The 140,314-nt window shown below is 43.3% G+C and overlaps 10 protein-coding genes and 1 long non-coding RNA gene across 20 annotated transcripts in view; 4 read left to right on the forward strand and 7 right to left on the reverse strand.

The window, feature by feature from the left end:
• Positions 1–5,898: 5,898 nt before the first annotated feature.
• Positions 5,899–15,803, forward strand: slc26a1 (solute carrier family 26 member 1). Of its 2 annotated transcripts, none has more exons than XM_030085450.1 (8): positions 5,899–6,050; positions 11,999–12,472; positions 12,740–12,943; positions 13,514–13,760; positions 13,836–14,067; positions 14,366–14,549; positions 14,729–15,016; positions 15,135–15,803. In XM_030085450.1, the coding sequence occupies exons 2-8, from the start codon at positions 12,065–12,067 to the stop codon at positions 15,714–15,716; spliced, it is 2,145 nt and encodes a 714-aa protein (XP_029941310.1). In that variant the 5' UTR covers positions 5,899–6,050; positions 11,999–12,064; the 3' UTR covers positions 15,717–15,803. The 2 variants fall into 2 exon arrangements, with proteins under 2 accessions (XP_029941310.1, XP_029941311.1); XM_030085451.1 differs by lacking the exon at positions 5,899–6,050 and adding an exon at positions 8,901–8,999.
• A 4,035-nt stretch (positions 15,804–19,838) lies between these two features.
• Positions 19,839–25,456, reverse strand: LOC115383360 (progestin and adipoQ receptor family member 3-like). The gene is made up of 7 exons (XM_030085545.1): positions 25,319–25,456; positions 24,568–24,789; positions 24,275–24,437; positions 23,260–23,415; positions 22,981–23,178; positions 22,779–22,869; positions 19,839–22,632 (listed from the first exon to the last, which is right to left on the reverse strand). The coding sequence occupies exons 2-7, from the start codon at positions 24,774–24,776 to the stop codon at positions 22,490–22,492; spliced, it is 960 nt and encodes a 319-aa protein (XP_029941405.1). The 5' UTR covers positions 24,777–24,789; positions 25,319–25,456; the 3' UTR covers positions 19,839–22,489.
• Positions 25,457–29,410: 3,954 nt separating this feature from the next.
• LOC115382671 (anthrax toxin receptor 2-like) lies at positions 29,411–40,300 on the forward strand. Its single transcript, XM_030084498.1, has 17 exons — positions 29,411–29,688; positions 30,879–30,950; positions 32,008–32,079; positions 32,154–32,235; positions 32,311–32,415; positions 32,851–32,919; positions 33,703–33,783; positions 33,877–33,937; positions 34,669–34,764; positions 35,447–35,516; positions 37,177–37,255; positions 37,515–37,610; positions 37,701–37,751; positions 38,161–38,256; positions 38,345–38,518; positions 39,410–39,490; positions 40,154–40,300. Exons 1-17 carry the CDS (start codon positions 29,564–29,566, stop codon positions 40,190–40,192), a joined length of 1,449 nt encoding a protein of 482 aa, XP_029940358.1. The 5' UTR covers positions 29,411–29,563; the 3' UTR covers positions 40,193–40,300.
• Positions 40,301–40,324: 24 nt separating this feature from the next.
• On the reverse strand, positions 40,325–54,551 carry LOC115382670 (ras-GEF domain-containing family member 1B-B-like). The gene is made up of 14 exons (XM_030084497.1): positions 54,300–54,551; positions 46,792–47,343; positions 46,550–46,672; positions 45,797–45,934; positions 45,499–45,714; positions 45,021–45,095; positions 43,421–43,513; positions 43,128–43,230; positions 42,691–42,770; positions 42,514–42,609; positions 42,341–42,436; positions 41,923–42,046; positions 41,771–41,843; positions 40,325–41,681 (listed from the first exon to the last, which is right to left on the reverse strand). Exons 2-14 carry the CDS (start codon positions 47,335–47,337, stop codon positions 41,648–41,650), a joined length of 1,797 nt encoding a protein of 598 aa, XP_029940357.1. The 5' UTR covers positions 47,338–47,343; positions 54,300–54,551; the 3' UTR covers positions 40,325–41,647.
• A 19,245-nt stretch (positions 54,552–73,796) lies between these two features.
• On the forward strand, positions 73,797–93,130 carry LOC115383257 (chondroitin sulfate proteoglycan 4-like). Its single transcript, XM_030085384.1, has 22 exons — positions 73,797–73,881; positions 75,696–75,859; positions 76,460–77,551; positions 77,643–78,065; positions 78,144–78,265; positions 79,340–79,448; positions 79,581–80,894; positions 82,777–82,869; positions 83,059–83,556; positions 83,704–83,835; positions 84,066–84,251; positions 84,349–84,531; positions 84,604–84,780; positions 84,886–85,084; positions 85,168–85,299; positions 86,853–87,028; positions 87,117–87,312; positions 87,395–87,566; positions 87,737–88,121; positions 88,223–88,375; positions 90,506–91,087; positions 91,693–93,130. Exons 1-22 carry the CDS (start codon positions 73,818–73,820, stop codon positions 92,809–92,811), a joined length of 7,671 nt encoding a protein of 2,556 aa, XP_029941244.1. The 5' UTR covers positions 73,797–73,817; the 3' UTR covers positions 92,812–93,130.
• Positions 93,131–95,476: 2,346 nt separating this feature from the next.
• On the reverse strand, positions 95,477–104,357 carry LOC115383268 (sorting nexin-18-like). Its single transcript, XM_030085399.1, has 4 exons — positions 103,109–104,357; positions 102,514–102,807; positions 101,420–101,802; positions 95,477–97,493 (listed from the first exon to the last, which is right to left on the reverse strand). The coding sequence occupies exons 1-4, from the start codon at positions 103,885–103,887 to the stop codon at positions 97,267–97,269; spliced, it is 1,683 nt and encodes a 560-aa protein (XP_029941259.1). The 5' UTR covers positions 103,888–104,357; the 3' UTR covers positions 95,477–97,266.
• A 2,961-nt stretch (positions 104,358–107,318) lies between these two features.
• Positions 107,319–110,518, reverse strand: inip (ints3 and nabp interacting protein). Its single transcript, XM_030085125.1, has 4 exons — positions 110,181–110,518; positions 108,229–108,325; positions 107,955–108,042; positions 107,319–107,704 (listed from the first exon to the last, which is right to left on the reverse strand). Exons 1-4 carry the CDS (start codon positions 110,203–110,205, stop codon positions 107,606–107,608), a joined length of 309 nt encoding a protein of 102 aa, XP_029940985.1. The 5' UTR covers positions 110,206–110,518; the 3' UTR covers positions 107,319–107,605.
• A 527-nt stretch (positions 110,519–111,045) lies between these two features.
• Positions 111,046–120,537, forward strand: snx30 (sorting nexin family member 30). 2 transcript variants are annotated; one of them, XM_030085437.1, is made up of 9 exons: positions 111,046–111,320; positions 113,905–114,126; positions 114,237–114,347; positions 114,424–114,582; positions 114,727–114,916; positions 115,334–115,533; positions 116,110–116,199; positions 116,357–116,509; positions 116,643–120,537. In XM_030085437.1, exons 1-9 carry the CDS (start codon positions 111,186–111,188, stop codon positions 116,718–116,720), a joined length of 1,338 nt encoding a protein of 445 aa, XP_029941297.1. In that variant the 5' UTR covers positions 111,046–111,185; the 3' UTR covers positions 116,721–120,537. The 2 variants fall into 2 exon arrangements, with proteins under 2 accessions (XP_029941297.1, XP_029941298.1); XM_030085438.1 differs by having other exon boundaries at positions 113,908–114,126.
• Positions 120,538–121,400: 863 nt separating this feature from the next.
• Positions 121,401–140,314, reverse strand: part of LOC115383163 (zinc finger protein 883) — a 24,798-nt gene continuing 5,884 nt past the window's right edge. For 2 of the 8 annotated variants that reach the window (XM_030085252.1, XM_030085251.1), the window contains exons 4-6: positions 138,191–138,337; positions 137,775–138,008; positions 137,019–137,695 (exon numbers count right to left, since the gene is read on the reverse strand). In XM_030085252.1, the coding sequence (XP_029941112.1) occupies positions 137,436–137,695; positions 137,775–138,008; positions 138,191–138,337 (641 nt within the window). In that variant the 3' untranslated portion in view covers positions 137,019–137,435. Of the gene's footprint in view, positions 121,698–125,397; positions 127,391–127,577; positions 127,820–128,301; positions 137,696–137,774; positions 138,009–138,190; positions 138,338–138,891 lie in introns of those variants that run through there. The other 6 variants (XM_030085245.1, XM_030085246.1, XM_030085244.1 and 3 more) reach the window with 6 other exon arrangements.
• On the reverse strand, positions 121,709–123,383 carry LOC115383164 (uncharacterized). Its single transcript, XM_030085253.1, has 3 exons — positions 123,133–123,383; positions 122,640–122,881; positions 121,709–122,429 (listed from the first exon to the last, which is right to left on the reverse strand). Exons 1-3 carry the CDS (start codon positions 123,368–123,370, stop codon positions 122,097–122,099), a joined length of 813 nt encoding a protein of 270 aa, XP_029941113.1. The 5' UTR covers positions 123,371–123,383; the 3' UTR covers positions 121,709–122,096.
• LOC115383165 (uncharacterized) lies at positions 131,224–132,667 on the reverse strand. The gene is made up of 3 exons (XR_003930644.1): positions 132,588–132,667; positions 131,797–132,198; positions 131,224–131,576 (listed from the first exon to the last, which is right to left on the reverse strand). It is a non-coding gene; the product is annotated as an uncharacterized LOC115383165 (long non-coding RNA).

Consider the following 140,314-nt stretch of genomic DNA (forward strand, 5'->3'; position numbering starts at 1 on the left):
TAATCGCCAAACCCTAGGGTTACCGCCACATCCCGATATATCCTCCTCACAGGAAATATCTGAGGTTCCCTGAGCCATCGCCCCTCTACGGCGGCAGGGCATCAGGATGGCGCCGTGCCTTCGTGCTGATGGTGGTTGGCTCATGCTCTCCCATTGTTCTTCCAGCATTTTCTAGAGTGATGAGATAAAGGCCTCTATGGCACACGCGTGGGGCGTATCCCATAGTGAGACATCTCACTCATGCTGCTCTGAGAACCGGGGTTACTTTAAATAAACCTATATTTTAATCCCCTGTGTTTTGGTCCTCTTTCTTTTGAAAATAGGATTCATATCTTCATTTAAAAAAAAAGGATTTGTTCAGTGAAGCCTTTTTCTAAATACAAGCTTTGTTTCAGTAAATATGGAGGTTTCACATGTCAGCCTGTTTATCAATGTTGAACATGTTCTGCCACCAGAGCCAAAAACAATTGAACCAGTTGGTGAAAGGAAGAAGGCGATTTTGAGCACACGTCTTAACAATGGCTTTGTGTGGAGTGGTGGTCACTGCGACTGCATAGGAGGAATGTGTGGATGTAGAATTTCACCCTTTAAGTCACATGACCAGCCAAACATTAAACAACAATGACACTTATATTTCACAAGCTAAGGCATGTTGGGAGAAATTAGCAAACAACAGGAAAAGCCACTGAGAAAGGGGATGAAACATCTGTCTGCAAGAAGAAAACACTCTGCTCTCCCCAGAAGCACCGACAGTACACACATGAACCATCTCAGCACAGTCAGCCTGCATTACTTGTTTCCGAGAAGCTAAAAGCTTCAAGAGATTTTAAAATCTAGTGAGTAATGTTTGTGAAGTGTGCATATTTGCTTCCAGTCATGGTGCAGATGGACTCGAATGACCTTGGGTCACGCCGTCTGCATGATTCACAACATTCTCAGTGGCCTTTGGGACAAACTGTTGGACGAACCATTTGTTTCTGTAACACACAAGTTGTGAGATTTAAGAAGATCCTTTATTTATTTATTAAAAATCTGGTGCTGAACTCATTTTCATCTCTTTTTGTTAAGGTTTTGAAAATGATTGTAATTTGGTCCGTACAATGCACCAGACACAAAATAAAATACAGTTTTGTAGGTGAAATAGTTTGGTTCATGAATGCATCCATTGACCCACTAATAGGGAACGTGAGCTGTGATTACACCGTCGTGAGACAGGTTAGTTTTACCCTACTGGTGATGTGCTGTTGCAATAGTAATTCTGCTCTGCATAGAAGAGAAGTTGCTGTAAGGAACTGTGACTTTGTAAGAGATTTATTTCCCAAAAGCTATATTCTCGTCAGCTAATATACATAGTTTATGTAACCTTGAGCTCAAACTGCTTTTTTCATGTTGAAGGTTTAAACTGAACTTTCTTTCATCACCAACACATCATTTTCTTAAATTTTTTTATTTTGCTGACTTAATATTAGAGGAACCAAAACAAAAAGTGAGCTAATTTTGCACTGACGCCGCTGATTTATACCAGCTATTCCTATGTTTTCCCCCCCAGAGTGAGTCTGACTGAGGCTGCGGACCCCTTCCAGCATGTCCGACTGTCAAAACATTACAGTGAAGCCAAAATTCAGGCCGACACAAAAAATGTCTCTTTCTGGTTTCCTTTTAACCGACATCAGGCTGGAAACCATTAATTCAGAGGACAAACTGTCCTGGCTGATGAAGTGATCTCGACCACCGGAGAGAAAAAAACAAAACAAAAACTAAAACAGTGGATTTGTGGACGTGTGATGAGAGATCAAAAATTAGATTCCCTGACGCGATGTCCCGGTGAGTAACGCCCTGGGAGAGATTACAGTTCAGGAAACAGCGTTTAATCCTGTTTTCCTGCTTCATGCAGCGTTTCTAGAAGGATGCGTGTCTCCCTGGCTCGCTCCATCCATCACAACACCTTCAGGTGATTGACTGGCAGAGCTGTGAAACCCGCTCCGATGCCGTCTGTCTGTTTTCGCTCCGATCTGCATCTCCGTTCGCCTTCTGCCACGGAGACCAACCTGACTCATCGCTGCCTCCTTTTCTCTTAGATGTTACTGATACCTGCATTTATGTTGACTGTGACTGATAGAGATGGAGGAATAAGTCATTTTTATGGAGTTTAAGTCAGATGTCACACGCAGATTGACACAGATTTGCCAGATCTGGCAACAACTCCGACAACATCTTCCTCAAAAATTATCATCATATAGATTATTTATTTAAACTATCTCTGTTAACATGCATATATCTGTTGTAGTCCTGATTCCATTGAGAATAATTCGCTCCTAACATGTCTCTGCTCAAAGTTATGGAGTAATATTGTGTTAATCTTAACGCTGCTGGTGAATGCCAGAGTACTCGCACTTTATTTTTATTCCACGAGGGTCAGAAGAGCCTGTGTGTTCAAACTTATGACAATCTGACTGAGCCAAGTTTCTTCTTGCTTTGTTTTTTTTTAGGCGAACACATCTCCCCATTTTAGGAAGGAAGACAACTATTTTAGTCTTCCGACGCTTTCGAGTGAAGATTAAAACCTGAGCTCTGCAATAAAGACGGCAGGAGAATCGAGCACCAACATGATTCTGTGTGGGATTTTCTTTAAAGCAGAGACTTTTTGTTATTCTTGGCGGTGTTATGCAGCAATTACACACAAACAAAACCTGTATGAGACAACTGAACTCTTCACTGTGGCGTTTAAGTGACCTGGCACGTTGGCTATTAACCGATCAGAGAAACATACGGAGGAATTCATCGTTCTGCGAGTCGTCCTGAAGCTCTTTGACTCCGCCGCAATCTTTCCAGGATTAAGTCCTGTCCAAAGCATGAACATCTCTCAACTTCGTCTCATAACACTTTGGTATCAGAGCTGCACCCTAATTTTCTGAAATCATCGCAGCTCAAGGATTAATCTGATTCTCACACAAAATGTTTTTAACCCCATATGACACAGATTGGATACTTTCTCCTTGTATGGGCCCGGAGGAGCCAGTCGGGGGAGTTCCATCAGGACGTGTTTTTATTCTCGAGTGAATCCCGTCTAATACGCGTTTCCAACAAAAAGCTCCAATGCAAAAACAATTTGATCGCAGATTTAGGAAGGGATTTATTTTTTGGGGGGGAGGAAGCCTTACAAGGGATTTATTACTTCTTATCTCTTTCACATGAAGGTAAGGGGTCGGCCTCGGCTTCAAAGCAGACTCCTGAGCGGAGCCGCATGCTGGAGGCCCTCGCTCTGCCTGGTCCACATGGTTCCCATTCAAAAGCTCAGCGGAGCAGCCGAGGGCCGCTCTCCATCGGGGGGAGGTCGCCTCTTTGCTAAATTAGCCCACCACTCTTCCTCCTTCCAGTCTTTAATCTAAAACCAAACGATGAAGAAACTATTTAAAGTGAGTGAAAGATCCAGGCAGCACTTCAAGTTCAACTGGCTGATTCTTTAATATGCAAAGAGAAGGAAAGATTCTGTGATCATACTTCGATTCGCGTCAATTCAAGATCTGGGTTTGTTGAGGTGACCTGTGTGCGTGAGCCCTTTGACCCTTCGCTGCAGATCCTTGGCGCTATTCACTGTTGGGTGAGTACTTTGCCTGGTACGGGTTAATGTGACTGACAGAGTAAATCACCTCAGGATTATTGGAGTGGGAATAAAAATGATGAAGAAAGCCCAATACAGTGATCACAGGAAGGAAGAAACTCCATCAAGTGTCTTCCCTTGTTTTGACCACTAGATGGCACTGGAACATTGAAAACTGAGGAAACCAGTTACTAAACACAGTATAAATATAGAATTGTTTTGGTGATTTTATGTGTGTGTTATCTTTGCTACCTCTGCTTGTTTCATAACAAAGATAAACCTTCCAAACTGAATAGGTTCATCTGCTCCGTCTCAGAAGAGCTCAAATGTTTTGCCAAGCTGCTCCACTGAAGCGTGCCCATGCAGGAAAAACAATCAATAGTAAATATTCTGTCTTGTGATGATCAGTCTCCTGCAGCATGCAGCCCTGAAGTCATAATGTCCGTGTTTAGGCTTCTTATTACAAAACTAAAACCTGCTTCTGAAGCTTTTCAGCAACTTGAACATTCAGAGGTCAGATGTCTTTGTGCACGTTCACTGATTGGATTAAATGACCCATTAATGGTGTCCCACACCTTTGACTGTAATCAGCTGGGAATAGTGGAAAAAAATTAAATAAAGATACTAACCAATATTAACCTATTTTGTCAATAAACTAACTTTGTCACAAACTAACTTACTGAATGGAAAAAAAAAAAAAAACGATTAAAACATTCTACTGAAGATGAGAATGACATCTGATCGTTGAGTGTCTCGCTATTCCAGGCCCTCCATGCTGCAGGCTGTTTGAACCTTCTCTATCCTAATCAATACAGCCATTAAAGAGGCTTTCCTGACCTCGCACATTGCTGGGCAAAGGTAAATGTGCTATCAGATGATCTATTAGTGCTCGGCCAGCAATCGGCAGGCGGTGGTGACTTTTTAACTCACGGGAGGGACTGAATTGCTGCTGGTGCAAAATCCTGCTCCAGTTGATGCACGACGTGAAATAGATGATCAGTTATTAATTAACCAGGGGTGTCAAACATGCAAAATGCTGCAGAATGCAACAATTATAGAGGGTTTTTTTTTTTTTTTTTTTGACATTTCACTTTATTTTGCATCATTAAAATTGGATTCAACTTGAAATTGCAATGACTATATTGCTGTTTTGTATGTTTAATTTTTGTCCTCAAGTGATTGAGGTGAACAACAACAGTTTTTTATTGTGACAGCTAATCTTCCTCAAACATTGACACTCCTGATGGGTAAGAGGTTAATTCTCAACTCAGGGAGTTAATAAGTAGAAGACGAGGCCCTTGAATCACCTCGGAGAGATTTCCGACGGAAGGCTTAAGAACGGTGGAGGTCAGTGGAAGGGCGACTGGAGGGAAACCATGCGGGGAACTCTTCGCTTCCCGTGTCCAGAAGTCAGATTTGACCTTCAAAAACAACTGTTTTGTGTTTCTGTGTGACTGATTTAAATCCTTTTTTGGAAAAAACACTGATACTAGTACGTAAAAGTAATGAAGACAATGAAACTTGAAAACTGAAATAAAAAGTGTAAATACAGGAAAACAGAAAAAGCCTTTCAGAGAAACAGGATCTGATCTGTTTCGTGGTGTTTCTGGAATCATCGTTGCTCAAAATCCGACTTTAGAGTTAAGCCTCTATTAATGTTTAACTAATCTGTCATTTTAATCTTTTTCACTTTATTTCTTAAAGTCTGATTTTCAGCTCAATAAAGTTTTCAGCATCTCAGAAGACTAATGAAAAAGTAGAACTAACAAAATATCTGAAGAAGAAAAAATGCAGACATCACCGTCTGTACAATTACAAAAAAAGAAAATCTGTTCTATTTTTGCTTATTATTTCACAATATTTTTTTCCCCCAAAAAGAAATGTTTCGCACAGGAATGAGAATATTTAGCAGGGGAAAAAACATCCTAACCAGCCTTTCCTAAAGGAAATGTGCTCAGTTAAAAGATAAAATTCAGTTTATTCAGGCAAACTAGTTTGACAAGTGCTGTCAAATAAAAACAAAGGTGTTTTCTTCCTATCAAAAATATTTGACACTTGTGCTGAAGAGACTTAATAATGTTGATACGGTGATTATAGAAGAAAATCTGTGAGTTTTAGGGATGATAAAAAGAGCGGATGTGATGTGCTGGAGCACCGTCGCTATGGAAATCCTCCTCCTCCTCCTCCCCCCTCATTATCTACCAATCCGCTGACAGGAACTAGACAGCTCAGAGGTGGAGGGGGGGGTGGGTGCTTGCTTCATCATTTCTCCCATAATGCTTTGCAGCAGAAAGCAGGAAGAAACCAGTGGCAGAGCAGCAGTCTGGACGGTGGCGCAGAAAGGGGAGAAAAAACACACCGATGGGGGATGAATGAGGAGGTTCCGGACGGGGGGGCATGGCCGGGGCGGCCCCCCGCACGCCACCGAGCTGCTGCTGCTTCTCCCTGGGTGAGTCCTCTGTCTCTCAGCGTCCTGCAGCAGGCTGCAGACGGATGGATGCTGCCGGTGGATTTAAAGGGCCAGTGCAGTAATCCCCTCAGATGGAGGCAGGATAAGAGGAGGGTTTTCTTTCTTTTTCTTTTTTGCTTTGGAGACGACAAAACGCACAGAAGCCTCGAGAAACCCCTCACTTCACGATTCTCTTTTTTTGTGTGCAGGAAGTGACGCTGCGGCCTCCATCTGTGAGGTTTCTGTGCTGCGATCGTAGCCATGACCGTTAGACGGGCATAAAATAGTGAAGTGCCACATCTTCAATGCAGCTCTGACAATGATGCTATTCAGCACACAGAAGCACACACACACACACACACACGTCTGTAGACTTATCCACACACAGACACAGTCTGTCCTCCACAGTAGATTAAAGCCTCATTCATCGTCTCAGCTACATTTGACTTCTTGTAGGAGGATTGTCGCAGATTAGACAGAAAAATCCACGAGTTATAAACCTGAAGGACAGAATCTGAATTCTGAAGTCAACCACTGAAAAGGTGGAATGAGAAGTACAAGCGCCTACATCAGGGGTGTCAAACATAAGGCCAGAGGCCCAAAACCAGCTCACAAGAGGCTCCAATCCGGCCCACCAAACCACCATGCAAATGGTGCAAAACTTCAAAGAAAACTGAAGTTTTATGGACATTTCACTGTATTTTGTACCAGAAGGTTTCATTAAAATCGGCTTTACATTGAGATTACAGTCATTTGTGGTTGTAATTGTTTGGCTTTGTAAAAATATTTACGTTCTTGTGACGTATGCTCTGCACTACAACAAAGAAAATCTTTAAAGTTTATATTCAACAGTATTATGGGACTTTTTTTAATCGATCAAGCTGACTCTAAATGAAAGTGAGCTGAACGTGGACCCTGAACTAAATTTCCTGAGCTACACAAACATTTACTCTTATAACTAATCAACTTGATGTGTGTGTGTGTGTGTTTGGATTGTTGGATGAGGCCCCAGGTCTTCGGGTGAACGTGCAAACTGTACTTAGAACCAGGAACTTTCTTTCTAAGACGGAACAATTCTGACAAGATAAACTACTGAGGATCAGTTCATTTAATAAAGTATATTTTTAAAAACTAACATAGCAGTACTTTGTTTAAAACACTGAGATAATATAATAAACTGCATCACAGGTCCTTCTTTGGACTTTTTTCGAATATGTAAAGAATAAACCATGCAGCTTTAATATATGCAGGATTATAAGATAAACATTCATTAATTATCGCAAAGATAAAAGAGAAGTGGCAGTGGCAGCTGTGGGTTGACACAGTAATCTGATTACACCTGAAGTGCCTCTTTGAGCTGCCGCAAAGCGGAGCCGCACAGCGAAGACGCACTCATTCAATCAGCGACGCAGAAAAACAGAGAAGACAAAACGTCACCAGGCTCACACAGTCGGTCTGCTCTCGCTGCTTTATGCTTCCAGAGCTGTTATTTTACTGCTTATAAACAAAAAGAAGTGGTTATTTGACGGAGTGAATTCAGTGATTCAGAGACTGGAGTGTTCGAGTGAGCACTGGGTGGGTCAGTTTAATGAGATTAAGTTCAGATGAAGTTGCATCACTTAGAAACCAAACTGTGGTTATTTTGGTAAACAGCAAACACACAGTATTTTGGTCTATTTAGCCATGGTTAAAATCGTAAACTCCTGTGATGGTGACGCATGTGTGGAATGGGTTGGATGTTTAAACACTGATGTCTGTGGAACACTTGAAACATCACTGACATCTTTAAGATGCATTTATCACCACAAAAATGTCCCTGTACTCGCCATTGTTAATGTTTATTGCGCACTGTGCTTGCGTTTGTGTGTGATTTCATTACAGAAGCAACAGCACCCACTAGTGGCCCAACATGCCAACTGCACCATTTTCAAAGTTTCTCCAGTTTCTGTGGAAACATCATTGATTTCAAATTGCATTGTTGACATTATTTTCAAGATTTCAGTGTTGATATTTTGTTTGTTAGACTAATAACATTATGAAACTAATCCATTAACATACAGTCAGTTATCTTGTTCAAGCTGAATCTTTAAAGCGGAAGAGTTCATATATCTTCCAAAAGTAAGAGTGACAATTTTTTTTTTCAACTTGTTTTTGGATTGTTTGTTGTGGAAAAGAAATCAGTTTAGGCACATTAAAGCATGTTGCTTCGGTGTTTTTTTTTCTTTATGTGCCTCCATACAGTGGAGGCATACTTTAATATTCATGGTTTGGATTTGTTACTTTAATATATTAATATTTTTAGGCCTCTAATCTTCAGATTGAGCGGATTTGAAAGGAGTTAACTTCAGACTTTCTTCATAAGTGACTCAGTTTGGACACAGATCACTGAATCAGCTGCGTAGCATTCAGTCAACGGTGCTTCACTGACCCTCAAACTCATTTTAACGAGAGAGGAGTGTAAAGTTACATTCCGCTGAACATTTTGTTTATTTAGCAGAATTTCCAACAACTTCTGCAAATGAACACCGGCTTATCTTCTGTTTACCAGGTAATCTCCTCTGTCCACATGACGTATTTAAACAGTCGGAGGTGCTAACACACTGGCTGGCGACAGCTTTTCCATTTGCACACACGTTCAGGTGTGTGCCTCAGGTCACATTAACATCTCGAGGAGTTGACTCAGTTCCACCGCTGCGTTCACACACCTCCACATGAATGCGAGGCCCGCCCACGCCGGGCGCTCCGACCAATGGGGAGCAGCGTGAGGGGGGAGCAAAGGGCTGCTCTTATCTCACTATTTATGCCCCAGAGATCTCATTCACATCAGAGAAGCTCAGATGAGTGAGGAGATCACGGATCGAGAGCCGGAGGAGAAAAACAGATCATGAGGAGAAGTTAGGGCGCAGCAGGTTAAAGACTCTGGTTTCTTCTGCTGCAGTGACTCTGCAGGTGAGTACAACACCTCAGCATAGTGACAGAAACGTTTCCTCACAGGTTTAACAGATGCAAAACAATGATCAATAATGCTGAATAGTCAAGGTGTGCTGATATGCAATGATCAAGGTTTTGAGGATGCAGCAGTTCAAAAATTATTGGACTATTCTGTCTAAATATGAAATCATGATGCTCAATTTCTCAAGTCAGAATTAATTTCAAAATTAGAATAAAATCTTAATCAGATAAATATGATAGTCTGATAACACTCAATCATGTTTTTATCGCCTTAAAGCACCTTTTCTCTCCTGACTGAAATGTTCTGCCATCAATCAGTAACCAGCATCTCCGTGCCGCTTCAGTTCAGGAGGAGAATGATTTGCATCTTTTCTAACTCACCGGTTCTCGGTGTCAGCTGCAGAGCAAACCGTCAGCCGGGTGTTTTTAAAGCTTCCTCTTGGACCAAACTCCAATCCTAACCGGTTAGTTTCACATTTCTCTCATCATGTGAAGTTCCTGTCATGAGATCAACTGATTACTTTGTAGATTTCTGGCTGAAAACTTCAAGCTACGCTGAATTACCCAGTGCTTCGTTGCAAGTAGAATAACTCCCAGCAAAGTTTTTGGAATAGAGCGGTCGGGTTATTTGCTCTGGAGTTATTCTCCTTTTGACTGCAAACACAAGAGTCACACAGCCACGAGGCAGCAAACAATGCTGCCGCTCTGAAGCCTCGGAGGATTCTCGGCTTGATGTCATTATCTCAGCTCTGACAGTCATCGCCTTTTCTTTTAATAATGACTCAGCATCCATTCAGAGGTGGTTTGCGGGCAGCAGCGGAGAGCCTTTCTATCTCATGATTAAAGGTGAGGAACACTGATTAGAGATGGCTGCCGCCAACTCTTTAAATCAGTTGCTTTCTGCTCTGTTGGAGTGAATTTTCTTTGCTCCCAAAAGGCCCTCGCTGTGGGTCCTGCTGTGTTTGGGAGTAAATCAAGTTTAGGTTTTTTGTTTTTTTCCTCTGGTTTATGGGGCTTTAGACAAACTGAAGGGGGTTCTTGTGTTACTGATTTACTTCAACTCAAAGTGTCTGTTTTTGTCTATCAGTTGAAATTGTCAGGTAAGATTTATGCCACCTGCCTGAACTCGGACTGGACTGGACTTTACAACGCTTAATGGAGCCATTTCTGTGCAAAGTCAGCAGTCTTTTGACTGGACTGTAAATCTTCTGAGCAAAAGCTGAAAAAGATGATAAGAATGGATGAAATATCCCAAGAAAAGAAATCAAAGTTGCAAGTAAACAAAGAAATTTGTGTTCAGCTCATATCCGATAGTCGTGACCCAGTGATACCTCAGGAAGTGGAAATCACAGCACATACCAGGGACGGGATGACGGCCGGCGATAACGCGTCATTAAGCGCTTTATGGCTTCTGAGACGCAGCTGCTCCAGACAACAACAAACCATGTAAGAGAGGCTTTATGCAACCATAATCAAGTCATGATACGTGTCGGCGAAGAGAGGCTTAGGCCGAGCGATCAATGTGCAAGCCGGAGAGGAAGATGCAGTTACGGGCCGTAAACGCCAATTTCCAAGCTTTGCAGCGGGATCTCCAGGACAAACTGCAGCTCTCCCATTACATTCACAGGAATAAAGACATTTTATAGGGTCAAAACCTGTCGAATTCAGCACTGGAGATAAAACGATTGAAAATCTGGTCATGAATTTACGTCTGCAAGATGCACAGTGCAGCCAAACAACAAAATAAAATTTGACTTATCTGATACGCTGCTGCTGTGCATGCACACCATGGCCACAGTAAATACTTCTCCTGCACATGCATGAGTAAATGAACAATAACAATGGCAGCTTTCAGATGTCCACATGTTCTCCTGCGACTCGGCAGTTTCAGAGTTGATCCACAGCTAATAGCAATTCAACTTGGTCGTCTGTCCATATGAATGTCTGCGTATTCGCCATTGTTCACGTTTATATCTTGTTCTCTGCCTTTGTGTGTGGTTTCATCACAGAAACACTCAGCGGCTCCCACTAGTGGCCCGACACAGTAAACTTGAAAACAAGAATGACCGATCAAATGTAGAATTAACAATTTCGAAGGAGTTGATATTTTAACACCGACAGTCTCCCACAGTGTAATATATTAACACCACAGCGGATGTCCAGAACACCAGGACAGTGTTTAAAGCTCACTATTTAGTGACACTTCGGCAAGAAATGGTCAACACTGCGCCCAGTGATCACATAACACTTGGAAGTGTCATATTTATTTCTTAAACAAACACCATTAGCGTCAAGTGTTCTGCTAACATAAAATGGAACACCTAACTCTGATATTGTTAGAATGTGTGTTCTGTACATAGGCGTAGGGTGTGAACTCCGTGGTTGTCATTGTATCACAGGTTCAGAGTCTATTCTGTCACAATCGGCACCAGAACATCAACACTTCCATCTGAACTGGTCCAACACCAGAAAGAACACTTTCAAATTGAATGTGTCCAGGAAAACTGTTGTTTTCAGCTTTTCTGGAATTTCTGTGTAAACATGAAGCCTATTTGATTTTACTTGAAATCACATGGATACCTTGAATGGTTGCTCTAAATCTTCCTCTTCTTCAAAAGTCATTGCCAATCCACCCTGCAGTTCAGACATGGGATCATTGTAAACTGACGCAGAGCCCAAAAATCCTCCTCCAGCATTTTCTCTGCATCTTTGTCTTACTGCCCATATATAAACATTCTCCTGATTTTCCCATTGCTTTAGGACACATTAATAAATCTGCCCCCACTCAACCTCTAAGAACAACCTGACGGACAGAAAAACAAACTGTGGCCCGCTGGTGTCCAACACAGGACGGTTGGTCTGGGAGAAAAACAAATATGTGGCTCTTTTCTGCATGCCTGGAATACATATTTTTAGCCATCTGACATTGGTATTCAAGTTAAACGTGCTTGTTGGATAGAAACACTAACCTGTTTTGCATTTCTGTGTTTTCTCAGGGGCACAGCTGACCACTTCCCCACCTCCTCTTCTCACAACACCGCCTCCTCATCCCCTCACAGACCATGGATGAGACCAAGCTGACAGAGACCCCTCTCCTGGCTCCGTCGCCTCTCCTGGAACGGCGGGTTCGGCAGCGGCAGTCCACCTGTTCGGTCCTCAAGTCGAAGCTGAGGGACAGCGCCACCTGCTCGGTTTCCAGAGTCCGTTCCACCCTGACGGGATTCTTCCCGGTGGTGCGCTGGCTGCCCAAGTACAGGCTCAGGGAGTACATCTGGGGCGATGTGATGTCCGGCTTGATTGTGGGCATCATCTTAGTGCCGCAGGCCATCGCCTACTGTCTGCTGGCCGGAGTGGAGCCCATCTACGGATTGTACACCTCATTTTATGCCAACATCATCTACTTCCTCATGGGAACGTCGAGGCATGTGTCTGTGGGCATCTTCAGCCTCATGAGCCTCATGGTCGGCCAGGTAAGCAAGCGGCACAGATTATACTTGATATTTTTCGTGACATGGCCAGGGAATAATTTGGAATTTTCCATTCAATTTCAGGAGAAAATGTGGGCAAATCAAAAAATCTACTTATTTCAGATTAATTACCAATTGATTACGTGCAAATCCATTTGAAATATGAATATAGGCGTTTTCCTGTAATGTATGGCCTAATAACAAGGGTTTTCTATGTCTCCGTCACTTTTTATTGTCCTCACTTGTTTGATGCCGATTGTTCACTTGCAGGTGGTGGACAGGGAGGTGTTCCTGGCAGGTTTTGACCCCAACGAGGACTCAACGTCTAGTCCCGACTTGTTTAATAGCACATTGGGCGCTAACTTCACAGACGGTAAAGTGTACAGTGTCGAGCTCATGGGCATGCAGTGCGGGAAGGAGTGTTACGCGATCAGCATCGCCGCTGCCGTCACGTTTCTGGCTGGCATTTATCAGGTAAAGAGGCCATTCTACTTGACTCAGCTGGCCAAAAGCTCAAAAGTCATATAGAAATATGTAACTACTTTGCATTGTAATTAAAGTGACAGTTTCTTTTTAACTTAGCAATGCCACTATTCATTTTCTAAGGATTTTTCTTTTGTATTATTGTTTTGTTGTATGTTGATGACACAATTATGTTTGTTGCCAATGGTTTCATGATATACTCGGTGTTACCAGCTTTTTGATGAAATTGATACTGGTGAATTGATATGGTCGTTTTCGCAGCTGGTAGTGGTTTTACAAGTCAAAATTACAATTGCACAAATACAACTCATGATAAAGACAAGCCTATGATGATAACTATAGGATAAAACAGGTGCAACGTCACACCAAGTACCAATATTGTCTAGCATGTCTGATCTTGTTTCTTTTCCTGGAGTCTTAATGCTCTATACTTTAGTTCTTCACTTTCCATTTCCTCGTTTGTTTGACTTGGCTCCTCACAAAAGTCAGCAAACCAAGGGTAATAAATAAACCACAATGTTTTTCTCCACAATTCCTTCTCTATCCCAATCCCCTCCCCAGGTCCTGATGGCAGTGTTTCGTCTGGGATTCGTCTCCGTCTACCTTTCGGCTCCAATGCTTGATGGGTTTGCCACAGGAGCTTCCTTCACAATCCTGACTGTGCAAGCCAAGTACCTGCTGGGCGTTAAATTTCCCCGTCACCAAGGCTACGGCACAGTGGTTGTTACGTGGATTAACATCTTCTCTAACATCCACATGACCAACCTGTGTGACCTCGTCACCAGCGCCATCTGCATTTCAATATTAGGTCTGTCATCAGGTCTATTTCATCAAAAATAGAATCTTTTCAATATTATGGAATGACACGTTTTTTTAAACACAGTGGCAGGGAAAGAGCTCCAGGACCGCTACAAGGACCGTCTGAAGGTCCCTCTGCCCACAGAGCTACTGGTGGTTGCAGGAGCCACACTGGCCAGCCATTTTGGGGAGTTGAACAGCAAATACGGCTCCAGCGTTTCTGGTCACATCCCCACTGGGTTTATTCCTCCACAAGTGCCCAGCTTCAGCCTGATGCCACGCGTTGCACTCGATGCCATTCCTTTAGCGGTCATCAGGTAATAATCACGCTTGGTTTCGCATTACTGTGTCAGTTATCATTGGTATTAGAGTTATCAGAACAACTATTGACGTGGCGGGAAGCCAACATGCCCTAATTACAGCCTCTTGACAAAATAAATAAAAGTAGTGTTACCTTTACTCCCATTGTTTACACTCTGCAAACACAGAGCTTAGTTCAGCTTGCGAGGTTCTATATAAGTGCTTGAACTCTTGACCTTTGTTTGACAGTTGGTTTATTCTCACGTGTAAAAAGCTTTCCAGATAAGGATGGAATACTCTGACGCTGTGTTTCAGTTTTGCCTTCACGGTGTCGCTGTCCGAGATGTTTGCAAAGAAAAATGGCTACACCGTTCGTCCCAATCAGGAGATGCTGGCCATTGGCCTCTGCAACATCATCCCTTCCTTCTTCCACTGTTTCACCACCAGCGCAGCGCTGGCAAAGACCATGGTGAAGGACTCAACCGGCTGTCAGACTCAGGTGAATTTCAGACCTACTTTGAAATAAATGTACATCTAGCGCTGGACCTGACAGGACGGTCTTGCTTGCTGAGGCTGAGTACTCCTCTCACAAACAAGTTCTGGATTTTATGTGGTTGATGTTGAGGACATTAATTTTTTTCATGACATTTATTTTTCTGAACCTTTTTCTTCCCCCAGGTGTCGAGCCTGATCAGCGCTCTGGTCGTCCTTCTCGTCCTCCTCTTCTTCGCTCCGTTCTTTTACTCACTACAGAAATGCGTCCTTGCTTGCATCATCATCGTCAGCCTTCGCGGGGCGCTGAGGAAATTCAGGGATGTCCCGGCCAAGTGGCGAGCCAGCCGAAATGACGCCATCGTTTGGCTGGTTGCGATGTCAGCCACGGCTCTGATCAGTGTGGAGATGGGCCTCCTGGTCGGAGTTGTCTTTTCCATGAGCTGCATTATCTTTAAGACCCAGAACCCCAAGGTGAGTAGGTTCCCCAATAAATCTGGTAACAGATCCACGATTTGAAGAAAACATCCAATTACAATGAATTTCCTGACCGGCATTGATCTCTTATTACATCAACCGTTTGATGTCTCAGGTGTCTCTCCTGGGCCGGGCCAGTGACACAGATCTTTACGAGGATTTGGAGGAGTACAAGAACCTCACGCCGCCTTCCCGGGTCCATGTCTTCCGCTTCCAGGCTCCTCTGTTCTACGCCAACAAAGACTCTTTCCTCAAGTCCCTCTACAGATCTGTCGGAGTTGAACCCTTCTTAGAGCTCACCAAGAGGAGAAAGGCAGAGAAGAAGGCCAAAGAGATGTCCGCCAAACAGGCGGCCGCTAACGGAGACAAAAGCAACGGCGAGGTCGTCGTAGGGTTCGCCCAAAGAGACCTGGAGTTCCACACGATCGTCCTAGACTGCTCTGCCGTGCCTTTCATTGACTCGACGGGCATGGCCACTTTTAAAGGACTGCTCAAGGAATATAAAGAGGTCGGCGTGGACGTGCTCCTGGCCGGCTGCAACACCTCCGTCATCGACACCCTGCGGAAAGGCCAGTTCTTTGGGAAGAACGACTCGGACATGAGCAGCCTTCTGTTTCACACAGTTCATGCTGCAGTTCTTCATGCAAACAGTGGACAGTCAGCAGTGGAGAGTGGGACACACGACTCTGTGGTGTAGGTCTGACAAACGTTGAAAAAAGAAAAAAAAAATGATAGTGTTCTCAACTTCTTACCAGTTTGTGCCTAAAAGTGATTTTAGACAGTAGCGGTAAAGCATTAGGAAGCTTTGTTAGGATGAGTTCAAGAACAGATTGTCGAAGATCCCACTGACTTAAGAAATGAATCCAAACAGGAACATTCATATATTGCCTTGTAAAGGTTGATGCTGTGGACAAACTAAGACATGTTTGCATACTTCTTTGAGAAATGAGTGCAGTATGCACAAATCTACTGACATCTATTTAAGCAATCACATCCAAGTCCAAAAGAAAAAGCACATGAATGAAGTTGAACTTTAAAACCAATTCTTGAAGCGATAAATGTGAATGCCAAATCTTGACTGTCTAATTACACTTGAAACAGAACTTGCCAAACAAGCCTTCTGTGAAGCTTTTTTTTTTTTTTTTTTTATAAGATTTTCAGCAAAAGTTGCGGTAAGCAAAGAAAATATAGACAAAAGTACTTGAAAGTGAATGCCTGACATTAAAATTTTGTATAAACAATTGAAGATTTCTTGATCCAGTCAGTTTCTACGTTTGCTGTGCTAGTCTGTTTCATGGAAAATAAAAAAGGTTTTGAAGTTAGACATAGAAAGTTACAGATTATTAGTTCAAAGTTACGACAGCCGAGTCAGTTGAGGTCACTACGGTTCCCTTTTTCCATTAACTTTACTTTTTTTTGAAAGAAGGGAATAAAACTGAGCAAAGACAAATCAAACATCCCTATGACTTTGTGCCCAGTCCGTGTCTCCCGTTATAATCACTGAATTTAGAGACCAGAAATCGATGATTTGGTGTAGATTAGTGTTACAAGGAGTTGATGCTGATATAGCATTAATGATAATGAGAATTACTGTAAACCTGTGTACATGGTTGCTAGTTTAGTGCTTCAGTGCACAGTTAAGGTTGGGTATGAGTCTGTCTTGAGTGTGTGTGTGTTTTTATTTTTTAATCATTTCCATGTTCGTTTCCACTGTATAGCAGGTTGATGTAGATTTTGATACAACACACGTCATCATATCAAAACAATGCTTTTTGTGTGAGGTAAGCCCTGTCAACGGTTATATTGCATCAAGTCTGTGGCCAAAGTCCATCATGATTTTATTCCAGGAGGCCAAAGTCTGGGCTATTTCTAGCATTTCCTGAAGTGCCAACTGCTGATCCTCCAATCATTTCCGAGGAGCTGGTTAAAAATGTTTGGCTTGGAGAAGAGGCAGAGACGACTTGCTCTAAAGAAAAGGATTTACACACAACTGAGACGTAAGCTCACGTTCTGAAGGGAAGCAAGAGATCGACTGGTGCTGCGAGATATTTTCATGATGTTCGGTGAAATTCTTCACTGCCACCATTTGTGACAAAATGTATATTTGATTAATCAAACTTTATTTGTAAACTTTATTTGAACAACTTGTTTTCTTTTTGTATTTCAACTTGTAAGCTTTCAAAACGATCAAACCTTGAATAAACTGCGATAATATATGCCCATGCTAATTTTATATTGATATGTTGAATTTTGCACCTAGAAAATGTCTGTGTCATCTTAACTAAAATTGTTTGTAAATTTAGAGATTTTTTTTAACTTTCTATGAAAATATATTAAAACATTTCTCATGTGAAAATACTATTGCTTGAATATGTTTGTGATTGGACATTTAGTGGAAGTCTGGTGCTTTCATTTCACACACAGTTTAAATGCTGAACATCCAGCAATACTGCTTTCATTTTTGAAACTTAAATTAAACTCATAATTCTTTAGTAAAGTACATCTCCACGTGTCATTTCATTATCATGACAACAGCTGATTGGAGGTGTTTATGTACAGATAATATCAAATTAATGCAAAACAGTGAAACACATGAAATAGTTATTTTTGGTATGTTGCAAAAGATGTACTTAGCATTTTCAGCATTATAACTCACATTTTTGTATTTTTGAGAAAGTAAACAACACAGCAAACTGCAAATTCACTGCGATTCTAAGGTTGATAAACATGACAGACGGCCAAATCGCGTTGCCAGTCGGGGTGATAACGGCACACTGAGGGACATTAGCAGCACAAATATCAAGATAAAGCCCTTCAGATGAAAAGACACAAAACTTGACTTAAAATCTCTGCCATGGATATAATTGACTTAGACTTTTCTGAATTATTCCAATAATCTCAAACCGGGCAGGATCATGTGTATACTTCTTCTCGTAATTTATATTTAATGTAACAGACAGAAAAATCAGTTGACGGTCAAAGCTGAAGTTCAAACTGAAGTTGACCGTTCCCCAAAATGCTGATAGCTGCAGAATTCCCTCACATAAACACCCATCAGCCCCTGAGGTAACACTCCAGCAGGCTGTTATTTGCACACATAATGATTATTCTCCAACGTGCTGACACTGTGTCTTTGTTGCATGGCATCAATGTGAAAAATCCCAGCAGTGCTGCGGGACTTCACACTCCTGCAGCTCCGAGGAGCAGAGATCTCTCACACACACACACACGCTGACGTCCGCATGAGCTTCATGTAATTATCCATGGCAAAGTTACACATCCACACACATCAGCTATCTTTTACTTATTGCTAGAACACGGTTGTGGCATGTGAAAGAGAAGCAGGAGCAGTGAGGAGGGGATGCTGTAAGCGGAACATGAATCATATGGAGTTTGACACAAACCCTGTAGTTTTTGTTTTAAATCCTTTGTTTAGATTTGGATCTGAAATTGCCTGCAACTTTGATTTATTCACCATTGTTCTATATTTAGCTAGACCAGCAGTGTCAAACATAAGGTCCGTCGGCCAAAACCGGGCCACCAGAAGCTTAAAGCAGGCCAACAAACACCAAACCATAAAGAAAATTTTTAAAATTTTAAAGAACATAATTTGTCTGAGTAGCAGACAACACAACACACGCAGCAGAAACGGTGATCTTTCACTGCCTTTCGACTTTTTGTTTACACATAAATAAATCTACAAATCACGAGAGTGATTAACTCTGAAAACTTCAGCCAAAGTGGAGATTTGGGAAAACTCCATGTTTTTGTTGGCGTGATTTGATCGACATGATTTCCAGTCAACGTTTTCTTCAGTTTACTTTTGTATCTTTAGCACCGCATTTAGGAGGAGCTGCATTATTAGTTGTTGTTGTGTTTTGTTTTTTTCCAGGATTCTGATTGGCTACTATGGCTTCATACTTGCCTTATAGGAGAAGCTCTTTGGACACTTCACTGGATTTTTTTCACAAAGTTTCAGGGCTGTTATGTTGATATTGACGTCATTGTTTGGTTTTTCTTAAATATAGATATTTTTTATCACATTTACTCTGAACTAAAATGTGTTTGACACACCTGAACTAGATGTTGTGGCTTTGTTATTTTTGTTGAGCTTTCTATTTTTAATAACTCAAATTTTTCTTTTCTGTTTACTGCTGTCAAAACTTTTGAACATAAAATCTTCCTAAACAGGTTAAAAAAAAAAAAAAAGTATTCTAAAACTAATTCTGCACAAATATTCACCCTTTCTTCTGCAGAAACAGAAACCGATTGAAACCAGTCCTCAAACATGCACAGGGAGGAGTGGTCAGAAACACTGCTGCCCTCCATTGTTCGACACCAACAACAGCAGCCAAGAGTCACAAAGCACATCACGCTTCCTCAGTGAGACAGTCAGTCATGAATTCATTTTCATCCTACCTGCCTTCAGTGGGATGAAACATGAGTGATGGATGGATGAGCTTCCCTCCTCCCTCTGACAGAGTCCTCCAGTCCTGGCTCTGCTCCCACGCTGCGACGCGGCCAAGCGCAGCGGGCCTGAGCCGTTCCTCTGCAGCTGGAGAACAGACGATAATTGGATGCATGTGTGCTGGAGCAGGGAGGCTTCCCGCCGCCTGCAGGGGCAGCGCTGGTCACCTCTGACCTTTCCTCTAAACTCTGAGGACACAGAACGATTTCTGCTGATATGAGTTGTCAAGGTTTTTTTTTTTTTTTTTTTTTTTGTTTCAGTCCAGTTCAAGGCTGAGGCTTGTACGCTGGTTTTGTTGTAAAATGTATTTGATTAAATAAATAAATTTAAATAAATAAATAAAAACCACTGTTTCCCAGCATCCTTTATTCATTCAAAAATGTTCAAAAAATAGATTTTCCACAGAGGCACTGAAATAAATATACATCTCCTTAGTCAGTGCCCACGTTTAATCATACAAAAACCATACCGAAGGATAAACACAAGCACACAAAGATGATTTAATTAAAAAAACACAAGGAGAGGAAGCGTACTGGCCCTGCGGCGGAGCGGTTTCACCTCTTCTGGATTGTCACAGTAAGTGTGATACAGTACAAATGCTCAAACAAAATAAGGCAAATAAAATACAAATCAAAGTGCATTCTCAAAGTTCATGTTTTCCACTTTCTGCAACTCAATTATAGAGCAAATTATAAAGAAAAAGCAGGTTTACAGAGTCTGCTCGTAATAACTCAAAACATGCGTCTACATGTTTCTGAACTTTTGGATTTTTAGTTATAGAATTTGGCAAATTCTAGAGCTAAAAATCCAGAAGTTCAGTTCAAGGACAAGCGTAACAAGAAGTATCCAGTATGTGACAGTTTTCCTGAACGCATGGAAGTCTTACAGTGTGCTGATGACTCTTCAGAAGCAGCCGAAATGCTTCACAATGGCAACTCAATCAAGTAGAGACTAATAAATAATACATTTATTACACAATCTTCACGTCAGGCTCCATGATGAAGCGGCTCACTGGAGTGCAGAAATCCTGCCTGGAGCTGGGGGGGGAAGCATGCAGTCGTTTCGCAGATAAAAAGTCAAGTGGATATATCTTCATTTTAAAAAGAGAATGGACTGACGCCCGCTGCAGAAGCTGCGATCGGGCCTGGAGCCTTGAAGCCAGTTGGATCCGGTGGTCCAGTTTAACTTTATAGACAAAACATGCTTATGATAGTTTTTTTTTTTTTTTTAAAACAGCTGTTCAACCATGTGCTGCATGTTGGGCTCAGATTATCTTTAAAGGTGCAGTATGTACATTTCATGTAATGTCAGTTTTGTGCATCAGTAGTGGGTCAGTGCAGCTTAATGCAAATTAAAAGATGGACCTTTTTTTTGGCAGTTTATTGTCTCGTGTCTCACTGTGAAGCACTGCGGTCACCGTCTGGGTTGTTTAAAGGGCAAAAGAAATCAACTTTGATTGATTTTGTTTTTTTGTAGCTATTAAATATCAAGATCGGATTGAGTAAAGACTACATCAGGGGCCACATCCATCTGAATTTCATCCTGAATGGATAATAACCTTTAAATTTAAACTTTTAAGTTTTTTGTTCATGATGAAAATGCCACAAAATCAAACAGTTATAATACGATCTCAACATAAAGCCAGTGTTAGTGAAACCTTCCGGAGCAAAACAGTGAGATGTCCAAAAGCACTTCTCCTTCAGGTGTTGCATTATGGGTCTTTACACAAACAGCACGGCTTTAAGCAATGAGGTAGCTAACGTTAATGCCGTTATCTCAGCTTGGTCTCAGTGTGGCGCTGTGTTTGCTACTCTGAAGAAATGAAAGAAAAGAAATCAGTTTTTTGGGGGGGATTTTAACAATTTGCTGGTTTTGTGGGCCGGATTGGAACCTCTAGTGGGCCAATTAATCTGTGACACCCTTGAACTACAGGAGTTACATGACTGGACATAATATGGAATACTAAATAGTCACTTGATATCTTGTGTTTCACACTTTTCAGAACAGGGCTTAAATTGCACAGTGACTTGTTTATAGCTGCAATGTGAGACACTTTCACCTCTGTTCATCTTGATCTAACAATGTCACAACCTCGATAATGCCTGAAGGAGATAAAATCCCCCACTGTAGTGTTTGAAACGACTCATTTACACTCATTTCTTTAAACATGATAGGTGTGCTCTCGGTAGAGACTGGAGACCGTTCAGTGTTCGGCCTGGAAAAATAATGCTGTTCATGTTGTATTTAAAGAACACAAAACTTTCTGATAAAAAGGAAAACAGATTATCGTGCCTGGCACCTGCAAAAGGAAGTGATTGGTCAGTTTTATACGACAGAAGTGATCTCGTACAATCAGTTTGAACATGCCTGGCTTTGATCATACTGTTAACATATCCCATAAGTGCTTCTAAAAAACAAAACAAAAAAAAATCCACACCGATTGCTTTGAAAACAAACCAACAAAAACAAAATCCCATATATTTTTAAAACCTAATATTGATCTAAAATCACTCCTCCTCCTTCCCATCACACATATAACAGAAGGATCTCTCACTGAGTGAGAAGTATTTGTTCAAAAGCTTCAAATACTCAAATCCTGAATTTTTTTTTTTATTTTTTTTTTGCCGGTGGCAAATATCCAGTTGCCATAAAAGACACTTCTCGCCATTTGGCAGGATTTGAGTGTTTTAGCGAACAGTAAACATGAGAAAAGTGAATGTTCACATGAGCGGCTGCTTATTTTTGTTCACACTGGCTTAAAGTAGCAGGAGAGAACATTTCATCACCTCAAAACACCACAAACTAGATTGTTTCTACAAAGAAAAAAACCCTGTTTCATGCATAAATAATCCCCTCACAGTCTCTTCGACTCAAAGTACAATGATGTTTGTTTTCTGACTACTTTCTCCAGTTAGTAGTCCAAACTGTCTTGCAGGTAACAGTTACCAGCTGTTAGTCGTATGTTGTGGCGGTTGGAGTTGGCTTCGTGATGACGGATTCACTTAGCTGCGGCTGGTCTGAGACGGACACGGCTGGCTGTGCCGGAAGTGCATGATGTGCACGGCGGTCTGGTGCCACCAGTAAAACATGGCCACCACCAGGATGTGCCACAGCTGGTGGCTGGCGCCAAGGTAGTTCAGCTGGCCTGGAGGGGGGAGAGGGACACCAGCGGGTGCAGTCAGCAGGGAACAACAGCACGGCCCACGATTCCTCCACGTAAGATACTTAAAACATCACGATGATTGACAGTTTGTTTTCTTTACTATGAGAGGAAAGGCAGGAGAATCCTACCTGGGAAATAGCGCTCTGGGATTTTGGTGACGTAGAACAGGAAGGCAGACCCAGCGATGAGGTACATAACCAGCACACGAGGCAGAAACAGCTGCACATGCAGGGGAAGAGCAGACGTACGTTTGTCGGAAAATTAGGTTTTCACTTCAGCTGCGTTAGAGCGGCCTGAATCATTCCCCCAGTCGACGTTCCGTTTCCTGACCTGCACCACGGCGGCGGTGAAACCCCCGGTGAGCCAGACCCAGTGGCAGGCTGGAACCACGCTGATCCCGGCCACGCAGCAGAAGATGGCCATCCGGATCCGCCGCCAGTCGTTGCTGAGGTAGCGGGGGTGAACCTGGGCGCAGAAGACCGCCAGGATCAGGGAGAGCACCGTCAGCAGGTACACCTGCCGCCAAAACTGCGAGAGAGGAGGGGTCACAGGTTGAACCTGGAAGTGATCTCATCCTTCTAAAACCCTGACTGTGGAGTTTCCGCTTACGGCGTTGCAGTAGAAAGCGTAGAAGATGCCCGGTACGTAGCAGCCCAGGATGCCCACTGATATGCCTGCGTAGTCCAGAGCCAGCCAGCGGCGGCTGGTCTTCTCCGAGCGGTGGCAGGAGAACAGGTGATATCCCACCGAGCACAGCATGCACACCTGGGAGGAAAACAACCAGCGCCATCACACAGAGAGCCCTCTCTCTACATAATATACATCTACGTCCACTTCAGGGGCTTCATTGCTGTTACTTTTCAGCGCCTCTAACATGAACTTACCTGTTTCACTCACACAGAGAGGCTTTTAATGAAACGTAGGAGGGCAGAAAGCGTCTCATCTACACAGAACTAATACTATTTATGGACTAAATGGACATGTTTGCTGCTAACACTGCCGACAACACACACAGCTAACAACCGTCTTCCAATAACTTTTCCAGCAGGTACACACCTATGCAGGCCGTTGAGGTGGGAGACCTAAAACCCCACCAACCAGTTTGGTATAAATGTGTAGTAAGACAGGAAAGATAAAGAACGTTATTCATGTTGCACCTATACGCCACACTAATGACATTATATAATAAACATTATAATCAATATGGACAAAATGAACATATTTCTTTGGATAAATTTCAAAATGTTCTGAAACTGATAAAACATGACTGATTTTTTAGTATTTTTGTCAATTTTTATGCTCAAAACATGGAATAAGCCACATTTACTGATCTAAAATCAACACATTTCTATTGAATAACAGACGATATTCTTGTTTTTCTCTGTAAACACTGGTGCGCTGATACAAGAATTTTTAATCAAAGCCTTTTATATTGACATACTGATTCACTTCTACTGAATTAAATCTTTGGTGTATTAGCAGAAACATGCTTCATACAAGGGAAAAAGAATAAAACACTGTCCAAACTTGATCCACAAGTGTTGGCTCTCAATCCCCTCCACATGTCTCACAAAAACACACACACACACACACACACACCCCGTAACAGTAACACCACTCTCACCTGGAAGCAGAAGAGTCCGATGGCATAGATAACATAGTCCTCTCTGTTTGCTCCTGAGGCGGGAAGGACTGACGAGAGGTCATTGACCCCCAAAAAGAAGAAAAGAAGGAAACCCAGAAGGTGGCTCCAGATATTCACCGTCTCATTGGACAGAATGAAAATACTGAAACATACAGGGAAACTATGTCAGGTGCTCATGGACTGTCATTGCAGATTATTTACAGAAAGCAAAGCACATACAATGTTAGTTTATTATCATTTAGTGACAGTTATGGAGATGGCAGCTTCCCCACCTCTTCAGGCAGAGCTTGGAGGGCAGGTGAGCCCGGTAGCCGTCGGTGATGTAGGGGTTTTCTCTGAGGAAGAGGGGGATCTGCTCATAGGTGTACAGCCGGATCCTCTGGGGGATGAGCACCGGCCAGTGCTGGTAGCTGCCCAGCTCGATGTAGTGTGCAGTCTTCAGCAGCTTCTGGGGCATCTTCAGCAGCATCTTGATATGCATACAGAGGTTCAGGCTGGGGAGAGGAAATCAGAACAACCCTTCAGGTTCAGACATGAAAGCAAGTTAATGCCACTCTCTACATTACTCCTGTTTATTCCCTCTCTTCAGTCCAGATGTTTCTCGCATCCCTCTATTATCTTTAATACGTAAACTATTAAAACAAGCATATATATTTCTCAATCTGTTCTGATCGGTGTTTCGTAGTAAGTGGTTTCCCTATTAATTGGTGGCCGACTTCCTTTAATATCTGTCGATGCTGCTAATAGCAGCAGATTGTTAAAATAAATTTTAAACAGGTACACTTCGAGACTTCATTTTGAGTGTGGTTAAACAGCCTCGCCAGGACAGCTACGGATTTCTGTCGGGGTTTTAACATCTGCTGTTATCGCCGGCAAAAGGACACGCCAAAGGAAGTAGGTCACCAGATAACATGGAAACCTATTAATCCAAAACATCGGCCCGTGTTAGCTTCCGTCCAGCTAACATCTCTTTAACCACCTTTAACCAGCTGGACTGATGGAAAACAGGTTAAAGAAGCTCACCTTTCACTCCATCCTGTCTGTCCTCTTCTCTGTCCGGTCAGTTTGACCTTGTCCTCATGGCTGCCGAGCTGCTGCGATATAAAAAGTCACACTTTGTGTTAAAATGAGCTGTGACAGAGAACAGCGTAGCCGCGTGAGCTCTTCCTCTGTTTGATCTGCTGGTAAACAATGAAAAGGTCGCAGGCTGCCCCCTGCTGGCCGCTGGCAGAACTACGCCGGTGACATACTGTACTTTACAGTCATAAAATAAAACACTCAGCAGTTTTTTATTACAATTATAATTAAAAATATGAATTACTGACTTTTATTTTCCCATTAAAATCCTTCAGAATATCAACTGGGAGAACATGCAAACTCTATGCAGAAGCGCCTAGCCAGTGTTTGAATCCGTGACCTTCTCACATTGAGGCAACCATTGCATTGACCCCTTCACCCGAAAAACAAATGTGACATTATGTTATGTTGTTGAGAGGGGCTAAATAATTTGCATCAAAACCATTAATTCAAGTGTTGAGAAAAAATATCTAATTATAAAAGATATTATAAATATATTTTCTAAACAAAATGTGTTCATGAGGAAAAACAGCAAAACATTTTTACAAAAAGAATCTGTCTCATTTATCAAAACATAACTAGTTCAGTTTAACTTCACACAAGTTATCTCATTGTTTTGGTTTCCAGTTTAACAGCACAGTCGTGCATTTTATAATTGGTGGGTGCACCATGTTCTTGTGGCTATCTCCTGCAAAGCCGTCATAAAAATCACACTCACTTTCAGCTTGATTAGAAATCAGCTTGTATGTTTTTATGGCATCCCATAAGGTTTTCATTTGGACCACACCCTGCACATTCCCATCAGTTTAGCTTCGGTGGAGGCGGTGGTCTCGCAGCTGTTCACACGTCACTGCATTCTCCAAGGAAATATAATCTCTGCTTTGTCTTTGATTCAAGCCGGTAAATCCTTATTTCGGCTTATCATCTGTCACTTTAAATCAGCGAAGAGCAAGTGATTATTATTATTATTATTATGTTCTGGCCTATATCATCTTTCCACCTATAGGTATATCTGATGGGCTGCTTCTGACTTCAGGACAAACCTTCATCTTGATCAGTGAAATAAAAACATAGAAATGCAGGAAATATTGCCCTGACTGAAGCTGATCTGTTGTGAATTATATGTGAATGAAGAGTTTTCATTCACACATAATTCACATGGCTTTCACGGAATTGCAGCCCAATTAAAGCAAGGAAGTAGAAAATGGCAATATGTGCTTTGTAACTCACACGTCATACGGCGGTCTCCCTGAAAGAAAGGGGGAAATCAATCATTCCCACCAGCAAAATCCACAACACATAATCCCGAACAGCCATGCTGGAGGCAGAAGAGGCTGCTCTCACTGACACAACGGCTCTGCTATTTCATTATCTAACATGTTGACTGTCATGACTTCATCATTACTGAAAGTTAAAAACTGAAGCAAAGTGAGCAGCCAAACGCTTCCCTGCAGCATGATTACAGCAGAGAACACAGAAGGAGAACACAACTGACGTCAGCATGGCACAGTGGAGGTGTTTAATGGTGAGCGGCTGTGGGACGACGACATTTCTACTGCTGAGTGTTGCAGACATGGCAAAGAGGAGGAAAGGAGGAATGACTGTTGGCAGAGTTGGCAGGTTATGTTTCCAAGCACTGTGTGGAGTTCGCTATTGAACAACACTTTTTCCATCAAGAGACATGATGCAAAAATGTGATGATTCCCTCCGACCTGTTTCATGATAAACCATCTTTAAATCTGCTATTTTAAAATTTCAATATACTCAACCAATTAATCTTTTGAAAGACAAGAGGGAAGCTCACTCTTTAAAAAAAAAAAAAGAGAACAATTTTCATATCTCAAATATTTTCCGTGGTTATTTTCAGCCATCCAGCTGTCATTTTTCTATTTTTATAACCTTGGTTCTTGTGATGGTTCAGTCAGCTGCTGGATCTTTCAAATGCCATAAACAACCATTGAAATAAGTCTTCTAACAGGCTTAAAGCTGTTTTTTTTCCTCGTGTTGGGTTTGTTGAGTAAATTGTCCTCAGTCATCTGGGATTGACTCCAGATCGTACCAGTTTTGGATCATACCGTGCACAAACATTTTCTTTCCCTTTATTAATTAACTAATATAATATAATATCACCATGATGCAATGTCCAGCGTGCAAGCCTTGGAGAAGAAAAACTCAACCTCTGGGCTTGTGCCAGAGGCGGAGCGTGGGTCTCAGTACAGAGGGGGCGGCCCTTATGAGAGTAATCTTATTATTCAAACAATACCTCATCCTACCATCAAACAACACACTAATGCTCACTTTTATTGAGCCAAGCAAACTTATATGCCTCAGAAAGCAGAATAAAGTCACAAACCAGTTCACAAACTTGTTCTGAAGAACAAATACACATACGCACGCACACACACACACATACAAATGCAGCCTGAGACAGGTGTCAATCCTGTCAATCTCAGAGCGTCCGCTGTCCATGGTGCTGAAAATTCAGATTAAAAACTCACTGGCTAAATATGTACCATCTTTGATACAGCTTAAATATAAAATTAATACAGCTGGTCTAAAATTACACAATCTATTCAGATAGATACAGACACAGCTATCTATATCTTTTGGAATTCACGTATATTAGAGAAAAAAATAGACTCGGCAGTCTCTTATAGTTGAGAGCAACACAAGGCACATTCAAATAGGCAGGTGTTTAAGACCACAGTATTCTGATAAAGATAATATTTTTGAAGGTTTCACTGACTCACCAATGGCTCCGATGTTAGGTTTTGGGTAGTACCGCTAGTGGCTAGCATAGTGTTTAGCATACTGTTTAACTTCCCTCCAAAGAGTTCAGATCAAGTGAAAAAGAAAAACCTCGTTCATGCTGCTCAGCCAATCAGCGCTGGCTTACAGCCCTGATGCATTCATGGACAGTCTTAATGTAAGAATTGGCAAATTGGAGCCCACAATCATATGCCTATACCTTCTGGCACACACTGCACATTTTATTATGATAATTTATTTACGAGTAAATATGAACACATCACATGAAACGGGGCCCTATGACCTTGTGGGTCCTGGAGCGACCGCCCCCTTGCCCCCACTCTGGCTCCGCTACAGGCTTGTGCCTTTCTGTGTGGAGTTTGCATGTTCTCTCCATGCCTCTGCACATTTCAGTCTGGAATTCTTAGTTGTTGTTTTTCTGTGTTTTGTTTTTTTGTTTTTGTCTCACAACCAAGACATTAGTGGAGTCAGCTGATTAAATATGAATAACCAATTAATTCTCTGTGGGTTTGCAAGTCAAAATAATGGTATCATTTTTTTTTTTTAACATGTAGCCTATCTTAAAAAATGAACACAAAGTTTATACCATAGTTATACCAGCCCTACTAGACACATTTGATGGGTTATTGAGAGACTTTATCCAAACTTCTTTTTCAGTTTTGACTTTGATCTCTCCACGGGACACCAAAACACTGAAGTCTAGCGATGAAGTGACTTGACCTTGACATGTAGAATTGGGGAATTCATCTAACAACATTCCAGTAGTGACATGACCACTCTACCAGTTGAGCCCAGTTGTCACCGAACTGCTATGCAGCTATTGATTCTGATGTATCATTGGACGTGTAGGTATGGAAGACTAATGACAGTTTTGACAGCAATAAAGACCAAAGCTTTATGTGGAGGCTCTAGAAGGGGCTACATACATGGTTTTGTTTGTTTTTTCTTTTTAGATTTACATTGAGTAGTTTCAGGGCTTCAAAACTACCAAGCTTTATGTTTCTATATTGTTTTTTTTTTCTCTAAATATCTCAAAGCATAATAAGCACGTTTGTAACATACACTAAGTTTATTATTACATCATATGATCATTTTCAGTTTAAACAAAATTACATTGGTTTCTTCTTCAAACGAGAATGTGTGTGTGTGTGTGTGTGTGTGTGTGTGTGTGTGTGTGTGTGTGTGTGTGTGTGTGTGTGTGTGCTGGCCCTGCCCAGTCCTCCTCTCTCAGCCTCCATGTGAGCAGCTCAGCTCTCAGTGCGGATCCGGACGCTCCTGGTCCAACATGTGAGCCCCGGGCTGAGGAGAGGAGAGGAAGGCGGACTCTCCACCACTGACAGCTCTCTCTCTCTCTCTCTCTCTCTCTCTCTCTCTCTCTCTCTCTCTCTCTCTCTCTCTCTGCTGCTATGTAACGCACGGATTATGGATCGGATATGGATTTGCGTGAACGTCCTCCTGGTCGGGAGCGTGTGCGTAATTTCCTCGTTGCATGAAGGCGACGACGCGTCCTGCGATGGTGCGTTTGATATTTATTTTGTTCTGGACAGGTGAGTTTCAGTAAAAAATTAATCAGTAAATATATATAAAAAAAAAACAGCAGCGTGTTGCTGCAGCAGGAGATTGGACTCGCTCCTGTCCTTGTATGGCTGTGTTCTCATCCCTGCGCGCCTCTTCTGCAAGGCTGCAGCTCGATTCCCATCTTTAATCTGCTCATCATTATAAAGTTTACATTGTATTCTTCATTAAAAATAGTTTTTCTTTCCTCTTTTCTGTATTTTAATAGTTGTTTGACAAACTGTAATCATTAACAGACTTTCCAAGAACAGCTGGATTATCTCCTGATCTTAGTTTCCATCCAGTAGAATAAACTGTGTTTACTCTGTACGTGCACACGTGCACTACTTTCCCTTTTCTGGGCAAGCACTTTTAAAAATGTAAACATTTGAGTTAAATCTGCATGGCTGGTGATTGTACCTGCAGGTGTGTGTGTGTAATGCATAACAAATGCATAGCTGTAATTAAGTAGTAATTATAAACTTTGAAGAAAACTGTCATTTTAATCAGAATCCAGATCATTTTACTCCATCCATCATTATCTAGAGCATGGGGTCAAACATAAGGCCCGTGGGGCAAAACCAGCCTATAGGAGGGTCCATCTAGCCCGTCATACAACAAACAAAAAAACAAATAAACCTCATTAATAGCTGACACAACACATCACTGAGCCCTAAGCTGCAGCTCTGACAGAGAGCTGCCTCGTCCTGTTGTCAGGGGCAATTTGCAAAAACATGGATATTGCAACAGCTGTAGGAGAAAGATCTTTTATATTTCACTGTATTTTTCACTACAAGTCATCATTAAAATTAACTTTATCCTCAATTATGTTATTGTGTTTATACTAAAGCACATTTCATACCAAGAAATGCTTCCAACTAGATGCGCTTAAAACCAAAAGATAAAATATGCCCACTTCTGATCAATATTTGGATTCTTCTATCAATGGAAACGATTATTTATATCAATAAGTATTAAGAAATAAAACACATTACTGCATTGCAATGTTAATATACTTTATTATAGAGTCACCATTCATGCATGCAGTTGGATGGATTCCCCACAGTCCTCTATCTCTTCCTCTGCTTGCTTGTGGATGTTTGTCTTTAAAAACCTCGTCATGGGTTTACTGATGCTTCAGTGTTTCGATGTGTTTGATTCCATTCACGCGTGCCTCTTGCAGGTCGGGCAGTGTGTGGGGACACTGGCATGAGATCTATGGGTTTGTGGAGCAGCTCACCAGCAGGTTCATCAGGTAGATAAAGAGACTGTTTCTGGCACTTTTCTTCCTGTGTTAATGATGGAGAACCCCCCCCACCCCCCCCCCCCCCCCCCCCACCCCCACCTCCCCTACCGTCCATTTCCCCTCTCCTCCACCCTTTCCGGCCTACATCTCCCCCCACAACTCATTCATCCCCACCCAAAAACTCGCACAGAAAATGAGTTTTGAACTTCACACATGAGCATAAAGTTTTCTGAAAGCTGCTGTTTTCCTGCACGGCGTGGAAAGTCGGTGGAGGAGGAGAATGTAGGGCACGGTTATTTCAGGCATCACACAAGGCCACCAACTGCACCCAAACCCCCTCCGGGTGCTGGCGTGGAGGGCTCGTGATATCTTTAGGTTTAATAGCAGGCTGCTAAATATGACATTCAAACGACGCCGCCAGATGTTGAAGGTGGCGCTGACCACAACACACGTTCCCTCCCGCCTTCCATTCATCCAGGCAGCAGCACCAAGTCCTTCCCTTTCAGACACCTAATAACAGAAAACTCCGCCTGATGCATTGTCATTTTAATTCCACTGTTTTGGTAGTTATGAGAGTTTATTATGTCTCTTTGTTAGACTCAAGAATTCACATCAGTGTCCAGTTATGCCGTCATGCAGCTGTGGTTCACGGTTGTTTATAGCGGCGTTAAGTAGCGTGCTGAGTCACGCCCCTGATTGTTCTGGCCCGCTCGGCTTTGTTTGGTGAAATGATGCAAGAAAATGTAACTTTAACTCGTTCTGTCTGACAAATAATTGGGGTTTTAAAAACATTTGTCACTCGAGGTATCAGCGGCTTACTTTTGTGGCCTGATGTTCTGTTATTTCAGTGGGAGACCACATGTAAGACATTCGGTTTTTGCATTTTGAAGAAAAACAGAGCTGCCAACTCCCATGTGCTAATAAAACTCACATAAATGACTCATAATCTCGCAGGCAAAAGTTCTAATTTCTGGCCGAATAACTGACTTCCTGCATGTTTTCACCCTGAAACACATAAAAACCCATTTATCTTTATGTGTGTTGCGCTTGTGTGTGTGTGTTTCAGCCCCAGGATGAGGGTCTCCTACATCGTCTTTTCAGCCCAAGCCGAAGTCATCCTTCCTCTAACAGGAGACAGGTACATCTCCTCCTCTTTCTGGCTCTTTATCACCTCTTCTTTCTAAAAACCTTTTGCTCATTTTATCTTCGCAGGTCGAAGATCGACGACGGTTTGAACAAGCTGAGCCAAATCAAGCCTGCTGGTGAAACCTACATGCACGAAGGCTTGATAGCGGTAGGCGTCCTCACCGAGGTTTATCTGAATTTTTCCCCATTTTGTCTGAACTTTTCCTGAATTACTACTCATCAGGTTTACGAGCAGATGAAGCGGCAAACGTCACCATCGTCCAGCCTGATTATCGTTTTGACCGACGGCAAGCTGGACATCTACCCGTTTGAACTGAGCGTGAAAGAAGTGAGAAAGTGTTCAAACTCCAACTGTAGCTCATTATCAGCTTTTAGTTTGCCATTAGCCATTAGTTCGCCTCACTGTTTCACTCACATCCAGATTATAGAGCATCTTCCTCCCACTAAGTTTGTATTTTGCAATAACTCCATATGAATTGTGAAGATATGCACATAAATCTTCACATGCTTCAAAATCGCGCCCTTGTTTTTCCTACATTACAACACTCAGTACAAACAGTTTCAAGCCTCTGCGTATTGATTTTTCTCATCAAGTTGCATGAACTTCCTGGGAAGGAAGCAAAACATTGACCACTATAAAACCTGATCACAGGCTGCAGGGGGGAGAGCTGGCTGAAATATATAATACACTGTATTCAATGGGAATGAACTGTAACAATAGAAGAAACCATTTATCTTCGCTCTCTGTTGTTGTTGTTTCCAGGCCAACAGAGCTAGAGGCTTCGGAGCCAGAGTGTACTGTGTCGGGGTCAAGGACTTCGACCACCGCCAGGTAGGAGGGTTTTATCTCTTATCGTATTGTGTGAGAGAGAGAGAGAAAACCGTCTGTTTCTGATCTCATTGCTTGTTTAAACTGTGTGTGCGCAACATGTCAGCGTGTGTCCGAAGCTCCAGTAGGAAGTTGCTTCTGGCCCGCATGTCCGTACAGTATCGCCACACCTCGACCCCGTTCGCTGTGTTTGTTGGATCTGATGTGACGGCAGCTGGCAGGAGGGGGGAGGATTTGCATTTCTCTGATTTGCGATGCATTTGGTTCGGATCAACATGTTGTAATGTGGCTGATTTCATTCTGTGTAAATAGTTGAAAGAGAGCTTTGTGTTTTGGAATGAACTTTACAGGAAAACCCAAACATCTTCTGCCGACCGGGTCAAGAAGATTCACAGTGATCTCTTTGCACTTCTTGGGATTTATTGAGCAGAACCGATTGTTGCCCAACGCCTGTCCTGATGTGTAGCCTTGATTGCAGAATAAACTGTGTAACAAGTATGACTGAGTTCATCTGAACTGTTTCCAGAGTGTGCAGAAAGAGTTGATCCCTGGCCGGCTTCATGCAGGCGGTCTCCCTGACCTGCAGAGCAGGAAGTCATTACACTACGGTCTAATTAGATATCACCAGACAAACTTCCTGTGCTGCTGTCATTAAAGCGGGAGATGAAAGCTTTCACCGCCGGAACAGAAACAGCACTTTCCTCCCTAAATGTTCTCCAAGCTCTCAGCACCACTGCTAACCAGAAGCCTTGCTCCTGATTCTGAATATCCTCGTTTGGTTTGCAGCTTGCAGACATAGCGGACGGCACCGAGCAGGTGTTCCCGGTCCTGTCCGGGTTTCACGCTCTCAAAGACATCGTCAACAAGGCGAGTTTGAGAGATTCATACTGAAACATTAGCAGTGGGGATGAACACCAACCGCTGAAACCACTTCTTTGTTCTCTTATCTTGCTACCGCAGATCCTAAAGCAAACATGTGCTGAGGTCTTCACCATCGAGCCATCCAGTGTGTGTGTGAATGGTGAGCTTGTTGGGAATAGTTTGGATTTGCAAAAGAAATGTTATTCTGACACAGCCCCATGTTTTTAGAAATTAGGATTTATGCCATAAGTATTGGGAGGGACGTCATTTCAGAGGTGGAAGATGAGACAAAAGTCAAGATCAAACATCATGTGGACTAAAAAGTAACCGTAGAGCTTCTTTAAAGTAACACTTGTAACTTTAAATCAGTATTTTGGTTTAAAAGAAAAAAAGGAACAAGGAATTTCCCGCATTAAAATAAACAAACATGAACTATAAACTAAATTCTTGCACAATTCATCCAGATGACATAACCCAGAATGTCAGTTCGTTCTAAAAAGGAGACAAAATATGATATATTAGTCCCAAATTATACAATTACATTTCAATGCTGCTATGAAGCCATGAGAAAACTACACAGTCTCAGCTCATCATCAAGACTTTTCCAGATTTTTATTCCAAAACTGAAACATCTCTTATTTTACATGACACACACCAACCTTTTCCTTCTCTTTATGTAATAAAATATTGAACAGTCGGGTTAATTTCTATCAACAGTATTTTAATATGTTTGAAATATACAATATCTTCAATTTCATGGAATTAGAATTCCGTAATAATGTCAGAAATGCAATGTTTTTTGAGATATAACATCATGTCTGTTTGATCGTCTGTTCCCGTGCGGATCGTAGCGTATCGTCAGCTCTGTGTAATGCGTCTGATGTTTTCCAGAGTCTTTCAACGTGGTGCTGAAGGGCGGCGGCTTCAGCGGATCCAAGAGGATGGAAAACGTCCTCTGCTCGCTCACCGTCGACGAAGTGACTCTCAGTCAGTCCAGAAAACACTCGGCACACACTCGCAGCATCCCCGCTGTTGCACATACACTTATAGATGTTATTGCAGGTTCGATCCATAAAGCTCATTATCCTAACGACGCTCTAATGAAATTATCTGTGGTGAATCATGGGGCAGTGTGTAGATCTGTGTGCTGCGGTGGAAAGTAAGAGCCAGGAAGTCAAACAGTGGCTGCTTTTTATTGACTCGATCCAGAGAACAGAGGAGATATTATGAGCGCGAGCGGAGAGAGGGAGGGAGACCAGCCTTGCTCCGGCTCATCAGTCTATTAACAGATCAATGGCAGGGGCAGGGTGTGAGTCACCCAGAGGACAAGAGGAGATAACACATGACCGCTCCGCTCTTGTTTTTTATCTGTTCTGCTGTTTGCGTATACTGCATCACTTTCATGCTTCACTGTTGGCCGTTTATATAGCGCCAAATGTCAATGAAAACTAAACACAATCGTCTTCCTTCCTCAAAATCATTCACGTAAACGTTGGAACGTAAACGTGTGTCAGACTTTACATGAAAGACTTTTTCTAAAGACTTTGATACTTTGTCTAAAACTGTGGGTTAATTTCAGAAAAAAATGCAAATCTCAGCATGAGGTTTTAGAAAAATGTCATTTCAAGGTGACGGTTTTTGTGATTTGTGGTTTTCTTCCTGTTCTCAGCTCAGAAGCCCACGGTGGTGAGAGACGGCCACCTCCTGTGTCCAGCTCCCGTCCTGCACCGAGTCGGACAGTGAGTCAACAATGAAATGCAATTAAACTCAAATCAACATGAAAACATCCCGGGGAATAATATTAATTACAGTATTTCCCTTCACCTTCTTCCCATTGTGACGTAAATTTAGTTTCCTCATAACAGGAAGAATTTCTTCATTTTCACGTGATTCCAAAACCCTCTCCGGACAGATCCAGGTCGACCAGGAGGATCCACATCCTGCTCCATTTAGCTCAACGGGAAACTTTTAAACCCGACCTTAAAAATAGAAACCTGTTAACAAACTGGGAGCTGAGTGGACTTCAAAGCGAACAGAGCAGCTCTCGTTCTACTTTTAGCGACTCCCCGGACCTCCAGGAAGCCGCCACTCGAAGCTGCTATCAGCCTCGGAGATATGAAGGATTCTGCTCATTAAGATGCTCTACTCTGGATTTCACAGGAAGCCAAATGTTAGAGAGCATTATGGGAAACTTTGACCTTCAGTGGTACTTCCTGACCGTTTTTAAAACCAAACTGGAAATAACTCTCGAATATTTATATGCTGCAGCCTCAGACTTCAGTCATTTGAATCAATCATTTTCTATAATAACATTTTCAAAATGTCATCTGATACTTTACATAATAACCCAGGGACACGGAAATATTCCCAACTGTTATCGCCTGTGTGTGTGTGTGTGTGTGTGTGTGTGTGTGTGTGTGTGTGTGTGTGTGTGTTTATCTGTCACACAGTGCAAAGTTTACAGTTAGACTGTCAGACCAAAATAACTCTGGTATTTCTCTCTCTCTCTCTCTCTCTCTCTCTCTCTCTCTCTCTCTCTCTCTCTCTCTCTCTCTCTCTCTCTCTCTCTCTCTCTCTCTCTCTCTCTCTCCTGCTGACACAATCTCAGCTCAGTCCACACACATGAAACCAAATATCTAATTTTGTAGCAAATATTTGTTCTGCCTTCTCATTGACTCGGAGTTCAGAAATCCCCTTTTGAAAAAATGTTGCCATTTGATTGGCCAAAAAAAGAGGTTTTTTTAGTTTCAGTGGAGGCTTCCTGTAGTGCCGCTCTCGCCCTTCTGAGTATAAATGTAAATATTGCGCCATATTTCAAGCTAACAGGATTGGAGTCACTGCAGCAGAGCTGTGTGCACGAGCCATGAAACAAAAAAAAAAAAACACTTCTATGTGTTAACAATATTAAAACAACGTTTATGGGAACACGTCACACTGCAGGCAGCCATATTGTAAACTGACCTTTAGGTGTGTCTTTTATAACTTCCAAAACACTGAAAACACCGTGTTGTAAGTTGGATTCATCCAGAAAGCTGCAGAAATCTGACTATAGTTTGAATAAAACTGGATCGGCAGTAAAAGATCAACATGGGTGCTGAATTAATTCAAGTTTATCTTAAATAAAATGCAAACCAGTCAAGTAGGATTGTTCGTTTTTTAGATGATGAGATAAAATATCTAACTTCAAATTCCGTTAGATTGAGTTTAATAGATCCTTTGGGCAGATTCCTTCATTAAATCAAGATTTACAGCAGGAATAAAGAGAAACAGCACCCGCCTCCCTCAACAAGTGGAGAAAACTGAGTCCAGATTCCAATCTAAATCAGATGGACATGGAACGTATAGTTTATTTTACACTTTGTAGAATGTTTATGGATGTTTGATGTCTTTCCCTGGCAGATCAGTGGAAGTGCTGGTTAGCCTGAACAATGGAAAGTCCTACATCTCTGCTCCCGTGTCCATACACGCCACCACATGCGTGAGTATCTGTGCGGGATGAAAAGCGAGTTGCAGTGTTTTCCCCTCTTGCACATATTTACAATAGCGCCTCACTTGCAGGCAAGTCTGTTGTTTGTCTCTTGAAATTGGATTATGGCTTGATGCGGCCATTACGCTGTAACCCGAGAGGAGCCGTTCGAGCGGCGGTTCAGCTGCTGGGATCGCCTCGCAGAGAGGCTTTCATCTCCGATGTAACCAGAAAGGTGACATGACGGAAAGCTGCTGTGTTTTGTGCGCAGTCAGACGGGACCTGGGTGCTCTGGCTGCTGCTGGCCCTGCTGCTCCTGCTGGCCCTGGCGCTGCTCTGGTGGTTCTGGCCTCTCTGCTGCACAGTGGTGAGTTTACAGGATTTCTGGTATGTGTCATTGTATTGTATGTTATGTAATGTTTTTTAATGTTTTTTTTTTTTTTTTTTTTCCTACCAGGTCATCAGAGACCCGCCCCCCTCTCGCCCACCTCCGCCGCCTCCTGTCATTGTGAGTAAACCTCAGGCTGTTAGGAACAAACATACTGTCTTTAGGGTGCGTTGAAACAATGCCTTGAAGGCCGAAGTTTGAATCTCACCGCCCGCTGCCTTCCTGGCAGCAGTGGAGGTGAGAACGCTCGACTCCGGGCGGACGCAGAGGGATTGTGGGTGGAAGCTGGGGAGGGAGAGAACTCTCTGGCAGACTTTACATGTTGAGCTTGAGTCAGAACACAGAGTTGTTGTCATGAGCTTTTTAGCCTTTACTCTCACTGTTTGATAATAACTATGCAAAATGTGAGGAGATGTGCATTAATATGAACATTTATTTGTGTTTTTGCTTTCACTTTTGGCCAAGATGATAATCGACTTGATGTATTAGTTCAATATTAAGTCCATACATCGAAATACCTTTGTTATAGGAACCAGAAGAAGATCTTTCACCCAAGCACAGATGGCCGACGGTGGACGCTTCTTACTACGGAGGCAGGGGACCTGGAGGGATCAAACGCATGGAGGTAAATTCAAGATATTTAACACTTCGTTGTCCAGCTCATCCAGACTTGTGAGTGTGCATCATTAAAAGCCGTTCCTGCTGCCGCACAGGTGCGCTGGGGACAGAAGGGATCCACAGAGGAGGGCTCACGGCTCGAGAAAGCCAAAAACGCCGTGGTGACGGTTCCAGACGACGTGGAGGAGCCGATCATCCCCCGGCCCCCGCCGAGACCTCCCCCCGTCTACAGCCCGCCGACACAGTCCAAGTGGTACGCACCCATCAAGGTGAGGCAGCGGTGTAATGATTAACGGCGGGACGAATGTGGAGCACGGGGTGAAGTGAGGGCAGAGAGATAGTGACGGGTTCAGCTGGGCGAGAAGAGGACAGAAAGACGAACATGCAGGCAGCTGAAAGACAACATGTCCTCTTAGTCAGGGTTAATAGCTGCATCTTAAGTGGAATGTCTCTGATTAAGATCAATTTCAGTGTCTTCTCCTTGCAAGAGTTTAGCTTGACCATATTTGGTAACTTTCTCATTTAATTCGGTTTCTGCTAAAACACTGAGCCTGGAGCTCAGATTTCAGTGAAGATACCATGAAAATCATGCAAAATGCAACAGCTACAGAAAATCTGTGAACATCTTCCTGAACTTTGCACCAGAACTAATCATTAAAACTGACTCGTCGAATTTTTGAAGATGTCTCTCAATGAAAAAGTATGCAACTTTGTTTCTTGTCGAAAACCACTGGTGAACCCAAACGCAGACTCAACACTCGACTTTATTTGCAAAAAGCAGGGGAACACAAACCAAGTGGTGGCATCCAGAGTCTTAAAAAACATGAAGTGGATAGGAAGCAGAAAGAGAGACACAGAATGTGTTGACATCAGTAAATCAGTACATTTCAGACAAAATTCTGAGCTTACAAAAACTTACAAAACTTACAAAATAAGCAGCTTTGCTCATTTTTTATTTCATTTGAGAATAATATAAATTGTACATAATGGTGTTGCATTTAAAATGAGCCCTGAAATACCTTTCGTGCGTGTGCACACGCACAGCAGCACAGGCGCCAGCAAAATGACCGCTATGAAGAAACCCTGTTTTTCTCTCCCTCAGCCAGTTGTTTTCTCTGTTTGATCGGTTCCGCCCTCTCTCGCTGTGACTGTCTGTGCAGGGCCGCCTCGACGCGCTGCTGGCGTTGCTGAGAAGACAGTACGACAGGGTGGCGATCATGAGGCCCACAGCTCAGGACAAGGCAAGACTCTCACAGCCGCCTCAGTTCAAACACTCAGACGAGGAGTGCAGGCTTCCTCACATTCAGCTGGACTGCTACCAGAGAGTGACCTGTTTGCTCTAAAATGTCATGAGATAATTTGATTACAAACAGCGGTCCGCCCTCCGAACTCTCCCGTGATTTAGAGGAGCGAGTATCAATCATACATGCCATATTATCTGCCTCACTGATACACAACTGGTAGAAATAACAATCTTGGAGCTGGAAAAGCTTCACACATGCAACAGGGTGTGTATTTTTGTGTGTCGTTTTTACTTTTTGTAAAATGTTCCTTTTTGGCCACATTTTTTCTGAATGTTACAATCAAACAGTGGAATTGAGAGCTTGAAGCCTGAGTTTGGGACAGCTCATTTTTTTGGGGAGAAGCTGCAGTTTTCTGTATTGGTGATCCCGTCCTGGGCAGTTTGCATGATCAACCTATGTGTAATTGACTTTTCTCAGAATTTCTCCAAAGGTCAAAGGACATCAGGGTGAGGGTTTCTTTTACTTGATGGGATTTCTTCTCAGGAACAATTATTTTTGCTGTAGTTTGAGGAAGCAGAGGGTTTCACCTTAGTTGAGATGTTCGTGTTGCTTGAAAAAAGCCTTTAAATGTTGAAACTATCGTCTCGTTGTCGTCTCCAGGGTCGCTGCATTAACTTCACCAGAGTTCAGAGTCGCTGATGTCCAAGCATGAAGATCCACTTTTTTTCCAGTTTTTTCCCCAAAGAACACTTTTATTTTATTGTAAATAAACGTTTTTCCTTACAAAACCGTGTCGATTATTTGTGAAAGAAACGCAATCGCACACATCACTCTGTTTTTCTGTTTATTTGAAAGGAAAAAAAATATATTTCTCTTTTCACAAAGACCTTCAGTACAAGTACCCTGACTGGTGACACGAGTGATACACAAAAAATAGTTTTTTTAAAAAAAGCATATATGACATAGAAAAAGGAATGAAACATAAATGAGTGTCTTTGAAACATAAAAAGGAAAAAAGTGGCATCACGTTCACGCCTAGCTAGAATCGGAGAGGATCGATCACGTCACGCTCACGTCACCAGGGCGGGTGAGAGAGGGGAAGACGAGGGTTAAGCTGCACCTGGTACACACACACACACACACACACACACACACAACCAATTGTGCTTCAATCACACCAAAATCTCATCACACATGAACTGGTGTTATATAGCTTAGCAAACACAGAGCCAGCCAACCAGCAACAAGCTCTTGGCAAAAAAAAAAAAAAAAGTACATTACAAAAACAAACCACAAGCTTTCTGATACAAAATACAAGTTAATACTATAGTATAGAAAGACGCCTGCAGATCGGAGTCGCTGGAGTCCTATGATACACAACGCCGGAACACACTGAAGTGCATTTTCCATTCAGTTTGCATGACCAGCGCGACGTCGCAGTCACTCACACACCGACAGAGTCAAAGTGCACAACGTCACAATACGTCCAGAACCCACCGATAAAAAAGAAACGTAGTGTGTCTCGAGTGACTGTGCAAAGCGGGAGCAAGCGTGCAGAGCGCCGTGCTCCACGTGGCGTGCAGCCGGACGACGTTAGAAGCAGCCTGTGATTTATGGTACAGATGGAGGCCAGTCGGCTCTGATGTCCGAGCTCTCCGGAGATCCTCAGCAGTGCTGCGGGGCCGCCAGCACGCATTAATCAGGTCCGTGGCCGTCTCTCCCTCCACGTTTCTGCAAAGAGAGGCGGGCGTGGCCAGTGACGGGGTGATACCACCACCCCCGAAGTCCTGTGAGTGCCTGGGACAGAGCTGATGTCGGAGAAAATGCACAACTCGTGGCTGTGTTAAGGAAACCGGGGTGTGTAGAGTGGAGACTCCTCGGGACCGAGGGCGATCGAGGCAGCAGCACGGAGGTTTTTGGCACTGGGAGAACTTCATCAGAGACGTTTCCTGTGCCGGATTCATCAATCATTCATGATTCTTGTGAGGATGTGGTCCCAGAAGTATTTCTTGGCATGTAAAAACTGCATTTTAAGTCCAAGACCACAACTTTGGCCCCGAGAAAATGCATCCACAAGGTCAATAAAGATGAGTCCGTAGCTTCTTAACACTTGATACATTTACAGTCTGAAGCGCAGAAGGCCGTCTCGCTCTCTTACGAGCGATTCTCTCGATGGAGAAGAGACGATCTGGAAGGAAGATGATTTAAAAACCATTATCATTCTGATGTGTTTGATTTATGGGCTTGAATGTTCTGATTCGCTGCGTCAACACCCACCTCAGAGACCTGCGGCTGTCTTTCTCCATGTTGTTCTCCGGTCCTTCGCTCTCATATGAGGCCAGATGCAGCTCTGCAACCACAGATCAATTTGAGTTTCCTTCGTCAAACTCTCAGAGAGCGAACCGGACGGCTGAGGACCGAATACTGACCGTCTTCGGTAAAAACCGGCGTTGTGACAAGATACTGGAGAATCCGGCGGTCTCTGTCGAAGGGGCACACGACCTGACGCCAAACCAGGAACTCACTCACTTGCTTTGCGAGTTCCCAGAGTTTCTATTAGAACACAAAGAAAGCAGATCCTTTAAATGCATGTTTGGATTGAATGTTAAGTTTAAACAGGATCAAACACCAGGAGTGAAAGACGTGGATCATGCCACCTCTTGTAGTTTTAACCAGAAATATGTGAATATTCAGAAATCATGGAGCACTCCTAAAGTGGTTTTCATGTCAACTGAACAAGTGTAACACTGCATTGATCCACAAGGGGGAGCCATTACATTGCATTACATGTGAATGTTTTCTCTAAACTCAAATCATTCAAACACTGAGCAAAAACTATCATCTGACCTCGAAGTTGATGTGTCCGTTGGCCAGCCTGTTGGCGCAGCCTTCGTTCAGGAAGTAGATGTCTTTGATGAGCAGACTGAAGAAAGGAATCACGATCTGCAGCAGAGAGAAAACTCATTACTGAAATGTACAATTGAGTAAAAGTTGAGGTGGAAGCCGGTGTGACGGCTCACCTTCTCCTGGCTGCTGTGCGCCGTCTCGGACCTCTGGGTGGCGCCGCGCAGCGCCGTGCGGTAGTTGCTGAAGTTGCTGGAGGGGTCCATCTGGTGCTGAGCGGGGAAACAGGAGGAGACGGTCATCAGACACCGAGCCATGTGAGCCCTGTTACGTAACGCGCAGACGAGCCTCACCTCCAGGATCTCGAACTTGTCAGTGTTGACTTTGTTCCAGGTTTTCTTCAGTCGGGCCACAGGACTCATGTTCATCCCGGCTGAAATGAAATGAAAGGGAGCGTGAGCACAGAGGGCCGGCTGGGCCTCCGCTAACTCACTTTGTGCCTCCTTAAACTGATTACAGCTTGCCTTCAGGTCCAGCTGGCTCTGTGCGTTCGTTTTTAAATCTGATTCAATTTACAGGCTGTTTCACCGACAATTGGTGGGAACTACTACTCAACTTCGGCAAATCCTGTTTTCACAGCCAAACTGTGACAGAGGGATCAAACTGAATTTCAAACAACTGAGTGAAAACATTCATTTCTGATTTCCGCTGGTTCGTCTAGAGGCTCTGTTCTCTCTACATTTCCCAGATATTCGCTTTCCTGCAGAGAGGATTGGTGTGAAACACTCACTGATGATGGCCATGAGGGAGTTGAAGTTGCCGATGTTGAAGCACTCCTGAGCCACGTCGATGAAAAACTCTATGATCCTCGCTCGGTGTTTCTTCTTCACTGGCTGGAAAGAGAGGTGAAACAGGCGAATTACATAACGACAACAGAGACGTGCCTTTATGTTGTCGTTGGAGAAGCTTAAAACATATAATCCAACTTGTATCTTCTGCACGGTTAAAAATAACAGATGTTTTTTTGTGTACTGCAGGTTTATAACAGAACAAAACGCTGAGGAAGAAATGTGAAGAACGCACCATGCAGATCTCAGTGGCCACCAGGTAGCTCAGCCTGTTGAACCAGTTGACGTAGGCCTCCAGGTTGCTGGTTTTACGCTTCCGGAAGAAACCCTGCAAGGCAGACGCACAAAGAAAAAAAGAACGGTATGACTGGTTTATCAACAGAGGAAACCACACAGATTTTAGCAATGCGTCTTGAGACCTTTTCTGACGAGCACTCTGAAATTCACCATTTACTGCCATATTCCTGTCACTGTGAGTCAATATTACTGTTTTTATGTGTATTTATAAAAGGGAGACGCGGTGAGAGACAGCTGCTTCTCTGTAATTTTGCTCACTAATGGGTCTTGACAGCTTTCACACCCACGTAACCTCTGGCCCTGCGCAGCGCAGCGCAGCCCGTGACGCGTCTGCTGTTATTTTCTCCTCTCCTGCATCTGCTTTTGGGCTTTCCTGTGAGACGAGGCACGGTGGGTCCTTTGTTTTTATTTTTTATTTTTTTGCATAAATAAACATGATCAAGCTTGGTATAAAATAAACTTGACTTGGCGTAGGGGTGATGTAATCCCAGAGATTCGCGGCTCGATTAAAATGCTTACACAACAGCGGCGGCCCACTCCGCTCCCAACTTCCCCTTTACACTTCAGGACCCCTTTCGCTGACTCAACTGCCCTATTATACAAAGTGGGTCTTATATAACCGGAGGCGCAGCGGAGAGCGGGAGAAAGAGCGCGCTCGCACGCGGCGTCGGTGAAAGCATGTCCGCGGCGGCGTTGATTGAAAACGACCCTTCAGCTGACTCGTTGGACCACTCAGAGCGGAAAGAGCCCCTCGGACGCACTCAAGACGGAAGAAAGAAAGGTGCTTTCATGCCCGAGCTGGGAGCTTTCTTTTTTTTTTTTTTTTTTCAAACGCTACGATGAAAATACAGTCGAACGGATTCCCGTCTTATCTGCCAGCGAATTCAATTGATGTGGTCTCTTAAAGCAAGTCGACCTGAACCCAAGCAGACCGCAAATTACACTCGCGGCAGAACGAGGAGACGCTTTCAAAATCTAAATAATAAAGAATGACTTAAAAATAACTACAATCTGCGGTTCCCCCTTTGATGCTGATAATTATAAACAGGTCGTGTTGCTGCAGCCTGAAGCTGTCATTACGCCGGAGCGCCATACGCTGTCAGAGCCGCCGTTTCTGACTGATGTGAGATTTATGCAGATGACGCCGTCTCCTCAAGGCCAGAGACAGCTCGCATTTAAAAACACGGAAGAAGGAAACAGACAACGGAGAGGAATATAAGATCCAAGTGATCAAACGTAATGTGTGAAAGTTTTGATCCTTCAAGAGTCACACAGAGGTCAATAAATACTGATTTGTTTAAACATCAAGATGGAGACGTGGCTAACAGCAGGGTAAAATCCTTTTTCTGGGTGTATTTTTAGATGCAGTTTGTGAAATGGCATGAACTTGTGTTTCAGGACAATCTTATGCGTTTCAAAGACTCGGGCGAAAACATGAAATGACAAGAGGGGCCGGATTCTGCCAGCGGGCTTTGAAACGAAGACGACGAGAGTCCGGCTGAAAACAGGAGGTCAGAGTTCAGACGTGGAGTCGGTACCTTGTGGTTCTCCAGAGGATCCTTCATGGCAAACGTCTGGATGAATTCCTCAGGGCCGATAAAACTCAGTCTGTCCTGAAGGCGGAAAATGAAAAAGAACTCATATTTATCTGTATTTTTATTGCATGAGGTAATTCCTCTTAATAACCATATTCTACTGTTCTAGATAATTCAATGTGTTTATTTTCTTAAAAGTGCTCATAATCCAGTTTTATTTGGCAAAACACTTGAAATTAAATCAAGTATTATGGTACAAATAAAAGTCAAACAGAGAAGTTAACATGCAAATTTGCATCACATGACTTTTTTTTATTTGACAACACAACAACCACAGAAATGAAGGCTAAATTTAGAAAAGAAAAAAAAAAAAAAGATGGCCTATAAAGCAGAAACCGCACTCAAAGCCGCGGTATAACGCCCCATCAACAGCCGTAAATCTGCAGATCAGCCTCTGAAATCCACAAATCTGAAAGCTCACCAGCTCGATGTGCGTGAGCTGCTGGGCGAGGACGAAGGGGTCGTCGCACACGCTCAGCACGTCGCTCCGCTGGGCCGAGGCCTGCTTGCTCTTCAGGGAGGCGGGCCGCTCCATGGCCACGGCGTTGAGCGCCGCCACGGCCTCCTCGTACTGCCCCAGGGCGGACAGGCGCTTGATGAGGCGCTGGGTCATCTGCTGCATGGCTCGCCACGAGTACTGAAAGTAAAAAGACACGCGGCGTGAGAAGGAGTTGATCATTTCTTCGATTTGCTTGGCAACAGGAGGCGGCGTCGCTAACCTCGTCGCCGCGCGCCACGTGGTGCGTCATGTCCTTGAGGCAGCGCATCATCCTCTCGTCCCTGAAGTCGTACGGGAACGTCTCCGTCCACTCGGTCAACAGCTGCACCAGCTTGGGCGCCACTTCGCGGAAACGGATCTGAGAAACATCACACGGCATGTTAGGTAACGCGGCGACGGGCGCGATTACATTTCAAATCTCCGACGCGTGTAATTTGTCTCGGGACGAAACAGCGTGGCCTTAATCTGATCTTTATTTATGTTACATAAAGACACAGCAGTGGGCGGGGCCTATCGAATCTGGACATCCTTCACTCAAAAACAACTGAACACTGGAAAACATGTTTGAATCCGTCTGAATAGGGGAATTTCAACTGCAATGAAAATACTGACAAACACCTGAATCAAAACAAAAGTGTGAACAGTTTGTGGAGTTCCTGGAAGGTGTGAGTTTATGTGGGCGGAAGAAAGAAAGAGAAAGAGAAAGGGAAAGAAAAATCTTCTGTGTGTCCTTGCTTGTCCTACACTGGCGGGGATTTCAACATGATTGTGCAACAATCCCCGGGAACTGATAATGCAGTGAAAGGAGAAATCCCCAGAGAATTATCTCCTTTCTTTAAGTGTCCGAATGTTTTGCGGTTAGATTTTATGACTGAGTTTCGAGTGGGTGTCCAGAGAAGACGTTTAAACAGTGTGTGTGTGTGTGTGTGTGTGTGTGTGTGTGAGTGTGTGTGGGTGTTTGTATTCCGCCCACCTTATCCAGCAGGGCATCTCCAGACCGCTGCTGCTCCACGCACAGATGACAGACCCTCGTCATGAGCTCGTACGGGTGCAGGAAGAGGCGAGAACTCAGCAGGAACGTGAACACGTACGACCTCTGATGACGAAGACACAAAGCGGGCTTTCAGAAAAAAATCTGTTCTCCTCGGGCATCACAACGGATCGACGCCCACGAGGAATTCGGAGTGTGAAACGGAAGTGACCGGCGGTGCTTACGTCAGGGTAGTAGTCCACCGTGGGGACCAGGTGCTGGATCAGCGCCTCCAGGGAGGCGGAGACCAGGCTGTTGTCGTGGTAGCACATCTCGCCGTAGCTGGCGGTGATGCCGTGTCCGTGCAGCCTGGCCTTGGTCAGAGCCGAGCCGTTGCGGCAGGACTGCTCGCTGCCGCTGCTGCCGCCGCCGTTGCTGCTGCTGCTGCCGCTGGTGTGGCGGTAGGCGCGGCCCGGACAGGAAGTGCTGTGCTGGCGGGGGCTGTGGGGCGGCGGCGGCGAGTACGGGTTCTCCGAGACGCCGTAGCCGCCGCTGTAGTGATGCTCCTTGGCGTTGACGGAGGAGACGGAGGCGCTGCGGTACGCGCTGTGCGGCTGCGGGATGTCGTAAGGGTTCTCCGCGGCCGAGTAGTTCCCGTTGTAGATGTTCTCCCTGGCGGGTTTGGGGCCGCTGCCGTTGCGGTACGGACTCTGAGGTTGCGGATGATTGTTGTTGTTGCTGTAAGGAGCGCAGGAGCTGAACTTTCCAGCGTATGGGGTCGTGGGAGGCATGATGACCTGTATAATAAAAAATGTGTAATGTGTAAATATCCAAGAAATCAAGAGTAAAACTGTGCATGTGTCGTAAGAGTGAATTACTGTATTCAACCTAAAGCGTGAAGAACTTCTTTATCTCTGTATGAAATGGTGTGATAAAAACCAATCCAGTAAATTTAATACTTAATTTAGTCTATCACTTCATCTCATCATGATTTGAAATGTGGAACAAGCTTCCCAAAAGAAGTTTCAGTGTATAAATCTGAATATCTTGATGAACAGAGCTGCACTGCATTAAATTACAATTTCTAATAGAACAGTTTTGTTATGTTTGTGTCGCCAAAAGTGTGTCTCGATTAATCACATGTAACATTTACATTTGTCTTGCAGCACTTATTGAGGTTGTACACGTGAAAAGAAGCTAAGGAATCAACTTTGAGGCGTCAAAAAGGACAATTAACTTTAATTTTTAGGCCAACTGTACACCAAAACCTGAATCACTTCCATTTGTCCTGATTAATATGCAGGAAGTCCGCATATGGAAGTAACAGGAGCCACCAGATGGAGAGAGCTGCTACAGGCGTTACAAAATCACCAAATGATGAAAGCGACGTCTGCAGTGCTTCTGCCTCGTCAGCCAAACTCAATCGCTGGCTGATTGATGTTTAAGCTGCAATCAAATATTGTGAAAATATGTGTTTGCGAAACTGTGTCTGCGGAGATAATAACACTTGATCGCATAATTTCACCCCTCTCGTGTTTGCTCTTTCTGACTTTGAACACCGGGAAGATATCGGCTTTATTTGGAAAAGTGATTTGCTAGTTAAATTTTTCTACAAATCAGCACCGACGCTTTCAGGTGCCCTGCGCGTCGCTGACGCTCACTCACTGGCAGCAGCACAACATATGGAAAGCAAAACAGCGTGACAGATGGATGATCTCAGTGCAGCAGTATTTTTTTTTTGGTCTTAATGGTTCAGATAATTGGATCTGAGGTTGGTAAGCTGATCCCAGATCACCACCAGGGCGTGCTTTAACTCCGGAGCCTCCTTTATCCCGCTACTGTTGTCTGTCTGGGCAACACATGCCAGCAATAAGTGAGACAAACGTGCGCAAGCGCACGCACACACACACACACCTCACACAGTAGCATGTACACATGCACGTATCCTCTCTGCCAGAAAAAAAAAAAAAAAAAACCCTGCAGGAATCCAGCAGACTTTTGTTTGTCCATCACAGCGCCAACAGAGGAGTGTCTGCCTCAGCCAACATCTTACACACACACACACACACACACACACACACACACACCCTCGTCCACCATGGCGCCAAGCCCCACGCCGGTGTAATCCAAATACACACACAGGCACACACACATTACACATAAACAAATGATAGCTTGAGCAACACACACACACTTTTGTCCACCATAGCGCCTGGCGTCCTGCCAGAGTAAGCCAGCCCGGTGCCAACCCATCCTCTGAACTCTGTGATCTGCGGCCTGCTGCTCTCCTTCTAACTCACTTAAAAGATTACAGTCTCTTTAACCTTCGTTCGGTTACGAAACGCAAGTCTGGAAGTGCGCGGCGGTGAAGCTGGGACAACTGGAATCCGCTGGGAAATATTTGCTCCAGTTTGTCTGCACATTCCCCCCCTCCGCCCCCCCCTATTCGAGGCTCATGTTGTGTTTATAACTTGAAGATGACCTGATCCGAGAGGAAAACCCATCGAAAAAATTCTAAACCGATTTGGGTTTTCCTTCCAGACCGGCTTCCTGAAAGGTTGACCCATTTGGATAGTTGCGGCTTTCGAGGCTGCGGCTCCCAAAATGCACTCTGGCAAAATCACAGGCTGCGCTCTCTCCGTGAACGACTTAATGATGGCATTGGGAAGCACAGTTCCATATTAAAAGCATTGTCTATATTCTCTTGTTTGTAAACTTTGAAGATTGCAGACTGAGGAAGCGGACTGATGTGGCTGCGAAAGTACAGGAAAAGGCAAAGACGTGCAGCCGTGGAAAAATGTTGAGCTAACGCAAACACAATTTGCTTTTGTACTAAACTTTTGAAAGTTGGAGGTCCTGTTTATACGACGACGCTTTCATGTGAAAATGCTGAACTTCAGTTGCATCTCTGGGGGTCCGTTTACAGGACGAAGCCACTGAAAACGCAACTTTTTCAAAATGGACTGCGTCTCTACGTAAACGAGGTTTTTGAAAATGCTCAGTCTCCGTGTAGACGCCAGAAGCGCCGCTACTGCGCATGTGTACTGCAGCCGTAATCAATGGGCAATAACATTAATGGCAGCCTCCAGAGCGTCACGAGTCCCAGTCCATATTCTCCTGGGACTTGATTTAACAGCTGAACGTCACAATACAGCAAGCAAACTTTGTCCTCCGTCAAAACGAATGTCCATAATTGCCATTGTTAATGTTTATAGCATACTATTTTCTCTGTTTACGTGTAGGTGTGTGTGTGTGTGGTTTGACTACAAAAAACAACCAACAGAAAAACTGCACCATTTTCTGCGTTTCCACCGTTGCCATGTAAACGAACATCACTTTCAAGATGTTGCCGTGTAAACACAGAACATTTCTGAAGCTAAAACACAAAAAAACGATGTATAATCACTGTCGTGACGGGGCTTCCTAAATCCCCACTGCATGCTTCTATGCACTGTCTTTTTAATGCAGTTCCATTTTCCATATGAAGCAGCTCAGTCAATACACGATGTATTATCATCTTAGAAAAAAAAGGAATTCCCCCCTCGAGCGACGTCAAATGTGACATGACAGAATATGTCTCCCGTGTTAGCAGGTGGCTGCAGCGTCTGAAGTGCCATAAATAGGTTCATCGAAGGGTGAAAGTAAGCTGAACTCTTAATAGTGCCGCAGGCAAAAATTATCCACTTCAAACCAGTGAAATGTGCCCCGAACGTCTAAAAAAAAACACAATTTAGTGGTTTTAAATGTCCCACCGCGTGTGAAAGACACCTTTGTCTGCCTTTTTAATGAAAACTTTCCCAGTGCCGACGTCTTCAGAGGATGCTTTTGATTGTGACACGGCACTTTAAAGGAAGGCTGCTTTTTTTGTTGATTTTTTTTTTTTTCCTTTTTCAAAATCATTTAACGTGGTTTCAAAAAGATACACCTCGCTATGCTGAGCTCAACAGGCTCACAGGGGGAGGAGGGAGACAGGAGGGAGGTCTTCAACAATAGAGGTATTATCTATCCTGTCATGGCATTAACAGCCACACAAAGACCCCCAGGAAGAGATCACAGCAGATCATCAGACACGCACACACACACACACACACACACACACACACACACACACACACACACACCAGCAGCTTTCACACACGCTGCTGCCGGGCAGTGTGACGCCCCACCTCTGCGTGAGGCGAGGCTGGGATCCCTTTTTTTTTTCCTTTCACATCAGTCAAGCCAGCAAAAGCAGACTTTAACCTCCTATTGTAGCTCATATATTGAGTGGCCATGTGCTCTAATCTCAACTTTTTATGTTTATGTGTCCATAATATGTGTTTGTGACTCGTGGGCTGGAGTTCAACACAAGTCATAAAAGTGAGATAAGGAGCTCAAAGTATCAAGGAGAGAGAAGCAGCGTCAGATATAGAGCAAAAAGTGACTTAAAGACACCGAGTTATGAATAAACAAAACACACAATGGTCAAGGACGGAACAGCTCTCAGGCAAAATGACATGAAAACAATCTGTGGCTAACTTAGTCACTCTAAATTGCCTTTTTTTTTTTTCCAAAATCAGTTGACCTCAGAAAGCACGTACGTATTCGCTGATCTGCGCACTCCCTGACCAAATAACGGTAAGAAATCCCCTGATGGTTAGCTACAGTAAGAACCACAAAAGGTTTGTTTGAGTCCCACTTTTCGAGACGTGTAATCAAATTTAAGGCCTCCAAACAAGGTCACTAGCTAGAAAATAACCACCGTGCTGTAGCGAAAAGATGGCTAAATTACTAGCTACCGCCTCATGATCGGGACATTCTGTCATGTTACCTTAGTTTATCTGAGAGCAGAGGGGCGATTTAATCAGTTCCACTGGTGCTGCACAATCAGCGTCAAGCTCCTTCAGGCGTTTTGTTATGCTCAGCGGACACCAACGACAGGCCGGAGGAACAGCCTGCACCTGATAAGAGTGCATGTGGAAAGATTTCCCAAAGTGGTCCAGCGTAACGCAGCGCTATCTTTGTTCCACTTTGCACCTGATGTACTTTGACACTAATGAACTGCAGCAGGTAGAATGGTGTGAGTCAAACCTTCAGCAGTAAGTGAGGCACAAGTTCAGTGTGTGCTTACGTCGAATGTTTGTGGATTAGCCGCATAACCCCCTTTTGAAGAGAACAGAATTTCAACATTCAAGGGTGGAATAATCTCTGATGAGACTCACACACTTACTCAGTGCTTTTAAAGGATTTCACTCAAACTTTGATTTGTGTCATTGTGTGGGAGGATCAATGCCGACACCTCACATCAGAAGATTACCCTGGATCCCTCCTCTGCGTCCTTCTATGGAGCACGCCATTAGCCCAAAATGCCTCCGATTGTTCTAAGCCGGAAAGCCCCCGAATATGTTTTTCTAGCAAGTCGGAGGCCGAACAATGAGCTGACTTTGCAGAGGTTAAAATTCGCAGTCATTGTGGGTAGATGGTCAGGTGTTGTTTTCGCTCTCTTTGGTAATAACATGGTGGTGCAATCAGTTGCAGCAGACTCTGCATACCGACAATGCCGGTGTTAGCTTAAACCTGTGATTCGTTACGCCATCTCTAAATGCACGTCGGAGGACGGTCCGTCGACTTCTACACTGGCGTCCCAGTAAAGGTTACAGTCACAGCACCAAATTGATGAGTGTACAAATACACTACTCTGTTTTTTGAGGAGCTGTTCTTTCTTTTTATCTTTTTTTTTTTTTTGCATTGGTGTTTTATTGCTTCCTGCTTTTTAGTCTTTGTGTTCTGTTTCCTTTTGGATTGAATTCAATGTAATAAGTCAATACTCCACTTCCCCCGGTCCACTGGGGTGTAATACAGAAGCAACAATCCACTGAACAAACATTTCTGGGATGCTGCGTACATTCCCAAAAGATACAGAATCAAAGTGTACAAACAGTCTCAAATCTGAAGCAACTTGTTTTCCACTCAAAATGAGTTTTATTGTGTCAGAGAAGCAAAATCTTAGTTAACAGTAATGAATCTTCCTGGTTTTACGTTGTGGCCGTACTTGTTCAAATCAAATGAATTAACAGATGTTGTTTATCTTGTCTGTCCCAAACATTAGAAACTATTTGTACTCATCCGGCTTTGTTTTCCTGAACTTTTTTTAACCTGCCTTCCTCAGTCTGACTGGCTGCCTAACTTTTCTATTCATCACCAACGCAACTCAGACGTCATCAGTGTACCAAAGCAAAGCATCAAAGTTAAAAGTATGGGGAGCCGGAGCCGGAACCAAACGACAAATGAGCTCTGATGACTCCGTGGGGAAGCGTGCGGGTCAGACGAGGCCTGCAGCCACTGTCAAAACACCAGTGGCCAGTTTGAGAAGCTGGACCTAGATCTGATAGGCAGTCAAAACAGAGCGAACACAGACACCAGGCTCAGATCGAGCACAGAGATACACAGAGGACTGTGCGCCTGGTGATGAGCCTGGTTTTATCTTTTACTCCAGCACACACTGCTATCCGAGCATGTACTTCCTTGTATGTATGCAACCTCCACACACACACACACACACACACACACACACACACACACACACACACACACACACACACAATAAAGGGACACACCTGCCTTCTGTATGATCTGGTAGGCTAGTACAGCATTAACCCAGAGCGAGAAAGGATAAAGGCACATTATCTTCTCTGCTGCTTGGATGTAATAAACCTAAGCTTGTATGTGTGTGTGTGTGTGTGTGTGTGTGTGTGTGTGTGTGTGTGTGTGTGTGTGGGGGGGGGGGGGGGGGGGTTCTCTTTCTCTCTCACACACATTTTCTATTCAATATAAACGTACAGATCTCACACAAGTCTGCCTCTCTCCACAATACAAGCTGAGATTTAGGCGAAGTCCCACATCTAAACCCTATTCAGGCAGCATATTAATCAATAATGGAGCTTAACACTTGACTTTGGTGTGTTTTTTTAAGCCGGTATGTGACAGAAAAACTTGCCAAATGCTGGGAATAGTGGTTCTCATTCAGCTGAAGTTAAAGGACAGTGGGTTTTGTGTGGAGCTGTGTGGAGGGAATGGATCTTTTTAAAGCCTGTTTGGCCAGAAGTACACACACTTTGTCTCATTCTGGGTTTTTTTCCCTCTTTTCCCTACAGACACACACAATCTGTTATTCCCTCTCTCTCTCAAACACACACACACACACACACACACACACACAGCCACCCTGCCTTGGCCACATTATGGGCTTCTGACTGAGTCATAACACAGTAAAAGTAAGAAGCTGGCTGTGAATAAAAGCCATGCTGTGCTGAACCACAGTCCCATCACAGGTGCTGGTGAGTAATGTTTGCTTGCGAAGGACGGAGGTTCTAATTATACCCTCACATGGCTGGTAAACAACAACAACAACAACAAATGTAGCAACTGGACGGGAAAGTAAATAAAAAGACATCGAGGTGGGCCGCTGTTTACACTTGTTCTCTCAATAATGCACGCGAAGCTTTGGAGTTGGCACAGTTTTCCAGATTATAAAGTTGCATTTCAATGCAATAGTTCACAAAAAAAAACTAAATTTAATGTATTTAAAATCAATTTTTATTACCTTATTCTCGGATTTTCTGCAAGAAACTGTCGCTTCATGACCTCTTTTACCATGCCCAGGAGTTACATAACAACTCTATTATAAAAATATATATTTGTTTGGAGGATTAAGTTGATTTCAAACACGAACAAAGTAAATCAATTATATGAATGACTTAATTGTGGTACTCACCTCGGATGTGGTGCAGCTATGCGTCCGTTTCAAAGGCAAAGAAAAAAAATAAATGTAAAAAAATAAAAGCGAAAGAGAGACAGAGAGAGAGAGAGGGAGAGAACGGCGACTATCCAAAGTAGTTGGATGTGTTCGAGAGGAGAGTAAACACGCAGAGAAGTCTTTCAGCAGAGTCTCCGTGTCGCGTTCTTCTCCATTGTCTGCTCGGCTCTCCGTACTTCACTCAATCATTTGAACCAGCGGATCAGTAATGAGCCACAAAGCAGCGAGGCGTATTCAAATGACCTCCGGAGAGCCGGGAAAACCCGCCAATCAGCGTCCGGGGGCGGGTGTCTCGAGGGGACGCGCGGGCCAATCACAGAGGAGGACGTAAGAAATCGAATTCTACAGAGATTCTGATTGGCTGGTTCGCCCTCCGGTCGACTCCTTTCTTTTTGAGTGTTTTTGTTGGAGAGCCAGAGTACAGAAGGTGTAAGGTTTCCTCCAGGAATGCGTCTGTTTGGTGCTCTGGTGGTCTCAGTGACTTTAAAGTCTTCATAAGAACTGCTGCCGACCTATTTTAATTAATCATTCATGTCATTTGACAGGTTTAGTCATTTCCTGAGCACTGTCGGCACATGCAGTGCAAACATTCAGACATCATCTACCACCTCAAAAGTGGTGAGACAATGATAAAGAATTATGATTTATAGTCCAACATATTCTTGTGTGTTTCTTTGTTTCAGAACTGCATTTGAGGTTTACTCGTGAAGGAACATTAGTGCAGAGACCATCTTTTTATTTCCACCCATTTCAAAACATCCACCCATCCCATCCATCATCCATACGGCCCTGGAGCCAGTTTATATGGGCGAAGCCAGGATACGCCCTGGACCGGTTACAAGCCCATCACAGGGGAGAACGAAACCCATCCACACACAGGGAGAAAATGCAAACTCCACCCAGGAAGGTCAGTATTTGAACCTAGATCTTCTCACTGTGAGGTGAGAGCACTAACCCCTACATCACCATGCAGGAAACAGACATCTTCTCATAAAATAATTAGTTAAAAGGTTTGCAAAGTGCTCTTTATTTACAAATCCTAGATACATATATTCCCTCTCTGATTTTCTCCTTGTCTGTTCCCCCCTCCCAGCTTCTCTCAACTATTACTTAACTCTGTAAGCTCTCTTCAAACAAGACTTTACTGACTCCTAATGAGAAATACCTATTTTGCTGCAAGACATTGTCAACAAGACAAGTTGAGAATTTGCAAGTCGTCCAAAACAGTAAGCCGGTGTTGTCAGTAATTGTCTCCGTTGGAGGTTGTGTTTTGGTGATTAGCCTCAACAAACAAAAATTCAGTTACAATGTAATCTCGCTGTAGCTCTTGGCGCCGGTCTTTGTCAAAAATATTTGACTAAAGTATTTGCTCATGAGCATTCACAAAAGAATTTGCAGCTCTGCTAAGCCATTAAATTGTACCGGGTTTTGCTAAATCTGTAAACACAGATGTTGACTTTCATTTATTTACTCGATATGATACAAGCTGGTCCTGAAAGGATTTCACTTTCCCATAACGCAAAGTTATCCTTAAATTGAAGGAAAAACAAGGTCATTATAATTACGCTTTCATGTAACAACAGGAATACAGTCAATTGTGTCCCAACTGAAGGCAGTCTTTTCTTGTTCTAGCAGTTATTCAGGCACCAGCAAGGTTAAAAACAAGCCAACCAGGCAGTCTTTTATATATATACACTTATCGTCAGACAAAACAACAGACCTCATCTCCTTTTCTAAATATTTAGAATCTCCTCTAAATGTGTATACTATGCTCACTGCAACAGTCTAATTTCCTCAGAAATATGGTAATTAAATCTAGGTGGGTACAAACTACACCAACCCCCTCAGCTGCCATGACACTGCTGCAATCCACCTAAGCCCAGTCTGACCCATTTCATTGCGTAAACGTCAGATTACATAAACACAGCTTTAGCCTCGCAGTACAGCCAGGCCCCGAAGTTGTGGGCGGCGCTCATTTTTTGATCGCCGACGCCTCTTACATTCTGACACATCACCATTCAGGCAAGAATAGATGGTTTCTGAGTGTGCGAAGGCTGCAGGGTCCGCTCGTATCACCAACCCGACTCCCACACCGGCCACCGGAGCGCAGCCGGCTTCCGGCTGCACTCGTCCGTGCGTGGATCGCAAACGCACTGGGACAGAAGTACGCCCATGCGCATGTGTCCATGTGTGTGCGTGTGCGTGCATTCTTCCGGTGGTGTTTGACCTTTGCCACTATCACTAAGGGCCCCTGTGGGATTTGACTGTTCGATCGCCTGCTCGATGCCCACGTCTGCTGCAGCACTGTTGTAAATCTTGGTATAGGAAATCAAGGAAATCAATGTATATGAGATTAACCTCATGTAGTGATCTGCATGCTTTCAAGACCTCATGTCCTTCAGTACAGTTGGCACCCATGTAAAACACTGTGTGTTACTGATCATAAGTCACCAGCCTCTGTTCAATAGTCACTGACTTTAATTCATGGATTGGCTCCAAATAACAGAAACTACAAGCATGACTAATGTTACACCTTGAGCCTGCAGAGGATCAAGTTAAAACTTAGTTTTTTAAATTAGTTTTTGATTCTACCCTGAACAATTTGCCCAGTTTCAGGGTTTCCAAATCCTTAATGAAGAGTTGAACAAGCTCTACTCATCTGGGTGCAAATTCACAGAGGTGAAGCTCACTGTAAGTTTTCGGTATCTAGGGAAAACACTGAAAAATAAACAGACGTTGTCTTGCCGACATCTCTCTCACACAGCCAGACAGATAACACAACAGATGTTCCTCATTTTCACATTATTCATCTCAGCTACTCATGCAGATGTTGGAAATATCAAACAAAGGAAAAAAAAAACAGTTTGAGTCATGTTCTTGATTTTTTTTTATCAGATCTTTTTTCAATGTGACACAAAATGTATTTGTAGACGATAAATTGGAATTGGTGAATAATATCAAGGGTTTTTGTTATTGTATTCATGCACTTACTAACTTCATTTTATGTGCAGGTAATAACTGCTGGTTTTATATATAGGTAATAACTGTTGAATACAGGTGGAACACATCATTCATACATCTCTCTGACGGTAAATACAAAGTATTGCAGATTTTTCATCAACGCCATTTAGTTGGGGGGGAAAAAAAGGCAAGATGTCAACATTGTATAACACAACACGAGCATGTTTGTTTCAAACTGTGCTGAGTACATGAAAGACCTTTATACACAGTTTTTTTCTTGAGACTGACTGGAAGCATGATTTGGTTTCCAGGGAAAGAGTGACGGACAAAGAGGAGCGATGTCAGCTGCCACCAGCAGCAGCAGACGACCTGTGTGCTGCTGAGAGTGTGGGTGGGATTACACAGTGACAGCTGGGTGAGATCATTACTGTTCGGGAAGAGAGAGGGGGGGGTGGATAGCCCCAGAACCAGGGGAGGGGCGGCGGGGTATAATGGCTCTTGGGGGCAATGGGGTGTGGGAGGCTTTTGTAGTGACATTCTTTCATCTGAGGAATGCGGGTTGTACTACTTTGGAAAAACGTCACATTTGGGAGTCGGCCCATGAAAGAGGTAATCCCAGCATGCACTGGCTGAGTTTCTCGCTCCCTGCTTGAATGTGTGGAAGGCCTGAAAGTGAGAGACGGACGTAAAGACAATGAATGTTGAACAGACTGATTGATACGAGGAACGAGGCTGAGGGGAGACGGCAGTGGTCTCAGGGTGGAGGAAGGGAGACGGGTGACTCACGGGCTTCCAGTAAGAGGCCTGACTCAGCTCCTGGAAGCCCCCTGACCCTGTCTGAAGAGCGCCGGGCCAACCGTCTGTTTTTCACTTTTCTGGAGGGAAAAACACTCGCTGTTGTTGAGAAAATGTGAAGACACGTAAACATGAAAACCAAGCCAACGAATCACTTTCACTATCCTGGTAGAACTTTGTGGAGATTATAAGTAATGTTTGGTTTTAAATGTAATGTTTGCAGTCAAAACACCTGAGATCAGTTAAAACCATGTTTTGGCTCCTCAAAACAATAGTATGTGAGTCAGACTTTACATGCCTCGGTTCACGCATTCATAGTCACAGTCATCTCCCTATAAAAAGAACCAAAACAAAATACCCAAACAGTCTCCAATTCATCTGAAAGTGGCATCTTTGCTCCGTCCACTTTTTTTTTTTTTTTGTACTTTACAGTCCCGTTAAACCTTATGACATCTGAACTGTGTTCCTATAGCGTTTCTCAGGAAAGACACGAGAGAAAGGGGATGATTTTCACCCACGGCTACAGCAGCAGCCATGTGACGACAGGAAGCGCTGATCAGAGGCTCCACTACCAGCCAGATTGGCAGACAGCAGCTCTGCAGGCACGCGCCAACTTTTATTAAAATCTTCTTTTTTTTGCATTAGAATATTTATTTATTTTTTTGTCACAGGCTTTAATTAGCGGAACAACAGCGGAAAAAAAATGCAGGTGTTTGGTTATGCAACGGATGAGTAAGGTTCAAACGTCAGTCGTCATCTGCGTGTGCTTTGTCCTGCTGTCAGACACGTGAAGAGCCATCGAACCAAGATCGACTTGGAGTTTCAATGATTTGTCTTTACACCTGCTGCCGAGCGCAGTACAAATGCCTTTGCTCGGTAACGCTCTTGATTGCATGTTGCCTGTCGAGCCCCCATCCTGTCTGAATTGCGAATATATTTATTGCACCATCTGTTGGTTTTAACATAATGTGTGGTCAGGTGTGTTGCGAGCTTCAGGCGGCAGATTATGCAATCAGCCGAGCACAGCGAGGTCTCAGTCTGAGGTGGTGTGTTTTACTCTTGCTTCAAAGGTTCGGTGCATCAGACCTATGTTTTAGCACTTTGCTGCGGATGGTTTCAGACATTGTAGTATTTACTGCTCCTTCAGCCAGTGGAGGCACCTGCTGCTTCTCTTTCTCTCATTGGACTGAGGACAGACCAGAAATCATCTTGTCTCATCAGGTGGTCCAAAGTAGTAATACAAAAAACGGCAGCTTGGTTATTTGTAATCACCACGTCAGACAAATGTCTGGAAGATGATGCTACGACATTGTTTCAGTCTATTGTAGATTATGTAGGGATATCTTAGTTCTTGGGATGGCCGAGGTTGTATCTCATTAAATATTTATCAGAAAACATGATTTGGAGCCACTTTAAGCCACCTGCTGCCCTCAGTGTTCATATTACATGTTGTGCATATGTGCATATTAGCATATTAGCATATAGCCATCTGATGCATTAAACATTGGAACACTTTTGAATCCCAGCTCAAAACCTCTTTGTTTAAAGCAAACCTTATGTCATCTCTTTTTAATTTTTAATATGGAATTATGCATAGTGAGTGTATGTACCGTACATAATTGCACTTATATCATCAGGCTGTTCGCTTTAGGACGTCTCAACAAGGCCCTGTGTGTCTTCATGCTATGGATTGTGGTTCTTCTTCAAGAGAACAGGGACACCGTCTCACCAGGGGAAGAGGACCTTTGTTGTAAACAGGTTACATAACCCAAACCGACACAGGAAACCAGCAGACAACAGTTCGAGTGACTGAAACTTGAAATAACTGTTCAGAATTGCAGCTGATGTTGAGGAACAAATTGATTTTCTTCGCAGGCTCGTCCACCTCTGTGTGTGGGGTTATTGTGATGTCTTCTGGTGATGGATGGCGGGAAGACTGAGGACCTGTTTCCTGGATTTGGAGTGAACTTCCATGTCAGACACACACAGATATCCTCTGAGGAAGGGAAGTACACACATGAAAACACACAACATAAATGACCCACATACACACCTTACATCCTCTTTCATAAAAAAAAAAAAAAAAAAAAAATCGCACACATTCCTCAGCGTGACCTACATCTGCTTTACATTATTGTTTCCCGCAGCCACCTTCTTTTAAGTCACTGAAGTTAGAATGTCAATTACTGTTGATTCATTTTGTTAGATTTTTCCTTTTTCTTTAAAATCATGTTAATTGCTTATTATGCTTGAAACGTACGAGAACACATCACTCAGCGAGGACATAACATGTGATAGCTATCTCTGAAGGGACACAAAAATAGAACATTTATATAACTCAACTCGGGCTAAAGGTTCTGCCAAAAACTACAAACCGGCTTCCAGCAAATGAAAAACATGTGAAACCATGCACTGAGCGATTTCAGAAGAGACCCAGCTCGCCGTGCTGCATCAGAGAGCAGCTACAGACGTTCGCTCCCACAGCGCGTTTTGTCACCACACGTTTTGTTAGTTTGCTAAAAGTCTTCACACAGTGCCTCTTTTTGTTTTTTTTCTCCTTCCACAGATCTCACCCACACAATAGGAGTCTTCAGAGAAGTGAAAGTCATGACTGTGACGTCGGTACTTCGCCGTTCACAGGGTGGAAACTGGAAAGTTCTGTAGTTTTATAGAGGTGGACATTCTCATGTCATAACATTCACTTCCACTTTTTTTTTTTTAATTTTAGCTTGAATTTTACGTCACTTTCCATGACAAAAGTCCCTGAATGAGCACATTTTTACTTTTTATAGTAAATGATTTTGTATTTGATGATATTTTTATCCATGTACAAGTGACCGTATTCAACTATAGAGGCCTGTTAGTGACTCACATCAGCTCATTCTCTTCACTTTAACTAAACTGTCCCTCCTCTCATGTTCCAATAGCATCTAATTAAAGCTGAAAACCGATGAAAAGTAAATATTTGAAAGAAGTCAGTGAAATACCTCCTGGTTTGTTTTTGTGGGAACACGGTGTAGGTTCTATTGCTGTTGTTTTCAGCTCTATATTTGTATGAAGTGCCCACTCCACTGCCTCCTGAATCCTGCCAATAAGGAGTTAACCCGGCAGAGGTCTGAGGTGGGATGTGCGCTGCCCACGCTCTTACTAAAAACAAAAGTTAGGATACATCTGGGAGTGAGTGCAGTCTGCGCGTGTTTTGATTTACTTCTGTAATTTCACTGTAGCCTGAGTGGTTTTACTGTAAACCACTCCTACACCGTCTGCACATGTGGCACTGGGGTGGGAATATACGCGTGAAGTGTGTGTTTGTATGTGTGTGTGTGTGTGTGTGTGTGTGTGTGTGTGCTCTGTTTCATATCCAGATCATGTTCATTCTGGGGAAATTTGTGTGAAATTCGTGGAGAGTTTGAACTGGGGGCGTCTGTGTTGACCGTTTTTTTATGACTCTCTGACATTCACACCCACCCCGTCACCCTACAGAGGTGAGAAACAAACTGAGGACTGACCTTCTCTCTCCTCTCAGCCCTGTTTTCCTGTCATTGATGAACTATTTCTTTTTAAAGCAAACAGCTGAGTGCAATGCCACCAGTTTCTAAAGTCTAAAAATCAATTATACATTGATTAGTAATAAACTTTTGACCACTGGCGGATGAATTTTAGTACACTCATTTCCTCTTTCTTTTGGCTCCTCGTGCCCACATCAGTGGGTGAGAACTGTTAGGCAGCAGCTGAACATTTTGTAGTAGGAGCAGAAACAAAAAAGACAAGTGTAAAGATTCTAACAGGTTTTATGAAGGCCAAAATATGATGATATTGCAACTCAGTCATCTCCAAAACTGCAACTCTTATTAGCTGGATCTGTTCCGCATTGGTCAGTATCTTTGAAGAGTGACCCAAAAATAACAAAAAAGGTGAGTCAGCGACTCATCGATGCAGGTGAGGAGGAAGGCAGGCCCCCTGTGGTCCGGTCCGCGGTCCACACTGCTGTTTCTAAAAGAATAAAAATAAATAAATGACTGTAGAGTCACACCAGGAACCGTTTAAGCAGCCTATTCGGTGCACCTCTCTCCTGCCTTACTGTCTCTACAAACAGACTGACGATGTCTGAAGTGCTGGCATCCTTCCAACCCTCAGCAATTACCGCAAGAATAACAGAACCGAAATGGTGTCCATGTTAAAGGTTAAGTTAACACAGAAATACCAAAACTTTGGAGTGTGTCTCTGAGATGGACGACACTGGACGGCACACTTCCTGTTCCAAATAATGAAGCGGGCGTCTCTTTAAGGAGAATGCTCCCAAAAGATTGTTCCCCGAAACCTAAAAGGTTTTCTGGTCTTTTTCCATCTGTGACATGATGTAACACGACAAGAGTGGAGCTCGAGGGCTGTGAACCCAGCCAGATGTAGGACGACGACTCAAAGAAGTTATGAAGACTTTTAAAAAAATGGGTTTTCGGTTCCTCAAACATTTACTAAAGGGAAAATGACCTCCAAGGTTCTGAGAACGTCAGGAATGTGCCTCTGGTTTTCCAGAAGCAAGGGTGGGACGTCGTTCTCTGTGGTGATCGAAACGAGGCGTTCAAACGCTCATATATTATCTGCACTGTCAGCGCTGTTGGCCGCTCTAATGATTGAGTTCAGAGGAAGTTCCTCGGAGAAAGATCCTCAAATTTGCAATCCATGCAGAGCTGAGGTGTAATTTTAAAGTGACTTAAAAGTCCCGTTGGATTTCTGAACAAATTTTGATGAATCTCGTCTAATCTCTGCAGAGCGTCTGTCTTTAATCACTGTGACCCAGAATCCTTACATAATAACAAACAGTACAGCAGCTGCTCGCATTCCTTTCATTCTTCTCCATAATAGGATGGATGCAACGTCCATGTTCATCTAAGTGACCAAATTTAAACTGTCAACATCGGCTGAGATGAATGCTGAGGAATCCGAGCGCATCCTGGACTTTCCATTGTCTCCCGTGCAGCATCGGGGAAAAACAAGCTTATTTTGTGCGCGGGAGCTGTTTGTTTCCCCCCCACATGTTGAGATGAATGAAGCGCCAGCGCCGGCGTTTGTGCGGACCTTGTGGTGCAGGTGCATAATCAAACCCCGGGGAAGGAAATGGAGGGGAGGGGTTTGAATGTGGCACAAACAGGAAACAAGCTTTGTGTTCCCTCTGGCTCAGAAGTGTACAGAAAACGTTCAGTCCCAACTTTCTGTTTTTTTTTTAACTGCGCGCTCTTTTCTGTAGGCCTTGCCAGAAGCTTACATAACAAACACTGGTTTTGAGATAAATTCACCTCTTCCTGAAAGTTTTTTTAAATCCCTAATTGGTCACATTTTCAACTTCTGCCAGTCTTTTTTTACATGCAGATCTGATTCAGTAATTAATAGAAGCTCCGGGCAACGTGCCACTGGATATTCAGGAGCTGGCTCCCGGCTTCATTTGGCAAACCGTCTCCACTCTCACCATGCGCGACTGTTTGTTTCACGTCAGTTTTGTGCCAGTTGTCCTCCTTGTTGTTGATTTCTGAGTGTTTTTCTAGCATTTCGGGTGAGAAAAATTAACACTGAGAGGAGAAAAAAAAAACGTTCCACTAAGAACAGGAAGGAGTCATAAACCTGCAAAAACATCTCGGCTTTAACTCCCCATTAAAAAAAAGGACTGAGAACACCCTTACATGTTTGTTCAGGACAAACTCTGCTTGTCCTGGGGAAAAAAATGTAGCGTCAGCGCCAAGTCGTACTGGGTTTTATGTTTTCCAGTGATTCTAATGATGACAGACATTGGCCTCGAAGCGCCTGAAAACATTACGTCCCAGAATGCAAGCCTGGAGCCGCAGTCTGCACATCATGTCTGTGGCCGGAGTGTGTACGTTGCATATCTGTATGTTTGTCGTGCGTGCGAGGGATGTCCCGCACTCTGTGGGAACAGCCGTCCCCTTCACAGGAAAGACATTAGAAGCAGCGAGAGAGGAGGAGGAGGAGGAGGAGGGAAGCTTTCCAAGGAAGGGAGGAAATGAAAGGAGAACACCCTCTCGGGCTCACAACAAAAAAAGCCCCCATCCTCCTCCTCCTCCTCCTCCTCCTCCTCCTCCTCTTCGCCTCCCTGACGAGTGCAGAGTGTCTCTCGCTCCAACAATAAGAGCACTGCAGCGTAGCACAACAACAAATAGTGCGTCACTAACGAGGCACGGCGAAACATTCCAGCCCGTCTGCGTTTCGCACGTCGTCCGCCGCTTCCCGCCACCCAGACTCAAACCGGCGTTCTGACACAGATAGCTTGTTATGGGCGGGACCCTCTGTGTGTCAGGGGAAGCTGTCTGCATGTTTTGTTAAAGCCCAGACATTATTTGATTCCTTGAAATATTTTCTTTTTTTTTTCCCCCAGTTTGACCTGGAATTGTAGGATAAATCACTTTTGTTTGGATCCTTCAGTTGACTTATGTGATTCTTTGTCATGGATGCGAGAACATGATCCGGCGTGCGGCTGGGCTGGAATACCCAGAGTTTTAGGAGTGGTTGCTTTATAAGAGTAAATCATCATATCTGGCATCGCCGATGGAAGTACAAGAGCTCCGATTTATCAAATTGCTTTAATCCCAACCAGACAGTCAAGTTCCTGCAGACGGCGTCAGTCCTCTGATGGGCCGGTGACCCTTCTGTTTGAGGTCAACCATTTCAACATGAAGATCTGCGCTATTAGACATGAGGTTTTCATACATCAACAGCAACTTTGAGACCGGAATCCAGGCTGCAAACAGCTCTCCCGTCAACCGAAGGGAGGGAAGCGTCTGCTTGTTGTTCTGAGTGGAGTGCCACTCCAGCGCCACTCGGAGGAGTGATTCACTCCCGAATCAAAAGAGCGCGAGCGCCGCAGCATGTGTTATTACAGGCTTTAATAAAGCACAGCTAATTACATATACATACGCAGGTGCTAACAAATTACTGGAAATTACTCAAGAGTTTGCTCGCTCAAATTCCAGCCTAATCCAAACATGCTACAACGCTGTTAGCTGTTAGCATTAAAGATCTGGGTCAGTCCCCAGTGTTGGGTTTAGCTCGTTCGCTGATTCCCGCCATCGTAAAACTCCAATTCAGTGTCACCATTGAAGAGCGGCTGCACCCTGCTCTGTGTCAACACTCCGCTCACCACAACACAGCTGCCTCTCTGTGGCTGCGCGACGCTGAACGCTTTACCTTCATGTGAGAAGAAGAGGGAAACAAGAGACTACAAGGGCTCGTCTGCATTATTGTTTCAAACCCTAACATGTTTCTCCCCATGTGCATAAAAGGCACATGAATCCAATTTTCATGCATTCATTCATCTTCGGTGTTGGAGCCGATGGGCAGGATACATCCCAGACAGATCACCAGTCCCTCACAGGAAAAACACAGCGAGACAGATAGCCGCACACCCGAATTCACACTTAGGGTCACCAATTAACCTCACATGCATGTTTTGGGAATGTCGGAGGAAACCTGAGTACCGAGAGGAAACCCATGCGCGCACAGGGTTTGAACCCTTGACCTTCTTGTAGGTACTGGGTACTGCTTCACAATGCAGCCCCACGTTGTTTAAAATGTGATATATTGAGGAAACTTGAGTTTTATTTTGTGAATGAAGCTCAGCTTTAGTCATAACTATCATGTATTCTTTCTGTTTGGACATTTTATAAACCATAAATGGCATTTTGATCATAATTTATGATATTGTTTGGATGAAAATGTCTTTTTTCTATATACTGTACACTGTTATGATTGATTTGGGTGTTTTTTATTATTATTTTTACAGACTGGTACAAACGATTTCCTTTGAAATATTCACACTCACCACTGTGTCCATAGCTATAAAGTTACCAAGCATTATACATTAATTTATTTTTCCACTTCAAGGTTAATTATAAATATGTAATACCTATTATCTTACAAAAAACCTGATTGCTGTATTTTGTATCATAATGTCACTATCTTTTTCTGATGGAAATTCATGAAGAATAATTATTATTGTTTAAAAAAAACTGAAAATTACTAATAATCTTATCATTGTTAACAATGAGCTGATTTTAGTACCTGAGTCAGAATTCTCGATCATGTGTCAAAACATCAGTGAACTTAGATTTGGGAAAAAAATGACCTTTGATAACATGCAGTGCAAAGTGTGTAAATTCCAGGCGGCTGTCCCCTCTCAGTGACGCCGCGAGTTTCACTTCACTGTGAAAGAGAAGTGACATTCAGGACGATCACATGGGTGCCCTGGTGTGAGTGTAGCATCAGCATATGTTTGGCAATGCTGTGACCGATTCTGGGCTACAGCGAAACTCCCTTAGAAACGCCAAAATTAGACAGTTTGGAGGACAACAATGGATGATTTATGCCTGACTCACTTTGCGACCAGGTTACGGCTCGACCCTCTGACCCTGGTTTTTGTCCATGATTACGAATCACGACCTCCTAATTAGTTCAACCTCACAATTGGCTCTTTCATACGTCGTTCGGACTCGTGGAGTCTTCTCAGGCTTGTTGTTGTCGTTTGAAAAAGACACGAGACTGCTGAGCTGCTGTACGTTCTGTACTAGTTCAGCGGCAGACAGAGGAATCTTGGAAATACAGGTTTGAGAGAATGCGAGGGGGAGGAGCTTATTTTAATTTGTGTTCGGCATCTAAACACAACAAGTCAGTACCCTAATCTTATCACCTTGTTGTTGACACAATAGTAGCCTGAAAATATAAAATTACAACAGTAAAGACTATTTAACTGAATCCCAAAGTGGAAAGAATCCGCTGAGTACAACATCTTGAGATCAGTTTTTTTTTTTTTTAAACAGCCTCTGTTGGAATGAAGACAAACACACTCCTGACAGTCGAACCCTGAGAAATCGTGTCGCTGTAGATAATGTTGTTGCCTGTGAAAAGCACGCAGAAGGACTCTGCCGAGAGACCCAGAACATTAGCACATGACGTGCCTCGTATTTCCTGTGTTCCTGAGGTCAAACACAAGCCTGGGCTGTTTTTTAAGGCCAAATCTCTTAAAGATAACCGACCACAAAGTTGTGAAAGTGCATCACGCAGCTGAGCCGCTGCCCCTCATGCGAGCCTCCAGTCACATGAACACAAAGCGCGTTGTGCTGGAAACGCCGACCTGTTCCCGTGCTCCACGCCCTGGGAATGGAACTGCGCTGTGAACGCATGTCCCGAGCCCCCGCCTTGCTACTTATTTTTCATCGCTCCCGCTTGTTGTGGGGAGCACAGAAGCCGTGACTCAGACAATGTTTTGCTTAGAAGTCCCTTTAACAAAGTTTAATTGTGCGATAAGCTGCAGGGTTAAATGGTTTGGCCGTGAGTCAGGCCACCAGCTGCTGGCCGCCATTGTGTCCAGGGGACTGACCTTTGTCTCCAGAGATGGAGAGGAAGAGTTGAAATGAGAGCAAAAACAATCCTCGGCGGAGTGTCACATTGTGTTTGACGAGCAAGAGGCATATGTGTGTTTGTGCATGCGTGTGTGTGTGTGTGCGTCTGCCAGAGGCTTGTGATTCACATGAGTTCCTGCGAGTGTTTATTTGGAGGTGTGCACATGTTCGACTGGATCTGTTTATTACCCAGAAAACAAAATTCGAGCACAGAGCAAGACTTTGTTCCCGCGTTTCAAACGTTTTAAGACACAATAACTACATTTATGTGGATTTGCTCAGAGAGATGAACACAGAGGAGGTCTCAGGTCTCCTGATGCCTGACCAGGTTTATTCCATTTGTTCAACTTTCTCAGCATTGTGGAAAAGAAATAATTATAAAGTAATTTCCTGGAGTCTGTCCCCATCCTTCCGCTGCAGGAGTTTCCTCCTGATCGCTCGACGTGTTGAGTGCTGATCTTGCACATGATTCCCAGTTTTGTTTTCTCAGGACTCTGCCTGTTTAGACAGAAAGAAAAGCAAAAGCATCATGGGTTTAGGACAACTGGTTGCTACAATCTGATGTCTTACTTAATTTCACCAAGCTGACATTATTTGTAACCTAAAGTCAACTCAGTGTTTCATTTTATGGTGTTTTTCCGAGTGAACACAGGTGCAGCCACGTTTATGGGCGCTCACCAGCTTCAGTGTTTTTCCACCTGTTGTACCCCAAGACAGGTTCAAATAAAGTTTAAATTATTCAGGAATGTGTCCTCAAGTCTTTACCTTCTGTTCTGTTTCAGGATTTTTGACATTCAGGATGAAAATGAATGTCACAATCTCCACAGCGAGTTCAAAACGCTGCTGCAGGATGTCTGACTTCTGGCCGAAGCTCCCAGACGCTGTTATATAACTCCTATTTTAAAGTCTGACTTCCAGTTAATTTCAGGGTCCAGTTCATAACTCTGGAGCTTGTGTTCCGAGCGTTACACGGTCAAACTGCTGTTTAAATTAAAGAGCCGCTGAAGCCTCATGTCTCCACGAACACAGTTCACTTCTTGTTCTGCGTCTTCCAACAGCGTTGAAGACTGTGATATCTGGTAGACGTTTTTAAACAGCAACCCATCATTTCAACAGGCGTACATCTAATTATGTACGCCTGTTTTTGTTTTTCATAGCATTTTGTTTAATCTGATTACTGTGAACCACTTTGTGACATTTCCGTTCTTTTTATAAATAAATCTCCTTTCATTCATCTTTCAATCTCCAGAACCCATCGCACTATTTGTTTTGACTTTGTTCATGCTTTGGAGGCAAAGGCTGGTTCTAATCAGTTTAATTGATTTTAAAGGTCAGGAGACCAGGCTAATCCAGCCAGATACAGAGAGCTGTAAAAAGAAATACACTTTGAGAATCCTTATAAGAACGTTTTGTTATCATATTGAGTTCTTCATGTATTTCAATAACTCGTGTTAATTTTTTACCATATTTATTGTCAGTCAAACCCTGGACTTGTCCTGCTTGTTTCACATTTCTTCCATCAGCAACACGACTTCCTTCAATGAGAGCTTCCTCACTGAACTTTGTTACAAGCCTGGCATTGATCAAACAGGGTGATGTTGATCAATCACCCTCTCGGACCAGGGTCGGCTCACGCCAGGCTTCTTCCCTTTTGGTGTAATTTGGGTAAATCTCCAACAAAACAGGATTTTTCCTGAGATTGAGAAAACTTTCCCCACCTTTAGCCGATGGTGAGATAATCTTTCTGCTTTTGTCTCCTTTGTGGTTTTGGTTGTTTTGGTCTTGTGGTGTAAAGTCTGCTCAAAGCAAGAGAAACGTTCTGAGGGTGAGTCTTGCAGTAATATACAGGTATCACAGGGTTAACATATGTGGAACATTTTGTGAACTAAAGCAGTCTGAAGCCTTCTCTTTTCCAGAAAAAGAAAAGGCTAAGTACATTTTTCTTTCCTGCCAATGTCTGAGCACCACTTAGCCGAAGACATTGCAGACTTGGAAACACTTGTCGACACGTTCTTTTCATTTGGCCTTTTTGAGGTTGCACTATTTTTGCTCCTTCCACAGGATTATTATCGCCTTGTCACAGTCGCTCTTCTTTGTGTTTTCATGCCTTCTCTTCTTCCAACAAACGAGCTAAGTAAAGTTGCTGTGACTCAAAAGTGACTCACACCTCGTCACTTTCTCTCACACGTGTCTTAATGCACCAGATAGACTCTGCATCGATCAGCCATTCATTAGCGTGAGTGTTCTCTCTCCATCAACCCCTGGCATCTGAAAACTGCATTGGCTGATAAAATATATGACACCGCTCACATGCTTTGGTATATTTGTGTATTTCATGTCTGAAAGGAGCTGGTTTCAATATTCAGGGGAACTTTTCTGATATTCGATATTTCTTTGCTGAAACATGCAACCTGATGCTGAGAGACCGGCCGCTACCTTTGCTCAGGGACACCTTGGAGTCTTTGTGTCTGTGTGTCAAGGTATTTACCCCCGTTGTGAGGAGCTAAATCTGTGTATGTAATCACATTAGGGGGATTTATCATCCTTGTGGGGACAAAAGCAAGTCAAAGTGAGTAAAACCCGCAGCCTTGTGGTAAAGACCTGTTTGTGAGGTTAGACTGAGGTTGGGGTTAGGTTATAGGTCTTGGAAAAGGTTACAGTTAATCACACAGTACTTATGGTTGAGTTTAGTGTAAGTCTGATAATTCAGTGGTGTCAGCTGGAGCTGAGTGTGTGTCGGTGTGGGTCCTTCTTTTATTTACTTTCTTGGGGTCCAAGACCGAATACATCAAATTCTTTCAGATATGACATTGAATTTGTCTACTTTTTATGATCCGAGTCATCTAAAACCTAACTATATCCAGTAATTTCTCCCTTCATTTATTTTTTTCCTCACATTAGTCGTAATGAGGGTGAATGTAAACATAGACATTGTATTGACTTGTACTGAAATTCGGCAACCTTATGCAAAATGTACCGTACGCCCTGCCCTACTAAAGTAAAGTTAATCTATCCCTTAAAAAAAAAACACAATTTTGGTTCACTTAAACACACCCACACACCCACACACACACGCCTCCTGAGAGGAACAGGTGCCCTGAGTGCTTCTTTTGGAGTCTCGTTAAAAATGTCATGATATTTCAACTAAATGCTGCGAATGCTCAAAGCCGGAGCAACCGAACCAACTCCGTACGTCACCCGCCCCCTCAGAGCCACCCACCTAAAACAACCCAGCTGCTATTTATCCAAGTTCTTTCAGAATGGAAGGACCTTGGTGAAATCTCTCCATGTCCACAGGTTCTGCATTTATGTATCTGTTTGGAGCTTTTTTTCTCTGCGGCTCTTTTCTCCTCCTGCTCTTATGCAACCTGCTCATAAATAGAAAGTGGACGTGTCACTCAATTATTGTATTTATGCTGGAAATGGACGAAAGGCTGGGGCCAAGGTTTATGCCGAAGCCCACACGGCGTTTTAAGCCTTCTTCCATTAACTTTATTTTTACTCCAGTATGAAAACACGGTGACTCATTTATCACGCCTGCACAGGTGGGTAATGCGGGAGGCTTTCTCTCCTCCTTTTTATAGCCAAACCTCGCCACTCAAAAATCAATAGATCCACATTGAAATGCCACGGGAAAGATTCTAAAGCCATACATGTTCGAGCAGGGACAGGGGTGCCAACACGTGCAGGACGTGAAAGGTGAGGAAGGAAGGATGGGGAGCGAGGGGAGGAAACAAAGAGACGCTGTCATGTGTTTCTTTTTTTGGGTTTTCACTGAATGTTTTCTTTGCATGCCATCTTGTACGCACTCAGTGAGAAGCTTTCAGGTTGGTCCATCCAGATGTGTGAGGTGTTTTTTTTTTGTTTTTTGTTTTATTATTGTTTTAGCTGCTGCTGGACTTAAATCAGTCCCGACCGTCTGGTTCTTCCTGCTGCTCCGCGCTGCCGGCCTTATCCCAGTCCAGGTGGTTCCTGTACTCGCGCCGCTTGTTGTACCAGTTCTGCGGCTGTGGGCACGGCTTGCAGTGGACCACCAACACTTTTCAAGGTCTTTCAGTTAAATTCAGTCATACAGCCGTGTACCACTGTTTTAGATTCAGAATATTCAAAAGTAGAAAGAAGAAAACTCCCTTGAATTCTATATTGTGAGCGAATGTGAGTTGTTCTTTGTTGCTTTGTGTTGGCGGGATTCCGAGACACTTGTTGTTGAACTGTTTGGCTCTGTTCAATGTCACCACCTGATTGAAGGTTCAGACATCAAACAGGAAGCGGGAGATTCCAGCTCTCTTTAAAGGGAAGCCTTATCTGATCGCGCCATCAGGAGAGATTTGCACTGTTTGCAGGAGGTAAAACCCAAGAAGCCCCAAACAACCCGATGTTCAACTTTTTCTTCTTTTGTTAGGGAAACTGGTTTACCATGAAAACTCCTGTTGTGCTCCGGAGTTTTCCTAAGTTGTTTTATATATACTGGAACTTTGACAGTTTTTTTAGAGCTACAAATATGAAATTGTTCTTAAATTAGGTGGTTGAAGAGTAGCTTCTTTGCTTGTTCACTTGATTACATTAAATTAAATTTAATGAAATCAAATCACTGAATATCATCTGAGATTGTGAATTAAACCAAAATCAGTCATTTTTCATCGTTTCATATTCTTAATTTTATGGTTGTCAACTTGTATTATCCACATACACATTGTTTATTTTGAATTTGTAGATAAAATCTTGAGAGCAGAACTCACCACAGAGACTGATTTGGTTAAGTAAGAGCTAGTTGAGCTTGAGAGACTTTTCCGTCCCCGAAAGACAAGACGGTAATCCTCTCAGCGTGGGACCCAGGCTCATTAAAACCCCATGCCACTCTCATCCAGAGAGCAAGCAGCCACCAGCTGAACTGTGACCCATTTTAAGGGTGTGACCCTTTTTCGTCCAAGGAGCCAGACTGTAGTCTATTATATAGCATCCTGGGAACTAAACCTAAAGAGTGCCAGTGCTTGAATAGGTGCGCATTCACCGACTTCCTTCCATCCATTATCCATACCTACTTGTCATTTATTAGGGTCGTCTGGAATGGGGCCTGTTCAGATTCACTTCCAGCAAAAAGAGACATTTCAGCATTATTAAAGGGCATTGTCAGCCTTTAAAAAAAAAAAAAATAAATAAAAAAGTATTCATACAGTTTACTTTTGGGATTGTATTGTTTCTGTTGTATAGTGTTTGTTGTTGTTTTTTTTATTCAAATGCGATTACAATAGTCCATTCTTGCTGTGACTTGTTTGCTGCTTCAAAATCATTATAAATGTATTTCAGAAGTGACAGTTTCATACAGAATTATGACTGGAAATATCTTCTGATGGTAATAAAACAATAAACACATAGTTCGACATTAAAGTGGTCTTCTTTCTGCTGCTCAAGAGCACTTAAGCACTGCGACCCGCCCTCCTGTAATCTGATTGGCCACCTTCCTATTGTCATTGGTGCAAATTCATGTCAATTATTAGTAAAATTGCACCAATTGTTTATCATTATAAAAAAGGTAAGCAAATTAAATGTTAAAGTAAGTTGATCAAGAAGTGCAGAAATATAGTATTTCAAGATGAGGACTTTCCTGTAGATACTTTTCTTGTTTTTAATCTGGTTCCGCTTCATTTACAACGCTGAAAAACTGATCTTGAAGAGAAAAACGTGATAAAGCTGACATGTCCAACTTAATACCAACATTTACAGTGGAAAATAAACAAGCAACAAAAGCTATATGACTGACTGGACAATAATTTAATATATATATATGTATATATATATATATATATATATATATATATATATATATATATATATATATATATATATATATATATATATATATATATATATATAGGCATGAGTTTCCAAGTTTGGCACCACCTGAGCCTGAGTCTGAGTCTCCCCAGTGAAAAGAAACACCACACCATCTGCTGTACTTTCTGGAAAGCGCTCCTTTCTTTCTGTGTTTCTTTTCTTGAACCACCTGCTCCATGCTGGTTTCTCCCTGCTGCAGCACTGCCCCCTGCTGTCCAGTGTCGGTACTGACAGACAGGCCCAGTGAGTCTGATGGGAGGATCTGGGATTTGGAGCTCCACCTCTCTGCTCTGCTCACAGGTACGTTTCTTTGAGAGACTGTAATCCAGAGCCAGCAAACCCCACAAGTGGAGGCTGTCTGGAAGTTCTCCACCGTGCAGGGACAGTCCTGCACACACAGGACAATGGACTGCACGGTCCAGCTGCCAGATGTTGCTCTTTACTGACTGCAAATGACACTCTAGGAGTCTAACCAACGATGAGGTGTTCTGTGGCGGATCTTTTTCTACTCCTGCTGGTCTCCACAGGGCACATTTCTGCAGGTAAGAATAAGGAATCACTCCTTAAAAGATGCACAAGTTATAGAGGCATGCTGCTTTATACTTAAATGGAGGAAAACCTTTGCAGATGCAGGAGTGCTTGCAATACCTACCTGCTTGCAGTTATTAATGTCATCCTCTTGCATAATGCTTAAAATGTGTGTGACAGTTGCCAGATTATTTTCTAATCCAGTCTAGTTTTGTAGACTGGTGACATATGGCATAATGCTGGATTATATTCCATTTGAAAGACAGTTGTGTTTAATCGCCTGTTTGTTTGTAGTTTCTTTTGCTGATCCTCACAAGTTCAATGTGGCTAAACAAAGCTTTCATTATGAACTTTCTGCACTTTAATATTATGATAACTACTGCTGCTATTATTATTGTTATTATTATTAGAGTTTGCATTTATGGACAAGGTGTCTGCAGCCAAAAGCAGATTACTAATAATAATCCAGTGTTCACTGGTATCACAGAGGCAGATTAGAGATGAGTGGACAGGACCCGGTATGACAGCGAGCTTATAGGCTTTATTCAGAGAGGCATGCTGGGTCGGCCTGCTGACTGAGTACTTCTCATTTGGACCAGTGTTATAACACTCGGCTTTGAGAAGAAACTTTTTCAGGACAGGCATCTACCAACTGCAGATAAATCCAAATATATGATGGGTCAGTGGGACAAATGAAACAGTGCAGGCAGTCCAGAAGGCTACAAATCTGGAATGTGGAAGAAAACTGGTTCAAAAAGTGATTTTCTGTTTAAACAGAGACTGTATGAAGTTAACTCCAACATGTTCGCCTGCCATTTTTTTTGTTACTTTTGTTTGAGGCCAGTGCCTCCCAACACCACTGTGCCATTTTTCTGCAGTTTTTATTGTCCTCCATCTCTGAAAGTAACAGACGAACACATCTCTCTGACCTCTATTTGCTGTTTGTCACAGTTACAACAAATGGACTGTCATTTGACAAAGCACTTCGATGCTTCTGCTTTGTAGGTCAAATCAATTGGAGGGGAAAAAAAGACTACTTTATTCATTATTCACAGAGAGGTACTCACCCCACTTGCAAAATGCAAGTGCTTTAGAAAATAATGCTTTACGTACATTAAAAACCTTTAGAAGGGAAATAATTTTATGATATCCATCGAATTACAACTGAACATAAGCAACAGTGGATTCATGAAAGAAAACACATTATTACACACACAGCCGCATAGCTCTAGGGAGGGGGAGACCTGGATATTGTAACACATATATAATGGTAAAGATATTTACATCTACCTCAAGCTAAATACATCACACTTTTGATGTGATGCATTCAGGAACATAGTAATCTTTTCCCCAAACTGTCATTCAGTCTCAACTCAGTGCTGCATCTGTTGAACGATAACATGAACATGAAACGGTGCACAGCAACTGCTGGTATTCCTGCTTGCAGTTCGTGCAGGTTTAGACCACTGAAAGTCCGATTTGTGCCATCTGGGTCAGCCAGTGTAGTGTAATTAGCATCAGAACATTTCAGGGCGGCCCGCTCCGGAATGCATTAGTCGTCATTAATTGAATTCAGATAGCAGGTGCAAAGTGCAGAACAGACACCACATTGGCAGATCAGTCAATACAGATTAATGGTCTTTGCTGAACTTCTGTCTCCTCGAGGTATTTTAAATTTCAAGTCATGTGGGTTTCCTGAATCGACAATTTTGTAAGTTTCATCGTATTACATGATATAGCAGCCAAGATTAGCAAAACAATAGACTTAAAATCAACAATTCTGACTGTGGTACTGATGATTACTGTTAAAATGGTTTCATTGTTTCAGTTTCATTCTACGGTGATGGCTACATCCACCTGCGGACAGTGGAGACGTCTGTCCAGACGTTAATCCATGTTCGATTTCGAACCTCCAGTCAGTCAGGCGTGCTGTTCTTGGCAGCGGGACCCAAAGACTTCCTGCTTCTGGAGCTCATTTCTGGTCGTCTGCAGGTACTCCACAAGATACCAGGAACACACAAAGCTTTACCAGTTTGGAAGTGCTTCAAGCTATTATCAGGAACAATAAATATATTGTTGGAATTTCTGTCATGACTGCAGGATCAGTAAGCCTCGGGGCTTCTCACCTAAAAATTCCTCACATTTTCAAAAGGAGAGAAGAGAGAAACTTGTCCCTCTGGCCATTTTCCCCTCTTATATGCTAGTTTTTACTATGTAGAGGAGGGGCATAGAAAAAAAAAACACACTGGAGTGGGTGTTGAATTGCTCACACACACACACACACACACACACGCACATACTCAGAGGAAATGAACCCTTTGGCTCTGCTTTCATGATAGAACATGTTCGGTCATGACTGAGTCGATGCATAATGAACTGTACACAGCAATGACACCGATAATGAAAGAGTTGGATTGCGTTAGTTTTTGTACACAATAATTAAATGTAGCCTCTCATTATTTTACAAAAACTCTGTCATCATGTAAAGTAATTTTGTTTGTGACACTTTTCTCCTCTGGCTTCCATGGTGGTTCTTTTAAATCCTTTCTCTAATTTTTCCCCTGTTTTTACCTCTGTCTTCAAAACGTCTAGATACGTCTGGACCTGGGCTCGGGTGAGCGCTCGCTGCGTTCAGAAAAAGGCGTCCATCTTAATGATCTGGCATGGCACACTTTGGAGCTGACCCACAATCATCACAACATAACCATGACCATAGACCGAAACTCTCGCACCGCCCTCCGAATGCCTGGACCGGACCTGGAGCTCAGTGTGGAGGATGGACTTGTTGTTGGTGGAACAGGTGGATTGGACCACCCCTACCTCCTCAACACCTCCTCTGGGTTTAGAGGTTGCATGGATGAAGTTGTCTTCAATGAGCATAACCTGTTATCCAGTCTCAGGCCATACTCCGGGTACAAGAGTGTTCATGAGGTGTCTCTTGGTTGTAGTGCACAGTTCTCTGCAACAGAAGACGATCCTGTCAGTTTCTTCAGCTCGAAAGCTTTCCTAGCCCTCCCAGTCTGGGAAGTGCTTCAGGAGGGGGCATTTGAATGCGAGTTGCACCCTTCTGCAAGAGAAGACGACGGCATGGTCCTCTTCAGCTCTGGGAACCAAGGGCAATTCGTCGCCATTGAGATCAGAAATGGTCACCTGGTGGTGTCGGTAGGAAACGAGGAAGGGAGCAAAACCGAGCTGCACTCTCTGACACATGTCCACAGCAATCACACCTGGTACTCCATCCAGCTGCATTTGCTGCCCCAGAGCGTCCAACTCAAGGTGGACAGGGAGCTGGTGAAGGCCCGACTGAGTGAGGAACTTCAGGTCATCCAGCTCAAGGGGCCTCTTCTCCTCGGAGGGCTCGACGAGGACGCTCGGTCAGAAGCGAGGCGAGCCGGACTGCCTGGTCCACTCGGAGGAGGGGGCTCCTTCAAAGGCTGCCTACGGCACATCAAGGTGAACACTCAGAAAACAGGCCTTCCTCATGCCACAGTCACCAAGGACGTCACAGTGGGCTGTAAGACGGGGCAAGCTCTGAACAAAGCGACCACCATCAGCCCAACAGACCGTCCTGAGTCTGAAGTGACAACCATAGTGAACAACAGGAAGAACTCCAACATATTGATTCTCAGAAGGTTAGAGGTGGCAGAAGGAGGCCGGGCACCACTGGAACCCAAACACTTGAAGGTAAAACATTTGACTTTTATGTGTCATGATGTTTTCTGCATCCAAGTAAGAATTGATTGATGAGAGTGTTTCTATATCTATTCTCTGGCAGGTGAGTTTGGATTTCCATAAATTGGGCGTCCATCCATCTCAGTTGATGTTCCGCATCGAGGAGCAGCCCGTCCACGGCCAGCTCCGCCTCGACCTCAGTCCAGACCTCAGTCCAGACCTCAGTGGGAGGCTGAAGGAAGGCCAGGGCAGGACCGTCACGATAGGAATAGAGGAGAGGGACCGAACCTTCAGCATGCTGGACCTGTGGCAGGGCCGAGTCATGTACGTCCACAGCGGTTCGGAAGACCAGAACGACTTTTTCATATTTTCAGTGTTTTCCACTGTGAAGAAGGAGCTACCTGTGTTTTTGAGGGGAAACCGTCTGTACCGGTTTGATATCAGCATCACTCCTGTCAATGATGCCCCTGTGCTCAGTTTGCCTGATGGAAACCTCTTTACTCTGCTGGAGAAGTCCAAACGACAGGTAGGTCGAGTTTATTATTGATGTTCATATGAAGTGGTTATCAGTGCATAAAAACCAATGTAACGTAAACCCCCCCAGCTAACAACAGATGTGCTGAGGGTGTCGGACCCTGACAGTAGTCCTGAGGAGCTGGTTTTCAGCTCCCTGGGAGACCTCAACACTGAAGCCGGATATCTGGAGCACCAGGATTACCCCAACAGGTCAGCGCTCTGTGAAATGTATTACTTGCGAAACTTGGCGAAACTTCAAACTAGGGATGTGCGATACCACTTTTTTTCAGACCGATACCAAGTACGAGTACTTCATCTTCAGTACTCACCGATACCGATACTTGCATACCGATACTTTATATACATAAAATGTAAAATAATGCAATGAGATTATTTTTGAAAATTAATTTTATTTCCAATAAAAAGGCAGCCCAGCCACTACGTTTAAGTCCAAAATAATAGTCTGAAAAATAAAACAAGCAACTCTGAGTTTGCACTTATTTAAATGAAATTAAGTGCAAGATAAAACAATTTCTGAGTTTTACACTTTACATAAACGAAGGTTTTTAAATGTACTAATTTTAATGATTTTTTTATGAACTAAAGTCAAAGATAGAAAAACCCCTGAGTTTAAAGAGTTGCTCGTGTTCTCTGTGCTGCTCTCGGATCTCTGCTCTTCAGTTTCTCGGTCTTGCAGAGTTTGCCGTCGAGTTGCTGCCGGAGTTTTCTTTTTTTCCAGCACAACAGCGTCAGACTCTTGTCCACAAGCTTCGCCCTGAGGTGTTTAAACAAATTACTAGTGGTAAATGAACAACATCGCGTACCTCCTTTAGCAATTTTAGCATTGCAGAGTTAGCATTCTACAAAGCTCGGCTCGTTTTCACTTGTATAAAAGAATTTCCACACCGGCGGAGTTTTGGTGAGACGAGCAGCCATTCTGGATTCATCCTGTTGTCTCTACTCTGGATGAGACTCATGGAGAAGTCAGCCCGCTGCAGTGTAGCCCTGCGCCTGTCAGCGCTCCAGAGAGGAGCTTCTTCCTCTTTCATGTTTGTCGGCAGCTTGCATCCCATTTGGTTGCACTACCGCCAACTGCTGGTGAGGAGGGCTTACTACGCGTGGGGTTTTCTTGCCGTGAGTATCGGCGGCTGGCATCGGTAGCCTTCACGAGTACCCGATACCTTGAAATAAGGCCAGTATCGGCCCGATACCGATACCTGGTATCGGTACTCGCACATCCCTACTTCAAACGACTTTCGAATTAATGGCGCATCTGTCCTTCAGGGCCGTCAACCTGTTCTCCTTAACTGATCTGCAAGAGAGGAAGATCAGCTTTGTCCACACGGGGGTTTCAAACTCCAGACTGGCTCTCCGGGTCAGCGATGGGCAGAAGGTGAGAATTCTAGTGGCTTTTTCAAGATGTAAATATATATTAAACATAAGGTAATATGTTGCATTGCCTCTTTATTAGACTAGAAATGCAATTTAAAAAATGCTTTTCATGTTCATTTTCTTAACTCTGTAGATGAGCAACACCGTAGTTTTAAGGATTTTGACGGTGGCGCTTGAGCACAAACTGGTGAACCACACTGGACTGGAGGTGAACCAAGGCGAGGCCGCGGTCATCTCCACCAATCAGCTCGCGGTACAAGTGAACGTGGCTGTGGAAGTCTGGTACAATGTGACGGAGTTTCCACGATACGGCGAGCTCCAGAGGCTGCACTCGAGCGGGGACTGGAAACCGACCATTGCCTTCTCCCAGAAACTTCTAGAAAAAGAACGGATACGATACCTCAGCACTTACCGGGGCCTCCAGACACAGACGAACGTCACTGATTACTTCAGCTGCAAAATCAGCATTGATTCCATGGCCAGAGAGGAGGTGGTTTTCCCCATAGTGGTACGATGGATTCAGTTTAAGGTCACTCGAAGCAAGATGGAGGTCAACGGCGTTCACAGTGCTGTTTTAACTCCCGAGGACCTCCATGTGATTTCGAAGGGTGTTAAACTTAACGAGAGTGAAATTTTCTTCAAACTTGTAACAGCGCCAAAGAAAGGGCAGCTGTTGTTCAACAACAGAATCCTCCAAAAGAACTCGGCTTTCAGCCAGAAGAACGTGACAGATGGCTTGGTGAAGTACGAGCTTCTGAACAAACCGCAGGACGACGCCAGAGACGTGTTCAGCTTTCGAGTGTTTTCACGGCACGCTAGCTCCTCGGCTCACGACTTCAGGGTCAACATCAGGCCCGAGTCCAACGCCGTCACCGTCGTCAACGAAGGCCTGTCGATCATGGAGGGAGGGACCAAAGTGATCACCAAAGATATTCTGTTTGTTCACACGGCGAATAACCGTGAGGTCCACTACAACATCACCGTCAGCCCCCGCCATGGACGGATCCGGAGAATCAACCTCTCCAACTCAACTTCTATCAATGACAACATCGTGTCCTTCACGAATCAGGATATCACCGAGGAGAGGATCATGTATGTTCACGACGACAGCGAGACCAGGCAGGATTCCTTTGTGTATCAAATTATTGTTTACAAACCTCACAAACACAAAAAGGAGGACAGAAACGCAGAAGAACACACCTTCAATATCTCAGTGCAGCTCGTCAATGACGAGCGGCCCATCAGGGTCGTCGATAAAGTTTTTCACGTGGCCCGTGACGGCCAGAGGCTGGTGACACTGAACGACCTCCGTTATCGGGACGATGACTCGGACTTTGAGGACAGCTGGCTGGTGTACACACGCAGAGGGATTCCCATGGGAGAGCTGGTGTCGGCCAGTGATCCAGCTCACAAGCTGTATGAGTTCACACAGCGGGACCTGGAGCAGGTCAGTAACTGTTGAAAACCCTTCCTCAGGGGAAATCTTGAATCCTTAAAATATTTAGATTAATTACTATGAACTATGTTGGATTCCTGTATGAGCATACTGGGCAAATTTTCTGGTTTTGGTTTCCTTTGTCTTTGCCTATCGGATGAGCTCAGTTAGCATATTCAGTATATTTTGAAGACGTAAACACTATGTTTATTATTTCCCAGTTCCTTTAAAGAGACAGTTTAATGATGAATGAACCTGTCAGGTTTTTTTTGCTTTTCATTTAATCCCATTAGTCTCTCCTGGATCTAATAGATTCAGCACAATCCATAATAATGTAACACATTGAACGCATACATCGGCATATATTATCTGATAAAATAACCTTATCTTCTTCGTGTAGTTATAACATTAAAGCAAAGCTAATTATTTTCAGTCACTGATGGGGAAGGGATAGTATTTGATAAATTTATACTTCCCATTTTAAAATATTTTCATCAACAATGTATAATACTGTTGATCTTTTTTTAAGTTATCATCAAAATAAATTCATTTACTCAAAAAATCAGAATCATGCTGTTTATACACAATACAATTCTGTAAAAATCATTATTGTGTGTATCATATTGTGTGGAGGTGTGGGGGAACACTTACCAGTGCACAATAAATCCCCTAGTCATAATGCAGAAACGAGCTGTGCGGATCATACACAAGGTTAGTTTTTTAGAACATACTCACAATCTTTTTATTCTGTCTAAGTTATTAAAATTCAATGATCTTGTGAAATATAACACACTAATTATTCTGCATAAAGCATTTAATAAAACATTGCCAAATAATATACAGAAGTTTTTCAAATTAAAAGAGACAGTTCATAATTTAAGAGGGTATGGAAATTTCAAAATACCAAAAACAAAATCTACCCGTAAACGTTTTTGTGTATCGGTATGTGGGGTTAAGTTGTGGAACAACCTGGACACTCAACATAAGCAATGCCAAAATGTTCATAGATTCAAACTCCAATATAAACATACAGTTTGGTTGCAGTATATAGAATATAGGTCTTGAATTCACATTAACATTACTGAGTGTGTTTTGTTGTTTCTTTAATAATCCGGGTATACTGTTCATTTCCACTATTGGTATACTTGTATACAAGTCTGTATATGCTATCAGTTACCAATGGTAACGCCACCTTGTTTCAAATTTTTCGTTATGTAGATCCAAATCAATGAGTTATTAGTTTCCATGTGTATATACAACTACGGAAGTGAGAATTTTTTTTTTTTTTCTGACTATATTATGTTAAGGATAATTGGGGGTGGGATTAAATAAGTTTTCTTCTTCCCACTCCTTTTCAGGCATAATGAAATCTTCTGTTATTCCATTATTTGTTACATTGTTTATTGTTTTTGTTAATTTGTTTCCTTTCCTTTACCCTGTGCATTATTGTACAGCAATTGCCTGAAATGAACAAAATAAATGAAATGAAAAAAAAAAAAAAAATTAAAGCATAATTTTTGTAGTTTATGCAGAGGAGATTGAACACAGTGGTCAAGATTATTTATCATAATCATTCAATCATTCAAAATCAGCTGTCATTCAAAAGCAAGATCCTTCAACCTTACCACGGTTGCCTTTGACAAATCTAAAATTGAAAAGTCATGAGAAAGCACAGCATCTGGCCCACCCTGTGATATCTGGAGATTTGAAACCACTGATCTAAAATATTCTCACCAGCGGTTCCCTCAAACAGGATTAAAGGACACTGCTCCTAATACTCAGTTTAAGTCATTGATAAGTTTGAACTTATTTATAAAGCAGACTGATACATATAGTTTTTTTTTCCGTTTTGTGTTGCTGTTGACTTTTCATGTCCACTTTTCCCTCTTCACAGAAAAAAGTGTTATTTGTCCACCGAGGAGTGAGTTTTGGACGATTTGTACTTTTCGTATCGGATGGAAAACATTATGTTTCCACGCTGCTGGAGGTGAGTACAGTGTTTTAGTTTTCGTCTTCATTTGGTGGCTGGTACTCCTATTAAAAAGTTAAAAGGGGGCAGAAATGTTTCATTTTATTTTGAATTTAGATAAGATTACAAAGTGGGGAGAAAATGGTAGCTCATGATTATTTCATTTTCATTGTAGTTATTATTTCTTATTTTTGTTGTATTGTGTAGGTCATGGCGCAGGATCCTTACTTGCAAACGGAGAACAACACCGGTCTCATGGTGCAGCGAGGCGGGGTCACGACCCTGACCTCCGCTAACCTCAGCGTCCTCAGCAACCTTGACATCCGAGAGCCGCAGGAGGTGACGTTCGAGGTCTTCCTTCCTCCGAAACATGGCGTGCTCTGCTTCAGCGAGGGACAGAGACGGGCCGTGACCGAGTCGGACGCCATTTCAATCTTCACCCAGCGAGACCTGGTGGCCGGGCGTCTCGTTTACCACCATGATGGCAGCCCGGACCTGTCGGACGGCTTCAACGTGACGGCGAGAGCGAGGGAGAGGAGCACAGAGAGGAGACAGGAAAGAGCAAGGAGGGAGGTCCACCTGGATATTGGCGTGCCGATAAAGATCTACCTGGAGAGTCATCAGAGGCCGCCGACAGTCATAAACAACCGTCCAGTGGTGGTGGCAGAGGGGCAAAACATCTCAATAAACAGAGAACATTTAGAGGTAAGCCCTGCACCTGAACCTTTATTACCCCTAAACATCAAAATTACAAAATGAGATTTGTTCCATGCCTGCATTGTAACCACGTGATCAGGTTTTTTGTGGGATTTGTGAGATATTTATATATACGAGGCTTGCTTTTTCCACCAGGTGGTCCATGAAGACAGCCAACCCTCAGAGATCGTTTTCACCATCCAAAGTCCTCCCACACTGGGCATTATTCACAGATCATCTAGCGGCCAGCACCGTAACATTATTGGAGAGCAGCAGCACATCTATAAGGTAACTACTGAAGACAGGAATGAAGAAATAAACAAGCAATAAGCTTAAATGTCGTGCAGAGGGAAATCATGATTTTTCTGATGATTGTTCATGTCAAACATCTCAACTGAAAGACCCTAAAAACTGCATCCTGATTTGTATTTATGCTTGTTTTCTTCTGTTTTTTTTCAGCCAGAAAATGCCAAATAATGACTCTTGACTGTGGTTTTTGTTGTCCATTCTTCTGTCAGAGCGTCAAAAAGGAGACGGTAACTTCCTTCACTCAGGAGGATCTCAACCAGGAGCGGATCATCTACCATCAGCAGGCTGCAGGAACCTCCAATGACTCCGTCCTGCTGGAAGCAACAAATGGAGTGACTAAAGTGGGACCGATTAGACTGGAGTTCGACATAATCCCAGTTCTGCTCCCCCTGGAGGTACATAGCATTTTTTAAAGAGATTCAGGGAAACAATCAGCAGCTATCCAATCCAGCCTGAACAATCACCATTTCCTTTTGCTTCATGTTGCTGCAGGTTTCTGACTTGACACTCGATGAGGGCTCGTCGCTGCCTCTGACAGCAGACATCATCAGAGTTTCCAATCATCACTTCTCTGAGATGAACTTCCTGTACCAGGTCATTGTCCCACCACGGCATGGACACTTGGAGCACAGCCGGATCCCGGGAATGCCCATCACCGCTTTCACACACACAGAGGTTTGACCGACAGCACGCAAAAAAATTCACCATCAGAAGCAGAGATTTCAGTTTTACTGCTGTTTTGTCCAGGTGGAACGCGAATACATCTCTTATATCCACGACGGCAGCGACACTCTGAGAGACAACTTCACCATTGTGGCCAATCAGACTGAAATCAGGAAGCACAGTCTGCCCTGCACGGTTCACATCAGCGTCATCCCGGTCAACGACGAGACTCCTGCTGTGACAATTAACCGGGGCCTCAAGGTGGGAAATCAGTCATCAGATAGATTCATACAAAAAATAATAATAACAATAATAATAATTCAACAGGAAATGTATTTCTGTATCTTCATCCTCTGATTTCTCCAGGTGTGGGTGGGTTCGGTAACAGAAATAACGACAGATGATCTGAGTGCGGAGGACTCCGACACTTCACCCGTGGGTTTGGAGTTTGTGGTCACGCCGCCCAGCAATGGCCACCTGGCTCTGAAGAGTGCTCCATCCAGACACATCCTCAACTTCACCCAGGATCACATTCAAAGCAGACAGCTGTTGTTTGTGCACAATGGTGAAATTTGTTGATTTCTGTTGTTTCCTTTTTCCAACAATGCACCAGATGTGTGAACTTTTAGTTCTTTTGTCCCTGTGCAGGTGCGTTGACTGGCGGCTTTCACTTCCAAGTGAATGATGGGGTCAACTTTGCCCCTCGCCAGATCTTCAGCACCACGGCCCACTCTCTGGTGCTCACCCTTCACAGAAACAACCCCTTGGAGGTCTACCCAGGTACAGCTATATCAAATTCACGTCATGATTATTTGGACTCAGTATTAACCAACACTTCTCTTAAAAAAATAATATTTTACTTGGCTCCTGCTCAGAGGCGGAGCGTGGGTCTCAGTACAGAGGGGGCGGCCCTTATGATAGTAATCTTATTATTCAAACAATACCTCATCCTACCATCAAACAACACACTAATTCTCACTTTTATTGAGCCAAGCAAACTTATATGCCTCAGAAAGCAGAATAAAGTCACAAACCAGTTCACAAACTTGTTCTGAAGAACAAATACACATACGCGCGCACACACACACACACACACATACAAATGCAGCCTGAGACAGGTGTCAATCCTGTCAATCTCAGAGCGTCCGCTGTCCATGGTGCTGAAAATTCAGATAAAAACTCACTGGCTAAATCTGTACCATCTTTGATACAGCTTAAATATAAAATTAATACTATGGTCTAAAATTACACAATCTATTCAGACAGATATAGACACAGGTATCTATATCTTTTGGAATTCATGTATATTAGAGAAAAAAATAGACTCGGCGGTCTCTTATAGTTGAGAGCAACACAAAGCACATTCAAATATCCAGGTGTTTAAGACCACAGCATTCTGATAAAGATAATATTTCTGAAGGTTTCACTGACTCACCAATGGCTCCGATGTTAGGTTTTGGGTAGCACCGCTAGCGGCTAGCATAGTGTTTAGCATACTGTTTAACTTCCCTCCAAAGAGTTCAGATCAAGTGCAAAAGGAAAAACTCGTTCATGCCGCTCAGCCAATCAGCGCTGGCTTACAGCTCTGATGCATTCATGGACAGTCGTAATGTAAGAATTGGCAAATTGGAGCCCACACTCATATGCGTATACCTTCTCGCACACACTGCACATTTTATTATGATAATTTATTTACGAGTAAATATGAACACATCACATGAAACGGGGCCCTATGACCTTGTGGGCCCTGGATCGAATGCCCCCTTGCCCCCACTCTGGCTGGAGCCAGAGTGGTAAAGATGATGTCTGATTATAACTAAAATTAACACTAGCCTGTTTGCTGCTGCCTGCATGTTTGTAACTTAGAACAAAACACGACACCTGAGACAAATTCAGTAAAGCCTTCAAATTATTTATTCACTCCGATGTACAGAGGTTATCAAAATATTTGCAAAGACAGCCTCAATAGAAAAATGAAAACACAGTAATGCAGTTTGTAACTTGGCCACTGGGTGGCCTCGCTACTCCAGGTCACATTGTATGATTAAGTTGCAGTTCCTATGTGAGCTGGCACTTGAAAGGCTCTTTCCATTCTATGTTAGGACCACACATCTTGTCAGTAATCTAATCTAGATGATAGAAGTGGAACTACTATTCTTATTTACAGTGATGTGAAACTTGTGGTCTGAGAAAAGGAAGTAATACCTTCATACATTATTTTAACAGTAAATGAGTGACTTTCTGGATGTGACACTCCGATCATTTTGTCGTCTTTGGTGTTCACACTTCCCTGAATGTGTGTAATCTTGATGTGTCTGTGGATTAACTTGAAGGCTCGGTGACGCCGATCTCAGAGCAGGAGCTTCAGGTGGTGACCAACAACGTCAGCGACATCAGAAGAAACCAGTCCATCATCTTCGCAGTGACGGTTCCCCCGAAACTGGGCCGCCTGCTCCGACGCATGCCAGACAACTCTACGAGAAATGTATCCGCATTCACACAGAAAATGGTAAAGATACGTTGTTTTTGATCCATTTTTTTTATTATTTCGACCTGTTTATGTGGAGATACTTTATTTCACTGTCGCTCTCTCTCAGGTGGATGAAGGACTCATCCTGTATGATCAGAATAAAGCGGAGTCTGTGGGGTGGTCGGCCGCAGACTTCTTTTCTTTCACCGTCTCTTCCCCGCCAGCCTTTCTGCCCCCCCACACTTTCACCGTCTTGATCTCCTACCAGGCCAACGAACATCACGGCAGCCCCCATCACAAAACCCGACTGCTGAACAACGCAGGTACTGCCTCCACTTCAGGTGGATCGGCGTCTTGACTGTTTCCCAATAACTCACATCCGCTGTGTGTGTGTCTGCTGGTCAGGAGCCGTGGTGGCTGAAGGGGGCAGAGTGATGATTGACAGGTCAAAGCTTGACGCCTCCAATCTGTTGGGGAAGGTTCCCGAGGCCCACCGGAAGGACCACCACATCATGTATCGTGTGATTTCTCTCCCCCGCCACGGGGTTCTTTCAGTACAAGGATATAATCTCTCCAGGTGCTTGTTTTTTTTTTTTTTTCCCCAATTCATATCAAGTTTTTTAGTAAATGAATGAAAAAATGTTATCTCTTGTGATATATTTGTTATGTCAACAGGCAATTTAGCAGTTTTCTTATCAAATATTAAGAAATAATCAGTGAGTTTTTATTTTATTTTTATTTTTTCAGAAGCCAACCAGATTTCTCCCAGGTTGCCCTGAACAAGTTTGGCATAGCTTACACCCACGACGACTCTGAGACAACCAGCGACAGCTTTACTTTCCAAGCTTGGGTGGCACCGACGGATCTCTCGTCTTCCTCCTCTTCATCGTCAATGTCTGCGTTTTCCTCGGATTCCTCCTCTTTCTCACCTCTCTATTCGGCCTCGTCATCTTCCCTCTCGTCGTTAGACGCCGTTCCTCACCGCCACGCCAAAGACAGCATGTCAGTGACTGAGATGTTCAACATCACAGTGACGCCGGTCAACGACCAGCCGCCGCTGATCAGAAGCCGAGCCCCGACCATGAAGGTGGTGGTCGGGGAGAGAGTCGTACTTGGACCTGACCATCTTCAGGTGGGTAAAACGCAATAGACAGGCGTCCATTTTGATCCTGGGCGCACTGCTTCTCTTTGGAAGGAACATTTCCATTAATACCCTGTATATTCTGTGTCCAGGTTGAGGATCACGACACTCCTCCGGAGGAGCTGCACTACCTTGTGATCAGTAAACCCAACAATGGCTACCTGACGCTGGGCGAAAGACCCGAACCGGTGACCTCCTTCACCCAGTATGACGTCAACCATGGCCGACTGCATTTCATACAGCAGGTGAAGGGCCAGGTCTTTTCTATAAATGTTTATATGTCCAAGTGAGACTGAAATGTGTCAATAAGAGAGATATCTAATTCAATTCTTCTGTGTCATAAAGGAAAAAAAATATTGCAATGGTTTAAAACTTGATTGATACATGCATATTTTGCTCATGTTATTTTTTAACAAATTTCATGATGACTCCAAAGGGTGAACTTTTGAATCACAATCAGCAGATTTAAAATAATCGCCAACTTAGGGACACTGTGTGCTTCATATCCTAATATTGGCTACTCAAAGTCTACTTTTCCATTGTTCAGTTAAGGCTGTGCAGTTTATTCCATTCAGAAAATGCAACTTGGAAAATAAACAGAAATGACAATACAGTTCCTGAACACAGAATATTGGCCCCTTAGGTTCCAGAAAAGTGAATAGAAGATCATGGTCACAGCCCTCAACTAACTCCATAAAATAATTTTTCTTTAATTCTCCATCTCAGGGATAAACTAAAGAACACTCTTTCACCTCATCACCATACACACAAGCAACAAGCACCCATCTGCAACAACCCTCCTTATACAACCTCACAATCAGTCTGATTGTCACCAGGTGCAAAACCACCATAGGTGTGACCAATGACCCCTGATGAGCCAGGTTGAGTGAAGCCTGAAACCAAGAACATCAAACGAGTCCCTCTCATGATACCTGATCTAACAGATCATCAACAGTCTCATGAGGTCTTTAACTGGATTTTCAACAAAAACATGGGGTTATGAAACACATATTCACAAATGAAACACTTTCTCTTGAACAATACATCCATTCTGCACGTGCAGGGATAGATGGACATTAACAACAATGGCGGCCTCCTGTGTGGCATGACTCCAATTCCATATTCTTCTGGAACTTAGTAGTTTTATCGTTGAGAGTCATGTGGAATTTAATCCATCCGGTCCTTGGGTGGGATTATAAAACTTTTAACTCAACTTTATCTATAAAGCACTGTAAAAACAACCACCGCTGCGTCAAAAGCATAAGGTACGAGCAATGAAACAATAAAGTGGAGACACTATGAACAGGAGCAAAGTCTCAAACTGGGTTAAAAACCAGTGATTAAAAATGGGTTTCAAGGTAGTTTTAAGAATAGACAGTGAAGGGTCTGTCTGGTGCACATTGACAGGTCATTCCACAACTCAGGAGCGACAACAGATAAACCTCTGTCCCCTCTGAGCCTACGTCTGAACCTGGGTACCTTCAGGAGCAGCTGATCAGCTGACCTGAGGCACCGAGCAGGTGTGTAGGGGTGAAGAGTTCAGAGAGGTAAGGCAGGGCAAGAACATTCAAGGATTTAAAAACCAACTAAAGAATCTTAAAATGAACTCTTAAATGCACAGACAGGTAGTAGAGGCCAGGATGGGAGTGATGTGTTCCCTCTTATGTGTTCCAGTTAGTAGACGGGCTGCAGGGTTTTGAACTAACTGGAGACGTGCGAGAGGAGGCTGACTATGTCCAAGATAAAGTGCGTTGCAGTATTCCAGCTGGGATGTATTAAAAACATGAATCCCTGTTTCAAAGTGCTGATGTGAAAGAATGGGTTTTACCTTTGCCAACTTTCTGAGACCCAGGAAGCTGAACTTAACCATGGTGCTTATCTGTGTGTCACATTCAAAACCGCTGTCCATTTTAAAATCGTTGACTTTGCATGTGGTGCTCAGGGGCCCAAGTCATTAAATGACTTGGCCAAACACTGTCACCTCTGTTTTCTGTCATTCCATTCAAACATAAAATGTTCAGTGCCATGATCCAGGCATTAATGTTGTCGAGGCATAGCAACAGAGGTACCAGTGAGAAGGCTTCTTTCTTCTTTATTGGGTATTGTTCACATAACAGTCAAGGGAGATGCCATGTCTTCTAAAGATGGAATCCAGTGACAGCAAGTACAGAGAGAAAAGCAGTGGCCCTTAACTTGAGCCCTGTGGGACCCCATATGAAAGAGAAGCTGAGGAGCTAGCAAGGCTAACACACATGGTTCTGTCTGCCAAGTAGGACCTAAACCAGACCTCTCCTGGAGAGGTCTGCCCCCCCTCGCTTTTTATGTAGTTGTTTTGCTTTTTTGCTGTTTCATTCTTTCTTTTTGTTTTTTTCCAGGGTGAAGCCTCGACAGGAGTTTTCTACTTCAATGTGACTGATGGTCATCACCGTCCACTCTACAAACTGTTCAGTTTGGAGGTCATTAAGCCATCTGTATTCATGGCAAACAACACCGGCCTGTCCCTCGTTCAAGGCCGGACTGCGGTGGTCCTGACAACCAACCAGCTGGCAGCTCAAACCAACGGTCGGAGCAGGGCCGACATCTGCTACACCGTCACCGAGCACCCTTACCATGGTCGCATTGCTATCAACGACCAGGAAGTCACCACCTTCTGCCACGAGGACCTCCAGTTTGGGCGCGTCGTCTATCACATGACTGACCTCAGCACATCGGAGGACAGCTTCCAGATCTCTGTGTCGGCCTCATCTCCTGGAGTGAACTATGGGAACATAACAGCACAGACAGTCCAAGTGACTGTGCGGCCTCTGGTCTACCTGCGCGAGCCTGTTAGAGTTCCCAGCGGCATCGCTGTGAAACTGGGGAAGGCCATGATCGACGCCTCAGAGCTGGCGAGAATCAGCAGGGCCGATCCAGTCTTTGAGGTTCTCTCTCCTCCGAAACATGGAAAACTCGTCAAGGTACCGCTGTTTGTTTTTAGGAGAGACAGTTGAAACAGATTCCCACTTTAAGTACAAAGCCAATAATGATGAAATAACATAAATAAGCAGAAGTGCCTCCCTTCACATTGTACAAGTCCATAGAATCAGAGATGGCAATGAGAGCTGAACATATCTTTCACTTTGAAACAATTTCACTTCTGATATGAGATATGAGACACAAATAGTAGTCTTCTATTAGGCTGTAATATTTGTTAATCTGACTATAAAACAGTCAATGTTAGTGAGTATTAGGGTTAGGGTTAGTTATAGGTAAATATATCATGTTGATATCTTTGTGATGAGATTTGTTCCTGTAAATTACAGCGTTATTTACAGTCAGTTGAATACACTTTTTTAATCAGTTAATCGCTCATTTTTATGTAAATTAATAATAATTAGTCTCATTTTTTTCTTTCATGTTTTAAATTCTGTCATATTAAATCTGCTGAAGAAAATGCACAGGGCATATAAACATAATTGAGCAAACTTTTGCATGTACAGAATGCAAATATTGTGATAACTATAAGTTTATAATATGTTGTGCTGATGTTCTTTTTGTTGTTTCCGTTTGTCCATGTATGCAGATGACCTACGACCCTAATCGAGAGTCACAGGTCCTGAAATCTTTCACGTTCAGAGATGTGGTGCAAGGCCGAGTCGCCATTGAGGAAACTCTCAGCGACAGTGACAACCAACTCCCGAATAACTCGCTCACCACCGCGCGGGGCCACGCCCCCGCCAGACCGCGCAACGATTCCTTCGTCTTCTTGCTGAAGGCTGGAAACGTTCAGCCGGCGAAGGGCGAGCTCCACTTCACCATCCTGCCCCACCACCAGATGCGTCACGGCCCAGGCGGGCTCGGTAACGTGGACGGCGGCGGCCGCGAGCACACCACGACCCACCAGCCAACGCACAACAGGACGACGACCGGAGGAGGAAGAGGAGGCGGGAGAGGAGGATCCACAACCCACGGCGGAGCTCCCACAGGTCTGCATCCTCACATTTTGTCGCACAAGAACAGGACGCACCACAGGCCCAAGTCTCACGGCCGCTGGGGGAACCATTCGCGGAGCGGTTCCCATGGGGGGAGACCGGGGAGCGGTGCGGAGGGAACAGGAGGAGGCCACGGTCATGCCCCGCAGCCCAACGCTCCCGCTGTTCCGGAAAAACACGACCCGGGAAACCCTCCAGACACACACCTGGTTCACGTAGAGGTCCTCCCCCGCCCCGCCTCCGACCCTCTCCTCATTATCCTGCCCCTCTTGGCGTGTTTGCTTCTCATTGTCATCCTGGTGGTTTTGATTTCGGTGTTCCGTCACCGCAAAGAGAAACAGGCTCGACTGCGGCTCATCCAGGAGCTCGCGGCAGTGACGCTGCCCGCTGAGGAGAGCCCCTTCCTGGGGCCGTCGGAGAGGAGCGTGGCCATGCCGTCCGTGGTGGTCACCCCACTCGGCTCCGCCAGCTGCCCAACCTCCCCCAGTATCCCAATCAGTCCCAGGAGGAGGAGTCTGGCTCCTGGGATGACTTTCTGGGGGCCAGTTGAAGCTGATGTGGGAGGGGCTGCTGGGATTTCTACAAGTGGTAAAAATGAAAGAGATGATGTTCCAGGGGATAATACCCAAGTCCAAACAGCAGGATTCAAGAATGCTGTGAGATCTCGGTCACCTGCACCCACTCTAAAAGACAACCAGTACTGGGTTTAAAGGAAATAGAAAGAAAAATTGTGCCTTGGAGGTTCCGTTTGTATAGAAAGATTATAAATGGTATATGCCTGCTATCTTTAGCAGCTCTAATTCAGCCTGTTTTAGATATCAACCAGCAGATTTCATTAAAATGAATGGGACGTAGTCTGACTTCTACAAAGCCCACATTTCAATACAAAGCGAGGATGCAAAAATTCAAGATGCAAGTGTTTTGCATTGACATGGCCAAAAAAGTGGCACCCGCCAAAAATTGACAGATTAAAAAAAAAAAAAAAAAAATCAGTTTGCATGTCATTCTGTATCCCATCTAAAAAACTATTGGAAGGACATGTGTCCGTCCTTTTTCAGGGGTTTATTACAAATCGGTGCATTAGACCAATAAATTACACTGTGGATCTACTTCAAAAACAAATAAGTACAAGAATAAATAAAAAATAAAAGCCCTCAGTCAGACCTCCATTGAATTGTCAAGGTGACATTTCATAATGAAGATTTTTCGTTCCAAGAAATTGAATGCCATCATCCAAGCTACTGTTAATTTAAAGGGCAACTCTGGTTTTTTGACACCTGGACCTTATTTATAGGTGTGTGCATGCTCATATACTCACTCAGACAAACATCGTGCAGCTCGGAGTCCTTCAGAAGTTATTCAGATCCAACCGATTTAGCGGGGGCCACGGCAAGGGAGCTTCAGCGCGGGACAGAATCTCTGCAAAATCGCTCATTTGGGCTATATTTTCTCCATCCATCGCCAGTGTTATCATAAAGTCAGCTCATCTACCGTCTGAGTGAGTATAAGAGCATGCACACACCTATAAATAAGTTCCAGGTGTCAAAAAACCGGCGTTGCCCTTTAATTTAGCTTTTGAAGCTAAAAGCTAAAGTTGAACAAAAAATAATTTCAGCATTTCACATTGGACACTGTTATGAAACCCATTGTCTTTAGTAGCATACTGCATTTATTTGTAGCATGTGCGTAGTGGTTTCTAGAATCCTCCCGGGCGTTTCTGCATGTCTTAACAGATGATAATATGCGTCATTTTTAAATCATCGCACTAAGTTGACTTTTACTGAACACATCTTTGCTGTATTAGTGATATTTTCAATTTCATTATTGAATTCTTCATCTTTTGAGGATATTGTGGGGGTTTTTTTGTGATAGTTGCACAACATGAACATAACCAGCATTGGTCAATTCATGTAAAAAATAAAGACAGAAAGCACTGGTTTCCAAATATCTCATATTGATTCCTTAAAAACATGGAGATTTTTGCTAAATAAGGAAGTGAAACACTGACTGTTCTGTGAAAACTCATTTGGGTTTAGCTCAGATATGGCTTAGTATTAAAAGTGGTAAACTTCAGTTCTTACCTCCAGCTGTTTACACACTGTACAGATGTGGTGTGCTACTTCTTCACAGCCTTGTGCTTAACTTAGGAAATTATAGCACTTCTACGGAAAAAAAAAGGTATTTCAGCCTTTCAGGCTCGCACAAGCAATCTGTGACATGCAGCCCCTCATGCACAACGTTCCCCATGATGCACTTTTTTGTATCTTCTGTCTGATCTGGAGGCGACTGCTTCAGATAGTCCATGCATAATTGATAAAGCACTGTGAGACGCAGACGTGGATAGCTTCCTCACTTCGTGTCAGACCCTTTTATACCTGCAGATGTTTGCCATGCACTGTAAGATATATATATTTTAATAAAAGTCATTTCTTAAACTTGTCTTGCGTGTTCAGTTTAGAAAACTTTTTTGTAGTTTTAATTGTTTAAATCTTTGAAACACTGAGTTTAAATGATTGACGAATATGTCAAGTAACAAACAGACCTTTGACGAAGCTTCCATGCACAGATTTATATTTATATATATTCTATTTACTAGTTTGCAGTCCAACAACAATAAAGTGGATTATATAGATATAAAACTTCCAGATTACTCTACTCTGCAGTTGGGTTGAACTATTTTGGATTTTAGTGTATCAGACGCAGCAGAATGATCCAAAAAAGGTGTTAATTACTCACTTGTAAGACTGACAGATTGAAAACAATAAATCACTATCATTTACGATAGTCACAGAAAATGAAGGCTGGTGAAAGACAGTGTCGAAAGAAGCAGGTATAAATAATGAAGCGCCTGCGGTTACAGTAACCTAACCTGCAGTCTGTAATCTGTGGAGTCAGGTATCAGGGACTGACTGCCGCTTCGTCCGCAGGACAAACAAAAGAGGTGGCATGCTTTTCCTCAGGAAACGGCGACGGCAGCACCTGGGTTGGTGGTGGAACCAGACCATTGTAATTTAGAACATCAGAATTGTAAAACATGAGAGAAAATGTCTTGTTTGATGATCTTCTTGATGTTGCGTGAGATTAATTCCAAATAATCACAGCTGGAAAAATATTCCCAAACGAGAAAGAAGAAAAAAAAAAATCACAATTAGCATCAGGTCAGTAGTTACTCTCCCCATAAAGTGAAGTACATCAATTAGAAAACTTACTGACAACCAGTAAATTTTAAAATGGGATTATTCGAGGACCACGTGAATTCAGCATTATTAAAAGTGCATTGACTTGGTTTAATATAAATAAAGTGGAACTGATTTGAACTGAATTGTACTGAACAAATGAAAAACTGACAAACTCAGATTAAAGACAGGAAACGGGTCAAGTGAAACTATAAATTATATTCTGGGAAAACAGCCAAAGTTAACAATGCAGATTCATGACTAATGAAATGTAGAGTTTTGATTATTTGCTTACATTCTTTCCAGTTGGATTACATTAAAGGTACAATCTGTCAGACTTATGCAGCTCATGACACTTTCTGGCACTTTTCATGGTTGTTTTCCTCTCGTGTTCACAGGAGACGGAAACAAACCACTTAAGTGACTCACGATATGTGATGCAAAGGAGTATTACAACACTGAGGCTTAGCATGAGAGCGTGAGAAGATTTCTCAACAACACAATACAAAAATGTCTTCCTCACAGTCCTCATATTGGTTATTTAAGTCAGAATAGGAAATTTTGGATCTTTAAAAGCATTGACAACAGATTTTACAACAAAATGGTAGTTTTTCTTGTTTGAAAACTTGTGAAATCCCAGGAAACATAATCAAAGTCAAACCCAAAATACAATCTTTACCAGAACTACTTTATCTGAGTAAAAAACTGACGGCAAGAGTCCCAATATTGGACTGAAGTGGAGATCGCAATCATCTATGGCTGCTTCTTCCCTTCAGAAATGTAGGAAGATACTGGCTATTTTTACCAGATTTTAACTTTCCCTCTGGCAGCGGTGCTTGATAAACACTGGCTGCTTGGATTTCAGGAGCATCTCTGTGACTCGGGCTCAATAAATCAATAGAGGATGTCTCTCCAGGATGCCAAGCTCAAGAGGTTCAGCAACAAAATCCTGCGACCGATCAGAGCAAACAGAGCTGTGAGCGCTCGGCTTACTCCAGAGGAGGGTTTCCAAACCGCCAAATGCAACATTTCGAGCAGCTCCATGTAGATTTTGGTCATATCGGACCCTAAAGATAGTATCAAAAAATGGAAAAACACAGACATTGCAACTGAGGATTTTCCTCACCGCTTTTGCAATCGCACAAGAAGTTCACATAATCCATCATGTTGAAGCAATCAATCTGACGTCTAAGCTCTCCTGGAATGAGCCAAAAGTCAAAAGTCAACGCCAGGTTTTACTCAAACATCCGAATGAAAAGACAGCTGGGAAACTGCTTCCCAAATGAGAGAGAGAAAAAAAAAACATCTCAAAAAGATGAACAGCTTGGAATTAAAACACACTGGATATTTCACTGACGTGTAAAAGAGGCAAGACATCTGAAGTAGATCCAATCCCAAACTGTAAGTGATAATCCAGCTGGACAGATATTAAGGCAGATTCCCAGAAGTCCCAACCTTGCATATGTTTCCATAAAAACCAAATACTGAGTAGGTCATTCAAGTAAAAACAAATGTATTTAGATCATGAAAAAACAAAAAAAATGGTGAAACATTTATGTTGTCTTTCAATTGTTGAACCATCCAGTTGGAATGATTTTGTGAGTTTCTATTGGTTGAACATGGTTTCCTGATGGAGGGCTTCCTTGAAGTGGTGAGGCGGTCGCATGACCCCCGAGCCCCCCACCCTCACCCCATCTCACTGAGAACAGCCGTTCTAGATGTCTGCCGCCGTCCTGCTGAGCGGCTGGCGAGTCGGCAGCAGAAATCCCTGTGGCTGGTACATTCATCAGAGCCGACCTGCTCGTTCCAGGAGTGATCATGTAGGCTATATCTTTTTTTAAAGAGTAGTGTGTTTCTTCCAGCACGGACGCAGAAGCCATCGCATTGAAAATCTTCAGTTTTCTCTTTTTTTTTTCCTTAAAGACAAAACAGGATTCTCCATCGCCCCGGTCTGATGACACAGTGAGAGTTTCCTCCCTCGTCCTCGTCCTACTGGTCGTCGTCGTATCTCTGCAGAGCGTCCTCTAGCTTGGCGGTGATCTTCTGGAAGAAGCCGATCTGCTGGCGGAGGTGGTGCTGCATCTGCGAGCGGAAGTCCCGTACGCGCGTGCGGTGGAAGTGCTGGATTTCTGCCAGTGTGGCGCAAGAGATGATGTTGCAGCGGTTGTGGAGGTCGCTCTCCTGCTTGGGACAGTCCTTCACCTTGGTCAGCGCACCTAGGGAATAGAGGCGGAATGAGAAAGTTTTCCAAAACAAGGGAAAGGGTTGTTTTCTCAGTTTACAAAGCCAATAAATGGGACATTTATATAGAAAAGGAAAGTTAATATTGCTGAATAGAGGTGTGGCTTACAGATCCCTGGTCTATAAGCTTAGTCAAGCACAAAAACAACACTCAAAGAAAAAAAGAAGGTCAATAAACAAGATTAAACCAAAGTACATACCATTGTCTAGACAATTACTGAATATTAAAACAAAAAAAAAACACATTTGAACTTGTCATGGTGTGACAAGGAGTGAAGATATTAAAACTTACCACCAACTCATAAACAGTTATTTCAGACTTTTTTCTTCACTATCACTGATATTTTTGAACAATTACTATGGCTGTCTTAGTACTCTAAAAAAAATGTGCTTCTTCTTTAAAATATTCAAAAAGATCTTAACTTTTTCCCACCATTTCCTCCTCAGTTCATCAATCTGCTGTTTTTCTTTTTTGGACTGAGGACAAACTAGATGCTTGATCTACAAAACTGTTCGTTTCCTTTAGTTTCAAATGAGTCTTCATATCAAAAACTCTCAGTGAGTTGGACACTCGGCTTCTGTTAAATGAGGGCAGTAACATCTGGAAGATCACACCATCCGAGCTCTCCAAAGCAAAAAAAAAAAAAAAAAAGCGGAAGTCGAAGAGTTTTATTTCTTTTTCCACGTTTTCGCTTTAAGTCATCCAAACTAACAAAACAGTCCGTTTCCATTTAATAAAACTAAAAAAAGACAGACGCCCCGGTCATAAATTTCTTCTCACATGGTAGAAACCAGCTGGTTATTGCAGACTTTTTTCCAGGGTGCCTTGAAGTTACTCCGTCGCCCAGCCGTGACTCAGAGAGTTTGGTGTGATTCAACAGGTTGGGGGGGAAGAGGGACTGAGTAAAGTGACGTGAGTGAAGAGGAACTCAGGGACGCATTAACAGGGCAGCGTGTGGAGGAAGCGATGACTCCTCTGACCTCCCCTCTTATATTCTCTCACACCGTATCTGCACGGATACGCCAGCGAAGTGAAATTAACTTGGACTTTGCTTCATTCCTGCCAGAACGATTACAGAGCTGCGATCTGAACTCTTGTTCTCCGGTGGGAAACTGGTACGGCGCTGCAACACACGCCTCCCCTCCACTTCTTCTCCTTCCTATTTTCCCCTCAGCCGTGCAGAGGAAGGAGGGAGAGAGGGCGAAGGAAAAGAGGAGGAGGAGGAGGAGGAGGAGGAGGAGGGGAAGCTAATCCTGAGAGCGCTCCATTTTGCATTCCTGCAGTCCCAGGGCAACACAGGACAAGAGGCCCTGGAATCTCAGCTCATTCAAATCAGATGTGGGCTGCAGACAGACCTCGCTGCGACGACTCACACTGTACAGAGTCCCGCAGGTCAACGGCGTTTTACACCTTTAGCGTCCGCGGGCTTTTACGAACTCCGATGAAACCGTTGTTTCTAGAAGCTGCTCAGGGCTGAGCGAGATGACTGGATATCTGAGGAATGCAGAGCTGCTGAGAGAAGCAGAAGGGCGGATGTCTTTGAAATCGGGGGGTCTAAATCTTTGGTATGATGAGTCAACGAGTGCAACGCAACAATTTAGTGCTTCTCCTCCATCTCCTCAGCTGCACTGAGAGCTGGGACTTATTAAGAGACAGCCGTCTTTTGCTGAAGAGGAGTCATTCGACGACCAGGAAAGCGGCGCTGACTCTGCAATACGGCGATGAGTTCATTAGTGTGATTCAGCAGAGGAAAAGCGGAGGACTGAGAGTCTGATGACGGAACACGTTTGTCTGGCAGACAGAGACAAACCTCTCGGCTCGCCCAACATTTTGCATCGTGAGATTCATTAGCCGTGGTCACAAGGACCACAGGCCATCAGATTAAACGCCGATCCAATTAGAATCGCACCATGTAAACACATGCGAGATCAGGCCGGAACCGTTCGGATCCAGGGAGGTGGTTCAACCCCATCGGGCCTCTTTCATGCTTCAAGAAAAAACACATTGTTTTAGTGTGTTTTCATTTCAGAAAACTTGTGCATTTTGAGACCCATGTTCATTTAAAACGACACGAAAGAAATAATGAAAATGTAGTTTTCATGATGGGTGAGTTGTTGTTGGTTTTTATAACGAAGTCACACATACATGAGGAGACAAAATTGCAAAACTAACACGGTGACTGTCACGACAATCGAGATTCCCCTATTGTTTTTATGATAAAATGTACTCTCATAAGTGCAGAAGATTATTTGCTACAGTCCAATTTCATCTCACTGACTTAATGTAACGATTCCTCGTTTGTTTGTGTGGTACAGTCACTGAGCTGTGTGTTTCTGCTGTCTTGGTCTGGCCTCCTTTCAAAATGAGATCTTCGATCTCGTAAAGGCTGATTCTTTTCCAAGACATATGAGATGCATCGATAACTGGTATTCATGATCAGAATTTACAGACACTGCAGGACACACTTGTTAAAGTTTAACTCAACTTGTGTAACTTCAAAAATTATGAGCACAATGACGTAAGCGATTGTGCTGAAAGTGTCATAAAGTGCTGCAGGAAGCCAGATAATGTGTCTTTTATTACATCCAGGAGCCTGGGAGAGGATATACTGAAACCACAGTGGACTGTTGACCTGCGGTGCTGGAGACTCTGAAGCTCTGGAGGCAGAACACTGTTTAGGTGATGGTTAATTGTCACGTCCTACACTGAAGCAATGGGAACAGCAACAATCCAAACAGGACTTTAACTCTGAGTTTATATGCAAAAAAACACTTTAAATGTGTATTTTGGCAAAATGGGTCATGATGAGTTTTAATCGCTGATTCCAGAGGGCGACTGAAGGACTGGGTGATCTTTTCATGAAATTTGAATGCAAAAAGTATGAGTCATTTGTTATTTGAAAGTAAATTTTCCTTGGAGTCGACACTTGACAGGGATTTGACAATAGTCATGCAACTTCCAACTGAACCTGAGCTGACTGTCGAAAATTTTAATCAGAGGGAATAAGAAGTAAGCGAAACCACCTGTGTTTCTTGCAACACATTCGACAATGTTTTCATTGTCAATCAGAAAGGAGGCGACATCCTGTCAGTCTCAGGAGCTCCTGCCATTCAGGCTGTTTCCATAGCTGCGATTGTATCAGGAGAACGGAGCTCGGAGGACTATAGAAACAGTTCCTCTCACTCTGGCAAACGTCTGGCCTTTGCGTGCCAGCAGCAACTCCCTCCTCCCAACCTGCATGGAACTAACAAGCAAACTCCTCTGCAAATCCTTTGTCAACGTCGGTGTGTGTTTGTGTGTATGTGTGTGTGTGTGTTTTTCAAGCGAGCGAGCACAGGCACTCTCAGTACCGACAGCGGTACAATGGACCGAGGGTTTCAGTTTTCGCCCCAGTTTAACTTTTCAGTTCAGTAAATGAAAACAGATGTTGCCCCTGGGAAGTAAACCATTCAAATCTGGGTCTCTGAGAATTGTCTTCCTGTATATTGGCTTGTAATGTTTCATTAAAAAAAAAAAGAGAAAAAGGACAGTATTCTTCTTAAGAATCTAAGAGCAAGAGGCCTCGCTCCGGTCTCCACTGCTTTCAACCCAGTCTTCACACCCTTGAAGCTAACACTTAGCCTCTCTGAAAAAAAAAAAAAAAGAAGCCTCCACTGAGCTCCATGTCGCATCTGTTTCCTTCGCTTGCGTTCACGCTGAAGGTTTAATGCATTTTTTTTCCCAGTATGCAACTCTCCTCGCATACTTCTTTCATTGCGCACCAGCGTTGCCATTTATTGCTTTTCCAGAGACTGTGTACATCTTAACAAGTGTAGACTGATCGCAGTGACGTTCGTTCTCAGTGGGACGCACGCACGCACACACACACACACACACACACACACACAGACACTTCCATACCTTTCTGCACGTGAATGATGTCGGGGAAGTTGGCCAGGTGTCCCCTGTACAGGTCCAGCAGGTCGGAGATGGGGTCCAGGTCCTGCCGCGGCTGTTCGGCGAAATACTCCCCGATGGCCTCGTAGGCGTCGCCGGTGTACGCGATGGCCTTGTTGAGGCCGGCCGAGTACGCCTGCTGATCCAGCTCGAAGGACTGCCCCAGGAGCTTGAAGGACTGCCCCACCTTCTGATACTCCTTCTTGAAACCCGCCATCTGCTTGCGGGCGAACTCGTTGATGGTGGTGTTCACCACCACAATGTTCTCGTCCATCCGCTTGGTGAACGTCTTGAAGCCCTCGATCTTGCTCTCGACTTCCTGGAGGTCCAGGGGGACGTCAGGCGTGCTGACGGAGGAATTGGGAGGAAGGATTAGTCGCTGCAGAAATATTCTTTCTTCTTCCTCTCTTCCGTTTATCTCTCCCTCACTAACAAGGAGGCCTCATCATGAAAGCCCACAGCCACAGGATATTAAAATAACAAACACTGAGAGTGGTTCCCTGCAAAGTCCGCACGAGGCTCCAATCTGGTCCAGAAAACAACCAAGCAAAAAACATTGACCTTTTTAAAGACAGTCTTACTGCTAGCAAGCAAGCATTAGCTGGGAAGCCAATGCTGTCAGGGAGAGATTCTACAAACAAGTACAAGTGTGACGGCTAAAGGAGAAGTTTCTTGGACATTTCACTATATTTTGCACCACAAGGCTTTATTTTGAGATTTGAGTAAATTTCATTCCTAACTGAAAAACATTTTGCAAAAATATGCACTTTTTCAAAATGTATACATGACGCCGTAACCTAAAAAAAAAAAACTTTAAAGTTTAAATTTAAAGGTTATGATCGCACTATTTTACCAGTCATGAACACTGAAGATGAGACTGGACTGTATGTGGCCTAAAATGTGATTGACACTCTTGATCTAAGGTAATTATATTTCTATACTTTTCAGTGAATATTTGTGAAAAACAATCAAATTACTCAGTGAACAACACACGATGGAGCAATCGAGCAGTGAACCTGAAATCAAAAAGAAAATCACACTGAATTTCAGCCTCGTACCTAATCGTGAGGAAGAAATTGGCTCCAACCAGCTCATCCCTCTCCGCCTTCCTCTTGCCCTGTTTCCAGGCCTTCTCGTCCGCCCCACACGTCAAGAAATGCTGGAAGACGTCGCAGCGAGCCAGGACGGGGTGGCTGATCATGTGGTTCATCCACCAGATCAGACCCTTCCTCCTCTTGGAGATGAAGTCCTCCTCGAAACGGCCCGTGGCCTGCTTTTCGGGGAGGTGTGGAACCGAGATGACCGGGAAACGCTCCACCAGTCGAGCGTAGAGCCAGTCGAAGTGCTTGTACCTGATGGGAGAGGAGACAGACGGCATGAAACCTCGGTTAAAGACAAGACGAGCATGTGAAGGAACCTTTTCTCAAGAGGCAAAGAATGGATTGACAACAGGGGAAGATCTGAACAGCTGCAGAGAAATACCAAAAAAAGAGGAAAGAGATCTCCAGATGGCAAAAGTCCACGGTTCTCTTTTTTCTTTTTGCAGGAACAATTGTGGCCACAGGAAGAATTTATTTTAAGAATATGACGGCCAGGGGAAAGAGCGTAGAAGCAAGAAGGAAGTGGAAGAGAATGAGGAGAGGAAGAGGGTACCTGCGATTGACTTGCACGCTGGTGTGTGTCGGGGTCAGGCCGTAGGACATGTAGCTCTTCATGCCCTTGAACTTGGTCTGCTTGGTCGGGTCGTCGATGGTGCAGGTGAAGGGGTAGGGGTCCTCCTGCCACTCGGGCCCGTGCTTCCCCATCACCACGCAGATCCGGTCCCCGTCCTTGACGAACGCCGAGGCCGAGCCGAGCAGGAAGGCTTCGCCGCCGGACTTCACGAAGGTGGAGAACCTGTTGAGGTTCCTCCCCACCGTGGCCGAGCTCTTGGCCTGCTGCTGCTGCTGCTGATGCTGCTGCTGGGCGTGACCCCGCCCGGGCAGTGAGGTCGTGACCGGGTACAGGGCGGGGGCGCCGCCCAGGCCCTGGGGCGCGTTGGTCGCCGGCGAGCTGTCGTCCCAGTCGTCGTCCCAGTCGTCGTCGCTGCCCTGGCTGGTGTGGAAGCTGCCTCCCCCGCTGCCGCTGCTCCCCGCCCCGAACCCCCTCTGGGACTGGGAGTCCGAGGAGGTGTAGGAGGTGTGGGTGGGAGTCTGGGCTTTGGTCTTGGGCGAGGAAAAGCCGTTGTTGTTGACGCTGGAGGTGATGTGGTCCCTGATGATCTCCACATAGGAGGCAGGGAAGAGGCCAGCCTCCCCCCTGCTGTTCTCCCCCTCCAGCCAGCCCTCCAGCTCCTCCTCACTGAACAGAGTCACCAGCTCGTTCTCTGATATGGAGATCTCCCCCTGGTTCTCAGAGTGGAAGTCATACAGCACTCTGGCCTTCAACGCCATCCTTTCAACTCTATTCTTCTCAGTTTTTTCTTGATTTGTTTGTTTTAACTTGACAGAGTTGTCAGAAACTTACTTTTTTTTTTTTGCAGAAGTCTCGTTCCTTTAAGATCCCATAGGAACTGGATTCACACCAAAGCTGTGGAAACTACAAGATTTTTTTTGTCCCGAGATCCCTGCACAAAAGAAGAAGCAGGGGAACTTGTGTTCGGACACCCACCTCCTCTCTCTCTCTCTCTCTCTCTCTCTCTGGGCGCCTCTCCGGGTTCAAATATCATTTGTTTCCGTGCGCAACTTCATCCAAGTCGAGAAAAAGACGCAGCAAAGCGAGTTTTCCACCAGAGGAGAGAGAGAGAGAGAGAGAGAAAACGGACCGAGCTGAGCGCTGCCTGCTTCATTCCTCCAGATAAGAGCCGGGGGAAAGTCCTCTTTCTTCTCTCTTTTCTTTTCTTTCTTTCTTTCTTTCTCCTCCTCTCCCCCAGATGCTTGAATGTTAAAGGCACCAGTCCCAACACGTATCAAGCCGAGTAACGGAGGGTGGAGCCTCAGCAAGTTCAGTCAAGTCGCTCCGGAGCTGCGCGGAAAAACACACACGCACACGCACACACACATATGCATCACATCACGTGAAACATCGATGAAATCATGCCTATTTACTTTAATATTATTGGGAGAGTTCAGTAAAATGATCGTGGTTTAGAAGTGTCACAATCTTCTCAACATTGTGAACCCCCTAAAATGAGTTATGGTTAGCATAAATAAATAAATAAATAAATAAATAAATAAATAAATAAATAATGTCATTTTTGCTGCTTACTCTTATGAATATACAGACATAAACCCAATTACTGTTGGTTGTTCAAGTCAAACAAATTGTCAGATGTTGTAGCTTGCTGGCACTCCTGACGAAAAACTACAAATATCTAAAAGTATTATATGTATTAAAACAAAACAATTATTTAACTGTGGCGTAATCCTTCTTAAATTACATGGTTAGTATCGTATTAAATCACAAATTTTGTACTTACTCATTCATCGTTTTTTGGTTTGTTTCATTCATAAGTGAAATGAAAAGTGCAATAAATGCTGATGAATAAATGTGTTTGTTTAAGTGTTTCATTGCTCTCTTTTAAATTTCCTACTTCTTTATTAGATTCATAAAGTGCACATACACAGATTGCAGTTGCAATTTTATTATTTTTTTAACAATAACAAGAAAGACTGTTATGATTCTTTTATAGCTAGATTTTAACAATTGACATAATTGCTGCCAGATAACAACAATTCAAGTAAATGTGGCTCAAAAGTCACAGTTTTCTGCTCTTTTGTTGCTGTAATCTGATGGATTTAACCTGTGTTTCTCATTTTAGCCACTGGAAAGCGCTGTTTCCACCTCAGCAGCAGCAGCATCAGTTCCTCCTGTCCAGCTGCTGGGAGTAGATCCACAGAGATATTCAAGTCTCCAGACAAAGAATTAAGTAGTAATTCTTCGTTGATCTGTTTAACTAATCCTTAACAAAGGATCAATCAAACAGACAGTGTAATAACATTTAGAGTCACCGGGTTTGGAGACGAACTTGAGGAAGACAATAAACTGACAGATTTTTAATCATCAGTGTTGTTTAAATGAAGTGTGATTATAGTGATCACCTCTTTGACGGTGAACTCTCTGTGAATACTTATGCAAAATATATTACAAATTGATTAGCAAAACACAACCCATTTGGTTCAGCAACTTTAAATTATGATTTATGATGTTCCTGGATAATCATCTTGTGGAGTTTGTGTTTTCTGACTTTGGGTTTGAGGTGAATGGAGACTGTGGCCGCATGCAGTCATGGGAAACACTTGATAATCTCTTTGACACATTCTTTCTGCAGGTCTCTGTCATGTCCACTTGGGTTATATATCAGTACAATGGAAAAGTGATAAAATTTTAATAATGAGAACAGATACAGCATGATTGCATTGTGAAGAAGTTCAAAAAAACTGTTTCCCTACATGAAATCTAGCCAAATGTCCCAAAACGACTTTCTCTCATAGTTTTGTAGCATCCAGACATATCACAGGTAAATCCTCAATCAAATGAAAATTACTGTTATGATTGGCTTCATTAGCTGGAACATCATGGTCACATTTTTCACATTCGTGGTTGGATGTAGCACCTGAGCTGGTAGAGCTAGTGATTGTTACAACACAAAATTGGCATTTCGCAGTGAAAAAACATGATTTAGGAAGAAAAAAGTTTTTTTTTCCAATGAATTACTGAACTTTGAATGTAGAAAGATTTAATCATGATATTCAAAGATGCCAAGAAAAAGTGTTGCAGAACAGCATTTCCATTAAAAAAAAAAATCTTGTCTAATAAAAATTGCCAGTATTGGCTTTTTTTTTTGCCATATTGTCAAACTCTTAATTTATAATTCCCATAGCGATGGATACCGAGATATGCAGACTTTTATTTTCTCCAAAGTACCATCACAAATCTCCTGTCGTGGAATTAACACGTTATACCTACTTTCCTTGTGATGCCCCATTAGATGTACAAATGCAACATAAGTTTCAACTGTTACTGCTGTTACTGCTACTCTATTGATACTTTTTTCTCTGTCACTTTCTCTATCCTGAAACTTTGGTCGGCCCTCATCACATTCATCCACCAAAATACAGGATGTAGGATGCGAGGACCCGCTGGACGCCACATGCAGGTTTGAGTTTAACTGGTTTTCTCACTGTGGATCCAGCTGAAGCTCCTCAGTGATGGACGAATTCCTCATCATCAGGAAGAGAGAAAGGAGAACCGGGTGGGTGTGGACAGAAACACCATCTCTCGTACGGCTGCCCTGCAGTGGAGCCGTGGGATGAGGAGGAGGAGACTCTGGCCCATTAGGCCCACCGCTGCAGGCGGGCGGATGGACGACCCCGTCAAGGCCAAGGTGAAAATGATGAAGGCCAAAGGAGAACTGCTGCCTATTCACTCAAAGTGAGACTTACCGTCCTGACTCCTGGCTTACACGGAGTTCAGAGGTCATTTTCTGTTACATTCTTGCCATATTTCTGCACCATCAGGTGTATAAATTGGTCTGAAAGCTTCTCCCTCTTGTGCAGCGAACAGAGACGCGTTTTGTGTTTTAATCCTCCAAGACCGTCACCTGAACCTACGCATTACAGAGTCATCACGGTAACCTTCCACAGGAAGCATCATGTGGTGATCAGTCACGACAGCCTCCAGGAGCTGGGGAACGTACAGCTTTGTGTGTTTCTGTTTCACAATAAAGCTCTGAAAACTGAAGTTAAACAAGTTTCTTTTCTTCGTTTCCACAGGAAATGGAAAGACGCCGTCATTCAGCCCTCGGTCTCGTTCCAGTGACATTTTAACCCTGATGGAAGGAAAGTTTTCCCACTTCAACCAGAACCACAGCCAGTTGACCGTCACTGTTTATTGAGCAGGATTTAAAAGCAGATACAAATCTGTGTTTCATTGACTGCAGTGTGTTTGGTGCCGTAACAGCTTGTCCTTGTTACATACCTGACAAAGACAATTTACAGGAGAACGGTGATTTGGAATCACCTTCCAACTGTTCTAGATTTCATTCGTTCGAATAAAAAAATGTAAACCGGTTGTGATTGTTCTCCCCTGAGATTGTTTGCGACAGACGTCTGAAAACAGATACTGACTCGGCGGGGATGCAGAGGAAAAGGGGAGGTCGAAGGCTAGAGGTCACGACTCCGGCTCCAGGCGAGGGAGGACGGGGAGGATGAGGTTTCCGAACGACGAGTCCTGAGTGATGAAGAAGCCCGATGAATGTGCGTGTGCGTGCTGCGAGAGGAGAAACAGGTAGGAAAACAGTTTGAGGTCTCATTCACCTTCAGATATAACCCTAAAAGTTTTTTTTTTGCTATATAATCTGTTGAATACCAGCTGACAGTGAGCAGTTCTCATTGATGGGACAGATTCAGATTCACATATTTACAGCTATGACTTGAAAATAGATCCTAAAATTACCAGTAGTGGATGGATTCATGCGCAAATCAGACCCGAAGTCGTATATTGGCCGTGTGTGTCTCACCTGCAGGGCAGCTTTCTGCTGGGCGGCGATGTGCTGCTGTTCTGCGTTGTCTCTGAACTCCTTCATGCTGGGTCTGGACAGCGAGATGCTTCATGGAAAGCAAAGACAAAGATGTTTATATAAAGTGACTGGAAATTCTGCTGACCTTCTTCTGCTTCTGTTTCCATCGCTGCAGCCGTAGCAGCGGCTCAACTACAGTATCTAATCACTTGAAAGTTGAATTCTTGACGCTGCTGAGCGGGAGACGATTAAATGTGACTGATCGTACACTCACCTCGCTCCGGGAGTATTCAGAGTGTGATTCTGCATCAGCCGTCTCCTCTCCTTCTCCAGCTCAGCCAGGATCGCCACTCGGGTCTTGTTTGGGAAAGCTAAGAGGGGGAGAAGCAAACAAAAAGTGTTGAACATCTCTCCATTTTTAAGGGGAAGTATGACACACTTGAATGGAAGCAAAGGGGCAGAAACACTCACAGCTCAGCTAAGTCATGATGCATTCAGGGATTTTTATTCACTTACTTTTGTTGCTTTTGGTTGAAGAGTGGAGAAAGGAAGAATTAAATATGATCACTTTAAATGTGGTAAAATGAAACCCCTTGTTCCCAAACATATTTATTCTTCAAGTTGAAAGTTTTTGCTCAATCATAACATGGATAGAAGTGTTCACTGTATTTATGTATTATTATTTAACACTTTCGTTGGCCATTTTTGAACACTATACACTTCATAAATTAAGTTTGCGGCGACATAATGAAAATACATAATAAACATATAAACTATTTCAATACAAACCAAAATGATGGTTAATGCTGAATTTGTGAAATTTATCACATTTTCCCTGCTTTTAGCTGTGTATGCTGTTTTCGGCTGCTTTGCATTTGAGCTAGTTTTGCCCATTTCTCTCTACATAAACACACAGGCAAAGACAGATTTCTGACAATAACAACTCCATAGCAAATATCCATCCATACTGACAGAAAATGTCTTTTTATCTGCGACTTTTCCTTATTTGGATTTGTCCGCTTAGACTTGAATATAAAAAAATGCTTTGTTAGGATGTGATCCACTGCTTTCTTGACATTTTATTTTAATTGGTCAGACCGGAGCAAATCAAAACATTTTAGCTAAATTTCCATTTCAATAAGGAGTTCAGAAGCATCTCATGTCAGGTGAGGAGCAATTTTATTTTAATCAAAAGGTCACATGAAGAAATTGTTTTGAAGCAATGATGATTTTCCTATTGTTACAAGACACACAGAGTTTTTCTTTGTTTTGGGGCAGAGCACACATGATGGAAATTTCTGTATTGTCACAAAAACAAACAATTATGACCAAATATTGCTCCTATCCCAACTTAAAGTTTTTAATGACACCTTCATGTGAAAAATACAGTGAAATGTCCAAAAAATCTTCTCCTACACCTGCATTATACATGTTCTTAAAAACTCACCCTGACAGCTTTGTCTAATGCTAGTTTAATCGCAACAAGCTTAATTTGTGAAAAAACTTTTTCTTTCTTTGACATTAGCATTGGTGGTTTGGTGGGCAGAATTTGAGCAGTTTGCAGGCCAGTTTTGGCCCATGGGCCTTATGTTTGGCACCCCCAATACATATAGTCCTGAATAACTTCTTTCAATTTATTTCATGTGTTGTTTTTGTTCATACTGAACATCCATTGCAAGGAATCCAAACAACACAAAAACTGAAAAGAAATATCAAAGTTTTTAGTATTTCAATTTTAATCATATTTAGCCAATTTATTTAACTAATTTTATTCAACATAGACCAGGCATGTGCTCTTACTTTAGTTTAATTTTTTTTAACCAATGTTTCCTTTGACATTTTTACAATATTTTGGTTGAATTGGAGCCTTTTACAGGCCGATTTTAGCCCATGAGCCTTATGTTTGACATCCCCCTATTCCTGTCCACAACAATGTAACAAATGACAGAAGTTAAAACCAACACCCAAAATAAGAACCAGAAATAAATCACATTTCAATATATAATAAGATTTGAGTAAGTTCAGTGATTTAAAGCCTGTGACAAAATCACAATAATGTAAATATGTCATTTAAATTTGATGTGTTTATATTTCCAGTAGAGGAAGCTGTGATTTCAGATTTCCTGTGAAGGCGCCGCGGGGCAGGAAGAGCTCGAGGCTCCACACTTTGTAGTTACCGCCCTGACAGAAAGACACAAAGAACTGGTCAAAAATGTTAATAAATACCTTGTCCGGGAGGGTTTGTAGACATGTCAGTGAAGGCACCAGCAGGCAGCTCCAAGAACCGAACAACAAAAACGATTTTTTTAATGGTTTGTTTTTGGTCGTTTCCTACGGAAAATGTCGCGACACAACTGGACGAGTTATGACAGCGCCCAGCTCGATGTCGGGCCTTGTGTGAGTTTAGCTGAACAAATGACAAACTGGCTGCTGTCAGACAGCTTAAAACGAACAGTGGAAAGTTTATAGAGAGGGTAAAACTCTGCTTGAAGGCATGTGTGTCTGTGTGTGTCGTCGCTTTCTGCTTTCACGGAGCAGGTACCGGTTTTTACACAGATGGAGGTGACTGGAAGATGTCTCACTCCACCCATATTCATGATTCCCAAATATGCAAAATCCACCAAAAAAGCCCCCAAGCACAGGCTTGAACCAGAAAGTCTATTAATCACAACACTACGTGTCTCTACTGCTTCGATTACTTTATGACTAGAGTTTGAAGCTACGCTTTTCTTGTGATGAAATGATAATGAATATAATGTTGATTTATAGCCCAAAGGATGAACACACCAATAGCTTTGCTATTTTTGATATTCTAATAATAATTTTACTGTTTACAGAAAAAAGTGATACAATTTGTTTTTTCAAGTATGTGATCTAATTTTAAGTTACAATTGCAAGCAAATCAATTCCAGCATGAAAAACAAACAAAACCCCCAAACACAAACAGACCTTGAACGTTTTGTTAGATCGGAAAGAGTTGACATCTGTTCAATAGAGGATCTTCGCAAGGGCTCGCCCTCCGTGTGTTTACATCCGGGGTATTGCGGGTTCACCTCCGCAGCTGCGCGGTGCCAGTCAGCTGACAGCGGTGATGATCCAGCGGGTGTAACGGCTCAGCGGACCCCGCACGGAAGAGAAAAGCCTCCCGCACAGCCCTCGGACAACCGGACCGCCGCCACCCCTCGACGCCCGGCCACGTCGCCCCCGCCCCCGCCCCTTCCCCCCGCAGGGATGAGTGCCGGCGCTCCGAGAGGCCTGGCCAGCTCGGGGCAGAAGCCCATCACGGAGATCCTCCACCCGCTGTCCGCCGCCGAGGAGGCGCTCTCCCCGGGGCCAGATGTCACCGGAACCGTCGGAGGGGACAAGGTGAGGAGACCCGCCGTATGTTTCTTCCTCCCGGGCTTTGTCAAATGACCTGATGATGAGCAGCAGCGTTAATGAGCTTTAACGGAAACGTCGCTATCGCTGCTGGGTTTTTTTTTTTTCACTTTGTTTGAGTTGAGGATCCGGAGCTCATCATGGGTGTGGGGATGGTGTGGATGCACATCCCCAAATCACACCTCTGAACTCCAGCACACTGTCATCAAAACACACCTAGAAGAACAATTAACCAGCACAGAAGACAGATGGGAGTGATCTGATAATGTTTTTTACAACCATCACGTTAGACTGTGTTTGCTCCACTACATCCATGATGTCCTCCTGATTGACCCATGCTGTGTAAACAAAGATGCTCTATGCAAACAGGTCTCACACTCCTCCCTGCTGCTGTTTGTCATGCAACACTGCTGCTGCTGTTAATTATTGCCAACAGGAGATGCTGTGATACACAACAAGAGACCTTCTTGCAGCAGATTCACCTCTTATTCGAGATTGTTCAGGGTGAGAAGTAATGGGTCAGTCAATCTGGGAACATCACAATAGAAGTTGGTGGCACACACAGGGAGAACATGCAAACTCGTTAAATTCTGAGTTTTCTGATCAAGCAGACTTTGGTGCTACTGAAAAAATCTCTCATTTCCAATAATTTTTATTGGATTTACAGTCTAGCTTAGTCTTCATTGGATGCTTTTTTTTTATAATACCATCCAGTTTATTGTGTGCCGCTGCTCCGTAAAAGGAAACTCCAATTAGATAAGAGTCTTGTGACATATTACATTATCTTTGATAGGATTTGATACGCTGTGATCAGTGAGGACACTGTGCAGTCACAACACTGATATCCCAAACTCTTGTTACTGTGTTTAGTTGTGCTCGATGAAAACCACTGACTAGTATCGTGATTTAAAGTTGAATTTGGTGAAACAGGAAGTCTCTCTGCCTAAATCCAACTGATGGCTGGTTTCAAAGACATTTGCGTAATTAGCTTGTATTCATTCATCTTTATTTGTTATTAATTGATTTTACATGTAATAATAATGAATAATATCAAAAATGTATCAAAACAATGTGTGTTTGTTTTATGGTTAATTATCCTCAACATGGAACAGAGTGTGAGAAACAAGGTATTCAGTTAAATTTTGACGAAAGGTTCAGTTTCATGGACCATATCACACACGGACCGACTGTCACCTGATGTTAGTTTAGAATTAACCCACAACAAATTCTGACAATATGCCACAGCAAAAAAAAACTTGAAAGTTTAGACTTAAAGGTTCTTGTGGCACTGTTTTACAGTTTTAGCCCCCTGGAGATGAAGTGGGGATGCATGTGGACCCTCGGCTAAAATGAGTTTAACACCCCTGGTCGAAGTGTTGTTGGGTCTAAGGGTCGTTCACTCACAGCAACTGCGGCTCAGTTATGTGAACTGTGATTACATGAGCCGGTTAGCGCCACAGTGTGAAGGAAAAAAAAAGAGTGTTTACAGGGTCAGCAGCCTCTGTGTGAGACGGAGCTGTGAAGAAACTGAACGGAGTGTTTGTGATAAGCGCGACACGGTGCGGAGTGACCCAGTTGGAAAGTTGTTCACGAGTCAGTTTAGGGTGATAGGCTTAAAAAAAAAAACAAAGTGAAGGGAGTTGAACATTAGCTCTTGTTCTCTTGAACCGTCTGCTGTTTCAGGAGAAAAGCAGTTCCTTCCTTATGGAACTGGCTGCAGAGTGCTGACGGCGGGACTCGCCTGTTGACTGGATTTAAGTTCAGTGCTGCTTTCAGTGATGCCCCACTTTAGACTTCAGTCCTCCATCATTTTCTCTCTCTCTCGTCATCTCTGGCGTGATGTGGACACATCTGCTCAGCTCCTCCTGAACAGATGTGTCTTGTCAGACCAAAACAAACATTATCATCAAGAAGCTGATTGGAGTTTTTCTTTGGTATTTCTTCTTAGATTGTAGATGTTTCTATTTTTGTGTGAATGAATGAATGAGACCGATCATCTAAAGCAGTGGTTCCCAACCTTTTTCTTAAGCCTTCTTAAGGACCCCTGACCTCCACCACACCCTAATTACTAGAGAAAGTTGAAGTGACCTCATACTGCACTGTATGTGAAATACAGTTTCTTCATGTTCTGTAACGATGACTTCCTCTTCTCCGAGGATAAATTCTTTTGGTTGATGGTCTGGAGCTGCTCCAGCTTGCATGATGTGATACTTCCCTTCGAGTTTTTCACCACAAAACACGTATTCAGCTCCGACTTTGTCTGTTTCTTTCACAGTCTGTGTCACTCTTGGTTTATGTTTGACCCTTTTAATGGCTTACCTTTATGCAGACAGAACGTTCACGTCCAACACCCAGGTCCTTACAATACTTCAAAACTTCTAAAGAAATATCTTTAAATAAATACACCTGAAGTACAGCGCCTTATTCACACTGTGGAGAAGTCATTGTTGGGGATGGTGTGTGTGAGTGTGTGTGTGTGACGCGCAGCCTGAACAAGAGCCTCTTTGACAGACGGACGGCTCCACCAGCCCGTCTCTCCAGCCCTTTGTTTACAGCTTTCTGCGGCTTCCAGCAGGAGCCGGGCCTGACCAACGGCACGCCAGTGGACACGTCCAGCCCCGCCTCCGCGCCGCAGCTGCTGCTCAGCAGGCTGCAGCTGGACGACGACCTGGAGGCGGACGCCCGGGACCCCTACGCCTCCACGGAAACCAAGGACCTGTTTGTCACCGTCGACGACCCCAAGAAGCACGTCTCCACCATGGAGACCTACATCACCTACAGAGTCTCCACCAAGGTCTGGGTCTGACTGTTGTTTTGTCAAAAAATGTAGAGGCGCTGCTTTGTTTTTAGCCAAAGGTACTGTATTCAATTTGAAGAGGACCTTGTTTTGTTTTCCCTCTCCAGACGTCTCGGATAGAGTTCGATTTGCCGGAGTACTGCGTTCGGCGGCGTTACCAGGACTTCGACTGGCTGAGGATCAAGCTGGAAGACAGTCAGCCCACCCACCTCATCCCCGTGAGTTCAGCCACGCCGTCTCTTTTCTTTTTCATGGCGTCGTGACTGATGTCCTCCCACCGCTCCTCGCCTGCAGCCACTGCCAGAGAAGTTTGTCATGAAAGGTGTGGTGGACCGCTTCTCGGAGGAGTTCGTTGAGACCAGGATGAAAGCCCTGGACAAGTTCCTCAAGCGGGTCGCCGACCACCCCGTCCTCTCCTTCAACCCTCATTTAAACGCTTTCCTTTCTGCAAAGGTAAGACGACGATCCAGGGAGTGGACAATCGACTGGATTGATCTTGAATCTTGTTCATTCCGTATGAAAATAAATAGATTGAGAAATAAGACAATAAGCTCTGTGAGTTTGTCAATAGTCTTACATCTTGACGCCGTTCTGCAGGACCTAAACAAACGTCAGGGTCTGGCCCTCCTGACCAAAGTGGGCGAGTCGGTGAAGCACGTGGCCGGGGGCTACAAGCTGCGGGCGCGGCCACCCGAGTTCTGCGCCATGGGGGAGTATCTGGACACCTTCAGCCAGAAACTGGGAACGATCGACCGCATCGCTCAGCGGATCATCAAGGAGCAGTCAGGTACCGAGCCGGCCTCTCTTCCCTCCTGTGTGCGCCGTTGTCCTGCCGGTCACGTGCGCGGCGACGTATTTACCTGCAGCTCATGCGAGTTATCAGCTCTGTTGACCGTGGAGGCCGCTCTGTTTGGAGAAACAACCCGCAGACCTTTGGTTTGATAACGGCAGGCTTAGCCCATGCATGACGAGCCGTTCTGCAAACACCCGTCATCCACCGCCGTGCGAGCCGCTCCTCGTCGCCATCTGTTTGGCCCAGCCGCAGTTTCCATGTCGTCCAGATAAGGTGGAGATTCAAGGATGTTTATGTAACGAGCGGCTACAAGGTGGCAGGTCATCGCTGTGATGGCAGAAAGTTTGCAGCGTTATTCTTTAGAAAGAAATCTAGAAAAGTTGTTGATCCTCTCCCCCATCTTCTTACTAGAGTACCTGACCGAGCTGCGTGAGTACGGCACCGTCTACTCCAGCTGGGCGGGGTCGGAGGAGGAGCTGCAGCGCCCCCTGGAGGCCGTGGCCGGCAGCATAACCACGTGCTGCGGCGCGCTGGACGACCTCAGCGAGAACATGAGCCAGGACTTCCTGCCCGTTCTGAGGGAGTACGTCCTCTACATCGAGTCCATGAAGGTAAAGCAGCAGATTCCAGATCACTGCAGACTGATCAGCAACGACAATCCAAGGCAATGACGAGAACGGTCTAAATGTTTACTGGGGAAAGGCGTCAATGTTGTGCTTCAATATTGACACAAAAGACTAAGTGGCATGTGTTGAAGTAAGAGAAGGGTAAATGTTCGGAGAAGAGTTGGAATAACTGATGAGCAGAAAGTGTTGGGATCCATCCAGGCTGAGGAAAGTTGGCAGGCTTGGTTTCTTTTTTTTTTTTTCCTTTTTGTGCCTAGCATGCAAGTATATTTGATATTTAACCATCCCAGTCCAGGATGTGCCTCACGCTTCCAGGGGAATTCATCCAGTTGAATGAAGGATGAACCCATTCGTTTTCTATCGCCTTCTAAAAATGCTTGTTTTCCATCATCCTTTAACCCTGAATAGAGGAAGTGAACTCTGAGATTCTGCTTGTGTCACATCCTCTCCTCCCCAAACTCCTTATTCAGCACGTCTCTTTGTGTTTTATAGTATTCTAATGCCAACATTAAGCGTCACTGTTCAAAATGAAACGGTTGCTGTTTGGTTATTTGATCCTAGAACGTTCTGAGGAAACGAGACCAAAGTCAAGCGGAGTACGAAGGCCGCCTGGAAGCAGCGGTGTTGCGCAGACAAGAAGACAGAACGCCTGTAAGCCTCCCGAGAACCTGCGTGGAACTCTGCTGTCTCGTCATTGTCTCTCACCACAGCCCCACTCCTCCACTCCACTCCACTCCCGCCATGCGTAGCTGTGCTTTCTGTCCCTTAGAGGCTCCCGTAGCTGTAGCTGTCCTCTGTGTCGCCGCAGATCCCGGCGGAGGTGGAGAAGTGTCAGGACAAGGTGGAGTGCTTCAACGCCGACCTGAAGGCGGACTGGGAGCGCTGGCAGAGCAACAAGAGACAGGACTTCAAGCAGCTCCTCACCGGCATGGCCGACAAAAACATCAGCCACTATGAAAAGGTACAGAGACGGGAAAGCGCGTGCCTGGGATGGTGTCAGTTCTATCTCAGCATGACTGTGACTGATTTTCCCCGTCTCCTCCTTCTCGCCTCCTCCTCGGCGTCCCGGCTCCTCGTCCATCGCCGTCCCGCAGTGCCAGGCGGCGTGGGAGTCCCTCATAGCTCTGCTCCAGGACAAACAGACTGAGGACAAAACGAGCGAGACGAACTGAAACACCTGCCTCCCGCTCTTCTTCAACACGCTCTCTCATGCCAAGGAAAAAAAAAAACAACACAGAAACCAAGAAGAAAAGTCCAGTCGGGCGGCGGATTGTGACCGCTACAGGAACTCGTCTCTGTCAGAGAGGGGACCAGCAATGAGGTAACGAACGGCTTACTGGCGGACATCCAGGAAGGAGGAAAAACCTACGATGTACAGCTCTTTTTTTTTGTTTTGTTTTGTTTTCCAGTGTTGTTCCTATTAACTTTTTCTACTTCATTTTTTTCCAGTTAACAGTCAGTTGCCAATGCTGCTTATGTTTATTTAAAAGTGGTTTTGGACAGGTGTGTTTCCTGTCTCCCATTTTCACATTGAGACAAAATGTGAAGGTTGGAAAAAAAAAAAAAAAAGCTATTAATGCTTTTACAGGCAGATTTCGCTCTAATATACGAGTTCAGAGCATCTCAAGTTTGTTACGTTTTCAGAACTTTCTTGATGATGTTTTTTTTTCTCTCTCTCTCTCTCGTTGGGATGTGAAAGCCTCAGAAATGTTCAAACTAAAACTCACTGCTGAAACGGGACTCATGGTATCATTTTTCATTGCCATAAAAAGCTACAGCGCTTACACTAAAACACCACAACTGTTATTCTAGGCCGGATTTAGGCTGTCGTTCCTGCGTTTCCCATTGCAGTTGTTTAATGGAGATGAATGGAGCTTGATCTGTGTAGGATTACAAACAAAAAGCAAAAAAAAAAAACAGGAAGTGCATTTACAAGCAGGAGGCGGAGCTGCGTTCAATGATGACGACTTGGGCTGAGAGACAGAATTGGAGGAAACTCAAGATTCTAACATGACTTCAACGGTGCTATTGGCAGGTGTGTCCACCCACTGTATGCTAAAGATGGAGCTGATTGACATCCAGTTTGTCTCAGTCCAACACGAAAAGGAAAAATACAGGAGTAAAACATTTGCAGATCGAATATCTTGCAAGCTCAGTGGGATTGAGGACAGACTGGATGCCGCACAGAGCACAAACATCTTGTGAAGCGTGCAGATGATGAAACAACAAAGAAGACAGGGTGTCATGTGTTTGCAGTGTTCTGCTTTTGTAAACTCTGCATATTGAAAATATCCTAAGCTGCACCAGGAACTTGCAGATTTTAATTCCAGGATGTCTCCTGGCAAGTCCCCATCTTCAACCAGAAGCATTATGGGAATTTCTGTGATGCTGTTACAATAAAACTGAGTACCTGAGAAAGACCCAGAATCCTCAACCTCTGACAGATCTGTTTCTGATCACATGGTCCACTCTGGACATCCAGAAGGGCTTAGATGAGATGAATTTTCTCTCTCATGCCAAGTGATCATAAAAGCGTCTTTGTTTTTGTGAATGCATGAAAATAAAGTTGGAATTAAGTGGCGTCCAAGAGAGAATTACACAAACAGCTCAAAAGAAATCGTGGGAAGCATTTTTCAAAAATGGGAAAACGGACAGGCAGCATTGATTTGTCATCATAATTTGCTTCTTATTCGTTGCTGCTGATGAAACCTTGTTTTATTGTAGAAACCCCCTCTGAAAGATCTGCTCCCTAAGGCCTCACTGTTCTCATTTCCCCTACTGAGACCCTTTTGGTTCTGGTTGGCCAACTGATTCGTCCCCATCCTTCGTTGCATTGCTACCTCATTTTTCTCAGCAGAAAGTAGCCGAACCTGACCAGCGATGCCAGGGACACTTCTTCTCAGTACCAGTTTCTTTACTGATCTTTTATCGGAAAACTGTTAAATTTAAGTGAGATTGAATAACAGAGACTTGTGGATTGGGCTGACGTGTTTTTTTTTTTTGTTCCCCTCTGGCCCCGTTTACACGACGGCGCTCAAGTGAAGACTCAAAGCATTTGTTGCGTTTTGGGTGTCCGTTCTGAAAACGGCTGGCAAAAACAGGACTTTTTGAAAGCGTGTAAAATCTGTGTGAAAGGGGTAAAACACAACTGTTCGAAAACACGCCGAGTAGATGGCAGGAGTGCTGCTGGTGCACGTGCACGCTGCGTCCATAGTAGATGGACAGTGACAACAATGGTGGAGCTTTCATTTTAAACCATGTAATTGCGGTCTCAGATATTTTTGGGAATTTAAGTTTTTATTTTTATTTTTTTGTTTAAGTTTCACGTCATTATCGGTCAAGCAGTTTTTCCACCTGTTACCTTTTGCTCCTGGAAGAATCAAACATCGGAGTGATTCCGTCTGCCACCCTGTGGTACAAAGTGGTATCACATGGCTACTGACATTATATATTCATGTAGTCAGGGAACTTGTTTTTTTCTCATCCTACAAATATAATTGTCAGGAACACCAAAACCTCTGCTTCTCATGACCAAGGGGACTTTTTCTCCATCCTGATCTTTGTCTTTTCCTTTTTTGCCTTTGAGCTTTAACAGCATGATGCAGCTACATTTGTTCATATCTCTAATCAATAAGGTGACACGTGAAGAAAATATTGTGTTGGCATTCAGCCGTTCTGAAACTAGAAGGAGAAAAGCTCTCCATGTGGCTGTGGTTCAGTCTTGAGGCAGCTACTTGTTCGATTCTACAGATGCACTAATGCTAAGAAGGGAAATTGCTCCATTAGTGTAATGGAATAAAATATCACATTCACCAAAGGAATTCTTTTATTCTGTGTGAAAACAAAGCTGAAGACTGTATAAGCTCTTTGACTTTATTTACGCATTTTCCTTTACTTATGTTGTCTGTAACCCAAGTGCATTTTAGTTTAATGACTTGAAATAATCAAGAAAAGGTCATGTAGCAAACACAACACAAAATCTGGTAAGACAAAACCTTCCTTTTCTGTTTACATGGTCAGATTGGTACTTTTTTGTTTACAGCCAAATACTGTGAAATTTGCAATTTGATATATTAAAAAAGAAAAAAAAAACTCATCCATTGGTGCATCTGTAGATGAGAGTTTGGTGTCCATGAAGTAGCCAGTTTTGGGATCATTTAGACTAAAACTGAAATGTACATAACTATTAACTATTGGTGAATCTATTTTTGTACACAGCAAGCCTCGGCTTGTTGTTGAGGGAGCACATAAATATTCCAATCACACAGTTTATAGAAGGGACTGGAGCTGTGCGTTGACCCAAAGGTGACGAGTTTGAAATGTTAATACACATCAGAGCCCTGACAGTAGATATTTGTTGAATGAGCTGAGTGTACTCTTTAATAATAGCCATTGTAAAAGCTCCCTCCTATACTGTGTGCCTGCTGATTTACTTTGCACTATATCCGTAGACGTGTCTGGAAACAAAATAACTAAATCAAATGTTAGTTTTCTTTCAGCTGCCTGAAAAAAAACAGTGGAGAGTTCAGAACATGCAGAAATATAAGTAAAGGGATCATCTGCAAAGCTGATATCGAGGGGAGATTTTTTTTTTCTTTTGTTTCTAAGCCAAATGTTCCCATCTTTTCCCTATGTCTTCCCTGCGTAGATTCACACATGAAAACAAACTTTTTTTCTTTTATTTTTTTTTAACAGATGTAAGGACAAACCCAGCAAAAAATAAGCTTACCACTCAGACGACTTCTGAATGTGTGAATCTGGCACGAGTCCTTCTTTTACTTTTTTTTTTTTTTTTTTAATATTTCGGTTCCTCTTCAGTGTGTACTGTTTACGTTTAGAGTCCTGATTGTACATTTGGATGTTAATAACATTTTGTTGTAATTATAAAGAAGCCTGTATATTGATGTTGTTTTGATGCAATTTATCTTTACCACAAATGATTTTTTTTTTTCCAGATATATTGGACCAATAATAAAGAAGACAAATACATTTCATAATTTTTCGGCTTCACTTTGTTTTTTTTTTTATTCGGGGTTAATAAAGCCATTGGATGAGGGATCTTAAATGCATTTTGGAATCAAATCAATCCATAAATCTGACTCTAAACATGGACTTAAGGCTCGACTGCATAAGGACAAAAACAAGGTCACATCTCAGATTTATTTGCTGATTATGAAAGATCCAGACCCTGAGGTCCACAGGAAGAGGTTTACTGAGTGTTCTAAGTCAGAAGCAGTTTTTGAGCTCCTCCAGTCTTCACCTGTGGAGCAAACTTATTTACAGTAATCCCTCCTCCAAGCAGGAGACCCCAGTGAGAACCGAAGTGGCTGCGAATTTCACTAAGGCTTCCAACAATAATCCTCCAGTCATTTTACCTGTTTTATAGCATGAGTCAGATGTCAAACTTTCACCAAAAAAAGCTGTCTGTCAAATATGTGTCCTCAGTTTCAGGTGACTTTGTCAGATTTTTTTTTCTTTGAACCTCACTGAATCAGACAGCAGCCTGGTCGGTATATCTGAGGACATCTCCATCTTCCTGGCTGAGCTGAACGCAACATTTGACGTTGACGTCTCCATCGAGCCTGTAAAGAAGGTCAGTAGTGAGTTCTCATTGCACTCAGGTGTACTGCAACCAGGAGAAACCAAAACCATGCAGGACAAGCGTCCCTGCACGACCAGCGTTAAAGCAGCCCAGCCAGAGACAAAAGTATTTCATTCAGTCTAATTTAAATCTCTAAAATGTTTTCACTCACAAAACACAAATGACAAAATTGACAGAGAAATACACACAAATAAAACCATTACTCACTGAATTTACAACCAAACTTCTTTTTATTTGATGCAAGATGCTTTTGTATACAAAAATCTTTGGATTACAGATTAAAACCGTCATTTCAGGCTTAGAAACATTCTCCTCTCAGGAATCCTTTAAGAAGCTGAAATTATTTCTATTATTAGTATGAATTAAATGAAAGATTAAGCTTTTTTTGTCATATTGTGCTTGTGAAAAATATACAACACTGGATTGCCTGTTATCCATTCCATTTTTGTGCATATTCCTTCAAGAATTAATGATGGATGTTAATCCTGGATTACATGAGATATTTAACCATTTATCAAGCAAATTACCAGATTTCATAACTTCTGAACTCAAATTATTGCCAGATTTTGGCTTCTCACCTGAATTAACAATGAATGTTGATGCTGATTATATGAGACGTTCAACAATTTATCTCTGAATCACAGCTGACACAGTGTTACCAAGGTGAAACTCCTGGTCATCTGGTTTTGAGTAACTCTGGCCACTTTTCTCATTAGTCACAATTTCAAGAAATGTCCCATCCTCCTGTTTTGTGTCCTCACAGGTGTAGATTTCCTCCTCTCGCGGTTCCCCGTCCTCCTCTTTACCCTGCAAAACTTCAAATTCCACATCTTCAACTTTAATCTGTGGTTGGAGTTCCTCCTTTTCCTATTCTTTAATCTGCGGAAGTTCTAGTTCCTCCACTTCCTCTGTAATCCGTCAGAGTTCTGGTTCCTCATGTTCCTCTTTAATTTGTAGGTATCCAACCAAGTCCCTCGTGTTCTACTTTGATCTCTGGAAGCTCTAGTTCCTCTGGTTCCTCTTTAATCTGTCGGAGTTCCGGTTCCTCGTGTTCCTCTTTAATCTGTCGGAGTTCTGGTTCCTCGTATTCCTCTTTAATCTGAGAGGAGTCTGGTTCCTCGTGTTCCTCTTTAATCTGTCCGAGTTCTGGTTCCTCGTATTCCTCTTTAATCTGAGAGGAGTCTGGTTCCTCCTGGTCCAGACTGGAGTTCCCTTTCTGGTTTCCACAGTTGCTCCTCAGAGAAAACATCCCTTTCAATACAAACACGTTGTTGGAGGCCTGACAGTGACAAAGGGGAAAGAGAGGAAAGTTTGTTATGGGATAATAATAAAAAAACATATTTTTGGCAGAGAGCAATTCTAAAGTCTTCTTTGCTACAATTTAACTTATTTCAAGTGAACATTTCTACTGTTTTTATCCTCATTAAGATAAGAATAACATATCCGCTCTGTGTGTGTCTGCTTGTAGTGGGAGTAGATCTCGACTCACACACTGCTGAATCTCTACAATGCAGTTCTGCTGTGGATCCCCATCGACAGCAGGCATCTGCGATGTGTTCCGAGCTGCTCCATCCTCAGGCTCAACAGCTTGAATGGTGGCTGGTGTTGCACCGTTCCGTATCATCCTCCGATAATATCTGTCATAATTTGCTGTTTTCACGTCCGTGTGTCCGAGATGCAACGAGGGAGCCCAGTCTGGATGAGTTTCATTCATTTCATATGCAGGTCTCCCTGAAACACACACACGCCCATTATTACCTTTAAATTGAGGTCAGCTGGAATGTACTCTCAAAGTCAGTCTCCTACGAGTGAGGACAATTATGATATAAACTCAAAAGTAATCGATAAGTAAGTGGAGGAAAGAGAGAGAGAGAGATTGCTTTGCCCTGAGCTAGCTTGGCTAACGCTAGCAACCAAACTAAATGCTACAACAGCATAACACTACTAACGCTGCAACACGGTAGTAATACAACAGAACTTACCAGTCAGAAAATGCCGTGAACACACCATCATGTGTCGGGTGATGGCGTAGAAAGTGATGTTTGGTCGTTTCACGGCTGCTACCCAGGCTATTCGGCGTCTCTTTGTTAGCTCGCGTATCAGAGGTCCCTGCTTTTGCTTCCATGTTGGAAATGAGAAAAATCTCACCCCTTCGTTTTTTTTACCGTGGCGATCGTGGGAACGACTGCAGCACGTAGTTACACAGCACGATTGCACCATGTTACTAATTTGTAAAAAGTCGCCACACAAAAAAAACAAAAGAAGAAAACGAGCGCAGCATCTCGCACGTAACTGGAGTGAACAAACGCTTCGACAGCCCGAAAAGCCCACAGTGCATTGCGGTTTTTCAACCCCATGCGTCATGTACGTAGACGCCGGATTCACGCTGCTGTGGATTGGAGCCGACGTGCCTGCGTGGCGGCCATCTTGCCGTGGTGGACCTCGCTTCCAAAGCACACTGAGGAAATCTCAGCACCTGATCCGTACCCGGAACACGCCGACGTGCCTGCGTGGCGGCCATCTTGCCGTGGTGGACCGTGCTTCCACAGAACATTGGTGCGTTTCACCACAGAAGTGTTCATAAATCGATCCGTTTTCAATCTATTCTAGTTTATTATAAACATCAGACATGGAGGACACACAGACATAAACAAAATGAAATGAACTCATAAACTGTTCAGCCTGTTTGAGGTTTTTTATTGAGAGAATTGGTTTGTACCTGATTGTTATTGATATTATTGTATGATTGTGATCATCATCATTATTATTTTGCATTGTTATATCTATTATTATCACAATTATAATTAATATTATATTTACATTTTAATCATCACAATTATGACCATTATTGCCATTATTGTCTTTTAATCATCACAGTATTACTGTTTCCATATTAATTATATTACATTTTATTTTGATTCATACTGAGTTCAAACATAACAAATACCATAAACAGTAAAGCCTCAGATGCAACATCTGTCTCATTAAAACCATCTGCATATCTACAAACTACTATAAACTACTAGAACAATAAAATACTGGTTTATCAATGACGTTTTGTTCTGCCATGGTGTCCAGCATCACTTTCTCTCTTCCAGATTTAGTCTGATCTTCCTCCAGTCTTCTTCTCAGCATCTTCTTTTGATCAGGTTTAGCATCCACTGAAGTCAGCTACCTTTGGGGAAAATAAAAGCTGCAATTTTTACAATTTTAACCCCCCCCCCCCCCCCCCCCCAAAAAAAAAAAAAAAAAGAAAAAAAACCTAAAACAGAGTAAAACAATATCTTAAAGCTCAAAATGTATCAGAATGAATAATGTGATGATTTCATGTCAGCTTTAAGATGGATAATTTTCATGGTTTGTTACAAACATGATCAGCAGGACTAAGGAATTTGTGTATTTAATGTATTTTAGCCTAAAAGTCAGTTATTTCTCCAGTAAGTCTGCTGTAAGTAGCAGTAACATGTTAATGTGAAGTGAGCTGTATTTTATGTGAAAAAACTGGAGGCTGAGGGAAGGAATTCAATCTGCCCTGTCTGGGTTTTCTTTCACTATTTACAAGCAGCTCTCTCCATATTCTTCATTTTCACGTTGCCAATGAAAAGTGATTTTACAGTATCTGGTTTAATTAGAACATCCATAAAAGAGGCAAAAAATCCGGCATCTTTTCCAGTTATATTATGGTGGATTTTGTTTTTAAAACATTCAAGCATCCTGTGTCATAGCCACACGTGACGCCTTTAACAAATCAAACCGTTTGGAAATCGGCGTAAAATTCAGTGAATAATTCTACTTTAAGATGAAAGAAAGCCTCCGTAGATGCACATGCACTGCTGTGGCTCCAGTCCACCTCGGTAAGATGGCGGCGCTTTAGGCACGCCTCTCCACCCTCAACGTGGTGTTTACTTACACGATGTCTATGGATTCATCCACTTTAAGGCTTGACTGCGTAAGGACAATAACAAGATCACGACATCTCAGATTTGAAGCTGTCTGTCAAATCTGTGTCCTCAGTTTCAGGTGACTTTGTCAGATTTTTTTTTTTTTTATGAACCTCATTGAATCAGACAGCAGCCTGGTCTGCTTATCTGAGGACATCTTCACCTTCCTGGCTGAGCTGAACGCAACATTTGACGTTGATGTCTCCATCGAGCCTGTAAAGAAGGTCAGTAATGAGTTCTCATTGCACTCAGGTGTGCTGCAACCAGGAGAGACCGAAACCATGCAGGACAAGCGTCCCTGCACGACCAGAGTTAAAGCAGCCCAGCCAGAGACAAAAGTATTTCATTCAGTCTAATTTAAATCTCTAAAATGTTTTCACTCACAAAACACAAATGACAAAATTGACAGAGAAATTCACACAAAACTATTACTCACTGAATTTACAACCAACCTTTTTATTTGATGATACAAGATGTTTTGCATACAAAAATCTTTGGATTACCGATTAAAACCGTCATTTCAGGCTTAGAAACATTCTCCCCTCAGGAATCCTTTTAGAAGCTGAATTTATTTTTATTATTAGTATGAATTAAATGAAAGATTAAGTTTTTTTGTCATATTGTGCTTGTGAAAAATATACAACACTGGATTGTCTGTTATTCATTCAATTTTTGTGCATATTCCTTAAAGAATGAATGATGGATGTTAATCCTGGATTACATGAGACATTTAACCATTTATCAAGCAAATTACCAGATTTCGTAACTTCTGAACTCACAAATTACTGCCAGATTTTGGCTTCTCACCTGTGTGAATCCTCTTGTGCTTCGTCAACATGCTACCGGTCGCGAATCGTTTCTCACACGTTTCACATGAATAAGGCTTTTCACCTGTGTGCGTCCTCATATGGACCGCCACAGAATTACGGCGGGTGAAACTTTTCCCGCACAGGTCACAACGATGCGGCTTCTCACCTGTGTGGGTCTTGTTGTGCTTCGTCATACTGCTGTTGTCCTTAAATCGTTTCCCGCACGTCTCACAGGAATAAGGCTTCTCGCCTGTGTGTGTCCTCATGTGGACATTCAGCGAACCGCGGTGAATGAAGCTTTTGCCACACGTTTTACAATGAAATTTCTCAGCCGTGTGAGTCCTCATGTGGATTTTCACGGAGCCGCGTCGAGTGAAACTTTTGCCGCAGAGTTTACAAGGATAACGCTTCTCAGTTTTGTGAGCCTTCCTGTGGACACTCAGTTGGCTGCTGTTACTGAAACGTTTCTCACATATCTTGCAGGAATGCGATTTATCTGCGTGTGTCCTCATGTGGACTTTCAAATGACGGCTCTGAAAGAAACGCTTCCCGCATGTTTTACAAGAAAAAGGCCTCTCACCTGTGTGACTCCTCATGTGGACAGTCAACTGACATTTGCCTGCAAAACTTTTCTTGCATGATTGACAAGAAAAAGGCTTCTCGCCTGTGTGACTCCTCATGTGGAGCGTTAAATGATCACTACGACAGAAACTTTTTTCACAGAGTTGACAAGGATATGGCCTCTCACCTGTGTGAAGTCTCCTGTGCTTCCTCAAATTACTTTTGCCTTTGAATCGTTTCCCACATGATTCACAAGAAAAAGGCTTCTCACCCGAGTGAATTCTCTTGTGTTCTGTTAAATTACGACTGTGGCTGAAATGTTTGTGACATAGGTCACAAACATGACTCCCCTCATTTACCTGAACTCCATTGTTCAATGGGAGGTCTGCATTTCTTTGTGATCCTGAGTCTTCACAGATTCTCTGATATTTGTGACTCACAGCTGACACAGTGTTACCAAGGTGAAACTCCTGGTCATCTGGTTTTGAGTAACTCTGGCCACTTTTCTCATCAGTCACAATTTCAAGAAATGTTCCATCCTCCTGTTTTGTGTCCTCACAAGTGTAGATTTCCTCCTCTCCCGGTTCCCCGTCCTCCTCTTTACCCTGCAAAACTTCAAATTCCACATCTTCTACTTTAATCTGTGGTTGTAGTTCCTCCGTTTCCTCCTCTCTAATCTGCGGAAGTTCTAGTTCCTCCACTTCCTCTTTAATTTGTAGGTATCCAAGTCCCTCGTGTTCTACTTTGATCTCTGGAAGTTCTAGTTCCTCTGGGTCCTCTTTAATCTGTGGGAGTTCTGGTTCCTCGTATTCCTCTTTAATCTGAGAGGAATCTGGTTCCTCCTGGTCCAGACTGGAGTTCCCTTCCTGTTTTCCACAGTTCCTCCTCAGAGAAAACATCCCTTTCAATACAAACACGTTGCTGGAGGCCTGACAGCGACAAAGGGGAAAGAGAGGAAAGTTTGTTATGAGACAGTAATAAGAAATATATATAGAATTTTTGGCAGAAACTAATTCTCCAGTCTTCTCTGTTGCAATTTAACTTATTTCTCTCCTGACACCTCTCAGATATTTAACTGTGTGTGTCTGCTTGTAGTGGGAGTAGACCTCGACTCACACACTGCTGAATCTCTACAATGCAGTTTTGCTGTGGATCCCCATCGACAGCAGGCATCTGCGATGTGTTCCGAGCTGCTCCATCCTCAGGCTCAACAGCTTGAATGGTGGCTGGTGTTGCACCGTCCCGTACCATCCTCCGATAATATCTGTCATAATTTGCTGTTTTCACGTCCGTGTGTCCGAGATGCAACGAGGGAGCCCAGTCTGGATGAGTTTCATTCATTTCATATGCAGGTCTCCCTGAAAAACACACACACACACACACACACACGCTCAGTCTTGTATTTCTATCCTTGTGGGGACCGTCCATTGACTCCCATTCATGTCTAGCCCCTAACCCTGACCCTTACCCTAACCCTAACCCACACCACAACAAAGCCTAACCCTAAAGAAATGTTTTTGCACTTTTACTTTTTTCAGTAACAACAACATGGTCAAGAAAACACTGTTTCTCCTACTTAGAACCGGAAAAAGGTCCCCACAAGGCACGTTGTTCCACGTTTTGCTATCCTTGTGGGGACATTTGGCCCCGACAAGGATAGAAATACAAGAACACACACACACACACAGAGGAAAAGCTTGCTGTTTAACCTTCCCTTTCTGCTTTCAGATAGCTTAGCTCATGCTAACAGCCTACTATGTGACAAAAAACAAACAAAACAAAAAAAATCACAGACTTCGGCTCATATTTGGATTAAAGGCGAGCATAAATCTGAATTTACCAGTCTGAAAGTGTCGTGAACACACCAAGTAGTATCGACCGACGGTCTTAAAAGTGATGTCAGAGCGTCGGACTGCAGCAACCCAGGCCATTCTGCGAGTCCTGGTGAGTTCAGACACCCGGGCTCCTTGGCCTCGCTTCCACGCTGGAAACTCAAAGAACCGCAGCCCAGCGTTTTTCTTCCCAGCGCGGTCGTGTGACCGGCTGCGGCATTGAACGACACAGCACGTTCGAACCATGTTTTCAGGGTGCAAGAGGCGAAGACAGAAATGGAATGTGGCCAGATGTAAACAACCTGACAGTAGTCCTCCAGTCCCATAATGCACTGCGGTGTGACGTCAGCCTTCCTGACACTTCCTGTTTACATATATGATCCATGGATATGTATGTATATGAAGCCCGTCTCACCCGCGCTACCGGATGTCCGTCGCTGGTCCGCACTTGCCTTCGTCCACTTTAACAACAACCACTTGATCAGTTTTCTACCGATTTTCAAAACGTCTGGTTTGTTATAAACTTCAGAGATGCAGTTATGGCACTGCATACCTATGAATAATTATAACAAAACTGTTTCATTCACAAGCACAAGTATTTGTAAAATCATGATGTAGGCTACAAAAAAAATCAGGTACAGAATCAGATAGATTTTATATATATTGATAATATATGAACATTATTAAGAAAATAATGTGAATTATTACATGCTTAGTCAACTAATTGAAATCATTTTATTTTATTCATAATATTTATATTTTTACTTTATAATGCAGTGTCTTTAACATCTTGGACTTAAAAGTAACATTTATTACATCTGAAGCCCTGAGTAACTTAATATATAACTTATTTACCCGACATGAGATTTAACGATGCAAATGCACAAAGCATGGAGTTAGAGTGAACTTCAAATAAATGCAAACTAAATCTGTCACTATTTCAGTAAAACAAGAGTATTTGCTTTGTGAACATCATTCACTCTACCGTCAGTATCACAGTTCAGCTGCCTGTAGCAAGATTGCCACCAGTGATACAGTTCAAGACTCCACTATAAAGCATCTACCCTTTATATGCATATCTATAATGTGATCACTCTGATTGGCTTCAGCTAGTATCGTGAGAAATAAAAATCTAAAACGAGATAAATTGAGAATGCTATTTCTGTGACCCTCATACTGTCACATCAAGAGAGATTTCAGCTGATGTCTCATAACTCACCTTCAGATCAAGAGAAGCTGATTAGCAGGACAGGACATTTTGATTGTGGGAGTACCTTCTGCAATAAGCCTGATTTATAGAAAAACAGTAAAATTAAATGCTTGTTCCAACTCAGAATGAGATGGTTACTGTATCTACAGACACAGAGCATACCTTTGTAGTAATACGGCCTGGCTTCAGCTGGTCACAGTACAGTTGATTTTGATATGAAACACCATTTTTTTAACTTCAAAACTTCCAACAAAATGTGTCTTCAGTTTTTGAGATTTTCAGTCTGATCTACACATTATTCCACCTAATCACCTTCTGAAAAATTTCTTTAACACTCACCCACAATGATCACTTCACACACAATTTTCATAACAATTGGAGGGAAAAGTCATGTTGCTTGCAGAAATGTGACCACATCAGCAAAAAGACTTAAAAGTTGGTCTCAACAAGGTCAAAGAGGATGTCCCCAATTCTGCACATCGCTTGTATGATGACATATTTGGCAGCACAAGAATTAACATTTAGAGGCTGTCACCTCACCCCACATACCCAACATAATGAGTCTCAACAGGCTCCTAGATTCTGAAGGTCTCATGCAGCGTTTGTATTAAGGCAACTATGTTTCATTTTTTAACAGCATCTTTAATGTAGCCGGCAACGTCAGACAGGACATCACATATATTGCTCATGACTGTACGCAGTTGCTGGAGTTCGTCTCGGACTTCATTGATTGCAGTGATTGTGTCCCTCTGCGTTTGCAGGACAGCGTCGGTCAAGACCCGGCCGCTTCCGGGTGCGACATGCACTCGGGGGGCACTGGTGCTGGGCGAGCTAGTGCTGGACACGCTGATGCTGGGCGCACTGGTGTGGGACACACCAGTGGAAGACACGCCAGTACTGGACACACTGATGCTCGGCGCGCTGGTTTTGGACACTCCGGTGATGGATGTGCCAGTGCTGGACGCGCCACTACTGGACACACTGGTGGAGAGCGTGCTGGTGTTGGGCACGCTGTTGCCAGGCGTGCTGGTTCTGGGTTCGCTGGTGCTGGGGAGGGCCTGGCCCGCAACCACGGTACCAGAACACGATGGGCCGGGAAGCTCGACGTCGCCCACTGTTTCCAGGACTAAAGTGACTGAGGACAAAACACATAAGCTCACTGAGTCTTTTCACAAGTCCCTGTTGAAATATTTATACACGTAATAAACAAAACTGTACTTTACCGGTCTCCGCTGTGGTGTCAGCCAATTCTGTCTCTCCTTCCCTCTCCGACGCCATGTCACACATGTTGGCTGTCTCAACGATGGAGGCGATTCTGGTGTCCAGCGGCGTAGGCTCGGGTATGATCTGGCCCCGAGCTGTGGCAGGCGCGTCTTGATGGTGCCATGACAATCTCTTCTTGGCCTCCACCTTCATATCGCACCACTTCTTCTTCACCTCTGCCACAGAGCGCTCGGTGGCGCTCACGCTATTTACAGCAGAGACAACGCGCTGCCACTCACTCGTTTTTCTTTTGTTAGTGACGCCAGTACTGACACGACCAAATAATATAATTTTCCTGGCGTCCACCTCCCCAACAAGCACCTCAATTTCGCTCTCCGTGAAATTCCTTTTCCTTTTCGTCCCTGCCATGATTGAGCGCAAAATGCCATTGATCAGCAGGCTTATTCATCAGCGAAAATAAGCATGAGGTACACTGCATTGATCATTCATGGTAGAATGTGGGCAAGGGTATGAGGTGATTACACCTGCACAACCTTCCACATGAACTGGAATTCATAAAGAAAAAACAGAATCTTGTGCTGGTGTGCTACTGAACTGAATATTTGAAGCACATCTGTTTAATTTTTTTCTAGATTTTACCAGGTTCTAGAGTGCACTGATTTTATAATGAATGTAATTATATCTGACGAAATCTATCGTGGCTATCATTCTGAAATTAAAGATCTTCAGCTGAAATCACAAAAGGATAGATTTAGTTTTTGAGACAGCATGATGTTCCACATAATTATACTTACTTTTGCCTTCCAGTGGCCAATCCTGCGCAGTCCTATTATCAGCCAATTCTTGCGTCTGATGACAAATGTAAAATAAAAGCAAATTATTTACTCACAATATATTTGTGTATTAAAAAAATATTTCAAGTCAAACAGGACACTGTCTAAAATGTTTATGACACAGTCACAACACAACTTCCTATTTTCTATTCATGATTCAGAGCCAGCACAGAGGTATTACGGTGAAACTCTTCTTCTAGTTTTGGGTTACTCTGGCTATGCTTGTCGTCACTCACCGTTTGAAGAGGAGCATCAGTCTCCTGCCTCAGTGCGAGCACCGTACTGTTCTCATTGGCTAAGATATCCGCTTCCTCTTTGACCTGTGTATTTTCTGAATCCTCTTCAATTTGTGAATTTTCTGAATCCCCTTCTTCCTTTTTAACATCTTGAAAGTCCAGTTCCCCTTCTTCCTCCTTAACTTGTGGAATTTCTAGTTCCTTATCATCCTCAAGCTGTTTGAGTTCTGAATCCTCAAATTCTATTTCAAACTGAGGAGTAAGTTCTTGATCCTCAAATTCTATTTCAAACTGAGGAGGATCTGTTTCCTCCTGGTCCAGATTGGAGTTCCTTGTCCGTCTCCTCGTGCTGCTCCTCAGAGGCAAGGTCCTCTTCACTACATACATGTTTTAGTTGGAGGACTGGGGGTGACAAAGGGGAAAAAGGAAACTTTGTAATGTGATTATTAAAATAGAGAGAGGGGGAAGTAATCACATATAAGCATAACCTTCGATCAAATACACAAGCATACAAATTGAACAGTGGAGAGGTAGGTATCACACACACATTATCATTAGTAGAAAAACCCGAGACTACAGCCTGTTGTTACATTTGAATCTCAGAAATAGCGAAAAAAAATGCCACAAGTTAAAACCCACCACGATGCTCTGATGCAATGCTAGCTGGCTGCTGGTCTCACACACATGAACATCAATTCAACTCAAACAAGCAATAAAATCACAGTCTGCGAACATAACAAGCTCAAACATCACGGAAGACAAGTCCGCTGTGTGTACAAGTCAATGCAAACCTCAAAAGGCGATGAAATGATGAGATAAGACAGTGAACGATTTCTCTCCTATCGTTCATAACCTCGAATGAAGATCCCGCCGACTGCTAAAGTGGAGCCCAAACCAATCGATGCCCGATTATGAGATGGAGCCTTTCAAATGGATGACAGAGTCATTCAACAAATACAAAACGAGTACGCCTCAGTATATGTATACACCATGAATACAACTTCATTCAAACTCAAGTTCACAGCCTCATCAAAAAGTTGTTCTCTTTTTGCGAGAGGCTCAGCCGGTTTCAACATGGACTAAAGACTTGAACTGGTGGTCAAAGAGAGCCACCTAGTGGTGAAAATTAAACGCTACACGTTCACCATCTGGTGATGACTGAAAACCTCTGCAATTGTTCGTATTTCCAAGCAGGTTTAAAGCTTTCACGTTGAATTTGGGCTCCCCTTTGACTGCAATATTTTGTTGATTCAGAAAATGATACATGTTGAGTAGACGTGGATAACTTCCTATGAACTTCAATTTCCATGTTGACTTCTCAAAATATTTCTATTTTTGAATTATGCCCATGCTATAATTATGTTTAAACAGAGCATTAAGTCAGAATTTTAGGAATATTCATGTTTTTGGTAATACATATTGATGTAAAACACCAAAGATTTTCAATCAGCATGTCAACATGTGTTAAAAACACAGCAACTTGAATATATTCAAGTGAATTGAAATATTTCAAACCTTTTCAGTTAGAATTTTTATGGAACTGTACACTGAAAAACCATTTCTTACTCTAACTTGATCATTCTGTATCTTAATTCTATTTTATTGTGTATGTGCAAACTGTCTTGTAATTTCTACATGCTAATTATTTTAGGTCAAATTAAGTAAATGTAATGTTTACTGATACCTTAACATTAAATATTCACAAAATTAAAGCTGATTTCTGAATTTCTCATCTTTATTAAATATCAGAGACACAAACAGTTCAAATAGTGCCATTAGTAATCTTGCCTTGTGCTGCTAAATGCAAAACAAGTGTCCATCAGATGGAGTGGTTGGGGTAAAGCATCTGGTTTTAGAAAGGGTAGAAAAAGGACAGAAGAGGGTGAATGAGGAAGATCAGTGAAAGATCATATTGGTGTGATGGAAACAGATTTGTAAAACACATGAAACAAAAACTAACAAATCCAAATATTAACATGTTCCATCAGATAGAGAATAAAATTCCTGGTCCCCATCATTCCCAGAACTGATTTTTTTTTTTTTTCATTTATTCATTTCATTTATTTTGTTCATTTCAGGCAATTGCTGTACAATAATGCACAGGGTAAAGGAAAGGAAACAAATGAACAAAAACAATAAACAATGTAACAAATAACTGAATAACAGAAGATTTCATTATGCCTGAAACGGAGTGGGAAGAAGAAAACTTATTTAATCCCACCCCCAATTATCCTTAACATAATATAGTCAGAAAAAAAAAAAAAAATTCTCACTTCCGTAGTTGTATATACACATGGAAACTAATAACTCATTGATTTGGATCTACATAACGAAAAATTTGAAACAAGGTGGCGTTACCATTGGTAACTGATAGCATATACAGACTTGTGTACAAGTATACCAACAGTGGAAATGAACAGTATACCCGGATTATTAAAGAAACAACAAAACACACTCAGTAATGTTAATGTGAATTCAAGACCTATATTCTATATACTGCAACCAAACTGTACGTTTATATTGGAGTTTGAATCTATGAACATTTTGGCATTGCTTATGTTGAGTGTCCAGGTTGTTCCACATCTTAACCCCACATACCGATACACAAAAACGTTTACGGGTAGATTTTGTTTTTGGTATTTTGAAATTTCCATACCCTCTTAAATTATGAACTGTCTCTTTTAATTTGAAAAACTTCTGTATATTATTTGGCAATGTTTTATTAAATGCTTTATACAGAATAATTAGTGTGTTATATTTCACAAGATCATTGAATTTTAATAACTTAGACAGAATAAAAAGATTGTGAGTATGTTCTAAAAAACTAACCTTGTGTATGATCCGCACAGCTCGTTTCTGCATTATGACTAGGGGATTTATTGTGCACTGAAATTCAAATGCAGGATCCCCCTACTTGATGTTCAATCTCAAACACAGGGCAATGTTTTGCAAAAACATATCATTGCCTGACGGGCTGAAATGAACTCCGTCATCCAAGAAAATGCTGGGAAATTTAATATGTATGTGATTATGGCGTATCATGGCTCCATGAATCACATGAACAAAGGTCGCCATGACACTGTTGATGAAGCGTCTGGCTTTTTCCATCTTCGGCGAGGGTGCAGACGCCCAGTGGAGGCGCGAGGTGATCGCGGAGAAGATGATCTTCATCCGAGGGAACTGCCGGTGGAGATCCTGCAAGTCCGCTTTCATCATGACCACGAGCATCACACTTGCTATGATCCCGAGATCGTTCCCGCCGCAGTGGATCACCAGGATGTCTGGCACTGGTCTATCTTGAAGGCACTGATAGACGAAGGGGACGAAGTCTGTCCAGCCCATGCTGCTCCAGCCGAACCACCGGACCTGGGCTTTCAGATCCAGGTTGGTGCCGATTGTTTCCCTCGCTCGGTTTTCTCCACGGCAAACGCAGCTATCCCCAATGATGTAGATCCTGGGTGCTGTTGAACATAAATTAAGGACACGAAACACTGACATTACATTAAGCATTAAGGAGTTGATGTATTACACACACTGAGAGTGCTCGGTTGTTAAAGAAGGTCAGACAGAAAGATCAGTGAAGCTTTTTACCCAGAATTTTTATTCATACTTCATACTTCAAAACTAAACCGTTAAATACCGGTGCAGAAAATCTATAACTGAAACAATGTAGACTTAAAGCAGTTATTCACGGTGCACAAAAGTAACAATGAAAACAGCGTCCATGTCCTTGCTGAGGCGTGTGGTCAGACTGGGGTCTCGTTCCCGGCGAGGAGGTTATGGATGATAGAACAAAGGGAAGAGGACAGACAGAGTGAGGCGTGGCTGCTCAGAGAACTGTCCAAAATGATGGCTGTCCCGGTGCAGCCAGGTCAGGCTGGGGTGTTCGTATGGGCCTGAACCATGAAGGGTAAGGAGATGCGTGTGCCTGGCAGCGTTGGGCGGCTGAGAGAGCCACAGTCTGCTGCATCATCATCCCGAAAAGCTTCTTCTGGTGCCGGTGCTGGCCCCTCTGCATCTGCAGCAACACGGAGCCCTCTGGGCGGGACGCAGAGTCTTAGTGAGGGAGTCCAACATGATGTTTTTGGCATTTCTGTATTTCAGTCTGAGGCTTTTCTTCTTTTTGGCACTGCAGCCAGTTACGGCTGTAGCTGTGCTTTTCCATCGTCTTCGCGATCGCTTCATAAACGGCCCGGTTGTGATATGAGTCGAACAGCTTGCGCTGGGCGCCATCCTCTGCCCAGGCCGCTAAAAGGCAGCGTGTCTCTTTAGGGTTCCAGACACGGAGGTCTGTGCTCTTCTCCATGGTTCTTTGGGAAGTTGGAAAGACTGGCACACTCTCTTAAACAAAAACATGGTGCACACTGTGTTCACATCATCATGTATTTTCCTGCTACACCACTGTCCCAGAGCGCATTCGGGACAAATGACTGTTTACAAAGCGTGTGGTCAGACAGTGAACAATTATCTGAGACATGGTGCACATAACACTGTTTCCACCAGAAGCGGTGAACGCAAATTCATTCGCGCTGCGCTAGACGCTCGAGTTTTCTCACTGGTACAAATACGCAAAAAAACTGCGAGGGTTGGTGCCAGGATCTCCCGCCAGGATACCAACTACCGGCGCTCCATTCTCGCTGCGGAGCACCTTTCCATCTGTCTCCGGTGAGTTTCCCTTTAGCAGTTTTTAAAATGAGCTTGATCCAACCGGTACTTGACTGACAGGATGCTCTGCCCAGAAATGCTGCTTCACAATAACTACGGTGTAACCCAGTGATTCAAACAAACATAAATATCTAACTGTACTTGTCTGTGTGTAGGAATGTCACAACTTTAATTGTGATAATGTGAGCGTCCATTCTTGTGCAACACTGAATAGGGCAAATATTAAAATATTATTTTTTCTTCATTGCAGATACCTGGCAACTGGTGACTCATACCGGACCATCGCCTATAGCTTCCGTGTTGGTGTCACCAGTGTGCCTCCGATCATGCCGGATGTGGTCTCTTCTATGGAAGGACAAGCGATGGTGGCATCCTGGCCAACTCTGCCTTTGGTCAGGCCCTCCGCTCTGGCTCCCTCCAGCTGCCTGCTGACCATCTGCTGCCTGGAGCTGACCACAGGGGACCCCAGCCGCACGCTTTTTTGGGTGACAAGGCTTTTCCGCTCCGTTTATCATTTAAAAAAAAAAAAAAAAAAAAAAAAAAAGTTCTGCAGCTTCGGCACCTCATCTCTAAAACTAAAAATCCAATCATGATGAAAAATCCTTTTATATTACATAATTTTAACACGCACCGCAGAGGTGTAAGATAAATTAACTATAATATAGAGGGCCTGCAATAATTTTTTTTTACACATATGTATCTTTCGTCTGATAATTGTCTGAAGAGATATGAAAAAAGACAGCAAAGGTAATGCAATTTTAAGAAATGTATTAGAATCTCAAATGTAAATATGTACATAACATAACTGAATAATATAGATAATATAGACAACATCATGAAAAAAATTCTAAATATTGCTATAAATAAAAGTACAAAATTACAATGAGAAAATGGAAGAACCTCAGGGACAGGTCCTTGAGGTCAGTATTCCTCGACAGCCTTCCTGTTCCCTGCAGAGATTGGCTCCCCACGAGCTAATAAGCTCCTCGGCTGGCGTCATAAATAATTTTATGTATTTGAAATTTCACGCGTGCCTTCACTTGGGGATCCAATCTCTCCAGGGAAGGGGCTAGACTGTCGAGGAATAACTGATCCTCGCTGCACGGAGGTGCTGGTGTGGGAGGATGAGCTGTCAGGTCCCGCAGGGCCCGCATTGTCTGCAGGAGCAGGTCCTGGATCTCCCAGTGCCGTGAGTCCTCATCCTCCCGCATCCTCTTCTCTGCTCTCTCCCTTCCTGTATGTCAAAGAAACACAATGCATAAAATTAACACAACAGGCATCCTCCAACACAATCTGTGTATTCTTAAACAAACCTCTGTGTGACGGGCCTGCTGTCTCTTCCTCCTCATCCGACTCCATACTCTGGGAGGTCCAATCCTCCATCCCGCTGGTGTCACGGGGAGCAATAAAGGGGTCAAGGAAAGAAAGGACCCCCAGGTGCTTCCACCTCTTTCCTGTCCGTGCTGCTGCCCCACACCTGGGAATCTTTTTCCTCTCTCTGGCGTACGTGTCCCTGAGGCTCTTCCACTTTGTTCTACACCTTTCGACTGCAAAACAAGAACACACATGAAACAAATAAGATTAAACAGCTGCCTTAATTAATCGCTGAACAAACGAGACGGGTCATGCCAGTAAAGCCAGCCATGCTGGAGCGGTAACTTCAACTGTGCAACAGACAATCAGTGTAAAATACAATACAATGCAACACAAGCAAGACAAAAACACTTACTTGACATCCCAATATTTTGGCTGATGTTCATCCAGGCCTGCTCCTTCTTCTTCCTGTCCTTGTACAAAGGACAGTTGACATCATAGAGCTCTGGGTGAGCGGTCACGGCGACAATCAGCTTCTCCTTCATCTTCGGGGTCTCTGAAACTGTGCACCAACAGGTGTTTTTCGTGGTCGGAGCCCTACGTGAGCACATGCGTGACGACCTCCACGCTGATAGGCTGTCCTGGCGCAAATTCACTTGAAAAGTTCAACTATATCAGCTCAAGTGGAGAGTGAATTTTCACTGCAAACGCTCGCCGCTCAAGACTGAGCGACAATCGCGTAATTACATTGACTTTGTATGTAATGTCATCGTGTGAAAAATTTGCGCCGTGGAAACACGGCGTAAGGCACGTCTCGGCAGACCAATTCGACTTATGACATAACTATATCTGAAAATGTTGAAATTGTTGACCTCACTCTGAACTTAAAGCTGCGATACTCGATTTTTTTCTTGTTTTAGAGTAAATTTGGCTTTACTGTCATAGAGTGTGATGTAATAGTAGATATTTAGTTCAAAAAGTTTCATCGGTGAGCTCTCTCAGCATTTTATCCTGGCGAAACCCGGAAGACGAAGTCGCTTTGTCTTAGCACGGCCCGGGTCCTGATCCGCCAATGAAATTTCGAGGTGAGGAGGGGCGGGATGAGCACAGGCCAAGCCAGCCCCCAGCTTCCTCTACACAGAGTGTAAATGCATGCTCGAGGCCGCATTGACTAACGCCAGGAACGCACTGGACGCGGAAGCGCCACACGCGCCGCGAACATCTCCATGCAGGCGCTTGGCTGTTCGTATTGGAGGCGTATCCGCTGCCTGCGCTCTCCGCGCTGGTCACACATCGACTGTACTCGGATGGATCCGTCTGCTCTCGCTTTTCACATTTAAAGAGCATTTTAAACATGGGTAAGTCAATATTTAGAATCGGTTTTATAACGTCATAACATAATGACCCTTTTTTAAGTCTGTACATGTATTGCGCGTGTGTTTTTAATGATTCTATAGGGGTTATAAACACCGAATGAATTGGAGAGATTGTTTACACCACTGTTTTTATGTAACCTTAGCTCTAGGCTATTGGCTCTGTCATAAATAAGTGTATAAACGGACTAATCTGTCTGATTTTGTAGGCTACAATTATGTAAAAATAAGTAAAAATGTGGTATTTTCTCCTCATGTTCCCTAGTGCGTGCTGTTGTGGAGAGAAGGAGAGTTCTGGCTCTCTACTTGTTGCTGCACAGGCTCCGACGACAAAGAAGGAGATTGTGGGTTCATCCTATAAATCTAAAAAGAAAGCAGCATGGTGTTTTCCATCATCATGACAGTGCCCGCCATCTCCAGTATTTAAGGATGAACGCTGCAAAGATGGAAGAACTGCTGTCCATTATTGGAGCTGATATTACAAGAATGACCACAAACTTCCGAGAGGCCATCAATCCGCAACAGCGTCTTGTTGCTACACTGAGGTAATTAACATCATAATTATTATTTTTAATATATTATTACCCCAGTGATCCACACGTACAAAACAAAATAACACAGAGCAGATGGTTTTGTAATATTTATTTTAAATGTTTGATTTCACAAACATTAAAACAAAAATAATATAAATACAGCAAATATAAATATATTATGGCAAAACTAACCTAAAGCTAAGTAAACCAAAAATATTTCTTTCACACGGCAAACCTTAAACTAAACAATTACAGGCACTAAACAGCATCAGTCACAGATTTCTGTATGAGGGAGGAGCTGTGGGGTCTTCCAGCTGCTGCAGATAAGATGGCCTCCTCACACCTCCATGTTGTGACTGGGCTTGTTCTTCTGTCGGGGGATGGTGGTGCTGGGGCAGGGGGTTGGGGGGTTGCTGGGGCAGGGGGTAGGCAGGGAAGAGTGATTGAGTGCTCAGGCAGGCTTTGTTTGAGCTGGCCCCCTTGAGGTTGGTGTCTATCCCTGAAAAGGTGGCTCAGTTTGTTGGGTTCTCTGCTGCTGCCAGGTGCCTGAAGTTGGTCGGGGTTGTAAAGACTTTGCCTCTTCCTCCAAACTTTGTATCAGGTGGAGCAGTTCAATTTGAAATTGATTTTGAA

Source organism: Salarias fasciatus (assembly GCF_902148845.1).
Source record: "Salarias fasciatus chromosome 7 unlocalized genomic scaffold, fSalaFa1.1 super_scaffold_4, whole genome shotgun sequence".
In the NCBI taxonomy this organism is placed as follows: Eukaryota; Metazoa; Chordata; class Actinopteri; order Blenniiformes; family Blenniidae; genus Salarias; species Salarias fasciatus.

What these genes read in the sequence shown, in the direction of transcription:
- LOC115383164 (XM_030085253.1), bottom strand. Translation starts at nt 123,370, where the DNA reads ATGGTGCAATCGTGCTGTGTAACTACGTGCTGCAGTCGTTCCCACGAT. An exon ending in TTCACGGCATTTTCTGACTG is followed by an intron (nt 122,882 to 123,132) that starts GTAAGTTCTGTT and finishes TGTGTGTTTCAG; the next exon opens with GGAGACCTGCATATGAAATG. An exon ending in TTGTAGAGATTCAGCAGTGT is followed by an intron (nt 122,430 to 122,639) that starts GTGAGTCGAGAT and finishes TGTCACTGTCAG; the next exon opens with GCCTCCAACAACGTGTTTGT.
- inip (XM_030085125.1), bottom strand. Translation starts at nt 110,205, where the DNA reads ATGTCTACAAACCCTCCCGGACAAG. An exon ending in TACAAACCCTCCCGGACAAG is followed by an intron (nt 108,326 to 110,180) that starts GTATTTATTAAC and finishes TCCCCCTCTTAG; the next exon opens with CTTTCCCAAACAAGACCCGA. An exon ending in AGCAGAAAGCTGCCCTGCAG is followed by an intron (nt 107,705 to 107,954) that starts GTGAGACACACA and finishes CTCCTCTCGCAG; the next exon opens with CACGCACACGCACATTCATC.
- LOC115382670 (XM_030084497.1), bottom strand. Translation starts at nt 47,337, where the DNA reads ATGCCTCCCACGACCCCATACGCTGGAAAGTTCAGCTCCTGCGCTCCT. An exon ending in TGGCCACTGAGATCTGCATG is followed by an intron (nt 43,231 to 43,420) that starts GTGCGTTCTTCA and finishes CTCTCTTTCCAG; the next exon opens with CCAGTGAAGAAGAAACACCG. An exon ending in ACGGACACATCAACTTCGAG is followed by an intron (nt 42,047 to 42,340) that starts GTCAGATGATAG and finishes GTGTTCTAATAG; the next exon opens with AAACTCTGGGAACTCGCAAA.
- LOC115383360 (XM_030085545.1), bottom strand. Translation starts at nt 24,776, where the DNA reads ATGCATATCAAGATGCTGCTGAAGATGCCCCAGAAGCTGCTGAAGACT. An exon ending in TCGGACTCTTCTGCTTCCAG is followed by an intron (nt 23,416 to 24,274) that starts GTGAGAGTGGTG and finishes TTTTCCTCCCAG; the next exon opens with GTGTGCATGCTGTGCTCGGT. An exon ending in ACGCTTTCTACTGCAACGCC is followed by an intron (nt 23,179 to 23,259) that starts GTAAGCGGAAAC and finishes CCTCTCTCGCAG; the next exon opens with TTTTGGCGGCAGGTGTACCT.
- slc26a1 (XM_030085450.1), top strand. Translation starts at nt 12,065, where the DNA reads ATGGATGAGACCAAGCTGACAGAGACCCCTCTCCTGGCTCCGTCGCCT. An exon ending in CAACCGGCTGTCAGACTCAG is followed by an intron (nt 14,550 to 14,728) that starts GTGAATTTCAGA and finishes TTCTTCCCCCAG; the next exon opens with GTGTCGAGCCTGATCAGCGC. An exon ending in TTAAGACCCAGAACCCCAAG is followed by an intron (nt 15,017 to 15,134) that starts GTGAGTAGGTTC and finishes TTGATGTCTCAG; the next exon opens with GTGTCTCTCCTGGGCCGGGC.
- LOC115382671 (XM_030084498.1), top strand. Translation starts at nt 29,564, where the DNA reads ATGGATCGGATATGGATTTGCGTGAACGTCCTCCTGGTCGGGAGCGTG. An exon ending in ATTTATTTTGTTCTGGACAG is followed by an intron (nt 29,689 to 30,878) that starts GTGAGTTTCAGT and finishes TGCCTCTTGCAG; the next exon opens with GTCGGGCAGTGTGTGGGGAC. An exon ending in GAGGGATCAAACGCATGGAG is followed by an intron (nt 38,257 to 38,344) that starts GTAAATTCAAGA and finishes GCTGCCGCACAG; the next exon opens with GTGCGCTGGGGACAGAAGGG.
- LOC115383257 (XM_030085384.1), top strand. Translation starts at nt 73,818, where the DNA reads ATGAGGTGTTCTGTGGCGGATCTTTTTCTACTCCTGCTGGTCTCCACA. An exon ending in CACAGGGCACATTTCTGCAG is followed by an intron (nt 73,882 to 75,695) that starts GTAAGAATAAGG and finishes TCATTGTTTCAG; the next exon opens with TTTCATTCTACGGTGATGGC. An exon ending in CCGCTTTCACACACACAGAG is followed by an intron (nt 84,532 to 84,603) that starts GTTTGACCGACA and finishes TGTTTTGTCCAG; the next exon opens with GTGGAACGCGAATACATCTC.
- snx30 (XM_030085437.1), top strand. Translation starts at nt 111,186, where the DNA reads ATGAGTGCCGGCGCTCCGAGAGGCCTGGCCAGCTCGGGGCAGAAGCCC. An exon ending in GAACCGTCGGAGGGGACAAG is followed by an intron (nt 111,321 to 113,904) that starts GTGAGGAGACCC and finishes TGCGGCTTCCAG; the next exon opens with CAGGAGCCGGGCCTGACCAA. An exon ending in CCTACAGAGTCTCCACCAAG is followed by an intron (nt 114,127 to 114,236) that starts GTCTGGGTCTGA and finishes TTCCCTCTCCAG; the next exon opens with ACGTCTCGGATAGAGTTCGA.
- LOC115383268 (XM_030085399.1), bottom strand. Translation starts at nt 103,887, where the DNA reads ATGGCGTTGAAGGCCAGAGTGCTGTATGACTTCCACTCTGAGAACCAG. An exon ending in AGCGTGCAAGTCAATCGCAG is followed by an intron (nt 102,808 to 103,108) that starts GTACCCTCTTCC and finishes CTCTCCCATCAG; the next exon opens with GTACAAGCACTTCGACTGGC. An exon ending in AATTTCTTCCTCACGATTAG is followed by an intron (nt 101,803 to 102,513) that starts GTACGAGGCTGA and finishes TTCCTCCGTCAG; the next exon opens with CACGCCTGACGTCCCCCTGG.